At 43.0% G+C, this 126,318-nt stretch overlaps 1 protein-coding gene across 1 annotated transcript; it reads right to left on the reverse strand.

Annotated features, from left to right (window-relative positions):
* Positions 1-15,380: 15,380 nt before the first annotated feature.
* Positions 15,381-117,713, reverse strand: VCAN (versican). The gene is made up of 16 exons (XM_054003224.1): positions 117,603-117,713; positions 109,707-109,782; positions 104,588-104,959; positions 91,536-91,710; positions 90,860-90,987; positions 81,270-81,563; positions 67,849-70,773; positions 44,090-49,588; positions 41,812-41,925; positions 40,254-40,367; positions 32,585-32,743; positions 31,090-31,172; positions 18,154-18,298; positions 17,481-17,663; positions 16,536-16,676; positions 15,381-15,774 (listed from the first exon to the last, which is right to left on the reverse strand). Exons 2-15 carry the CDS (start codon positions 109,774-109,776, stop codon positions 16,546-16,548), a joined length of 10,392 nt encoding a protein of 3,463 aa, XP_053859199.1. The 5' UTR covers positions 109,777-109,782; positions 117,603-117,713; the 3' UTR covers positions 15,381-15,774; positions 16,536-16,545.
* Between the last annotated feature and the right edge of the window lie 8,605 nt (positions 117,714-126,318).

Consider the following 126,318-nt stretch of genomic DNA (forward strand, 5'->3'; position numbering starts at 1 on the left):
AAGTAAAAAAAAAAAATTGAAACATAATGGTGGAGAAGAAGAAGAGAAAATAATTGCTATTTTTTTTCTAATGTTAAGCAATTTTTTGTTACTCATTAATAGTAGGTTGCATTCAAGCTGCAATTCAAGCTGGGGTTTCAATCATGTGACCAGACAATTCACCAAACAAGAGCATTCAGGTTTTGGGGTTTGTTTTTTTTGTTTGTTTCGTGTGTGTTTGTTTGTTTGTTTGTTTTGGTTTTGGGGGTTTTTGTTTGTTTGTTTGTTTGTTTTGTAATTTCTAGGTGCAAGGAAAGAGTTTTAGCAAAAATATATAAATAAGAAGATTCATTTTAGTTCTTCAGCCTAAGCAGAAATAAAACAACTGCTATTCATAAGAAAAGCTACAAAAAATTATTTTTTCTTATAAAAAAAGTCTCCATAACATTAACCAAAAAAAAGTTCTTTCCCTAAATAAACTAAAAAAAGACTATTCTAAAAATAGTAAACTAACTAAAATTTAAAGTTTTTTTTTTTTCTTTGCATTATCAATAACGGAAAAAAATGGTTTTGAGGAGAGGAAAATGTTCTAAAAGTTTCATTCTAATTCTTATTACTCTTCCTTTTAATTATTACTAATAATTTTTTGCACAATTTTTAAAATTTTAAACCTACTTTACCTTTCTCCTAATCCTACCTCACAACAAAAATCCATTTAAAATGCCACTGAATTTTTCTAAAAACAGTGAATTTGTCCTTTAACTGAAATAAAGATAAGGTTTTGAACACAATAAAGGTGTTCAGGTTACTCAAAATGCCTCAAATCTTGGCTGATGATGGAAGAAGTCAGTCACCAGAGTACAGGTCCGTAAAATCAGACCTTCCAAGAAAAGATCACTGAGTTATAAACCAAACAGAAATATTCTTCTGCTTCCATTGATCCATCCCGGGCTCCAACACTGCCCTTTCACACTGACAGCTTTATTTCTCTCCGTCCAGTGCACAATTCCCAGGCGCTGGTATCATCACACGCCGGCCATGAATTATTTATTTGATTAAAAGGCTGACATTACTCGGCAGATAAATACATCTGCAGGGCATTCAGGCAAAAGACATCACCACAAGACATCATAATTTAGGAATGACCTTTGTAATGCCTGGTCACTGAGTCCTGGAGTAAAGGAAGCAGAGCCCAGCTCCTCTCTGAGTGATGCTCAGTAACAGGAGAGGAAGCAAAGGGCACAAACTCATCAAAAGGAAAAAATATTTAATTGTGAGGGTGGTCAAACACTGAAATAATCAAAACTCCCAGTCAGACTGGTCTGGCTGGCCCATCCTCAAGCAAGGAGGTTTGCACAGGGTGACTCCAGAGGTGTCATGCCCATCCCCAGATGTCCTGTGATTCCAATAAGGTGAAGGTGTAACAGTGCCACATTTTCAGTGAGACACTGCAATAATGTCACGTGAAGTTTGAATGCAAACTCCTCTGTTTTGCTTTTTATCCTCTCCTGTTTTTTCTTGGAGTAATTAAACCACACTATCTGTAAGTCAACACCCCCTTCTTCCCCCAGCAACCAAACAAGTGTGAAAAGCCTCAGTAATTTAAGGTTTCAGCTATTCAAGTCACCATTTTCTACATAATTCATGACCCTCATACATTATCTGGGAGATTAACATGTTTTCTTAAGAAAACATGTTTTCTTTATCCTTTGTCTAACTCCATCACTGGTGGTTGCCCATTCCTTCTCACAGTGACCAAACCAAAATACCTGGAGCCTTTTTCCCCCACTCCTGGGTTATTTCACCATTTCCAAAAATACTGCAAGCTCGCATTATTCACCTGCAAACTTGCATTTTTCACCTACAAACTTGCATTTTTCACGTGCTGATCCACAGACCTGGGCTGGGGAGAGTGGCAGGGAAAGAAGCACATGGGGCTGCTGCAGAGGTCTCAGAAACAAAGTAAAGAAGCTTTAACTCCCTGGAGGAGACCACAAAGATTTTAGAAGCCTGAAAATTGAGAGGAATTTGCTTGAAATTCCAGAGGATTTCACCTGAAATTTTGCTTGAAATTTTGCTTGAGAGGATTTTACCTGAAATTTTGCTTGAAATTTTGCTTGAGAGGATTTTACTTGAAATTTTAGAGGATTTCACCTGAAATTTTGCTGATTTTACGCCACAGGATATTTTCCCTTACACTTTCAAGTTAGCACACTTCTACCAGCACATACACATTTTTTGATCAGTTTCTTCCACATCACAAATACATCTCTCTGTTGACGATTCAAGTAACAAAGTACACAAAATTCAAGTTAGAGGTTCTGTGTGCCGGGCATCAATTAATCATTTGAAGTGATTGCTCGGTAATAAAAGCAACCAGACTTCAAATGAAACTGCAGTGGGCACTGGGCAACAATGGTGATTTTAATAGAAATAGGAGACTCTCTTGATGGACATAATAAGACATAACTGTCCCCCTGCCCCAGTGTCTCTAAGATGGAATAATTAAAGAATTGCAAATATGTTTTGTGGAACTCTGCATAATTTAGGGTAAATTTGAGTCTCCTACTTTAAAGCTCAGACTTTAACTAATAAAACTACTGAACTTTACAACCAGAGGGGGAAAAAATACCTTATCAAAAGTTCTGCATGAAGCCAATGTGTCACTCTTCTAGTCATTGCACAAGACTAAAATCTGAGGATATTAATGAAAGTAGGAATGATCCAAAGTTAGGGAAGTCAGGGGAAAACTCTGTGTGCAGAGGATATTTGTGGTTTATCTGAGGCATCTAATGCAGATTTGACTTCATTTGAATTCCCCACATTGTCATTGTGATTGCAGCAAGAGCCGCAATTTCTATTCACCAACAATCTCCAATATCTGAAAACACAATTTTAAGTAACATTCACCTTCAAATGGCAGTCTACCATCTTCAAGAGGAACTAAGCAAGCCTTAATTAGAACACAGTCGTGCTGAAGTCTAGAGGTCTTGAGACAAAGAGCCCAGACCTCAGCTGTCGGTCCTGTGACAGGAGTAAGGGATTATTTTCCCCTTTGGATAACTCATGGAATGCACCAGTTTTATTTTATTTTTTTTTTTTTTGCAGCAACCAGCCTTCACGGATCTGCTGGTGTATCACGAGTTAAGCCATAGGCGAGGCTGAAGGAAGCGAAAATAAAGTAAAACGGGGGGGAAAAAAAAAAAAAAATATATATATATATATATATATATAAAAATCTCTCCTGGCAGGCTGTTTCCTCTTTCAATAACCCTCCTGTGTGTGACATCTAGCGTTGGCTTGCTCAAAGGACAAGGCTCTGAGAGCCCTGTGCGTGCTGCCCTGCAGAAAAGAGGAGGCAGGAGGGGACATCTGGGGCGAGGGGGTGATGGCACTGCTGTCCCCCATCGGCGTCACCCCATGGGTGATGAGGGGGGTTGGCCCTGCCACGCTCTCTAAAGGGAAAAAAAAAAAAAAAAAAAAAAAAAAGGGGGGGGGAAAGAACCTGGAGTTCAGGGCTCATCCAGGTCATCCCACCCATGCCATGGGGCATTTATTCGATAACAGGCATGAAATTGCTTTAATCCAGCCTAGCAAGGCTGTTAACTAGTAATGAGCCTGAAAGGAATTAACAGAGTTTATTTCATTCGAAGAGTCAACAAAAGGAGGGTTCACAGGTGTTCTCTGGGTAGTGCACCAGGTCGGTTCATAGCCAGAGATCAGTTAAGGAAGGAAACTTCACTGAGCGAGCCGTGGCGCTCTAATTTCCATGCAAATTGGCAGGAATTGTATTTCAGACCCTTAATTGGACACGAATGCGGTGACCACTGCCACAAAGAGTCATTGACATTTGCAATTGCAGCCCTTGTCAGGGGACAGGTCCAATAAATAAAGTGCAGAGGAGGGACTTTTCAGAGGATCCTGAAAGTATTATAAGGAAAAAAAAAAAAAAAAAGCTGAACAGAAAGCAAAAAGTTCTTGTGTCCCTCAGTCCTCGGGATGCTGCAAGAACCTAACCTGCCCTCTGCACCTTTTTGGAATCCCACCTTTATCAGTTATTGCCAGGGGGAAATTCACAGAATTCACAGAATGAAAAAAAAAAAAAAAAAAAAAAAAAAATACAAAAACCTCCAGAGCCTTTCTTGCTGGCTAACTGATAGGAAGAAGAAACATGCTTTTAAGCATATGGCTTTTAGTTTCCATTTGAAACAGTATTTCTGACTTAAGATTAAATTTGCTATTTTAGCCAAGGCTGTCCAAAAAAAAAAAAAAAAAAAAAAAAAAAAAAGAGGAAAGGTTATAGGGAGGTAGAGTATAGAGAGTATAGGAAGGTAGAGGGTTTTTCATTCCTTTAACTGATCTAATTTAGGAAAAGACATTTTTACAGGGCGGGGGAAAATTAAACCCTTTCAATCCTCTGTTTCGACACAAAAACTAAGAGCTGCTGGGAGTGCAGTGCTTTCTTTTCTCCTCCTCGATGCAGAAGATATTTAGGTCAAACTGCAGAATCTGCATATCACCAAATTTCTGTGTCCCATCCAGACACAAAGGGTAACTTGAAGAAGCCCACTGTGGCTGCAGATCCCCGTGGTAAGATCCAAGGATGTTCCTCCTCCACGTGGCAGGTTTTCCTCGTAAAAAAAGGCAGAAAATACCATGAATTCACAGGCCACATGAGGTCACTTTTTCACACGGGCTGGAAACATCAACAGATGGAGTGCTGGAGAGTTTTGGTTTGGCCTCTCTCTGCCAGAAGCCAAATCAGATTCTGAGAGAGACACCTCATATTGCAGGGGGCTGTAACTAATCACGGAGCTAATAAAAATAACTCTGCCCATACCCAGCTACTAACAGGAAATAAAACTCCAGAGGAGCAGCAGGGAATCAGATGCCTGGGAAACTAATTTAGAAAGTCCTGGCTTATAAAACACTGATATTTAACTCAAAACCCCTCTGTTGGTTGCAAAGGATTAAACAAAAAAAAGCTAACATAATAACCTCAAAGTCTGTGGGCACTAAGCCTCAGGTAGAATCTGTTAAATTACAAATCCCTGTAAATCTCTCTCAGTTGACACATCACAGAAAATTGGTTTTCCTTTTCCTCCCTTAATTCACCTGCACAAATCCTTAGCCACACCCACATTTTTATGCTGAGGGGGAACAGTTTTGTGTGTTCTCTCCGCGTGCTTGAGTTTAAGGACCAATTTGTCCTTAAATGGGCCTTGTGTTACTTCAGCAAAATACACAGAGAGGAAGGAAAAAAATAACCTGATATTGCAGGATTGTTGTTGTTGTGTGAGGACAGACTGGAAGCTGAGAGCTTTTCACGTGGCTGACGAACAAGAGGAAAGCATTCTACCCTCCTGCTTTGAGGTTAAATATGAAAACTGGCCCTGATCTGGTCAGAAAGTCCAATTTTCTCTTGAGGTAACAAACATTTGAAGTAAAAACTGCAGTTTTACTCAAAAACACTGAGTAAAAACTCAAGAAGCATTTTCTCTGAAAACACGCTTTTTAACACTCTCATCAGTGTTCTCTGCTTTAACAAAGGCTACACAATGCCACTGTGAAGACTCAAATAGTGCAGGCAAACAATATCTGGTTTTTCCTTTTCAGTTCAAGAAACTTTAGCAGGGGTCACAATGAAAAAATATATCAAAAGGCACTGGAGTTTCCCAAGTCAGTTCATTATAAAAATATTAATAGAAATAAATTAACATTATTTATTATTATAATGATTTGTTATGAAAATGATTTGTTGTTATTATTGTTGTTTTGGTGGTGGTGGTGTTGTTATGATGATAAAGTTATTAATAAAATGCGCACTGCAGTTTTTGGTGCAAACCCTTATGCCTCAGCTTTGACTTTTGAATGTTTCTGTGTCTGCCTATCACCAGAGAAGCTCTTCAATTTTTCCAGTGTGCTATGAAGGCACCAGATTCAACTCTTACACCACAGGGCCTGTAATATTTGGGGGGGGGGGGTTTATTCATTTTCCAAAACACTCACTCATCTACACAGGCCTCGTTAAAAAGCAGAAATGTTTGGCCTGGTAGTTTCCTAGCAAAACCTTAAAAAAAAAAAAAAAAAAAAAAAATAAGAATCAGTAACATTCCAGCATTTCCTTGTGCTAACAGATTAAAGGGATGGTTGCCACCATGGGAGGAGAACTGGGAAAAGCCTGACCTGCAGCCATGAGGGGAGGGAGAATTTCAAGAACGCTCCTGGCGCTGGTGGGGGCTTCAAGACAAGGATGGGCACAGGAGCCCCCCAGGGCCACTTCCAGAGACTCACAAGGAAGCCTCAGAAACTAAAAACTGGCCTGTGCTCATGGCAAACAGTCCCCTCACGACGCATTTTCTGCCTGAGTGCTTGATCCTGCTGATATTTGTGTTCAGAGCTTCCACCCCTGAACTTGCTCCCGAGCACGCAGCGAGGAAAGTGATGGAAGCCTCATCATTTGTTTTCGACTTGGTGTTGGTAAATGTTGCCTGTGGGCAACACACTGCAGAACAGTTAATCACAGTTAATCACACTGCAGAACCACATACTGTACGACAAGGAGAGCTGGAGCAGAGCCTGAGATCTCAGGTGTGCTGAAACATTCGGTGTCGGAAATTTGCTCGCGCAGGCCCGGATCTAAATGAAGAACAAGGGGTGTGGAGGTTTAAAATCGTGTAAGACCAAGTTCTTTATATTAATGCATTTCCTCAGGATCCTCGGGTGTAGGTATTTACCTGCAGGATGGGGCTTTAAAAAAAAAAAAAAAAAAAAAAAAAAAAATGGCCTTTTGCCATTGCTTGTACAGTGATTAGCAATTAGTACAGTCGTTCTTTAATCTATTGTATTCTTTCCTTCCTGGCCCTGATCCATGTCAGATCAGATTACATAAAACTGGTAATGACATAAAGCTGGCATTGTAGCCAGCCAAAGCAATCCTTTCAACAGCAATATTAATTATCAGTGAACAAAAATATATGCTACAGGTTTTGCAAGACATCTCAAAATTAAATCTCATCTTGAAAACCTCCCAGGAATTAAAAGTCTCTTAAGTCTCTTGGGAATCTATCATCAACAAGAATAATATTTAATTCTCTGTAAAGATATAAAATATTTCTTCTGTTCCGGTATTTTTCTTCACCTTGAGATTTTGGGGGAAAAAAACCCTGATTAGTTTTCCTTTTTTCCTGAGGTTTTTGTCTCACTTTTGAATTTTCAGTAATTTCATTTTTTAAATAAATAATACAGGGAAGCAAAAAGGGTTTTTCACATTCAACTCCCTGAGTGAGAGTATCTCAGATGTTGGGCAGCTGCAGGAAGGGTACAAAACAGAGAGGTACAGCCTCTTAAAATGCAAAAATTTCCATTCTGCTACTGTCACCCCACTGGTTGTTTCACCCAGAGATGTTTTACCCTTGGGCACAGCTGTATGGGTATGATTTTTTTCCTCACGTGTGAAGTTGAAGATGTTGTAGTTGTGAATAAAATCCATGTTGTTCAATCCTTCCTGCAGTTTATCTCGTTCTTGAGTGTGGCTGAGGCTGATCTTGGAAGGACACATACCAACATCCACCAAAACTTAGCCCCAGAAAATGAGCTTTTCATAAAATTCCTTTAGCCTTCAGCTCCTCCTCACCTACTCATGATTCAGATATGTAATATATTAATAGATGTGTATGATCTGTTGATAAAGTTTGTGCTAAACTTGATGCTTTTCCCCATTTTTAAGGAAAGGCTGCAAAAAACACTTCCTTGTGCTTGAATTCTGTGATTTCACAGAACAGATTCCACAGAATCACTGAGGTTGGAAAATCCCTCCCAGCCCATGGAGCCCCAGCTGTGCCCCATCCCCACCCTGTCCCCAGCCCAGAGCTCTGAGTGCCACCTCCAGGAATTCCTGGGACACCCCCAGGGACGGGCACTCCAACCCTCCCTGGGCAGTGCCAAGGCCTGAGCCCCTTTCCATGGGGAAATTCCTGCTGCTGCCCACCCTGAGCCTGCCCTGGCCCAGCCTGAGGCCGTTCCCTCTCCTCCTGTCCCTGTTCCCTGGAGCACAGCCCGACCCCCCCGGCTGTCCCCTCCTGGCAGGAGCTGTGCAGAGCCACAAGGTCCCCCCTGAGCCTCCTTTGCTCCAGGCTGAGCCCCTTCCCAGCTGCCTCAGCCTCTCCTGGGGCTCCATTCCCTTCCCCAGCTCCGTTCCCTGCTCTGGCCACGCTCCAGCCCCTCCATTTGTTGTTGTGAGTGGCCCAGAGCTGCCCCCAGGATCTGATGTGGTCCCTCAGCAGTGCCCAGCACAGGAGCAGTCACTGCCCTGTGGCTGGCACAGCCCAGGGGCCATCGGCCTCTTGGCCACCTGGGCACGCCTGGGCTCGTGTCCAGCTGCTGTCACAGCACCCCCAGGGCCTGTCCCAGCTTTCCAGCCCCTCTGTCCCAGCCTGGAGTGCAGGGCCTTGGACAATCCTTTCAGTGTAGGAATTGTTCCTAATGCCTCACGCAAACCTTTTGTGAGTGGTGTAGGGTGTTGGAGCTCTGGCTGCTGAGAATTCCAGATTTTCTGTGCTGCCAGGCACTGACCCCCAAGAGAACACTGCACTGACCTGAGGCCGTGGAGAAAGCTTCCAAAAGGGAATGACAGAACTGGGATTGTGGGTTTGGAGTTTGGATAGAAGTGTGTGATATCACAGGGTGGGAAACTCAGAGTTCAAGGGTTTAGAATACAAGAATAGATATAAAGCAAGATGGAGGTTTTGGGGAGGAGGCTGCTCCTTCTTCTTCACCTTCTTCTCCATGGGTTTGGGTGGTTTTGTGCAATTGGATAAAAAAGTCCCCACTGCGGGCACGGGTGGTTGGTTATTGGCTTAAAAGTGAAAATAACTGAGGTATCATTTCTTAATTGGACAGTTTATCCTTAAAAGGCCTTGTAGAGAGAGAGATTGGGCTCCATTTTTAGTTTGTTGAAGTGCTGCAGAACTCAGAGTTTGTGAGACTGTGACATAGATAAGAAATAACAAACATCCGAGTCCCAACACGAAACATCGTCTCGCGATTTAATCCTAACCTTGGCAGAAAAGAAGGAAAAAACCCAGAAAAAAAAAATGAGTTTCCCTCACCACAAAGTGCCAGCAGTGGGTTTGAGGGAAAAGGGGAGAAGAGGTCTGCATTAGACCTCGGTGCTGCTGTGCCCCAAGATCAAGGAACACACAGGAATAGTTCCCAAGGTGACCCCAAGGCACTCCACAGCCTGTGCAGGTAGGTCAGACTCTTTGCTGTGCTTGCTCAGAGATGTGAAACTGGGCACTTCACATCCAAAATCAAGTGGGTATCTGTCCCTGGGTTTGGGGCCAATCTAGCTAGCCAGTATCCAGTACATTGCCAATTTCAAAAGACTTTTGTAGTCTAAACCCCAATTTTCTCCTTAACTTTCACATCTGGGGTCCCTTCTTCAGGAAGAATCCCTCACTCCACTCCCAAGAGCAGCATTAAGTGATGCTAGATGTGCAAAGCCATTATCTTTAGAAGACATTTCACTCTAGCAATATCACTTACTAATGATAGTTAATGTCACTTCAACTTGAAAAATCCCTGTGTTCACACGGCCTGTCATTTTAAACTCAAATGTTTGGATTTACAAGTGTAAGCAACTGCTTCTAACAATTTTCAAGGACTAAAGAGGGACAGGAAGTGTAGCCCACTTGAGCAAATATGGGCTAAAAGGTTTTGTCTTAAAAGAAGAGGTTCTAAAGATTGAAGTAGATTTTTCTTTTAAAAAACACCTGTCATAATAGAGTGCAAACAAAACACATTTAAGCCACTTTATCAAAAACTAAAATAGCATATGCTTTTTATCATATATAGATGCTCTACTGATGTGCATTTCCTGGGGATGTCACTGTCTGGTTGGTCTAAATTCATTGGCATAAATTCAAATTCCTGCCTAATACCAAACTTGCCCTGACTGATTTTCCATTTTCAAACCAATACCCACAAACTTTTCTTCCCATCACCCTTCCTGCATTTTCATCGCTGCCCTCAGAATTCCCTTTCACAACAACATTATTTTCTGAAGATTTTCACCTTTCTTACTCTGCCTCTGTCAGCCTGGAAATGTTTTCCACGGGGAGTGAGCCAGGCTGAGGGCACGGGAAGGACGTGGGGGAGAAAATGAGTATTCCAAATGGTATCTCTTCCCTTAAATCCTCATCCACTGATCTGTGGGTGCTGGCAGAGCGCAAGGGGACAGAACTTTGCTCCAGATCCTCTTGCAGGGATAAGGGAGATGAGCTCTCTTTATAAACTGAAAGGGTGAGGAAACCAGCACAACCTGACGGGGCTCACCCCCAGGTTGGGGTGACCCCGGGAGGTGGTAAAGTCTCTCCTCCCACCCAGGCCTTCAAAGAAAGACTCAGCAGTCTTCATTTGTCCTGTCTCAAGGCAGTTTATTGCATGTTATCTGAAAGATTTCCTTCCTGAACTGCTGTGGTCCATTCAGCAGGTCAGACAGAGGCACACACACACACTGATGCTGTCTCTGACTCTCTCTGACTGCCCAGGGAGCTGGTGCCATCTTTTATATCACACATTACGTGTTAAATGTTTATAGTTTTTCCCCAATGCCTATTACCTATGTTGAACAGTGGCTTTCTACTCTAAACCAATCTGTGAGTGCCAACACCACCAAGAACATGGGGAATAGGAAGGAGAAAGAAGGAGGACAGGGCACGCCCAAATCCCTCCATCTCAGAACCTCTGACCCCCATGTACAAAACTCAGACCCCTCTGTACAAGGCCTGAAACCCCCCTGTACAGCACTCAAAAATCCTTCCTTTCACTTTGTGACTACTTCTATTATAATATCTAAACTTTTGTGATTTCTTGTTCTTCCTGCAAGGTTGGTAAATTGTTCCATGGGTCAAACTCAAGACCACAGGGGTTTCTGGCTGCCTGTCAGGGGTCTCAAATGCTTCTGACCTGGGCCAGGACATCCAAGAGTGTCTGAGGGGCACCTTGGGTTCCGACAACAACCTGTTCAGGCTGCTGGGGGGAAAACATCTTCATTTCTCCCAAAAGCAAAGGGGAAAGTGTGGCATTTCAGCCTTTTGCCATCAGCTGTTTTCAAGCTGCAAATATTAGCCCGGGTGCAGAAATTCACCAAAATCCACGTGTTTTGTTAGCAGAACACATGTTCCTGTGGAAATGCACTTTTGGGAGACACAGGGGATGTTACCCTGCCGTGTACTAAAAAAATCCATCTATTTTGGAATTTTTGGTCCTTGGTAAGACTTTTTGATCTTTGGTAATCCAAGATCCTTTCAACTCCTGGATTTTGGATCTTTGCTAAGGATTTCAGCACATCTGGAAGCTGCCCTGGTTTAAGCAGAGGTGAAAGAAGTTCCCTTTTAGGGGGAACCAAAGGGATTCCTCATCCAGCCAGCAAACAGTACCATCAGTGATATCTGGCACTTCCTCCTCCTTTCCCAAGTTGATTAAAAATATCTATTTTAACAAAGTCATAATACTTGGGTGAGCCTAATGTTTGGTCCAGCTCTGAAAAGAGTAAACTGGGATCCTGCTGCCTTTTGCAATTAAATCTTCCCATCATCTGCTTAGAAAAGTCAGTTTTTTTCCTTTTTCCTCTTTTTATTTTTTTTCAAACCTGTGGAAGAACAGGGCCTTTAGTGAACGCTCAGGTCTGCCACAGATCTTTTTGTGCAACATGTGCCAAACCTCTGCTTTGCTCTTTTTCCCTACCAAGCAGGAACGCTACGTGCAATTATCACCTCGAAGGCTGTAAGAAACACAGGACCCAAATTCCTGCCATTCTCCTGCTACCAGAGACAACCACGCCATTTATCCCCTTCCCTAAACTGATTTCCCTCCTGTCTCAAAGAGGAATTTTACTGCCACAGGGCTGCTCACCAGTGCCTGATGTAACTTCCAGAGCTTAATCCCGGCAGCCTTGCTCCTTACACTGCTGCATCCATGCAGGACCACCAACAGTGTTTGTCCTCCTTTTACTTTCTCCTCCAACCACCACAGAAATAGGATTAAGAAATGGCTGCTGGGCCATTTTCAGCTTCATTTCATTTGTCCCACCTTGTGGTATCTGGAAATCTGGAGGCATTTTGGTACTGCCACGAATCCGTTCCTGCCCCAGCAATGAATTCCTCACTGGTAGAACTCAAGGCTCTGCTTCCCTGTTTTATCAGCATTTACACAGTGACTGAGCCTCCACTGCACTAACAGATGATGGCTTCCCCACCTGGAAATATTTATTTGCTATGGAAAACAAAATTTGCCATCACACTGCACTGTACAAGCCCTTAAGCTTCCTTCCAGGTCTGCTGTTGGAGGGCTGAAATGACACACCTTCTTCTGGATGATGTTTCTGTCCTTACTTCTTTTCTCTGCCATGCTAACAGCTTTCTGTGCCCTTCAAGCTTTTGACAATGTTTCCTCCAAGCATTGTTTTCTCATCATTCATCAGGAAGAACAATGTGCTCATGGAGTCCTACACACATCACTGCTTAAAATCACTAACACAAGTTTTGTGTTTTCTCTGGAAAAGAATGGATTTGCCTTTTTGCACCAGCTGTTTCAACTCCCGTGGCCCAGGGATGGTCTCTGCTTGTGCTCAGGGCAGAGATCTCACCTACAGAAATGAAGAATTTTCTCTTAGAAAGGGTGTCACATTGACCTTAACCATACCCACGTGGTGAACCTCAGTGTTCCTCCAGCCACTGCCCTGGCAAAGCAATTTCTGATGCCAAAGCAAGTCCTTTCCACTGGCAGCCCCCTGCCAGCCTGCTTGCATCCTGCTGGCCCCACTGCTGCAATTCCAGAGACTTTGTGTTTCCTCCTACAGGGCTCCTCCATCCCCAGCCTCTGACAAGCTGGGGTGTCTCAGGAGATCCCATTAAACCAAGGTTCTGCCGTCACAGAGATGTCTCCACCTAATTTCATGAGGCTGTGCATCTGTTAAGAGTGTGGCTGGAAAACTGGAATGTGTGCCCCAACCAGCACCTTCTCTTGCTGTTTGAGAAGGTCTCCCAAAGGAGTTGTCCTGGCTGATCTCTGCCCCGTGGGGTGCCAGCCTGTGGGGTGCACCCCAGGAATTCAAACACTGCTGGTGTCTGAAGGGAGAGGAGGATGCTCAGAGCAGCGCTGGGTACTCTGCAGAGACTGCCATGGGCACAAAAAAATGCAAAATCTGCATTCAGGTCATAGAACCATACAATAGTTGGGGTTGAAAAGGACCTCAAAGCCCACCCAGTGCCACCCCAGCCACGGCAGGGACCCCTCCCACTGTCCCAGGTGCTCCCAGCCCCAGTGTCCAGCCTGGCCTTGGGCACTGCCAGGGATCCAGGGGCAGCCCCAGCTGTGCCAGGGCCTGCCCACCCTGCCAGGGAACAATTCCTGATTGCCAATGTCCCATCCAGCCCTGCTCCCTCTCAGTTTGAAGCCATTTCCTTTTGTCCTGGCACTCCAGACCTTTGTGACGTCTCTGGTTTTTGTCTTCTATCCCTCCACTCCAACCCCAGCATTGTTCCCCAGAGCGGAGTTCAGGGATGCTCCAGGTGAAGGAATGATGGCATTTGTCATGGGAGCACCTTGGTTTCACAGCAGAGCCACCCCTGTGACACAGGTGAGTGCATTCTGCAGGGTGTGGGTACAGAAACATTTTGGAGTTTACATCAGTATTTGAAAAATTCTCCAGAGCTGAATAACTTATTATTCCCTGTCTAAATAAACAAGCATGGGTGACAGGTTTTTTTAGTGGTTTTTTTTGTTGTTTTTTTTTTTTTTTTTAATAAGGAATGTTGTCAGTCCTATTTTATTATGCGTAATAGAAGGAGGTGAAAAAAAAATCAATATAAGCACTGCATCTAACCTAATTAAAACTACAATCACAATGTTATCTGAATGTCTTACAACATTGTTAAATCCAACAAGTAGACAAGAAAACAACAAATCTATGCAGGGTTTTTTTTTTATACATATGGTGAGAAAGTTTGCAAAGTGTTAAAATATATTTTCTGTTCTGTGTGTTTCTGGTACAAGGAAGTGATGTGTAGATTAGTGTATATTTATGAACAGAGCCTTGACTTTTACAAGCAATAATCGACTTCAAAACATACAATGTATATCTTAAAATATCCCCTAAAGCTGCTCATATAAAGTCAAATCCAGCACCTACTAAAGTTCAGCCAGCTGACTCTTTGACTCCAGTGGGCACTTGACCAAGCCCATGGTAATTGTGAAGTACCTGACAGTCTAGTTGTATTCATATGAAAAAAAATCACATTGCATAGATTTAAACAGGAAGACATGCAATAACAAGACAAGTCACAGTATAGCAAAACCTTGTTTCTTTGGTGAAACAGAAGCAGATATAAAAGTTACAAAGATTTTAGACTTCCATTCACAAAAAAAAAAAAAAAAAAAAAACCAAAAAAAAAAAAAAAAAAACAAAACAAAAAAAAAAAAAAAAAACCCAGACATTCACATTATACACTATACAAGATAATAATATAAATAGAGAAAAGTATTATGTGCATTGTTTGGGGGTGAGGGGTGGGGAACAGACCAGCCAACGCAAGGAGGTCCTGCCACAAGGGTGGGGAGCAGCCCCTGCCACTCCTCAGGGTCAGGGGATGTTGTCTGAACTCTGGTTTCAGCTGTGGCAAGGTCACCCCACGGGCAGCTCTGCCCTGTTGGCTGGGCTGGGTTTCAATTCTTCTCCTTTCCCTCTCAGTTTTCTTGTCCCCATCACCACCCCACGCGAACACAGAGGCGTAAACCTTGCGCCTGTGTGCGTTTTTCATGTTACTTTAAAAGGTACATCCTAAGGAACTTATTTTATTTTTCAGGGTGGGTTTTTTTTTTTTTTTTTTTTTTTTTTACCTGTTATTGTTATTTTTCCCTTTTTTAATTTTTTTTTTTTTTTTTTAATATTTTTTTTACATTTCTTTCGTGCCCAAAGGTGTGCAAGGCACTTTGCAGGAACAACAGTCCTTCTTTCCGTGGAGAGGCCGTTTCAAACGTCACCTCCTACACTCACTGTACACACCCAGGTCAGTGGTGGCACTGCCCAGGGCAAGAAATCATCACAAGAAAACTCCTACGTACACACTGCACCAAACTACAACCTAGAACCAATCTGTGCACACACCTCTTTAGAGAAAGCCAAGATCCTGATTCTTCTGTGGGTCACGCACAGTTCTCACCCATCTAAGCCGCCAACAAATTATCCTGTTTAGCAGGAATTTTTGTTCTCCGGGGGAAAAAGAGCAAGCTGAACTGAAAGATGGTTCCAAAAGTGGAGCTCAGGGGCTAATACTGCACTGGTGAGCTCTTTGAATCTTCTTTGTATGGGTAAAATAACATCCAATAAATTAAATCAGTATGGCTTACTTCATTTATTTATGTACGCTTCACAGCTGCAGCATTCATACACAAACATTCATTACTTTATAAAAAGATTAAAAAATGGTTATATATACAAAATTATTTACTTTTTTGATTTTTGTTTGTTTTCTACAAAAAAAAAAAAATCCCCCAAACACCAGGTCTACCTCCATTTTAGAATGCAGAGACCTGTAATATAGACCTTGTGGTTAATATCATGAAAGTAATTTTTTTCCTTGTTTCCTTTTTTTTCTCTTCTCTTCTCAAAAAAAAAAAAAAAAAAAAAAGTGGCTCTGGTTGATAAAGTTAATGTATTAGCACTTGGAATTTTACAGGCTCTTCTTGTCTTACACAGCTCCTCCACACAGTCCTTTCTCACATGTGCTGAAGCTGGAATGGAGAGCAGAAAAAACGTTCCATATTACAGTCCCTAGTTCATGCTTCATGCCACTTTTATGTGCTCTGTCTAAACTTTTCACCTCATGGGACACAAACTGTACCTTGGGTGGGAATGGGCACAGCTCCCATAAAAAAAAAAAAAAAAAAAAAAAAAAAAAAAAAGAAAAGAAAAGTCATGTCACTTGTGTGTTTATCTTCACCTGATAATTGCAAATTTCAGTCAGTGAAGTCTTTATTTCAACCATTTCCAGCCTAGGTAAACAACACAGAAACAATGTCATAAATGACTAAAGACCTCTGAGGCCGTTCTAACCATAAATATGCCTGAAATTAGTGTGACTTTTCATTTTATATACAGGATTTTAAAAACAACACACAGTCAAACAACATTAAAATCATCTTATTTACATTTTCATTGGTGCTAAAATTGAGCTGCTTAAATATTGCAGAAGGCTGGTACATATCATAAAATGGTCCACACCGATGGCATATAGAAAACTAATAATCTTTATAGGCTGGAAATGGTTTCCTTTTATCCCCATAAGCACTTCTCCTCTTTTTTATTTATTTCTTAAATTTTCTGATAAAACACCGTAATTTTTTTATTTTTTTTTCCTTTTTTTTTTTTGCAAAACGGGTCGTGAATACTACAGTCCATAGTTTCAAAACGATTCGGTAATACTCCTATAAGTGATAGAAAAAGGCACAGAAAGTTATGACTTTGGCTGAAATGGTGGAAATCCCCAATTCACCATTTAGCTCTCAGCGCCTCGAGTCCTGCCACGTCCTGATCCAGCGGTGGTAGTGCTTGGATGAGTTTAACGACGTCCCCTTGCCTGATGAGGAGTGTTTGTAGTAGTATTTCTTAGAGTAAGTCCTTTGGTATGTGGAGGCTGCAGGGAGAAGGGGGAAGGAAAAAGAAAAAAAGGGAGATTCATTGAAAATGGAGCTGCGAATGGGCTGGCTACACTTGCTACACTTCGTTTACCCTTGGTTAATTAAGAGTGTAAACAAATGATTAACTGGAGCTGTGGCAGTGTTATAGGCATACACACACAGCTGCAGAAAGAAACATTAGCATTACTGGGAACTTGTTGATTCCCTGATTTGCTAACTTCGAAATAATCTTAATGTTTTCTGCAGAATTTCTGGAGAAGCCTTAAGATTTTAGCGTTTGTGTTTTTCAAATCCTGTACTGGTCTGGGGTATAACTCTGAACTCCATATGAAGTGTTAGTTACTGTCTTCATGTTTTGGTCAGACAACACAACTCCTCTAGGCCTGAGGACAGTCTCAGGGCCTGAAAACAAATGTGGGGGGTAAATTACTTCATTACCTGAAGCTGTAATTGGAGGATTAACCCCTGAAATGTAAATGAACCAAACTTATAATTGTATGAAGAACTCGTGACCATTGTCCATTTTAGGTGTAGCCTCTGGGAGGCTTTTGACTGCCCAAGGTGTACCATTTGAAGGCCATTAGTAAATATCTACTCTTATTCTCTTAATCTTGCCTAGCCCCTGTTCTAGGCAGCCACTCCAAGGCATCAGTAAACACAGAAGAGGAAAATTTCCATTCGTTTAATGGAATCTGTCCTGCCAGACCTGCTCCTCTCTTAAAACACACATTCATTACTTATTAATCTCAAATTAGCCCGCTGTTTCTGATTTGCCAGTGGTTTGCTTTCAGAGAACTCACGATTCATGCAAGTAATTTTGGGCATATCCCATCGTCCGTTCCCCTGGCACCGGATGGTCGGGATGTGGCGCTGGATGAAGCCATCCTTGCAGTGGTATCTGATGAGGGAGTTGATCTCGTAACGAGGCTTCATCTTCCCAAAGGTCTTTGCATTTTCCACGACAGGAGGCTGGCCACAAGCCACTGGAAGGAAGAGAGAGCATCACCCAAAACTTCAGTTTGTGAGCCCAGTTTGAGCTGGGACTGGCCTCTGAGCCCTGGCCAAGGGAAGGTGACAAGGGGACCTCAGCTGGACTCCCAAGAGGAACACCCAGACAAGGACAGGGGGGATCAGTCTGCCCTGTAGATCTCCTGTCTTGTAAACCAAAGCTAATAGTGTTGGAAATTGGAAAATGGCAGATATCGTGGTCAGCGTTGCCTTTTTGGTTCAAATTGTAAATGTAAGTTCAAGCCAAAAAGGTGGCATACTCGCACAATGAAACCTGAAATCCAGTGAAGTTACTACAGGCGTTTAAGGAAGAAGTCCTTTTCCCAGGACTCTTCGTCTCATCCTCAGTGACAGTCTGTTAGAAAGCACTGAAAACTGATGGATCCATCAAGGTCCAAAGAGCATGGCAAAAGGTACTGGGTGGCAATTTAGCAAATTATGCTTTTGTCACTGCAAAGTTTGTACCTGTTCCTTTCTTGCAGGTATAAGTGAGGTGGTAATTGCAGGGGACATCATTCCACTGCCCGTTCTCGTGCCAGATTATAACAACACAGTCTTCTCCAGCAGAAAAGAAGCTGTCTGGCTGGTTTGGCCTCCAGTTCTCATATTGCTGCAGAAAAGAGAAGCAAAACCATCATTCCCAGTGCTGGAAAATATTTACATTAACAAAAGAGCACATGATATCACCACTTAGCTGTGGCAAACAGCAATCTCAACTGTTTGATTCAGGCTGCTAAGCATGGACTAAACAAAGGTAGATTTATAAAATCCTCCCACTATATTAAAGATTATCTCAAGGGGAAAAATATTCTAGTCTAACTTCTCATTTACTGTAAACTGATGTCAGGAGAACAAAACAAAGAGACACAAGCAAAACTGGATCCTAAATCTGTCGAAAACACTCTTTCCTCCATAAATATCATGAAGTAAAATGCAAGAAAATAGTGTAAATATCCCATGACCCTCATTAGAGCACATCTAATAATTACAGAGAGAAATTACAGACTAACTTCCCAGACTTGGATTATTTATGACACTGGATGATTTGAGTCAGTTAATGAAGTCATTCCACAAGATGACATGCAGAATTAGGTGCAACATAAGTGAGAGAGTCAGATTGTGGCCCCCAAAACCACTGGAGATTGGCATTTCTGCTAAAAATGCTAGGTGGCAGTCTGAGCCCAGACAGCAGCCTTTCAGCTTTAGAAATGGTGATTCAAATTCTGCCCTCTGTTGAAAAAACAGCCTCACACATCTATGAAAATATATGAACGAAAGCAGAAAGTGCTTCTTCAAAATGCACGACATTTAGAAGTGGAAATATGGGTTTTGCTATGTGCAAAACAAACAAAGAAAAACTCACAAAAGAACCTTCAAACGGCTGTGAAATACCAGCACAGCGTGTCATTTTCGGGTGAAAATTCGGGAGGATTCAGTCTGGTTTTACAATCAACCAGCAGGAAAAGTAGCAACACTTTTGTCAGACTGATTGAAACTTGTGCAGCAGTTCTTGTCATGGGACATACAGCCCCCTGTCCTGGCAGCCAGCAGAGGTGGAATAATCCCTCATTTTGCTCCCAAACAAAGCACAGGAATCTGAGATTTGCATAATGTTATGTCAAGAAAAGTGGGAGAATAGTTGAAAACCACTCCTAACGATTTTCGCTGGGATTTCTGTTGTGCCACTCCAGGAAGAATTTAAGGAAGGGTAAAAATAGATATCTGTAAGAACTGGAATTCACATAAATGCCAGACATTAACCAGGCAGCTAGCCCCTTGTATGGGCAAAATGACACAGTTTCTACAGTGCTTATATTTTCCTCAGTGCTTACATCTTTCTGACTACAGCTGGCCCGTACAAATGTCATAAAAGTTTAGCTTTCTATTTTCTTAACTTTGTGAAATAACCCCTATTCACTGCCTGGGTGAACACGTTTTAGAAATAAAGTTAACATACCCCACACAAGTAGTATTTACCTTACAATGAATCAAACTATGAAAGGAAAATGAGTTAAATACTTAACCTTTTCCTACCACGTGTCATCTTACCCATCATAGGATTTAATTATCCAGGCAATTTAACCAGCACAGTCTGAATAAATTTGTTATGCACTGAATTTATTACCTCTAATAAAACATCCCCCTTTTCAGCTGGAACTAAATTAACTCCATCTCAACTTTTCAGTGTTTAACAGTCCTAAATTACAGTGCACACCAACTAATTTACTCAAGTTTAGGATCCATTTGCTTTCAAGAACGTGTACATAGGTACAAAAATTAAAGAAAACTGTAAGGTTACTGGCAGAAAGTTTCGTCAATAATGTCCTGAGAGCCAGGGAAAGGTTTCAACAAGCCTTGCAGCTGTTTCTTGTGGAAATAATACTGCAGAGCTGCTTGCTTCCATAGGGATGAGAGTGTGGGAATGAAGGATATTTAGTGGCTATTTGGGGGCGTGTGAGCTGGAGGTGCTCAGCAGCCTGCCAGCTCCCACCCTCAGCACACAGACTCCATATGCTCTTACGTGCCTTGCCAAAACGACTCCAAAATTTGTGTTTACTTAGCTGGCAGGGCTGCAGTGTAGTGGCAAAGTATTACATCTAGGCCCTGTGGTTTGCTCAAGAATGTCTGATATCCTCCAGCATGACTTGCTGTTACCTCACATCTGATATCGTCATTGCACAGATTTATTTTGGCTGAGGAGCTCTGATTTTGCCTGGGTCTGGTGCCAGAATTGCTTAGCAGAGGAAGTTCCAGACTGCTGAATTGCTTTCTTAGGTCCCCACCCAGCCCCTCTGTAGTTTTCCAATTCCTTATTTAGACACTGATAATGGGACAATGATACAGGGAGATTCTCACAGTTTGAGTGGAATAGGCTACTAGACAAATAAACTAATATTTTGAATTTCTCTTACGGAATAGATCTTTGCTTGAGCATAGGCATGAATCTGGCTTCCACTGGTATAGATCTGGGTGATTGCACCATCTCCAGTAAAACCATATCAGCAAAAAATTAATGGGAAAAAACCTTTGGCAATGCTCTTAACTGTATAATTCGTAAGACAAAACCTAAATAGAATCAAATACTTAGTGAATACATGGAAGAAAAGTTGATGTAAGGATTTTAGTCCTTATCAGAAATATTGACGCCGGGTGATTGCACAGAGCGACCTAAAAACCATCACTACTCTGTTTTTTAAGCAACATTACTACAACAGACATGATTTTTTTTTTTTTTTCTCTGTATTAAAATGCAAAGCACTTCCAGAGTGTACACTTCTGGACATATAATCTTAATCATGTCCAAGACTCTAAATGTACTTCAGAGGAGGTTTGGCTGGCCACACTTCTCCTCCAGCTGAGGTGGCTGTGGAGAGGGAGGTCCAGAGCAATCACAGAATCTCAGCATGGTTTGGGTTGAAAGGAACCTTTAAAATCATCCAGTCCCACCCCCTGCCATGGGCAGGGACACCTTCCACCAGAACAGGCTGCTCCAAGCCCCGTCCCACTGATACCAAAATCGACTGAATTTTTTTGTTCTCTGTGCTATTTACCACAAGCCATCTTTGATCAAGCACAGACCTCAGGCTCAGGCAGACACCACTGCACCACCCACTCTGAAAAACTCTCAGTATCCTCAGTGGCAGGGTGGCTTTTTCCTCAAAAACCTGAGGTTTCTGTGTAGACTGCAGGACCTAGCCCCAGGGACAGGGGTTTGGTGCCTGTACCTTCATTTGGTCTTTGGGGAGTCTGCCTGACCATCACTTCGGGATGAAAAATGGAGTTTATACTCTTTGTGCTTTTAATTATACTGTAATAATTAGTTGATCTTACTTGTAATTTTTTGGTTTTATTGTTGAAATCAAAGCCTTCTCTGTCACACTGGATTTATTTGTTCTGGCTTTCTCTGCTATAAGGCCCTGAAAATTTTCCTTCAGAGAGTGGATGGTCCATGACTTAGAGCTGGAGCTGAGTTGGGATTCAGCTCTCCAGGCTTCCTACGTGGCACTAGATAATGCACTTGGCTGGCCATTCACAGCCCACAAAGCAGGGAAAAATCTATTCTCTTTCCTCACAGGAGGAGTTTGGATATGATGGCTTCAAAAGCCCATGAGGACGTTTTATGAAGTTCCACATTTTTGGGGAGGATTTCCTTATATGGCCCTCCAAGAAACTCACAGTCGTGTTGGGTGGCAGGCCGACTTGTCACATAAAATGAGCTTAAAAAGCCAGGACTATAGCAAGAGCTGTAAAGCAGAAAACATTATTAGCCAGTCACTACCTATTCTCATTCAGATGGCTGCTAATTAAACAGAAGGAAGGGGCATAATCTTCCCATCACGGACGTGATCCCACCTCGTGGGAGATTTGTTATTTAAATTCTCAGATAAGCAGCCCTTCTTGACGGGCTCATTTCCTTACTAATGGGTAATCCACTCATCTCTTTCAGGTGCTTGCACTGCCCAGGTGGATCCAGGAGTATCTCAGCTTTGAGATACTCCTTTGGAAATTTCGGGCGTTCTTTTATCTCCAAAATGCTCATCAAGTGCCTGAGATCAATCACTCGGATTTTGCATTCCAAAATAGCCAACAAGCATTGTGTTTAAGGAAGCACAGTAAAAAAGTATTGATGCCAACAAAACTTTGCTGCTTGACCTCGGTATTGTGTAAAGGCCAATAATCTTCTGCACAGGACTGAATCTAGGAAATCATTTACTTGAAATACATCTATTTAGATTTACAGGTTAAGGCTTTTCCTTCTGGGGAAAGGAAACATGTTTTCAGCATGTTTAAATAAGCTGTCTTTACAAATCTGTCTTGGCACTTTTTGTAGCTTGCTGCTGTGATTTTTATTTTCTTTCCTTCTGGCTACTTCCCTATCTGATTCCTCCTTAATGCAGGACTAATAAGGCAAATTAGAGAAAAAACAACAATGGAAGAGGTAGGGACTGGCTGATTGGATACTTTCTGTGCCATTTCATCTGAAAGTGAAGCAACATTTCCTGCCTGGTATTTATCACTAAGCTGAAACCACCACTGCAAACCTTACTATCATCGCTTTCTTCTCCTGCCATAGCTCTGATAAGTACAGGAATACACTTTTTATTTTTTCAACACAATAGCAGACAAAGTCTTACAAAAATCTTTATCAGGAAAGGCCCTGAATGAGTCCCTCACTGTGGGGGTTGTTATAATTGGACAGCTTAAGTAAAAATTACATCTCACTTCCAGTGAGTCTAGGGAATTACTCAGTGGCTGAACTTCAACAAGATCAGCACGAGGTTACAATGAGCACATGCATCAGTCCGGGAAACCCTCATTTGGGACTGTGTAACAGCACTGATGCTGTTACAGGAGTTCCTTGGGAAGTTTAAGCAGGATTGCGTTTCTTTTCCATATTGAAAAAAAAAAAAAAAAAATCAACCGGATTTCTGTGAAGATTTGGCAATGTATGAAATATTTCCAGTAAGATCACCTACTATTTAAATGCATTTTTACATGGGAAAGACAATAAGTTACCTTACAGTGCAGGCTCTATTCCACTAAAATTCCCTCCACTCCTGCAGAGGATTTTTCTGTTTAATTTTATGAAAGGAAGCAGACTGACAGAACTTACCAAAAGCATTCTTTAGATTAAAAACTCCATTCAGTGAGAGTTTAAGCACACACCCTGATTTAAAGCCATGGGTCATGCCTTAAGGGGGATGATCACAGGGAAGATCACATGGAGATTCATACAGATGCTAAAATAATTGCCTGAAGGAGGGACCAAGTGTGTGCATAAATCTTTGCTGGGAGAAGCTCAAATCAATTTGAAGACAGCTCCTACATTTAAACCTATCTACAAGTACACACAAAAATCACATGTCATGATCCTGATTTTTTTTTTTTTTTTAGGTTCTGGTTGAATGCCTTCCCTTTAGCTCCTAATCTGAGTTTTATTTGCATAGGATTTGGGAAACTGGCAGGGTTTGGACCAGGCAAGAACCCAACACTCCCCATGACTGAGTCACACTGTGAGCAAGACAAACTTCCAGGAGGAGCTTTGCTAAGTACTTCTGGGTTGGGTTTCTTGGTTAGAGGGAGATGGAATGTATTGAAAAACTTTTTTTAGTCCTGTGCAGCAGCTTGCAAAAAAAGAAAGGGACTCTGGAAAACATACATTCATGTGCATCTACCCACAAGAAGCGACTGCAGATTGAATAAGCAGGAAGAGCTCTGCAAAAAGAAATAATTTGGGAAAAGAAATCTAATTAATTGAAATTCAACCAGAGGAAAAAAGGCTACCTGGCGAAATTGAAACATAAAAGCACCGTCAGCCCTATAGTTTTGGGAAGAAATGATTGTATGGTGGAGCAGATGACAAGCTCTGGGATGTTTTTAAAGCAATACCAGAGAATGACGATTTTTCCACGAGAAGCAGAAAACAGTGGGAATGGTAATGAAACCCCACTAGGTGACGCTGTCTGCTTGCTCCAAAGCCCAGAGTTGCCCCAAAATTATAATTATTCAGAATTATAACTTTCATTAACTCTTTCAAAGCTAAATGAAGCCGTGGACTTTTACCTGCTCTTTCCCATGTGTTGTTTTCAGAATAACAGCTTTCATCACACCCTGTACGGTTCAATTTTGAGGGTATGCTGTGTGTGATGGGCTCTCAGAAGTCACTTCAGCAGCTGAGAAATCACGTTAAAAAATGAGTGGCAAAGAAAGTAGGGCGGTAAGTGTTGGTTTGGTGTAATTCATGTTTGTTTTGGAGTCACACTGACATGTATATATATTAGCAGCGTGATGCAAATTGTGTGGGGTGTGATTTAATCTTTTTGTGCACAGCTACCAGGAGAGCCACTGAGTGGGGGCAGGGGGGGTGGGAAATAAAAAGAAAGAAAATCCTGCACTTTGTCAACAATTACTGCAGGTTTGAAGCTGTCCAAGAATTTTAGCCCAGAGTAACGAGTAATTTCAGCCCAGCAGTAACAAGTCTCTGAAGTAACTGCTGACCCCCCAGGTAAAAACAAGACAAAACCCCACTTTGTCCAGGAGGCCCTCGTTACGACATCCTGAACCAAAAATATACCTGTCATTAATAATATTATATAGTTCTCCTCCATTTAAACGCGGGTCAAATGAGCATCTTAAAAAGAGGCCGTAATGACTGACTGCAGCACAGAACCAAAACATTTGGTAGGTTTAAAATCTCCTTCTCCAAGGATCCTGTGGGACATGGGCACAATGAGCTTTTTGTTTGCAGCTGACTGCAGCACTTTTTTAGTTTGTTTGCTTTACTTAACCCTCAGAGGCAGGCTCCTTCACTACAATACTCCATGCCTTTTGAAGGTTTTGGGTTTTTTGTGTGTGTGTGTGTGTGTGTGTGCTCAATGAAGTTACTCTTTCTGAGAGGAGTGCAGTTACAGATTTGCTCAAGTTAAAGCCTTCTGATTCACCGACCAATAAAGGAAGGAAAAGAGAGGGCTTTGTTTTTTGCCAGAATTAAGTTTCTGGGTTGTTTTCCTTCTTCTTCTTAATTTTTTTTTTTTTTTTTAAATTTTTTTTATTTTAATGTAGCTACCTAAAACTGACAGGCTGAGGAACCAGCTTTGCAGAACACAAAGCATAAACGCCCCTGTGCTGAAGGGGAGGAAAAACCAAGGCAGGGTCTCTGTACAGCTTTAAAAGTGGCGATATTCCCCATCCCTTTCCTGGCTGGCAGCACTCTCCCAGTGACAGACAATCTGGCCACAGACGCTGGCCAGCTCCTTATTACAGCACTAATCTTATGTAATGGCAGTGAGCTCACCGCCCTACAAAGCACTAATTATCAGCAGCGTTTTTCCAGGGGATGTGAAAAACCCCCCTCGTGGGGCGGGGGGCCCTGGGCACAGCCCCAAGTTGCTGTATGTGCTTAATCCATAACATGAATAGCTCCAAAGGGCTCCTTGTCTGCTGTGCCTGCTCACAAGGGTCCTTAGCAAACACAAAGGGGGAGCTGCCAAAAGCAACACCAGTTTTTTTTTTCTTTTTTTTTTTTTTTTTTTTTCTTCTTTTTTTTTTTTCCTGTTTGGATGTGTGTGCTTTACAGCTGTAAAAGTTACCATTCACAGAGCTAAGTGAATTATTTAAATTAGATTTCGCTGGTGTATTTTCAAGCTTCCCCTTGTGTCCTCTCTCCCTTTGATCAATTATTAAATGCCTCAGCTGATAATGTTAAGTTTTGTTGTTCTGTAGTTTGTATTGCATCACATTTAAGGTACAAAAAGATCCAAGCAGGCAAATTCCTCTGCTCAAACAGTTGTGTGAGTGTTTGGGCCTTGCTTCCTTCTCCTCCAACACTGTGCTTTTTTCCCAAATGTGTTTGTTTTCACTGCTCAGGGCCTTATAGGTAACTGTGGGATGAAGATTGTCCTTGATACACACTTAAAAGTGTTCACTGTTGCAGAAATGCTGGGAGAAAAGCCTACAGTAAAGTGCAAGAACAATTTAGATTCTGTAATTTTCTAAATGTAAATAAAGACTACACGTAGCCATTTTCATTGCACATCAGAGGGAAAAAATAATGTTCTCCCACACCAAAGCCAACAGAACAGCCCTGTAACTACCCTGAGCAGAAGAAAAGCAGAGCTACCAAAACATGCTCTAAAAAAACACTGTATTATTCTCTCCTGCCTCTTGAATCTATCAATGTAATCATACCTGAAACGTCCTGAGCAGAAATTGGCTTGATTTTCAGGAAGTAATGACTAACAAAGCTCTAAAAGAGCCGGGGTGCTGCAAGTTCTCTGAACACACCTCAGGGGCTGCTCTCACCACCTTCACTTTCGGGACAAATCATCTGAAATCAGGGACCAGGCAGACTTGCCAAAGTTTGCAGCTCCCTGCTGGGTCCACACAACCTCAGGTGACGCTCCCAGCCCGGTGTCAGTGGCCCCAGCTCTCACTGAACTTGCCCCACGTGTGAGGGTCTGGGTTTTCCGAAAGGACAACCACTTTTCATGCTGCGCTAACGCAGCTGCCAACAACCCCTTCCCCTTCACATCAAAAAAAAAGGTGTCGTCGTTTTTGCCCAAAAAATTGTTTCGTTGTGAGGCTCATCGGCTCCAGAACATGAATTCCGCCTCTCCAAACCAAGAGAGCCACTGAAAAGTTATTGCTTTCAAAAGCAGAAAAATAAATAAATAAGAGGAATTTAAAAAAAAAAAAAAAAAAAAAAAAAGAGAGAGAGAGAGCAGGGACATGATGTAGATAAGAAAAGATTGCTCCCTGCCACCCAGATACAGCACAGCAAATCAGAAAAAAGCAGATACTTGTGAGCAGCCACTGGATCCCACAGCTTACTGTAATTAAAGCCTATTTTATTCTGCTTATTGGACAATGTGCCCTAAGCCTGGCCAAGGAGCACTTTGAAGATAAGTTCTGGCCTCAGCCAAGAAGATCCCAAATTGTTTTTTAAATAAAATACCAAAAAAAAAAAAAAGGAAAGACAAATACAAGCAAATTCATTTGCCCCAAAAAATAAAAAATCCTGTAATGATAGAACAGTTACCTGAAAAACATTTTCTTTTTGCAAAGTGCCACCTGAGCTGGCAATTAAACTGTAGGGCATGAGAGGTGGGACAAAACCACTTTTTTCAAGTAATTTTGCTTCTCTCAAGCCCAGTCTGTGTTTGGGTTGCAGTGGGTACAACAAGCTGAAAATGTGTGTTTTACCAGCAGATGGTGAGCCTTTATCTGCACAAGATTGTGCCATTTTGCCTGAAAGGCAGGAAACTGCTAACTAGTTTTGAATTAAAACCACTTTACAGTTAAAGAATAAACTTGCCAAACCCCTCTGAAATCTCACCGATGGTGATGCATCAGACATTTCAGTGAGGCAGATCAAAAAGCTTCCTCAAGGTGCCTGTTTAGGAGCAGAACCTCCAATACTTTAGGAGTGGGCCTGTTTCTATTTTATTAGGATAGTTTTTCTTGTCCTAAAAGTTGGGGTTTTGGTGGGTTTTTTTTTGGTTTGTTTGTTTTATTTTCTTTTGGGTTTTTTTGTGGGTTTTTTTTGTTTTTTTTTTTTTTTTTTTTTTTTTTTTTTTTTTTTTTGTTTTTGTTTGTTTTGTTTTGTTTTGTTTGTTTCTTTTATGGAAAACAGGCAGACTCAGGGTTTGGACAGAATATGGACAGAAGTCATGTGGGCCGAGAAGATCTAAACACTATTTCTTGCTTTCTCACTGAATTTGACTGTATTCACTTCGTTATTCAAGACACCAAGACTTTCCTCCAGGAGCTCTGAGAGCCAGAGCGTGAATTTACAAGATCACTTTTCATCTTTTCCAAAACTTGCTTACTGGCACCATTTTTCCAAGTTCAACATAAATTGAAGCACAAAAAACATGTGCATGGGAATACAGGGGTTTTGGGGTTCTTTTTCTGACTGCTGCTGCTGGGAAAAATCTGCTTCTTTGATGAATTGTTAACAGAGAATATTTTCTGTAGGGGTGAAAAAGGAAGAATTCCAAGGTATCAAAAGTGGCTGACTTAGTCCACTATTAGGCAATAAACAGTCTTTTTCAGAAGGGCTGAGAGCCTGTCAAAGCTACTTCAAGTTCAGTGTAGATTTCCCATTAGGAAACTTAATTCTGTATTCTCATTTACATGCTTTGCCCAAATATCATGTTTAATGGTGGCTGGCTCTAGGCCTTAGTTTAAAAAAATCTGGAAAAACACAACTTGACATGGGCTGAAAATGTCAAAAAAATTAATGATTTCCTTCCATTGAACCCATTGGTTGGAAAACATTTTAGGTGCAAATAAAGAAAAAGAAAAAAAAAAAAAAAGGTATTTTATCCCTTTTCCCAAAATTGCCAATAAAATATCTGGCAGGAGAGCTGCTGTCAGTGTGCTGCATATTTCTGTTGGTTTACTTGTGTTGGTGGGAAATGAGTACCAAAGTAATATAAACCTTTTTCTGTGTCTCCAGTAGTGGAGCCTGTGTTTCAAGCATTCCCAATTCCCAGTTCCAGGGGCTTGTTTTGGTTCAGAAGGAAAATTCATGTGAAAGAGAAACTCGTCACCCACAACACATCTTGATGTTGTTCTTCTTGTTGTTGTTAATTTGCCTTTTCTTTTAAGTACACGAAGCATCAGAACTGTTAGGGGTTTATTTTTAATCCACAAGACCTCATAAAGCCATGCAAGCATGATTTTTTGGATTGGACCAAGATGTTATTGGAAAAAATTCAAAGAAGTATCAGGATAAAGATGAATGTGCACCACTTGTAGCTGCACAATCACTCTTCTGATCGTATCTCCAAGAAAACTGATATCAGGGGAATCCCCAGCACACTTGACAAATTTTCCCCCATGCCAGAAGTGTTGAATAGAATTGTGGATTGACCATATTTTCTTGGAGAGTGCATAGAGTTGGGAAAAAAATTTAGGAACAGCTGAATACACATGCACCCTGATACAAAAAACATGTCAAGGCTATTTAAATTTTGGCTATAGGCAAGAATCATCTCTAAACTCAGAAATTAGAATCTGAGTGTTGGTGTAATAATGCTGATTTTTATGTTCACAAATTATGTTAATGCATTTAAAGCCATCACAAAATCTGCTTACCTGCACACATATAAAAGATGCAAATTTTCTACCTGCATAGTATTTAAATTCACTGCAATTTTAGAACATCATCAGGGAAATAGATTGGATACATATATTTAATTATGTTGTCATACCTATTAATTACTAGAGAAGTAATAAATCACTGTAACAAGAGTGGTTAGAAAGTATGAGAAATAAGTTAAAAGCCAGAGAAAAAGGAACAAATGAGGCAGCTGCTCAGAACCATGGGATCCAGAAACCATATGGAATAAGTTATGAGGAAAATGTATTGAAGCAATGAACATAAATGATTTCAAGAGACACCTAAATTGTTTCCGAAGGAAGAGACAGAGGGAAGTTGTTAAAAATGAAAGAAAAATAAGGTGGGAAAAAAGATCAATCAAAGCAGAAATCTGTTGGACACATGCTACCATTCTGTTCCTACAATATCTTAATTTCTTAAAATTGAAAATTACAGTAAAAATATCATGCCCATTTGGTCAGTAGCCTGAATTTAAAAAATAGGATCTCAGCTCGAATTTTAATTTCCTCAAATTCATAGAATCATAAAATGGCTTGGACTGGGAGGGATCATGGGCAGGGACACCTTACACTAGACCAGGGTGATTAATCAGTGGCACAACAACTCTGTTTTTGGAATATATAAGCATTATATGTTATCTTATATATATATTTATTTTACACCTGGTGTCTGGGATCACCAGTGGGTGCCTTGGTACCACCCCAGATGCCCTGAGCCACAAGAGAGGCAACAGAAAGCTTCACCACCATTCCCCACCCCTCTTTGCTGTCACTCTGCCTCACACAGCCATGTCCCCAAGAAATGTCTCGTTTATAAACCATTTCAGAGCACTTTTAGGCTCTGGTTGTTTACATGAAGTGGCAGTAAGTGAAGCCTGCCTTGCCCCAGGTGTCTTTCTACACCAGCTGCAGCAACATGGTCTGCAGCAACAACAGGTGTGTCCAGATGCTCTCTGATCTAAAAGTTCACTACTGGAAGGGAAAATAATAACCAGTTTGGGCTTTTTCTTAATGTAATGTTGTTCACTGGGTGCTCAACAGCAAATAAATCACTTGTTCCTCCTACAGAAGAGATTATTTAAAATGGGGAGGGGTTTGATCATTTCCTATGTCCATCAGCTCTTTGATTTAGGTTCGTTGATGGTGGGTGAAGATGTTTTCCCTCTCCTTCTGCTGCTTTTCCTTTTTGTTTTAAGTCAGGAGGTATCAAGAGCATCTTGAAATTTTATGGCTGAATTATGGGTTACAGTCCTCCTGAACCAGCTAAGGACAGCTGCTGCAGAGCTGCCCCACAGAGCAGGCTCCAGAAATACTTGTGAGGCTCCTCTGTGCACCCCAGAGACCCAGCAAAGGCAAGAGCTTCAACGCCAGATCATCACCCAAAAATGCATCCTGGTCAGTGAGGAGAATTGCCACACACGGCCTTGAGCAAGGCAAGAAGATCACAAACCAGCCCCAGCAGAGACCCTTAAATTACCACAGTCTCAGCTTTTTGAGCATTTCTATTTGAAACCTTAGAGAGTTCCCACACATACAATAACAGGAACTAAGAACGAGACCTTAGAGCTAAACCACAAAATATTAGGTATCCCAAAATGAATTTACTGAGTGTTTTTTTGGGTCCATATTTAGTGACGGGGGGGGGGGGGGGGGGGGAGTTTGGCTGGGTTTTTTTTTGTTTGTTTTTAAATGCAGCTTCCCTCGTTGCTAGTGGGATTTTGATAAGCCACCAGAAAAAGAGAATGAGTGAGTGATTTCAACTCAAAGGCATCTTACCAGTGGGCTACCATCAGTCCAGCGGAAGTCACGCTCAAACATCTTGTCATTGAGGCCAATCCACTGGTAGTCATGGCCAATACCTAGGGAACCAGAAGGGCATTTTTATTAACCTTCCCATAAATGGAAGAGATTTCACCAAAGAAAATAATTTTATGCTGAGTGAATCAGACATCCTGTTCTTAAGATTCTTCTGATCTTTGTGCTAAAGACTGGTTTAGAGGCTCTTTTTCAGCTTTTTTGGTTTCAATTTGGGATGTGTATAAAAAAGCAGATTATCATATAAGAGTTTTAAACGACCCTGTCTCTTCACTCCCAGTGATATCTACCAAGGCAAAGAGAATTAATTTCCTACCTGAGAGCATATGATGGGAAGAAAAGAAAAAAATTTAAAATCACATATTCTAATCCACATTTTTCAAGTTTTGGTTAAGCTGTGACCAGTGTTGTCTAAATTTTACAATACAACACAGTAGCTATTTCTTTATATGATATATGGTGGCACTGGCTTGATGTCATATGCGCAAAATACCTTAAGTCTGCAGAAAACAAAATGTTTCAAAAAGTTTCAATGCCATAACAAAAGATTTTGTTCTCATCCCTCTCCACAAAAAGTATTTTCTATTTAACAAATAGTGATATTAACTTGATAGTGATAGAGAACTTGTATTAACTGCAGAAGTAAATAATTTCAACACAAAGTGTGCCTTTATTTAACATTTTAAAGCATGTTTTAAGTTGGAGATGTAAAAGCTGAGTGGTCAGGAGGAGATCTCACCATCTCTGAACCCTCAACGATCTCTCTTGTTTAGAGTCACAAAATATGCTGAGCTGGATGGGACCCCACAGGGATCATCAGTCCAGCCCCTTGCCCTGCACAGGCACCCCAACAATCCCACCCTGTACATCCCTGAGAGAATTTTCTAAATGCTTCTCGAGCTCTGGCAGCAAAGGCTTTGCCTTTGCTTCCTGGAGCAAAGGCTTCGCCTCAAATGCGCTTGAACAGAGCGCTGTGTGTTTTAAATTTGTTAAATAGCTCTTTTGCAGAACCGAATCCACCAATCATCAGACATTTTTCCAACACCACACGGGCAAAATTAAAGGAAAATCCTTTTGTTTTATTCAGAAATCTAGAGCCCTGGGGCCTTGCTCATTCCCATGGGAGCCCGGGCAGCGCCCAGCACCCTCTGGGGGAAGAACCTTTCCCTAAAATCCAACCTAAAGCTGCCCTGACACAACTTCAGGCCATTCCCTCAGGTTCTGTCCCTGTCACAGGGAGCAGAGATCAGAGATGCCTCTCAGAGGCTGTTGGACACCACAATGAGGTCTGACCTCAGTCTCCTCTTCCCCATCTGAGCCGTCCAAGTGACCTCAGCTCCTGTCTAGACCCTTCCCCATCTCCACGCCCCTCCTTTGGACACTCCCTGACCCCTCCAGATCTCCCTGGTGTGGTGGCACCCGAGATGTGAGGCAGAGGAGCCCCGTGGACACGCACGGTTGACGAAGATCTGCTCCTCGTGGGACAGGATGCTGGTCAGGTGTGCTCCCTGCAGGCGGCACTCCCGCTCCGCCGTGTCCCACGTGCGCCGGTGCGCGAAGTACTTGTAGCACTGCCCCTGGAACTTGTGCCAGCCGTAGTCGCAGGTCTCCGTGTCTGCAGAAAACAGGCAAAGCACATCCCTGTCAGCGCACAAAAACCAGGAGCATTTGGTCAGTGCACCAAAACCAGGCACATTTGGCCAATGTACCAAAACCAGGCATGTTTGATCAACGCACCAAAACCAGGAATGTTTGATCAATGCACCAAAACCAGGACCGTTTGGTCAATGCACCAAAACCAGGCACATTTGGTCAATGGACCAAAATTAGGCACATTTGGTCAGTGCACCAAAACCAGGCATGTTTGGTCAACACACCAAAAACCAGGAACATTTGGCCAGTGTACCAAAACCAGGCACCTTTGGCCAATGGACCAAAACCAGGCATATTTGATCAATGGACCAAAATTAGGCACATTTGGTCAGTGCACCAAAACCAGGCACGTTTGGTTAACGCACCAAAATGAGACACATTTGATCAATGGAGCAAAATGAGGCACATTTGGTCAGTGCACCAAAATGAAGCACATTTGGTCAGTGCACCAAAACCAGGAACGTTTGGTCAACACACCAAAAACCAGGAACATTTGGCCAGTGTACCAAAACCAGGCACCTTTGGCCAATGGACCAAAACCAGACATGTTTGATCAACGCACCAAAACCAGGAACGTTTGGTCAATGCACCAAAACCAGGAACGTTTGGTTAACGCACCAAAATGAGACACATTTGATCAATGGAGCAAACTGAGGCACATGTGGCCAATGTACCAAAACCAGACACGTTTGATCAAGCAACCAAAACCAGGAATGTTTGGTCAATGCACCAAAACCAGGCACATTTGGTCAATGGACCAAAATGAAGCACATTTGGTCAGTGCACCAAAACCAGGAACATTTGGTCAATGCACCAAAACCAAGCACGTTTGGTTAATGCACCAAAAGCAGACACATTTGATCAATGGAGCAAAATGAGGCACATTTGGTCAGTGCATCAAACCCAGGCATGCCAGTGGATTTTCTGTGGCTTCAAGAAAAAGCCATATCTGACAAGGTATGCAAAATCAAACACTCATCATGTGAACCTCATTTTCAGGTAGTTCTGCTTACCCGGTCTCAGTACAGCCATCCTTGAGACCTCACCTTCAGGCAGTTCTGTTTACCCATTTCCAGCACAAACTGCAAGACTATTACTTATCTAAGACATATAACTGCAACTGGAAACTTTGTGGGTTTCCACTGATTGAATTAAGTTGAATCTGGGCAATTTCAGGAGGATATCTTCATCCACAACCCTGGATGGATGAAATGCCTGGGTGTTGGACTGCAGTGAACGTACATTTAATTAGTTTTCTGAGCATGTATGTGGGGATGGGAATTTTCACTTGCAAGGACAAATGGTACTTCAAGTCACTGTACTAATTAAAGTTTGGAAGAGACTGGTAACTGAAAATTGTATGAAGGGAAATTATTGTGATTGTTCAGTCCGCAGAAGCAAAGCTCCAATATTATCTTTCTGAGCTCATGCCTCCAAATCCTCCCCCAAAGCCCATCTCCCTTGATGAAGTCAACTTTAGGCATAAATTTGTTAAGAGGTTTGCAAAGCTGAAGTACAAAGTAATGAAATTGCACTTTGTCTGTGCTTGCATGAGGCATGGTGCTGATAAGAATGCTTCAACAGAGAGGGTTCACATCAGCCACTATGTCCTTTCAGCTCAAAGAGAAATAAACACAGGCCTTGGAACAGGAACAACCCGTGTATTTGACGTTAATTATTCTGTCAAGGTTAGGCAGCTGTAAACAGAATAGATGGCAAAAAAAACCCAAGAGTTTCAGTTCCAAGTTTGGTTTTGCAGGGGTGAATCACAGGAAAAAAAAAAATCAGCATTAATAAGATGGGCAAAACAAGTGTGATGTCTGAATGTGTGATGTCTGAGCTGTGCTTGAGGATGGGAAGGACCTGCCAGTGATAAGAGGGAGTTTTAGGGAGGAGTGGGAGAAACAACAGGGGGTAAGGCAGGGAGTTTCGAGCCATGAGAGATGCAATGGTATCATAAATGACATTTCAGCACAAGATTACAGAGTGTTTCAGCCACAGCCATCTCAGCATGGGATGGCTCACCCTGGGGGGCTTCAGGATGCTGAGGAACAGAAACACAAGGCCTGGCCTCCCCCACCCCACCCACCCCACCAGGAATCAGCCACTTCCCACCAAATTTTATCAGACCCCTGAGCAAAACGGGGTCTGGAGCCAACTGTTCCAGCCTTTCCAGAGTTATGGAGGTGTTCTGGGCTGGAAACTGGATTTTGCATTTTCAGTAAGTCAATGCAGTCAGTGGTCAATAACACGCTTTGGCTAAAAAAGACTCTTTTTGCCTGAGTACAGAAACAGCCAATTATTGCACTACATGCCAAGGGCTGATGGCTGCAAATACCTTAAATAAGGGATTACTTAGGTTTGAGCTGCTACCACCACCTAAAAAACAGTTTTTCACAGTACAGGTTCTTAATTCACAGCAGGAAGAGGCCATTTCCATCCTGACACACCAAATTGTCTTATTTTTTGAAAAAAAGGGTTTAAATCCCCCCCGACACAAACTAGATTTTACATGTACATAAATGGATTTCAAAGTGCAAACAAAATGTGGCTAAGCCATGTCAGAGGCTTATCAGAATTTCTCTGACACTAATAATGTAGTCATTGTCTTAGGAGTCTGATATCAAAATAGTTTCCCAAAAGTCATCAGTATTGACATAAATGTACCAAATGCAAAGACATAATCAAGCTTACACTGATTATGTCCCTTCTATTTTCTGGAAGTTGAACTGTAGAAAACTGCTTGTGCCTTGAGTCATCCCAGCTATGAAAAAAGGAATGTAATCTACATAACCAAATTGTTAGTTTTTTTATCTCTTCCCTCTTTGTATTCTGTGTGAGGTGCAGGCTGCAGACACAGCTTTAATCTCTGGCATCTAGGTAATTTTTAAAGTTTAGTCTGCCTTGGGCTTTCTAGAACATTTGTTAAACCACACAAGGCTGACTAACAGACCTATGTCCTTTGTGAAAGCACTTAAGATTTTATTATTTATCTTGTTCAGGGACTCCTTTGTCCCACAGGAAACAAGCCAGATAATAACAAGGAGCTGAGAAAAACGTGGCCAGAGAGGATTTCCAGGCTATTCTAATCAAACCTTCCCTGGCCTCTGCTAGGGAAGAAGTGAAGGATTTGAGAAAAATCTGCTGAAAGGTACATTGGGCAGGCAAAGGGTCTTGAAAATAAAAAAACTGAGAGGACTGTGTTTACTAAGTTAGATATAATGGCCTGAGCATGAATTATAGCACAATTTCTCTTTTTACAGAACATCACACAGTTTCTCTTCTCCAAGCAAAAGGTGCCAAACACTAAAAAAGGAAAAAGTTAAGTAACTTCTGCACCTGTGTGTATCCCAAATCTTAAAAAAACCCAAAAAAAACCCCAAAAAAACCAAAAAACAAACAAACAAACAAAAAAAACCTACCACCCAAAACACAAAACAAACCCAAACTGATGGCTATAAAATACATGAAGTTTTTAGATGCTGGAAAAGAGGATTTTTTGTCTGGGGTTAGGGGAGTGGTTGGGGATTCTGGGGTTTGTTTTTTGAGGGATTTTGCTTTTGATGTTTGTTGGTGTTGGCATTTTTGGGGGTTGGTTTGGGTTTTTTTCGGAGGAGAGGTTGACAAGAAGAGGGGGAAAAAACATATAGGGGAAAGGAAGATCCGAGATGGTAGAGGATGAAAAATGCAAACCAGGCAAGTAAAACTGTGGAGACAGTTTCATCTTTGCAGAGCTTTGTCCTCAGTGTGCAACCTTTACTCAGTGATGAAAGCTGAAAGGGTGACAAAAAGGTAAAAGGGTTCCATATGGGTATAAATTTTCAGTGCCCTTACTGAACCAGTAGACACTAATTGCAGGTAAGTTTTCTGACCCAACCACGGTGAGCAGAGTAGGTGCAAGCACTTACTGAATGCAACACTTCACATTCATTGTGTACCCAGTCACAGACTTCTGTAACCTTATTCCAGCATGTGATGGAAGGACTGAAACACTGCTCACCACATTTATGGTGTTTTAAAACTTGTCAAGGGTTTATGACAATTTACAGGGGTTCCCAGTGGTGTGTGCAGGGAGTTACTCTCACAGCTTCTGTTCTCTGTAAGTGCAGTTGAACGTGTGTAACCACATCCCTTACCAGTGCATTAAAAACAGAGTTCTTGGTAGGTTTGATACATAGGGACTGTTTTTTCAATCCTGCTGTCAATAGGTCCATTGTCTTTAAAGACATTCCAGAAGAGGCTTAAAGGAAATAAAGATTGACACAGGTACCAGAACATAATGAGAGTCTTACTCAGCTGTGAATTTTATCAGTGACTGTCTGCCTTCAGCTAATGAGAAAATGCTGGAGGCCACTTAGCCCACACATCTCGAGGAGAAACCCATATCTCTAGTAAATATCAAAAATAATCCCTTTTCAGGTGCTAGATATCAGTAAGAGACCATCTGTTTCCAGAAAGCACCTTTTCCCTGAGCCATTCTCAGCTACTTCAACCCCAACCAACCAAGCCCTGGGAACAAGGTGAATTAAATGAGACTGGAGTAATTGCAGACATTGAAACAATGAACTTGGGTTATAAGAGCACATGACTCCTGATAGGGTGGTTAAAACCCACAGTGGTTTTGTTTTCAGAACCTGGAAGAGAGCAGCTGGGTGAATTATCCCAAGGAGGCGCATTCTGTTACAAACACACATGTGCCATTTTTGCACACATGTCCAGCTGCAAGCAAGCCAAACCTTAGGCTTAAAGTATTCCTTGAGAGCAGGTAGACACCAGCTAGAGCAGAAAAAGGAGAAAAAGAAAAGGAAACTCTAGCCAGCCAAGGAAGGAAGAGGAAAATCCACAGAGGTGTTCATCCAGTTCTCGTAAGAACTCACCCTTAAAATTGTGGTTCAAATTGCAAGTCTCACCCTTAAAATTGTGGTTCAAATTGCAAGTCTCTACCATTTCCTGAGAGTTGTCATAGGGGCTTTTCACAGAGGGATGACAATGGAAAGACTGATGGCTCTCCCAGAATAAAACTCACACCAAGATTTACTGTGATCTCCTGTCACTCTTTGGGAACATGTCTTGGGGATATTTATGAATTTTTAAGGGGCGATGTTCAAATGTCAGAAAGTGACAAGCAGAATATGCATCTTTCCTTTGAAAAAAGGCAAAGGTGGTGGGCACAAGAGGATATTGTCCCTTTTAATCCCACCTGCACCAGAAGTGATACTGTCTTAACTGAGCTAACAATCTAGTCTAAAGGCAAACTTTTGAGGGAACTTTCAGCTGCACTATTTCTAACATCTGACAAATTCAGCTCGCTTCAGGAAGATGTTCCCGGGCTCAGATTGCTGAACTCTTTCCACCTGGCAAGAGGAAGGGCTGTCAGGGAGCCAGCTCCAGCTCCCTGAGTCTCAGGACTGATTTGCCTCAGCCTGGATTAGATCACCCAGAAGGTTCCTTTAACTTCACCACCTGCCAGAGCTCCCTGGCGTGCAGCTGTGCTGTCCTCTGGTCACGTCCCCTCCAAACGCTGACACAAGCATGATACCCCTGTCGAAGATCCCTTAGTCCAGAGCAGTCCCACGGGGGCATTTGGGTGAAATTCTGAGCTCTGCTTTTCCTTCTGCACCAGTGCAGTGGGTGCAGATGTGGTGACCTCCTACTCTGAGCCTCATTTCCAAAGGCAGTGCATGCTCCCTGCTCCCCTTCCCTCCCACGGCACTTTGAATGCTCAGCACTGTGCCTAAGAAATCCCTTCAGCCTGTGGCTTTTTTTTTTTTTTTTTTTTAAGCTTTCTGAAATGAATAGTATATTTGAAATTAAAAAAAAAAGAAAAAAAAAAAAAAAAAGAAAAGAAGTAATGAAATATAATCTCGGTGTGCTGAGCTCCACCTTTCCTGTGGCACCAAGGTGCACATTCTGTCGTCCTGGCTGGTCTTTAAATCTAGTGAGGTCAGGACTGATGCCTTGAAATAAAGCCTGCTTGCCAGACAACCATGTCTGAATCGCCAACACAGTTTTATTTTGTCTGGTGGAGTGGAAATTTGGCACTGAAACCTGTTCCCAAGTCCCAAACCACTGCAGGACTTTAAGTGGAGGAAATTTAAATTCCAAAACTGAGAGAGCACAGCTCTGGTTCTGATTGACAAACTAGGAAATGTTCCCATTAACCACCTAAAATGCACTCTCAGGTTGGTCATAAAAAGCAGCTTAAAGCTACCATGGCACTCAGAGCCACTCACTGCTATGGATTTGCTGGAATGAAGGGGAGGAGGAAGGGAGTGAGAACATTTATTTCTTTTGGTGTGAAAACATTGTCAATTTTTAATTTGGGAGGCAAGATTCAGAAAGCCTTCTCAAGTTACAAGGTTAGCCAGACTGCTGAAAAGGTTAAACAGTAAAAATGCTGGAGCTGATCAGCTCTTGAGATTTTTCATCTCTAACAAACCCATCTCTACAGGTTGAGCTGGAAGAGTTTGCAAACCACTCTTCACTGAAGCTGAGAAGCAAACATGAAAATACACAACATTAATTGAACAAATCCAAAGGTTTAGTTCATTCACCTGTGACCAAAATCATTCAGCTGAAGGAAAAGGAAAAAAATATTTTCATAAGTTTAGCAAGCACCATTTATTTTTCATTTCTTTTTCCCACGGAAATGCCTTCATTAATTTTATTGACAGAACAAATGTTGCTACCCTAGTCCTCCTCCCACATATTGAGTAAGAATCTTGCACTGCAAATGTTTCCTGTAAATGCTGTGGAGTTTCTTGCAGGCAATTTTCTAACTACAGGCACTTCATTCAATCTTATTTCAGCTGTCCAGCTTAGAAAGCCTTTTACAATCTCCTTGTAATGATAATCCTGCACCTACTTTTCCTACAATAATCCCAGAACAAATAATTTTGAAAATTGTAGGATGAAGCTGTCAAACCTCTGGTCTCCAGTGGAGGAATATGTAATCTGTCCTATTCACTAAATTATTCCTACATCTCACTGATGCTTTTTGGAGGTGATGGGTTCTGTCACACCACATGTAATTTTTTAAGAGAGAAACTCCACAAAGTAACACTGCTCCCACTCATTAAGCATCACTACAGTAATGAGAGAGCCTCGTTATGTGTCTTCCCAGCAGTTTAAGGCAGCATAAGCAAAACCTGAAAACTGTTGCTGAAAAGCAACACCTGAGAGCTGTTGTTTTGACACAGAAATTGCCCCATCTATCAGTTTATATTTTGCACATGGCTTCCACTCATGTTAGCATGTGGATTGTACAAAGTGAGAGACGGGAAAAAACCCTGAACCACAAGTCAGGGAAGTCTAATGAAAATTAGGAGCTCTCCTCACCACGAGTGCCTTCCCGCAGATTTTTGTTGGTTTCTTCCACCTTCTCATTTTTAGGAGGCCTTGCCCTGTTACTCCAGAAGGATTTTGGGCTGGAAATGGGTGTCCAGCAGCACAGGTGAGGGAACAGCCCTTACCTTGCTCACAGAGAGCCCCAATGTAGCTGGGCAGGCACAGGCAGGTGAAGGTGTTGAGGCTGTCAATGCACGTGGCTCCGTTCCGGCACGGGTTGGACTGGCACTCATCGATATCTGCAGCAGAAAATAAAAGTGGTTTCATCACCCACCCAACTCCCAGGAGGGAAATGCTCTGCAGCCTTAGTCAGGCTGGTGACTGGGACCAGCTCAGAGCAGAAGGAGGAAGTATTGCAAAAGATCCCAGGGGTGGCTGTGTGGATGAGAAAGAGGAATGCCATGCAGCCTTCTCCTGGTGGAAAAATCTGACTTGTGTGTGTGGCCCCGGCACAACAAAAATTCCCATTAACCACCAGGGACCTCGAATATCTTCACGAAACTCAAATATTGGAAATCTTATCATGTAGCATTAAACAGACTGCTAATTTCAGTCTGCAGAGCAGCAGGCTCTGGAATCTCCTTGGTTTGCATTTCTCATTTCTTTCTTGTCTAATCTTATAGAGATAAGGACAAAACATCATAGCACTTATGGTCTTGCACAGTAAACAAATAACGTGTCTGTCCCTGCCTCCTCTAGCTGCTAAAATACCTTGTCTTCACCTTCTAAATTGGAGCACAATTTCATTTTATGTAATTATTTTCAGGATGGGATGCTTTTGCACAGGTTATAAGCTAGTGTGTCTTTTCATAAAGATTATCTTAAGTTTCCTAAAGAATGCTTTTCCTCTGAAACAATGTAAACTTCAACACAGACTTTGCAAACATCTCCATTCAAAAATGAACTGCTGGTTGTGGTTCACTCATTAAAAAATAAGAGAGAAGCTGGACATATCTACAAACAAACAAACATCCAACTAGGAATAATTGCTGCATCATGTAGAAGGCTTAAAAATATATATATTTCTATTTTAATATATGCTCTGGTCAAATTTTATGCTAGGTCTTACTTGTTCCAGTCATTTCATCATTCTTTGGCTGGCTTTCTGGAAGGAAAATTGGTTATTCTGAACCACATAGGTGAGTCTTTTGAAATCTACAGTTACAGGAGGTGCAAAGATGTCACAGGCAACTGGAAGAGGTTCCTCAGCTGAAATTGCTACCAAAATACTAATTTGTACCAAAGATGCATATGATTATGATAATATCTAAAATTTCCTGCAAAAAAATTCAAGTTTTTGTTCAGTTCGCACCTTCCCATTCACAGTTTGGAATATTTTATCTTACCAACCTTTCAAGTAACTATGGGAAGCTCTTAGGGAAGTATCCCAAATATTAATGTCTATTTTTTTTTTAAATTTGGTGTGTTTTTTAATTCAGTGCTGTAGAATCCAGCTCCTGCAGTTCATTTACAGTTCCCTTAACCCCTGTGTGTGGGCACCAATCTGTGCACTTTATGGGGAGAGGGAAAAGAGGAGAGACAACGGGGAACTCTCCATTTCATTGTCCCAAAGTCAGGCCTCGGTGTAGGATTTTCCAAATGTCCATGCAGCCTTCAGCTTTAAAGAACACCAGATCTCTACGTACAAGAGCTTTAAATTCGAGTTCATCAGCACCAGTTTACCTAATTCACACTGCTCCCCGTTGAAACCTGGCAGGCAGGTACAGATGTAGAAGGAACCACGTGGGTAGCAGGTACCACCATTGAGGCAGGGGCTGCTCTTGCACGGGTCTTGGCCTGTTGAACAAGTAGGAAAAGGAATTTGACACCCAGGTTTCAAGGAAATGGTGTATTTTTGATTTTTCAGGAGGGGAAAAAAAAAAAAAAATCTTCCTTCGTTGCTGCATTGGTGGTGCAGGCTTTACTGTAGCTACAGAAACTCTATTAACATACTCAGCTCAAATCAAAATAAGATTTATAAAACAGAAAAGCTGGTCTTCAGGCATCACTACTTTCAACTTTAACAACAATATGGCATTTACTATGAACAACGTAAATTACTCTTGGAATTACTTTTTTTTTTTCACAGCAATTTGTACTATATTTGGCAGTCATGATACTCTGTTGAGGATTTAGTTTGCATGACATGGCAATTAATTATAGCTGAAAACAGTTAAACATATGCAAAATGAATGGAAAATGCTTTTTTCTTGAACAGGGTTAGTTTATGCAGAATGACAGGGTACACAGAACATACTGACTGGCTGCTTATATTCAATCAATCAACCCCCACAAAGTCTTATTTCTTTTCTCACATGTGTGCTTCCCACCTGCCTTCCTTAAAAATACATTTAAAGAATACAAACAAAGGCTCTGAATACATTTGACTCTGGACTGAACATTAAGATAAGACAGCTTACCTGCTGTGAAATCCTCAGTTGTTACAGGAGTTAGTGTTTAAATACCATTTGCTTGAAGAGCTTTATGCCTTCCAGTGATGTTTATTTCCACTGAGTTTAGATACCTGCATATTTGCATTTGATTTCATGCCTAGGAGCACTCACTCACACAGACAAATCCACACTAAACCATTTCTAAGAGTTAGTTTCTCACAGTGAGAGGGAAATCCTGAAGACAGCCCTTCTGATATGCAAAAATAAAGCCCTGGCTTTGAAAACTTACAAAATGAATAAAAGAGCTCTGTAAATCAGAGGATCAGAGGCAAAAGAAGCATTAAGATTTTTTGGTCATGTTTTCCCAGGACAATCTGACTAGGATTTATGACCAAAAAAAAAAAGAAAAAAGAAAAAAAAAAAGAAAAAAAAGAAAAAAATATATTTTACTCTTGCAAATTACAGATGCAAAGTCGTCTTACAGTACCAAGTTCCCTGTCTAGGCATGGGAATGCAGAAGGTCCAGCCTCCAGAAGAAAATCCTATGTGCAAAAGTTTAGGATTGTAATTAAGTAATTAAGGTTTTCACTTTGGAGGTTTTGGAAAGGATCTGATCCCATCCATTTAATAGGGTGCTTGTTTTAGGACTGCTTCACTGAAAGTCACAAATGTGGGGCTCTGTTAAGCACTTTAATGGTGGATTTTGTGTGTTTGCTGTCTGCTTGCCCTTCTACAGACTGGATATTTCCACAGTAAACATTTTCAAATTGCCAGCTGGATTATTTGAGGAAAAATAATAGCAAACCTATAAAATCAGACCAGTCCAGTTCTTTCCTCAGCTGTATCTAGACAAAATATGATTTGAAGTGATACTACTGGCATCATCCACGTATTTGATGAAATGGTTCCTGATACCATCATGGAAAAAAAAAATACTGTGGCAAATGATGTCTAACAAAAAGTTCTGTAATTTTTAAGATACTAACAGTGCATCAACCACTTAAAGCTGCAGACAGGCTGAAAAGAAAGTCTTGGTTTCTCTTGTGTTGAAAGCTATCTCGTAGGTCAAGAGAAGTTCATTTTTACGGAAAATTCTTATCCTAAAATGTGCACTGTTGCTTTCTAAGTCAACTGCAAGATGTTATGTTAAAAACAAGCCTTCATAGAAACCAAATGTGTAAGAACTATCACCACGCTCACAAGAAAAACCATCAGATACAACGATCTGCTGGAAATTGGCAAATTAAATCACCCCAGCTGATTTCCCTACCACAACCAGCGTTACCTTCCTGTCTTTTAGAACTGGCTGGTTACCTCCAGTCTGATCCAGAGCTCCACGATGCAAACACCGATGGAAAGTCACCGGGCTTGGGTTTTTTGGCACCCTCCCCATCCTCTTCCACTTTGTAGGGGCCACAACCAGGCTGATTTCTCAGCCGGAGGGTGACGAGGTCCGTTGTCATTTCACGCGGAGCTCTGATTGCCACACCTCTCACCAGAGCCCAGGCAACACCTCCACAAGTACCACAACACACATAACACGACAGGGATCACATTTGGGAAGTTACCTGGAATTTGCACTGCCGTGCCTTCAACTGAACCCACACTGGTGCCAATCACGAAATCTGATCCGTTCGTGACTTCCGGAAGGGAAAATGATGAAGTCACGGCTTCCACAGTGTTTGGCTCCTCAGAGCTCAGTGTTGATGGCTCGTTTTGGTAGGGACTGTTTCCAGGGGCAGTGCTGTATGTTGCAATGTTAGAAGAGATGGTTGTGATCTCCCCCTGACCAAACAAAGCCGCCTGTGTTTCTGTGCCTCCATCCAAAAGCTGGGAAGGCGAGGTTAGCATTGTAACTGCTTCCTGGCCAGGTTTAAATCCTTCACTTTCGATGCTGTTGGGTGAGTCTGAAACAGTTGTGGACACGAGCCAGGGGTTCTGTCTCTCAGTAGTCCTGTCTTCCTCTTGGTGGGGATTATTGACTCTCCCTGAGGAAGCTTCGACTTCTGTTGTGCTGACTTTTGGAATATCTGTGCTCACTCTTTCTCCAAAATTCAGAAAAGCAGTAGGCAATACAGGTATTGATGGAGAATCTCCAGAAACAGCAGCTTCTTCCTCACCAGCTAAATCAGTTGCAGGGGTTTCTGTCTCCTCTGTCCCAGCTGTTAGAAACCTACCAAACTGAGGAGTGCTTTCCGTGCTTGTGCTGTCTGAAAGAGGCTCAGGAGAAAGCTCCAGCAGAGAGGACTCTGTTGTGTCAAGTAGGTCAGTAGTGGGTGGTTTATATGTTGCTGTAATATCAGAACTAACCTCTTTGAAGATTCCTCCTGATGAATGATTGGACTGATGTGAATCCCTTGATGATGATGATGATGATGTGCTCGTAATGATTACCTCAGGGTACTCAGATACTCTGTTTACCAAACGAACAGTTACTGAGGATTTAGGAGTTTGAGGTACAGAATAAAAACTCGCTGGATCTGTTTCCTCATACTCTGCTGATGCTGATTTTGTGTTGGTGTACACCGTGGGACGATTCCCTGCGCCCTTGGTAGGTGGCACAGCTGTCAGCTGGGATGTAGGCTGTGTGGTGACAACACTCAACTCAAGCTTGCCAGTTGTCAAAGCCTTTTCTGGCTCACCAGTTGCAAGTGGTGTGAGGGAAGGAACCACAGGCTGATTATCAGCCAGCTCTTCTTGGCCCATCCCAGAAAAGCCAGAGATTGTTTCACTTTGATCTGCTATTACTTGGTTGTTTGCTGAAGTACTTGGCTCATAGGTGTCTTCTGTGGGGCTGGTTACAGCAGGTTTAGACTCATGAGGCACCTGAGGGCTCGCCAGGGATGGCACTGTAGGAAAGAAAATGCCCAGTTCAGAGAGTTCCATGGTGGTAACAGTTTCTGTTGCAAAATTCATGTCATTCCCTGAACCAAAATCCATGTCACCTGAGGTTGGTTGGTGCCCAGAAGTCACCAACTCTCTCCTTGGCGGACTGGAAGTAGTCAGAGGAAGATTATCACCAGATCCAAGTGTCTTTTCTTTGGCTATGGAAAACCTGGGAGTGGAATAATATTTCTCCCCTTCAGCTGTCATGCTATCATCATAGCCATATGTTGACTGAGTAACAGGATTTGGCATTGTCTGCACACTTATTATATCCTCAGGCATTGATTTAGAGTGATCCATGTCTATAATGGTTGTTTCTTCTGGCGGGGTTTGCAGTCGTTCCTCAATCAGGGTAATGTCACCATAAACAGAAACGTTCAATATAACACTTCTTTTGTCACCAATCATGGGAATAATTTTTTCATATAACCCAGTGTCGCTTGTTAGTTCCTCTGATGAAGCTGGCTTTGGATGAGCAGCAGATGGATTTGCCAAAACCTCTGTTTCTTCTGTAAAGAGGGAGACTAGTCCTGTGATTGCAGTCTGTGACCCATCTCTCGGTGCCTCTGTGGTCGTAACTTTGGGATAAACAAGTTCAGGAACACTGGATGAAACATTTAGTTCTACTTTGGATATGGTGGGTATTGAGAAATGGGTAAACATATCAGGGGAAGATGAATCTGAAACACCAACCCAGCCAGATCCTTCCCCAGAGCTCTCAGGTAATACTCTGCCTGGCGTTTTTGTTGTTGATGTTACAAGAGATTCCTCTGTTTCACGTCTGGGAGTTCCATTCAGTATAACAGATACAGGAGTTGTGCCACCTTTAATCAGAAAATGTGAATTTTCCTCTTGAGAAATAGCTTTAGAAGTGGGTCTTGTATTATCTGTTTCATTCTCTCCGCTCCTATAGTCAGTTTCCTTTTCCTGTGGTTCTTCATTTGCAACAAAATAATGTGTGGTGTCTTCAATCTCTTTAGAGATGAAGCTCTTGGAGCTGTCTTCTGCTAAAGCTGAGGAACTGGGGAACGTGGAGGTGGGGAATGGGTCTCCAGTTTCCGGCAGCAGCTCAGCTACAGCACTTGTGACTTCTTCATTAACGTCAACGCTTGCTGGAGTGGCTCCTCGCTCAAAGTCTTGTGTCATGTCAGTGGAAAGTTCAGGCCCCAAATCTGCAGGGTGAGAAGTTTCAGGGCTTGAGGTACTCTCGATTTTTTGGACAACAAATGGCACTACAGAAGGAAGAACAGCAAGGTCGTCTCCTGACCCCTGTCCTGAAAACAGGGGATCACCAATGGGCTCGTTACTTGACAGATCTTCTTCCTTAGGTGTCAGGAATGTTCTGGGAATATCTTTTGTAGGGAAAATGTTTTGCACCAGCTCTTCCTCTTGTTCTATAACTGTGACTGGAGAGCTTATGTATTTCCTTTCAACTGTTACAGGCTCAGTTACTCTGTCATCATTAAATGGCAAAAGTATTTTTTTAACAGGCTCAGTTTCTAATTCCTTTTCTTCCAGATAAGGACTGAGGGTTGGAACATTTAAAAATCCCAGGTGTTCATGGCTAGTCTGTGTACTTTTAAAGAATGGGTCTGTTGTTGTTTCTTCAGAAGATTCTGTAGCTTTTGGTGAAATTCCACTTGGTGCCTCTTCCCCAGAATGTATCTCTTCCATCAAAGGAATCTTCGTAGAAAAAGTTCTCACTGTCAGCTCATCAACAGTTTTCTCCTCAGTTCTCACATCCCCTGCAGTCCCCACGGAGGTTACTTCCTGTTCAGAAGTTGTGACCTGCTCATCAGGATCTGTAGTGAAGGCAAGATCCAGAGGTGCTGTGCTGACAGCTTGTCTGTCATCCTTTTCCCACGTTTCTGGTCTCCCAGTAGGGACAACTGCTGTTCCTGCTAATGGTCCAGTGGATGAGTCCGGTTCTCCAGATCCCTGGTCAGTAATTGAGAAATGACCTCCAAGTATTTCTTCCGAAGGTCCATTAGACATAAGTTTTGTGGTGCTGCTGTCATCTTTGAATTCTTCTCCAGAGCCATGCTCAATCAGGAAGATCTTGCCCAAGGAGGCAGTTGAGGAACCAAATTTTGCATCTTTGCTTCCTGTAGATTCAGCTATTGCTCTTATACTGCCAGTACCATGTGTCACCAAGCCCTCATGAGGGTTATTACTGACCACAGATCCTGGAGATGATGTGGCCTCACCCATTTTTGAATCTCCAGTTTCAATTCCTGGTGCAATGTGAGATGTTATCTCTTTTATGGAACCAGATATTATGTCAGAGGGAGCTGTGTAGGTTGGTTTTGTTTCCATTTTTGGTTCTCCTGGGTTTTTGGTACTAAACATATCCAGGGACATCTGACTTTCTACTCCAGACCCTTCTGTGAAGCTCTCTGGCCCAGTACTCATAACTGTTACTGCAGCTTCCTCTGTTCTTGCAAGTTTTTCGTATTCTGTTGTTGCATCCTTTGGTGAAGCATCATCTGTGCTGAAAATTTTTCCTTCATACATTTCTGTTTGTGTTTCAGTGACAGTTCTTAATGGGACTGAAGTCACAGTAGCAGACTCAACGATAAAATCTATGTCTCCAGAACCTGGATCAATAAATGGGGAGCCAATACTTACCACTTTGCTTGCGGAACCCCCTGAAAATATGTCTGCTGGCTCTTCTGCTGATCCTTCATTTACAAAAAGCTTCTTCTCCCTCAAGAGAGGAATGGTGGTGACCTTTTTGATTTCAGAACTTACGGTACCTGGTACTGTTTTTCTGAGTGGCTCTTGACTTACAGTTCTGACTTCACTTGTAGTGCTCCCAAGTTCATTCAAATCCAAATTTTCCTCTGTAGCAGTAGCTGAATTTTGGTGACCTGCATAAACAGTGGTGTGTATTTCTTTTTCATCATCAATACTCTTTTCAGTTACAGGAGAACTGGCAAACACTTTTTCCGTAATTAGCTCAGACACAGAGTTGGTGGCAGCAGTTACTTGAGGACTTTGATCAAAAGCAGAATAAGGAGTACTTATGGCTCTGGGCAAAGCAGAGGTGATTCCTGAATCAGTTACAGAAAATTCTCTCAGCAGTGCTGTGCCGGAGCCCAAAGAAATGTCTTGCATTGAAAGTGTTTCTGTTACTGCTATTTCCTCTGTCACAGCTGAAGTTACAGTGATGCTATCCTTCACATCTCCAGAGCCTTCCAGAACCATAAAAGCAGCAGCACTCATCTCAGGCTTTGCTGTATGACTTGTTTCCAGAATGTTTTCAACAGGGGAATTTGCATTAAGTTTAAGAGTTGTTTTATAATGGTTTCCTGGAGCAGGGGTTGCCTTTTCTGAAATAAGGTCAGTTACAACGTTGTCTACCGTAGCAGGAATAAAAACTGCCTCCAGAGAAGCAGTTACAGCAGAACTTTCCACAGTAAATGCATCAGGAGAAGACGTTATACCAGAACTTTTTTCATCATCTTCCTTTCTTGACCCTGTCACAACTTCTAAGACCGAAGTGGACAGATCAGATTCGGTGGAGCCATCTCCAGAGGATTCACTAGGAATCAAAAACAGGTTTTTGTTATCTTTAGTAGAGCTCTCCTCAGTTCCCTGCCATGTCATGGTCTCTCTACTGTTTTGCAGAGACTGCTCGTGTGAAGAAGTGGTGGCTATTGATTTATCTGTTGTAACAACTTCAGACTCCCCACTATAGACAGGTTCTAACATTGCAGCCCCTGAAGTCGGTTGTGTGACCTCAAATGCCCCTATTACTTCTCCAGCTTTGCTTGGTTGCATAGTACCAGAAGCTTCAGATTCATTAATTATAAATGTGTTTGTCTCGTTGATTTGAGAAAAGGTTACGTTTTTGGAATGTGCAACGCTTTCGATTTGGTCACTCCTCGCTTCCTCAGCTTTTGTGCTCTTAGGTGCACTCGTAACTTGCTGCTTCCCATTGATGAACTGCAAAGCTGGAGGAGTTGTAACATCAGTAGTATTTTCACAGTCTTCGTCTTCTTCAAACTCTGCATAGTTTGGAAAGAAAGGATCCAGTATTATATATTCAGACGAATCCTGCACAGAGTCTGAAGTACAGGGTTCGGTCTGAGCTGACTCTGCATCAATGTGGGTTTCATCTATTGCATGAGGAAGCATGTGGCGATTGAACAGATCCAAAAATTCATTCACCGGGTGATCTGCAAGAAAAAGAGAGCTTTTCATAATCCCTAAGTAACAGTACACACACGAAGTACAAGCAATCCATTGGAGGTGAAAAAAAAAAAAAAAAACAAAAAAATCTGAAATTCAACAATTTGTTGCAAACTCAGTGTGTTTTTCTGTTGACACAAAGTTAAACTCTGCCATGGGGTGTGTCTTTCTAGTTGGAGCCTCTCTGCATATTGAACACATTGATTATTCAGTACTGTTGATTGCCACGTGCCCTTGGTCCCAAACCCATCCCTGAGTTACCTTCTCCTACATTTTCAGCAAAGATGAGGAATGGACAAGATGGATTTTTCAGACCAGGCTGCTGCAACTGCTTCCAGAGATTTAGACACTAACTAACCTCCACCAATAACTGAACCTAGACAAAGCTAAGCAAAGCAAAGTCTGAAATAAAATAAGACGTAAAAAAACTCCCTCTGCATCTCCCTTTTCCTTTTAGTGTAGAGTAATTCAAATTAGTAGGAACACCACAACATCTTCATCAATCATCTTCACTAGACTTGGACCCTAGGTCAGCGAATAAAGTCTTCCTTTACAAAGTTGTTGCTTTTGGAATTTTAAAGCATTATGCAGCAAATAAGAAAAAATATCACAGATTCAAAGGTCAACTCCCACTCAGAGGGTAACATGACTGAAGTCCAGTAATTTTCTTCTGTTTACCACTAACTCTGAAATATTTACATACTCCTACAGGTTGCAAACCTCTCACAGTTTTTTCCTAGGTGGCCAGGCAGATAAAGAGGAAGAAAGAAGATTAAGAAGGCAAGATTTTAGCTGCAGAAAGCCGCATGAATTCCTCCAAGATTTATGATCCCAAATTCCATAGACATTTTTTAAACTTGCCCTTTCAGCACAAACATTACTTCGAACCTTCTGTTCCAGACAATAGAAGCTATCCCAATTAAAATGAAATTAAAAAAGAAAAAAAAAAAAAAAAAAAGAGGCTACAACTGACTCAGAAAAAAAGCCCCATATTTCAAGCTTGGCCAACTGCCAACTGACTTGAAATTGGAAACCGTGGGCTGAAATCCTACTGCATGAGTGTTTCTTTCTTCTGGATCCATGTTTATAACCATTTTGGCCAGAGGGGATTACTTTCTTGCTGGTACAAACTGGAATGGCCAATGGAGCTTTGCCCACATCTGCCAGGAGAGGATCTGAACCAATTAACAGGACTCCTGCCTTAGAGCACTGTCAGCAACCACTGCTTCCTGAAAAAATATCTGCACTACGTGACACAGATCAACTCTTAAATCAAATCTTCCTCACTAAAACTATCTACAAGTCATAAACTAAACTATCTAAGTCATAAAACAATGAGAACTTGAGGTAAAGCACTTCATCAATCTGAAGTAATTCCCCTACCTATGAAGATCATTTAACCTCTGTGACTACTGAGCCCTCAGAGACAGAGTCACCAGGTGATCATTCTGGAAAAGAATGTATTCAATCAAATTAAACTGACACAAAGCACTACGAAAGGTTTGTGATTCTTTGGCCTGGGCTGGCTTGTGTGTGCAAATTGACTTCAATTTGGTTTTGAAAAGGTCACTGCAACTCCATTGAGAATTAATGTTCTAATATCTCATGCTGTGTTTACAGCTAAACTCATGAAGTATTACTGGATCTCAGCTTTGCTAAAGCTCCAGATGAAGAATACAGAGAATAAATCACCTTCAGCATTGTTTATTTCAACTACAATGTCAAGTTCGTACAACACTAAGCTCAGGGCTCCCAGTGCAACCAAAAAAAAAGGTTGTTTTTAACCTTGTGCCTGCTTGGCTGTTGTACATTGCCCAGAGAAATCTGGTGTTTACCATGTGCTATGACAGCTCTATTAGATGGCTACAGAACTGAGATTTCTTCTCTCTCCCTCATGTGAGCTTGTTGGGAGTTATTTTATGCAATGCTTGTAAAGAATGAATACTTTTCTCCAGTAAATTAGAAATATTTAGAAAGGTTGCCCAATGCAGCAGAAGAATAAATTTTCTGTAGTCATTTACTTGAGCTCTCCCAGATCTCCCTTTCAAATTTTGTGAAAAGCAGGAATCTGGTAATCTCTCCAAGACTGGCAGCATGACTTTGAGGAGCATGTGTAATAACAATCCTTTCAGAATCCATGAATTTCAGCAAAAGGCCACCCTGAGAAATACACATACTGAGAAACCATGTCTTCATAAAAGCAGAAGTTTCAACTGAGACCAAATTTCACACCTTCCTTTCAAATCTGTGCATGCAGAAACCCATGGGAATTCAGTCAGTGAGAGAGGAATGGCAAGACACAGCTGATAGGGAGCTCTGAGAGTTTGTGATTTTTTGGTAAATTCAGTATAAAATAACTGCACCCGCACACAGAACCAGAGAACCACACGCAGAAATTTGAATGGCCAGGAAGGATGCCCTGTGCTGCGTGAACAGCTGAAGGAGGAATGTGCACAAACAACCTGGTATGCCATAAAGATTAATTATGATTTCACACACAGCAATTAAGACTGTGAAACAAAGCATGCAGCTTTGCACAGAAATTCTACATTAAAAAAAAAAAAAAAATAAAGTCTGGATGGGACTGGATGGGCTGTAATTTGTAGGAGGGCACCATGACTAACAAGTCCTGACCAACAGTGCAGAATTTTTGCAGCAGTGCACACCTGGGCGTCCCTCAGATTAGTAGCTCACACTAAGTCATTGATGGTGGGCAATAAATTTAGTGAACAACGTCTGTTCCAAATTCACCTAGAAGACAAATACAAATTCTTACACATGCAGAGATGTCTATCAGACCCTGCTTTTACTTTGTTAGCTTTTTCAAGATCTCACTTGCCACAACAATCCACATAAAAGAACCTTAGCAAAAGGTATGATATTTCTGATAATAAACTTTCAGGAGGCTCTTTCATTAAATAATAAGTATCTTTGGTTTTGTTTTTTTTTTTTTTTTTAATGCTTTGTTGGTTTTTTTTCAAAGAAAAAAATAACGAGCTTTTCAGGAGATAGTAAAGAATGTAATTTATTGGGGTTTTTATTTTTTGTTTTTAATTAGAAATTCTTTTCCTTCCTACAGGTTTGATTATTCTGTGTTAGCATTCAGGTTGCTCATGGTTAAGAGCAATGAAAAATACTCCATAACCCCTGAGATGGCAAATAATCTACGTAATGATGTGGCTCACACATCCTTGTCAACTGGGTATAAGACACTGGGATGAACACCTACCATAAAATATAGATACTAGAGAAATAATTAATATACAAGAAAAAGCCTTTATCTGTTGAACTGGTTTGTTAGACCCTGAGGGCAGGAGCACAGACACTTGAATTAGTTTTAAACTGCCCAGATGCCACTGAGTTATGCTGCCCCTACTTATTTCACACCCATTCCTGCTGCAGGTGAACACATACAGACCAAAGACTACTAAAAAGGAGATGAAACCAGGACTTTAAAGGGAAGGAGTTTGCTTATCAATAGCTCACGGAAAACAAGCCAAATGGAGCCCTTTTTCAAAGAGGTGCTTTGTTATTCTGGCTCCAAGTGAAGGAAAGTGAAAACAAGTAGCTAAAAAGGAGAAAAAGCCAAGGGTTGTCAGCTCAGAGTGCCAACCCAAACAAGTCCTGGGAGAGATTTATCAGCAAAGCCTCTCTTGGAGGGAAGTGATGAGGTATGCACTGGAATGGAGATGGAAAGGATAGGTATATCCAGCCTGGAGTGTTTCTTAATCCATTTAATACATCTAGATGTTCTAAATGACCTGCAAGGAGCAGGCATCTATCTCAGTAGCAGTTCTTATATGCAAGAAATGGAAATCCCCCTGGCTGCAGGGTGATTTTAGCCTGCTACTGCACATAACCACAGAGCCACGGACCAAGGTGTCATTAATTCTCAAGTTACAGCCCTTCCAATCCATCACGGCTGGTTCCAAACCCACGTCAGTTTTTCAGTGGGTCAAACAGAAAAGTTGCCTCCCTGTTAGTGGTGCACGAGATAACGTCTGCACACATCCAAAAAAACGTGTAACGCGCAGCAATATTTCTTTTTTTGGGAAGACTTTTAATATTCTACAAAGAGCTTTTCCAAGACTATCTTTGAGGGGGGCAGGCAGTAAAAAGCATTTTCTCTCTCAAAATCCATCAGATAAGCATCTGAAGGAGAACTAATAGGGAATTAAATAGAAAACATATTGTGATGTTTTCCAAACTTTCGAAACATGAAATATTTCATTTAGAAGACTTATGGTTTTGTGAAGTTCCTTTCAAAATGGAGCTCTTAACATCTAATCTGGCATCCTGCAGATAATGGAATTTCACACTTCTGCAATTTGTCCACTTATTTCTTCACAGCCACATGCTCAGTTTTTTGTGAGCAGTAGTGCAGTTCAGTCTTTTGTAGAAGGACTAGAGGTCTGATAAAGCCATGAGACTTACATAAAATGTTCTGTGGGCTTTAAATCAGGCCCAATATTTTGACAAGAATACATCTAAATAGGAAATTAAAAAAAGATATTTTAGTTAGAAGTCTAAAACCATTTTGGAGTCTTTGTTTTGAAAGTAGTTCACTGCATAATGGGACACTAACAAAAAATCCTTAACGTTCACCATCAAGAGCCCATAACCACAAGACAGGTCTGCATGAAAAGTCATGAGTCTGCATTAGTCAAATTATTTCCTGCACTTGATAAGCATAACCTTTTTGGGGTTGGCTTCAATAGAGTTTTATCAAGATTAAAATGTTACTGTTGGAGGGAGCACAGAGGAGGCTCCAGGATGAGCAGAGGGATGCAGCAGCTCTGCTGGCAGGAAAGGCTGGCACGGCTGCCATTGCTCAGCCGGGCAGGAGAAGCTTTGGGCTGAGCTCAGGGGGGCCTTGCAGGGCCTGAAGGGGCTGCAGCAAAGATGGAGAGAGACAATTGCCAAGGGCTGCAGGGACAGCACACAGGGAATGGCTCCCACTGCCACAGGGCAGGGCTGGCTGGGACATTGGCAGTCAGGAATTGTTCCCTGGCAGGGTGGGCAGGCCCTGGCACAGCTGGGGCTGCCCCTGGATCCCTGGCAGTGCCCAAGGCCAGGCTGGACACTGGGGCTGGGAGCACCTGGGACAGTGGGAGGTGTCCCTGACATGGCAAGGTGGGCTTTAACTCCATCCCAACCCAAACCATTCAATTTTCTATGGTTCTATGAAGGCATTGTTAAAACACATGTATGGCTTTAATGAGCTGTTTCAAAACCCCTGCGCATTTCTGGGATGCTCTTGGTGGGATCACAAAGGTTACCCACCAGAGAGAGCCCATGGACAGGTAAAATCCACACTCTGCTTCACCTGGAAAACAACAAGGAGTCCTCAAAGCAGGAGAGAGTGGGGATAGTTCAAGCCCTCTGAAAAACCAGTGAAGCCTCACACCCAGTTTTGGGAGAGGCTCTAGGATGAGGAAAGACTTAAACCACCTTTATGTCACGCCCTGACTCCCCTAAACCTCAGCTCTGCCAGGAACCTGATCTGCAGTCTGCGTGGATTTGAGCAGCTTTATGACCATAGCTTGCTGAAACTCTTACAGCAAGAAAAAAAAAAATCCCAAACCCCAACCAATTCCACAGGAATGTGTCAGTTTCATTGAATATATTCTGTTTTAAAAGCATGCTGAGGAAATAAAAAAAGGATTTTAAAAGCTCTCCCCAATACAAAAAAAAAAAAAAAAAAATTCAAATCTTTCTATTAAGTAGGATGTTCTTTCCCCTTAGGATACTATATTCAAATTGGGACAAAACCATTAAATTTTACAGAAATAAATCTGATAACATCTTTTGGACTGATTTGTCTCACAGAAGAGGTTTGATTTTGTTGGGGTTTTTTTAAACGTATATTGTTCTTTTCATTAAATTAAAAAAAAAAAAAAAAATATTTTGAAAAACAGATATTTCCTGGTGAACCAAAATTCCAAGTGTCAGCCTTTGGAATATGCAATTCCTCTAAATTGTGCCATCTTGTAGTATCATTATCCCACCTAAGCATGGTCAAAGTGCAACAGTGCTCCAGGCATACCCCTTCTCCTCTTCAGGAAAAAGTAGGAATACTGCCAAGGAGCTGGTCTAAGGCATTAAAGACATATGGCTACTATTATACACACCTAAGCCAAAAAATTTTAAAAAACCCAAAAAAGTCCAGGAATAATTAAATTTTTGATGCTTTTAATCCTTCTACCTCACATTAACATGAGTAGTATACATGACAGGGTCTAGTAAAATCCAGGTCTTGATTACTGTTCACTCTAAATAAACAGAAGGTTTTATTTAGTTTACTTTAAAATGTTTCCCAGCTGGACATATATATTTCTAAAATTTTGTTAACTTTGGCTCCCTGTAAAAATCCTTAAGGATGCAGGGCAGGTTTTAATAATTTGAGGCTTGGATTGTTTGGGGGTTTTTTTAACCTTCTAAATTTTATCAAAATTTATGTTTTGTTATTGCTCTGAGAGTCAAAGGAGATCATTACATTACACACATATATATAAATTTACCTTGCATAAAAGTCTCAACTATTCAGGTAAACATCTGGAAGAAAGTAATTGTAAGGAGTGACTTTTGCACAGCTGGGTAGGAGTTGAAAGTGATTCAAGGTGGGTGGTCAGTCTTGCCTACTGAAATTCACTTATCCAGTCCGTCTGCTTTACCATATTTGGGGGTTTTCATGCAAAATCCATGAGTATCACTTTCTGGCATGTTCCTGCCCTGCAGCCTTTTTACAGACAGGACCCCAGGCTGGAGCTGCTGGCCATAGCCAGAGGCACCTGTGGAAAGTGGATGTCACTTAGGTGGACATCTGCTCTGCAGAGGGCTCCTGGGCTCACTCAGCCCTGCCAAACTCCAAAGCAGCAGACAGGATGATGCAGAAACCATGTCAGAAAGAAAGGAACTGTTTTATTATTATAAAGGCATATCACGGAGCCCTCCGGCAGTTCCTGGTGTTTCCTTTGTTCTTCTCCCCCACCCGACAATAAATTTGTTAAAAAGAAGCAGACTGAGTGAAATGTCAAGTTGTTAAAAATGGCAGCTTTGCCGTGTCGAGGCTGAGCCCCAGCACGGGCAGGGTACAGCTCCCTGGATAACGCCTGGATATTTGTCATGCAACATTCTGAGGGCAGTCATTCCCACTTCCTTTCTGCTCCAATATGTCACTAACAAAACACGACTCCAGCCCGTGGTGCCTCCTCCTGAGCAGTCCTGGGCGTGAGCATCCTTCCAACAACAACATCTCTCTCACTGCCTACAGAGAAGACAATTCTAAAGCTCTGCAGGGCTAAACAACCCAAACCCAAACAACTGCCGCGCAATAAATCATTTTCCTCCAGATGGAACCCAAAACAAAGCAAGGAGTCAGACTGTATCTGACTTAGCTGGTGTGTCTGGGTGTGCGTAGAGGGAAGTCCAACTCTGCAGGAAAAGTTGGTTGGGAAAGAGCAACTGCTCACCAGAATGACTTCATCCCATTATTTCATGCGTGATATTCCATGACATGAGGTGGAAAGACTGAGATGAATGAATTTTGGCCTTTCCTGTCCCCCTTCACCACCATCCCTTCGTTACATTTACATCCTGCTAACTGGGAGAACCTCAAAAGTTTCTGCCATGACACAGCTGGCACAAGAAAGAACCAGTTCTGGCCCTACCAATATGGGGAGAGAGCGTCCCCTCCCCGAAGAATCAGAAATTGACTTACCACAACATAAATTTGGGCAAAAGTCTTAATAACTACACTTAGAATCTCAAAGCATATGCCCACCCTTTGACTGCACCTGTGGCTGCTCAGGGCTGAAAGGAATATTCTTTCCCCTCTTCCTTTTTCCAGTAATACCGAACCACTTGGCATTAGGTAAAAAAAAACTTTACAGCAGAGTCCTTAATGTGGCAGTTTGGGAAAAAAAATAGATTGACATCATATTATTTTAGGAGTAATAAAGGTTGGTTCATGTACAAGGCATGTACTAAATTTTTCTTTCTTGATTTGTCCCACGAGAGGAATTTTATGTGGCAAAAATAAAGCCAAAAAAAATATTTTACAGTTCAAGTTCTAAAACAGACAGTGCTGTAGAAAAAGGGGAAGGAGGGAAGGAAGGAGGGAAGGAAGGAGGGAAGGAAGGAAGGGAGGAAGGAAGGGAGGAAGGGAGGGAGGGAGGGAGGGAGGGAGGGAGGGAGGGAGGGAGGGAGGGAGGGAGGGAGGAAGGAAGGAAGAAGGAAGGAAGGAAGGAAGGAAGGAAGGAAGGAAGGAAGGAAGGAAGGAAGGAAGGAAGGAAGGAAGGAAGGAAGGAAGGAAGGAAGGAAGGAAGGAAGGAAGGAAGGAAGGAAGGAAGGAAGGAAGGAAGGAAGGAAGGAAGGAAGGAAGGAAGGAAGGAAGGAAGGAAGGAAGGAAGGAAGGAAGGAAGGAAGGAAGGAAGGAAGGAAGGAAGGAAGGAAGGAAGGAAGGAAGGAAGGAAGGAAGGAAGGAAGGAAGGAAGGAAGGAAGGAAGGAAGAAGGAAGGAAGGAAGGAAGGAAGGAAGGAAGGAAGGAAGGAAGGAAGGAAGGAAGGAAGGAAGGAAGGAGGAAGGAAGGAAGGAAGGAAGGAAGGAAGGAAGGAAGGAAGGAAGGAAGGAAGGAAGGAAGGAAGGGAAGGAAGGAAGGAAGGAAGGAGGAAGGAAGGAAGGAAGGAAGGAAGGAAGGAAGGAAGGAAGGAAGGAAGGAAGGAAGGAAGGAAGAGGAAGGGAAGGAAGGAAGGAAGGAAGGAAGGAAGGAAGGAAGGAAGGAAGGAAGGAAGGAAGGAAGGAAGGAAGGAAGAAGGAAGGAAGGAAGGAAGGAAGGAAGGAAGGAACGGAAGGAAGGAAGGAAGGAAGGAAGGAAGGAAGGAAGGAAGGAAGGAACGGAAGGAAGGAAGGAAGGAAGGAAGGAAGGAAGGAAGCGAAGGAAGGAAGGAAGGAAGGAAGGAAGGAAGGAAGCGAAGGGACTTTCTTTTTCTAAGAACCTGAAGTATGATCGACAATTACCCCACCCTGCTGTACCACAGAAAGCTCTTTTTACAGCTATCTGAAGAAGTTTCCTTCCACTTATCGTGATGATTTTCTGGCATTTTATCTCCTGCTATTTCTCATGCATTTTTTCAAGTACCTCATAAGCACACTTTTAATTTAATGCCTGCACATTCTGTATCTGCAGTCCCCTGCTCTTTTGGGACATTATTTTGAGCTACTTAGTCATGTGGCAAACACACAAGCTTTTTCCCATGATAAATATCTTTTTAAGTTTCATTTTTCCTCATTGAAATATGACTAACAATTTATTTGGGGCAAATCAGTTTCTGGGGGAAATCTGCACCTTTCTGCATGAGCAAAATTAATTTAGTTGCTAGAGAAGTGGCAGTGATAGCTCAAGGTACTGCAGTGTCTCCATAACTTCTTAAATGCAAGTGAGTTTTAGAATACATAATTAGGGGGATTACATAGATAGATAATTACATATGTGGCTTTTTGCATATGTGCATATGTGGATTTTTGCATATAGATCTGAGTTTTGTACTTTGCAAATATTACTCAGAAGATTCAGAGGGGATTCTGCAAAACTTTAATTGATTATTCTCAGTATCATCCTTTACTTCTGGGAAAAAAAAAAAAAAAACTAAAAATTTAAAAATATTTATCTACAAGGTTAATAAATTGTTTTGGTTATAAAACACCTGAAGCAGCCTAGGGATAAACCAGAGGGTGTCAGTTAAATCAGTATAAGTCTGTAAGCTCTCCTCTGCTGCAGCTGGAGTGACACAAATGTGTCTCTCTACCAGACACAATTTCAAACAGTGCTTACAGAACATGAGTGTTTGTTTAACCATAGAATCACATAATTTTTTTCTTTCAGTAGCATTTTTTTTGTCTCAATTTTCTTTTCTGCTTTGTTCTGTTTTCCCCTGGAAAAACTGGAACATTTGTTCTGGAAAAAATACTAATTTGTTTTTAGAAACACTTGGGGTTTTTTTGGAAAAGACACTTCTGTTGGACAGTGCTTTGAGAACAAAGGTTTTAAACCAACTACAGCTAAAAATAGATGCCTTGCTGTGGTAATGTTACTCCACCACCTAAAAATCAGCAAAGGGAGACATATTTTTGGCTGTAAGCTACTGCCACAAACTCCATCCTGTGCTAAGATGGTACTATTGCTGCAGAATTAGTTCACTCCTGACAGGCTCTGTATGTAGTCAGAATAAATTGAAAAAAAAAAAAAAAAAGTCAAGAAGTCAAGCAATTTGCCTAAAGTGTGAACAGATACTTGTCTGAAGAACATTTTGAGTTAATCCTTGATCCTGTCAGTAGGACCAAGTGTCCACAGCATTTCCCAAGGACTCATGAATTTAACAATTCAATATTTAACCAGACATGTGACTGGAAACTCACTACAAGCCAGAGTAGTGAATATATATGTAAGCCCAGAATCATTTTACTCACCACTTTCAAGAAAAAAAAAAAGCAATGGTTTAGAAAAAAATCCCACAACGAAATACAATCAAAAATCTCAGTGCTACTCCGTGTACATATAGGCACATTCTTTGCTGCTATTTTGGCAAAAAAAAAACCCCAAAAAATTACATCAAATATGTGGAAATTCCTTTTCTAATGCCAAAAAACCTCCCACTGAAACTATGGGATTCCTGCTTGATGAGGTGCTACATGTAAAATCCAAGAGTATGGTTTGAAGTTAAAAACTATTATTTCTTGTGCACTCTTGGAGCTAATGATGGGTATCAAAAAGGCAATGAAGTATAGCAGAGGTAATACCTAGGCAGGCAGGGACTACTGGAAAACACTCCTGATCAGGAATGAAATTCCAACTGCTTTTCTCCTCCTCAGGAAGTAGAAAGTTTTCATACTGAGTTCTCCTCATTTAAGAAAAGCAGTAATAGGCTTGTCAGAAAAGTCCTAAAGAACTGACCAGCTTGGAAGAAAAAATTAGTCTATAAAGAAAGATTGATAACTTCAGCAACGTGTTCCCAGAGACAACACAAAATAGGCACCAGCCACTCTGCACACATCCTCACTTGTGGCAGGAAAATATTCTGAAAGACACCAGTGGGTATTTTGTATACTATTAATCAAATTTATCACTTAATTACTTCAAAAAACGAAGAAGATTTTAAAAAACTGACTGGATTAGCAAGGATTAATACACTCATTAAACTGAGCCAAAAAAAAGACCATTGAAAATTCCATACTAAAAAAGTTGCAATCTGGACACATTCAGAAAACTTTGTTACAGAAAAACACTTTCCTCAAAAAAATTAAGTCATATTGCATCACCATGTAAAAGACAGCTCATCTTGTCTGCAGTAAGACTTTTTAAAGCTTTCTCCACATGTAAACAAAACCTCTAAAAGGATTCCTGTTCTTCACAACAGAAGTATGAAAAACTACATTGTACCTATGAATAAAATTCCTTCATTTCTCTCATGAATAAACAAAGAGCTATAAGAAAGCTGGAAATGTGTAATCCCTATGTCTAGATCTGAGACGTCTCCTTGGATACAATGCAAAAACAGCAGGGAATGTGTAGGCATCCTCTGAACAGTATTTAATGTGAGGGCACTGTTCCTTGTATCTATGGAAGTCTAGAAAGGAATGTGGAAAGAGAAATTATTGTCCTATAATAAGTCTTTCTTCAGGAAGAGCCAGCAATAGTGGCCTAAAGACCATTTGTTAATTCAGTTTTAGCTTCTTGTGAAAATTTCTAAGTTTCAGCTCTGTTGGATATGGAGTTGGTGGGGTTGGTTTGTTTTTGTTTTTCCTTTGTTTTGAGAAAAGGAGAAGCGCACAAAAAAAGCTTGAATTTATTAAAATTACTTTGTTATTAGTTTTGCTTTCATATAAGGCATCACTGCTGTTCTATTTTAAATACAACTTATATGAGATGGTGTATAACCTATTCTAAAAAGCCCTCCACATCACCAACTTAAAAAAAAAAAGAAAAGGGAAAAAAAAAAAAAAAAAAAGAGTATTCTAATATAGAAAACCCCCAACTGGTTTAGTTAAACAACAGATCTACTGGTTTGGAATGAACTCAAATGTGTTCTGAAGAAAAATAATCACCAAATTATACAATGACCCAGAATCTGCAAAGTGTTATGAAGACATTGCGAGACCTACTATCCCCACATCCCCACCACAGTTCTGCTCTCAATCACCCCATTGGAATTACTGTGGTGTAATTACACTGGGGAAGATGATATCAGGATCTGGCCACCTTACTCAGGGTTTAACACTTCAGTCACTCCAGGCACAGGAAGAACGTGGCTGCCTCTGCAGCAGGTTTTATGAATAATACAGAGAGTTTGGTCATTCTGGATGTGAAAATTACTCCATTCAGACCTGCTTCCCTGGGAAATGAAGTTTAGAACATGACAATTGATAAGGAGACAAGCCCATCCCTCCATAAAGGAAGGAAAAAAAAAAAAAAAAAGAAGAAAAAAAAAGGAGATTTTGCATTTAATAAGGTGGGAAATTTGTAATTTCTCCTGCCCATGTGAGGCCACTTTTGCTGTTGCCTCAAGATCCCACCAGAAATTAATTCAGGTCAGCCTATCTGCAAGGCAGCAGCTTTCCTTACAGTAAACCTTGGTTTGAAATAGGTTCTATAAAGAAACCATGGCTTTCAGTAGCATGTACCCTTCATTTGGGGAAAAAACAAATGGTGATTTCAGCACGCAAAAGGCAAAGTCTCTTCCCCTTCAGCAGAAGTCTCTCTAACACAATAAACAGCAAAACAGGCACACCAAAAATTGCACGTAGCACGTGTGTGTATACCACAAGTAACGGTGTCCAGAGAGATTATTTGCCAGCGAGCACAAATAAAACATCTTAAAGGAGAACAATGTGGGTGCAGACGAAGAGAGAGATGCAAACCTGGACGCTGCAAACTTTTAGGCTGTCTCTTGCAATGCCTGGAAGAGGCAGAGTGAGGCTTGCTGATCCTGTCCCTCCTCTGCTCTGGTCATCCCAACACCCCCAGCCCCTGGGGCAGAGCCAGCACCTTCCCTCCCTGCACAGCACCAGCACATTCCCACTCTCCCACGTACACACCCCCCTCAGGAGTTACCAAAAACGGGGGCTGAACAAGGGGACGTGGTCATTCCCTGCGACTGAGCAGAGGAATAAAAGTATCAAGGGATAAGTGTCAGGAAGAAAAAAGACCTATTCAGGCTGAAGACAATGCTGGCAAGAATAAACACGGGTATAAACTGGCCAAGGAGCAATTCAGGCTAGATATTAGAATCAGGCTTAAACAGAGCCATGACGATCTTTGACAGCCCTCCAGAAGGAGCTGTGAAGACAAGAAGATTAAATGAATTTTAAGGCAAGGCCTAAGATGGACCTGAAAAGACTCTATTCTGCCTCCTTTGTTAAGGTTTATGACTATGACTCATTACCATGCTGCATTTCATTCAAATTTCACATGCCCTCTCACACTGCTAAGACAGAAATATGCATGTCAGAGAATTACATGTTGAAACACAAAGGTTTGTAACCTCTTTCCATAAAATTCCACATCCACGAAGCACAAGTTCCTGCAATTTTGTTCTCTTCAAAGCTGGAGGGGACAAGAAACCAGAAAGAGCTGGTGTGAGTCCCAGGGTCCAACAAACACTTTGAAACGTATTCAGTAAATAAAGACTTTTAAATGTCTCCAAAAAACACAGGTGTGCAAATTACTCCTGATTCAGACAGGAGTTATGTTTCTAGCATCCCTTCAACCACTGTTAAAACAACACCCCCACAAGCATTTTTCAGCTCATAAAAGCTTTATGAGCTGAAAAGTTCCTTCAGGTTTGGATTTTTTTTTTTTTTTCCCCTTTCCCAGCTGCTGAACCATGACCTGCCAGCCAGCACCAGCAGCAGCCCTCACCACTAGGAAACATCAGAGCTGTGAGGACATAACAGGGCACAGAGTGGCAAATTCTGCATCCTCATAGAGAAAAATAAAATCCTGTGTCCCATCTGATGCCTTGGGAAGCCGTGCATGTACTAACACCTCACACTGCTGGGGTATTTGGCTTCCTCACTCTCATGATTCCAAGGGAAAAGCTCCTAGTTCCACTCCAGTGGATGAAGGTCCCAGGATCCTTCCTGAAACGCACCCTTTTTGTAGCATAAAAATGGATGTTTCCTCATGTGTGAGGATATTTTCCTCATTAATTGAAACACCTCCCTGAGATCTGCCCATGGGCTGTCAGAAAAAACAAGTCTTATTACCCAGATTAATTTGTGCACCTGCTTCACGTTTGCCCACATGGGAGTGTGTGGATTGTTTTTTACATTTTCTCAATGAAAACTGCTGTATTCCTACACAAATAAACAGCTTTATCTGTCAGCTCTGTGTTCTTTCTTATCAACCCTAGAACACGTCCTCCAGAATTCAAATTGAGCTTGACCTTCCACCAGGCCTCCAAATTACTTCTGTTTCCATGCCTTGTTTTGTTGTTGTTTTTTTTTTTTAATATCTAAAAGAAAACTTCCTTTGTGAGGGCTTTCATTGACTGCAAGCATGCATTTTAAAAGGTAGGAGTAAAGCTGCTTAACTCTAGGATAAGAAAATAAGTCCTCTAGGAGAACCTTCTTCTGGTCTAATAAATGTAAAGTCTTAGAAATATAATATTTAATAGCACCTTCCAGTAACTGTACTACTTCATATTAAGAGGGATGTGTGTATGAGACAGAAAAATATCCTTGCCTCTTTATTTAACTGAATTTAACTCCACACCTTTCGAGTGCAGCTTCAGCCTGCAGTAATAATGAGGAATAATATGCCCTGAAATTCCATACATCCATAACAGATTCCATATATCAACAGCACATTCCAGCCCAAAGACTTCAAAGCTCCTCAGAGAAGTTGGTGCCAGTCTGGTGAGGGTTTGAGAGGGAGGAGAAAGGCACAAGGAATCCTTCCTGCCTCTCCTTCCACCTGTGCTTGGCCACAGGTGAGCTCACCTGAGCCAGGGCTGCTCCCACCCACCACAGCCTCTCTGTCCTGCTGGATGGAAACTGCTAAAAACATCTCAAAATCTCAAGAAATGACACATTTAGCACAGACTTTCTCCTCCACGTGGAATGTAAAACACTGCTCCTGCCTAACAAAGCCTAATGGCACCTCCATGGAGCACTTAAATATTATTGTGCCCACGCTGTGGATGGCAAATGGAGCTGCAGGGAGCAATATTCAGCTGTGTAATAGCAAGGTTTTTATTGTAATTGAGTGATAGGAAACAAAACATGGTGCTGAATTTCTGTTGAGCCCTGCCTCACTGTTAAACTGTTGCTTCTGGCAAAAGCTGAATAACAAGGAGGTGAAGAATGAGGGGGAAAGAATAATCTCATAAATAGTTCCAGCACTTCTGCAAAACACAAAAAGGAAAATACATTAGTTTATAGACAATGCCATCTATATATAAGCTCTCATTATAATTCCTATTTGAAACTGTTATTTCTTGAAGGGCTTTGGTAAGCAAGCTGTCCTTTCTTAGGACAGCTTTCTTTGGCACTCTTGACTTGAAAATCAGTGAAGGCCTTTGTTTATAACCCTCACCCTTAACTTTATCTAAAAATGCTAAACTATGTTACCTTGAAAACATGCCAAAGGAGGAAAAAAAACCTTTGTTTTATCAGAGATGTAATGATGCAAACTGCATTTACAGTTTCAGATCAGCTAAGAATAAAAAGCCAGAGGTACAGTTTATGTAGTTCTTTATGATAGTGGATTAATTCTCAAATAAGGGGTGATAGAATAGGAAGTTAAACTACATCCTAGCAAAAGGCATATGTTGGTAATATTTGCCAAATTCATTCTTCTTCATTACTCCCTATAGGCATTTTCTTCAGCACAAAGAAAAGTTTATGGACTAAGGAACAATGAGGGGAAACTGGGCCTGACAGGATTTTTCAGATGTTGTCTTTCGTTTCTGTAGCAATAAAAGAAATAAATCCAAGCCCTCACAGAGAATAAATCTTTGGCAGTTCTAACTGAATTTGGGGAAGTAGGTAGAGGGTGCCTTTAGTCTGTGGACAGCTAAGTGGAGGAATTCCCACTGCCAGGGCCTGAAAACAGAAAAATGAAGAAAACTCCTTTTTAAAATTGCTCTAGACACATACGGCTCTCTGTGTTTAAAGAGAACACAATGCCATATGAAGAATTTAATAATATTTCAAGACAATAAACTTTTTTTTTCTCTCCTCACAGACTAAATAATTCTTAAAGGCTTTTAGATTTTTAAGGATTTATAAGGTTTTGTCTGCTTACAAACACCCTGACACATATGCACATCTATACCTGGGAAATGCATGCACAGCTTTGAAAGTTTGTGAAGATGAAGAAGACAAACCCTGAAGAAAATTTGTCCCAAAGACCTGATCACCCAAAGCAGAGTGAGAGCAGCTATGAAGAGCATCTGCACACTCTGTCCTTTACATAATCCACTTTGAACCAAATCCTAATTTAATGAAACACAGTACCCACACTAATCTGGAAAAAAAAAAAAAAAAAGTGTCAAATGAGGCTCTTCTCGATGTATATGCAGAGAAATCCTACCTCCACACCCTTCCAAACCATCCTACTTCTTTCCATCACCTGGAACATGCAGCTGCCCAGCACAACCCACCCTCCTGTAGGAAATAAACTGTAGCAAAACTCAAAAATCTAATAGGAAAAAAAAAGGTCACTATCACCTAGTCCAGCTACTCATTATGAAGTCAAATTAAGCGAATTTCCACAGGTAAAAAAGGGTTTAATATGTGGTTAAATCTTGCCTTCAGAAATTACCCTTCTGCTCTGACTTACTGGACTTGTATCATTTAATGGAGACTCTCAAGGCAGTGGTAACATATAAAGACAAAATAATGGTAATATACCACAGAAGCAAAAGTTTCAGAACTATCATTTTCTGAAATAGAAGGCTAAGCTACTATTGCTATAACTTGTGCAGATTTGCATCCTGTAAACATAAAGCAGGATAATGTGAAAAAAGATACCAAGCCAAGGTATTACATGTCCAAACAGGATATGGCACATCTCAAGGAAAAAGCCACTACTGGTTTTTGATTTTTTGAGTGGAACCCTACCAAGAACAAACCTGACAAAACCATCCAAAAGACTCCCATAAATTATGAATCCTGCTGGATGAGTTCTTCAGAGGCACGGAGGTTATGGCCAAGAACCAAAGAGAAAACAGTTTCTGACACGACCATTCAAAAGACATGCATGTAGTTAAGGTATATAAGACCAAAAAAAAAATCCATTTTTTACTGTGTTCCTTCAAAAAAAATAAAATAATTATTATGCAACCATAAGACAATTAAACACAATAAAACATTGGACCTAACAGAAATTTTGTACTTTGTACTGCTTGTCAGTTCTTTTACTTTTTCTTTTAAAATATAATGTTTTACCGTGACATCTTAAATAATAGTCAGTTGACAGGATTCTTTCATGTAAAACTGCACACCCTTCAACATTTGCATTATGGAGACATATTCATCATCAACCCCAACAGTTCATTGCTGCTTTAGAAGTTTCTGTTCTGGATACCCATGGAATTGAAGCTACATACACATGTACAGAACCATCAGCTAAAAAATGTGGCAGAATTAAATATTGCATCAATTTGCACCGCATATTCCCTAAGATGGATTTTAAAAATGCTATGATGTGCTACAAAAAAGAAAAAGAAAAAAAGCCCATTCCTCCAAGTCACAGGAGGCAGTCGAGTGCTTTAACCATTTTTTAGCTGACTACCCTGTACATGGCATTGTTAATTGCTACAGACCAATGGAATGTTAAAATAATCTAGTGCTTCGTTTAGGACTAGTAATGCATGGAATGGAAGCTGTGAAATTAAAATGCTTGTTTCACAGACAGCTGGAGTTAAATTGGTGACTTGACAACATTAAAAATGAAAACTGGACTGTAGCCATCATGACTTTTAAAAAGAAATAAAACAGTTTCATATTAATTCTTACGTAGAAATCATTCTTACCACACAGCATATAAAAAATACATTTCTGAGGGGCTTTTAACGGACAGAAAAATAGACCTACCAATATTCAGTAAGCTGCTGTCTAGACAAAACTGGTACTTTGAATCCTTCAGTGATCCAAGAAACATCTCCAGCATATTCTAAAGCACACCTGTTTGCCACGACAAACTGTCCACTCTGATGGACTGCGGGTCTAAAAGGCAAAATCTTACCTGTGTCATTGCCTGTGATTTGAATAACATACAATCTTATGTCATTATCAGGGTGTGAAGTAGAAGGAGACACCTCCTGAGGTTGCAAGGCCTCTGTGGCCTCCCTCACTTGGGGTGGAGCAGTAGGTCGTGCCACTGCCGTGGCAGTTGAGGCTGTGAAATATTCCTTATCGATTTCTGGCTCCAGCATCTTTCCTGGCAGATCATCCTCAGCGGTGGCTTTGCTGGGAGAAACAGATTCATCAATTATGATGATGTCATGGCTTGTTACCTCCTCTTCTTCCCCGGGGAGGATGCGTGGGGACTTCTGAGTGACAAAAGGCTGGGTTGCAGATGTAGGCTGAATTTTGTCTACAGCACCAAGGGAAGGTGTTGTCATGCTGCTGAGAATTGTTGCTTTATCTGTTGCAGTAGCTGCAAATACAGCTGGCCTGGTTTCCTCAGGTTCTCTAGTCATTCCTGAACCTTCCGTAGCCTGGCTTGGAGAAGCTCCCAGAGTCAGGTCAGTAAGGCTTTCCACAGTGGAATGTCCTGCTGGCATTGTATGGGAGGGTGGCACAGAATCCCAGCTCACTGCATCATCTTCCTCCCTGGTGGGGGCTCCTGGGCTGTCCTGTGTCTTTGCTTCGGTTCCAGCAGTTATGGGAATCACCTCAGTGACCTCCTCATCCTGATCAGGAGCAGTTCCAGCTGTTGGAGTCACCGTGAGGTGCAACCAGGTGCTGGTTTCCTCAGGTGCCACAACTCCTCCATGGTCTGTGAACGTCACTGCAGGCACAGGTGCCTCTGTGGCCGGGTAAATCTCCTCATAAGCTGAGCCTGTCTCATCCTGAACTGCTGTTTGGGGCCATTCAGATCCTGGTGACACCTCTGGTTCGTGTGTGTGGGCAGATGTCACAGAAAGCGTGGCAGTCCTTGGTTCCAAACCTTGGTCCAGTGTGGAGAGTTCTGGGAACACCTTGCTATGTTTTGCAGTTGTTTCTGTTGCTTCTGTATGAAAGACATCATCAAAAGGAGTCTGATCAGTAATTGTCATATCTCTAGTGACCTCACTCTCTACAGTAACTGGAACTAGGGAAGCATCATACTCCTTCTGTGGAACTGCAGTATCTACCTTTGTTACACCTGTAAATTTAATAGTTCCCTTTGTCCCTGATGTCTCATCTCCTTCATGCTCAGTTACCCCCACAGCTGTGGGCACAGCACTTGGCAATACAGTTACACTTGAGGAGCTAAAAACCCCTATGGTTGCACTACTTTCTTCCACTGGTATTTTGGATACTGTGGTCATTTCCAAATCCGAGGAGCTGCTGGTGTGGGATACACTTGTAGTGTCTCTACTCTGACCAAAATCAGCTGATACCATTTCTTCATCCCTTGTGGTCTCTGCTGGCTCCCTGCTTGTCTTAGCTGCATCTGTGGCTGCTGAAATTGGAGCTCCTGGATGCACTGTGGATTCTACCATGTGCCCTGGAGATGATGTGGGCTCCATTCCAGAGAAGCCATCCTCTGTAGCTAACTCAATCACTCTTCCAGTGTGAGATGACTCTTCTGTCATATACCCTTCCTCTTTATCTGTTGGCAGCCACGTGCCAGAACCTGGAGGGGCCTGTGTGATCTTCTCCCTTGCAGAACATCCCTCAGATTCTGCAGCAACACACAGAGGAATGGCAGCTGTGGAATGAGGGACCTCCACATCTGCTGTCCTCATTTCTGGCTGGTTTGTTTCCTCCTGCTCCTCTAAGACAGCTGATGCTTCTGTCTGCTGGGATGAGGGGATCAGAGACACGGTGCCTTCCCCAAAGCTTGGCAAGGCATCGGTGCTTCCTGAGATGGCCCCAGACTCTGTTTGATCAGCAGCTGACACAGAAAAGGATACAGGTGTTCCAGATGCCACGGTGGGCTGCACATCCCTCAGGTCCTCTCTGCTCCCTTGAGCTGAGGCCTCGCTGTCAAACGCTGTCGCAGAGCTAAATTTAACCCAGGGAGTTGACTCTTTCACTGCAGAAAACTGTCCAGTGGTTACTGCTTGCCCATCTAAGAGTGTCTCTGATGCAGCAGGCACTTCTGATCCTGGGGCATGACCAGTAGCCACCCCAGAATCTGTGCCAGGCACAGCGGCGTGCATGCTCTCACTGCCCTCCCTCTCTGCAGACTCATCGGTGACCCAAGCTTTAGGGATTACCACAGTTGTGAGTTTCTCGTCAGATTTTGCCTCCATTGATTTTTTTGTGGGTGCATTTGTGAGGTGGGCACTGTGAGACACATTCCGTTTTGTAAGTGAATCTGAAGTCCCTGTCCTGGCAGCCTCTCTCCGAGAAGTCAGTAAGAAGCTATCTGTAGCTGTCCTCAGAGGGCCCACTTCTATTTGCTCAGTCTGATTATCAGCATCATGCCCTTGTGCATCTCCCGTTTCAGCATCTTCCCAAAAACCAGTGGAACTCTTAGCTACAGCTGTGCTATCCTGAAAAATTACAGAGGTCAAGAAAGCGTCCTCAATGCTTTCAGACCTACCTTGTTCCTCGGGCAACTCTGCTTCAGAGTAAGTGTGATCCAGTTCCAAATCTGGGGCCGTGGTGTCTGTTAGCCTGGGTGAGACACCGTATTCAGTCCTTCCCAGTGGGTCATAAGTGAATGTTTCGCCGTCGGTGACAGTCTGAGGTAGAAGGGTGGTTAAGGGAATGTTCTCCATGAGCACCTCCATCTCCCTTTTCTCCTCAGCCACGTCAGTAGTCATTTCTGCGTCTTCTTCAGACTCTGGGGTTGTTTCCTCCAAAGAAACTGCTTGGGTGGCAGGCACTTCAGTGAGCGGAGTCTCGGAGATGGGAGGCTCGAGAGGAGCTCCAGCAGGCGACGATTTCACGCTGTCCGTTCTCAGGGATGTCACAGGCTCGACGGTCGGAGGCTCTGTTGTGACTTTTTTAGCTTTAAAAAAAAAAAAAAAAAGCAAAACAAAGAAAGGTACAGTCAGTACACGAGCTACTCTGGTTCATTAGTTTGAACGTTCCCAACAAAAACTAAATGCCACGCTGAAAAATAAGTGCAAATTTCAAAGGCTTTAGGCAGTTCTTTGGAGTGTTGAATGACATGCAACAAAACACTGTAAAGCTGCAGAACGCCTAACTTAAAGTCAGATGAAGTGAAAAAAAATGGCAATATTCATCATATTTGTGGTTTACATAATTACACCTAGAAGTCCTTGTGTCACATGAGTGACCATCAGCCTGCCAGGTACTGATCTGGGGACATAAAAGTTTATTTCAAGATGTCATAAATGAGGAGAGCCGTGGGTTTTCTTCAAAGCTTGATGCAGATGTATAAAGGGAGTGAAATAATGCTTTAGTTTATTTTCAGCACATAATTACAAACTGCAAAAAGGAATCCTCACTGCAGTAGAGTGTGCTCAAGCAGCAGGATGGAGCATGCCACCAGAAAACACTGCTGCTGCCCTGCCTTTAAATTATGCTGGGAGAAATTTATTGTCGGGAAAGGTGAGAATGTTGAATCCGTAAGATCATAAACTTAATACTACTAAAATGATGTTGATCTTTTGAAAACACTTCAAAGATGCACATCTGAAACTCCTCCACACACAGAAATGCTTCCATGGGAGTGCTGAACATGCAAAGGCAAAGTGCTGAACCCTCTGGATGATGGGAAAGGTGAGGGAGTTGCTATCCTAGATGAACAGGAGGCACAAAGAAAGGTCCTTCCAGTGAGCCAAATTGTGATGTTTTAAACAACGTGGTGGCCTTGGCTGCTTGTCTACTCCTTTTAGCCCACATTTCCATGCCATCTGAGGAGGAAATGTGTGCTAACACTGCAAGGTGTGTCAGCAGATTTTAAATTCCTGGAAAAAGTGAGTGCTCAGAAAAGAGGTTTTCCTCAGGAAAAGCCCAGGTTGGAACCATCTTCCCTTCTGCCAGTTTTGCCAGGTCAGTAATCTTCAGAAGGACAATGGGAACAGATGGGTGGAAGATGTGAATGTCTTAAACCCATGTAAACTGCTAAGTGACTGAGAGTCAAAAGCCTTATAAAGATGCAAATACAGAGCAAAATACAGCTTTTAAATCACACTAAGCATACAAAGAATGTATTGAAGGTCTGAGGTTATGAGGACTCACTGTTTACCAGACAGACATGACTACATCTAGAACTTCTTGCAAAATAAAATCCTGGTTATCTAGTAATAGTTCAAATAACTCTCTTCCCCTTGCACAGAGAAATCAAAACAGTTACATTATTTTACAGTTTATACTCAAGCATAAGCAACATGCAAGCACAAATCAGGTTTTTTCACATACCCATGGCTAATTAGGTGCCCCTTTGATAGCTGCTGGTATGAATTCTGCATGTGCTACTCAGGGTCACACAAATATTTGTTCAGTTTCACACACTCAGCTTTGAAAATGCCACCTTTGCAAGAGACCCGTTTGGTTCACCCTGGAGCAGAAGGGACTGGTCAGAGGATGACTGCTCAACATCTCTAGAAGAACACTTTGGAATTACAGAGTAGGAAAATGAGGTAAAAGGGTTGATATTTCAGCTTTCCTGAGCGAGAAGTGAAAGTGAAAAGGAAATTGTGAGGGCAAGAAAATATGACGTCGCTATGTTTAGAAGTGGTGGTGTTCTTTGCCAGCAGAAAAAAAAAGGAGCAGATTTTTTTCCCTACTACAAATCAAAATTTTTTGTGGCTTTAGCTACATATATTTTTTTTTTTTTTAAATTTATTTATTTTAAGTTAAAATGCTTTTTCCTCCCCTCTCTGCTTGCACGGGGCTGGTTTAAACCACACAAGTTTTGCTTCACGGCTTGGGAAAAGAAGGATGCACACAAGTGGCGTGCACTGCTGAGTGGTAGCTGTTAAATCTCTACCAAAGAATTCATCAGTTTTCCTCAACAGCTATTTTTTATCAATCTCTGCCTTCTAATCACAGGATGAGTTTCCTTAAAGTGGATGGAATTGGTTTTGCAGCCAACACAAACACTCACTCAGGCCCCAGCTGCCATACTTTGAGTGACCATCAGGATCACCCTCTGAACAAATATGAAAACGTTAATACCCTCTAACAGAGCTAGACAAAAATGAGGGAAATGTGGGTAAACTTTTTAAATCTGTGGAAAAAAAAAAGGTAAGTTTATTTCATCGCTGCTGGGAAATCGTGTTCACTTACTCACAACCACTTACGCAGCTTCCAGATTTCCAAGAAATGCTTGGAAGTCCCAAGAGCTCACATATTTATGCCTGGGATGTAGATATTTATTATTCATGACTTATTATCTGCTAATGACTTGACAGAATAGGTACACATTTGTTATGCCAACCTGAAAAAACACCAAGCGTATTTGGTTTGCTTATATTAATAACTGAATCAATAAATATTATCTTTATAGAGTGTTATAAGTAGTAGAGCCCATATTTTTTAAGAGTTTATTGATAAACAGCCAGATCTTCTCCTATGGAAATTGCGTGAAATTCAGCTCTGATTAAAATCAACTAGAATGACTCTAAAGTCACTTTGTCAAAACAATTATATGCAAGTTTTTTCACTCACATCATTCAGGAGTGCTAACTTATTTGAGTGGATAAAAAAAAAAACCTGACAGCTCTTCTTCAATGAGAAATATATCCATGTTTTTTGGTTTTTTTTGGTTTGTTTTTTTTTTTTTCTGTGTGAAAAGAAAAAATGAATAAACAAAGGGAAGGTTGCTTTTTTAATAGACACCAGTTTGAGCTGTCCTCCACTCCACCCAGATGTTTTGCATTACTGTACTCCTTGCATCATGCATGCAATATGCTATCTCCTTTGTCCTCCTTCTGGTACAGGACATGAGACAGATTTTCCTAATAAAATGCATGAACATATTAGCAGCAAGAAAGCAAATTATCTCACCAACAGCTGCTCATATCAAAGACTATCTATTTTTTTGTTTGTTTGTTTTAATCAATTCCTTCTACATTGAACAACATGCATGAAGTTGTTTTTGGAAGGGCTATATGACTTTGCAGAGATGCTATACTTTTTCAGTCCCTATTTATTTCTTTTATGCTTTTACTCTACAGCATTTTCTTCTTTTTCTTTTCCACCATGACTTAAACAAGGGTTCAAAATTATGGAGCAATATTGAAACTTACTATTTTTTCAAGGAAACCAAACTGCACAGCTTCAGACATGGTTTAACTTTGCAATTACCAGATAAGAATTTTAGTATGCTCTGTGCTGTTTAATTTGGGATTAGTGTAATTATGTATACACTAATACTAATTAGTATTAGTGTACTTTATGGAGGAGAAATGCTTATTTTAAAATTGATATATATTATAATTTATATACTTGATTTTTCCACATTACCAGATATACCCATGTACCTAACATGAACCACTTGAGCAATTTTTCTGCACTCAGAAATAATGTTTATCTGTTTACATTTAGGTATGTACCTAAGAACCTGGAAGGACATAGACCCTATAGACAGAGATTGCTTTGAGTCATTGCTAACAGCCAAAACAACAAAAATTTGCTTTAAGTTGGAACAAAAGCTGGAAATAGTGAATTCTTTCTGTGAATTGCAGCCAAAATAAATTATTACAAAATATAAATAATGTTGAGACACTCAAAATTAATGTTTGAAATCTTCGTGCCCAATTTGAGCATGATGCCAATGCAGAGAGCTGCTTTGCTTAATTTTTACGTATTTTTATATGATAATTTGTTAAGTTTCTTCTTGGTGTCTCTTCCTTCCCTGCTACCAACCCTGGCAGAGAGGACATCACTGAATGTTCCCCTGAGTCCAAAAGTTTTTGCCAGCTGGAGTTTAAACTACTGGCAGAGCCTTCCAAGCTGAACAAGTCTAATATTAAGAACAGATAAAAAAAAAAAAAAAAAAAAAAGAAAAGAAAAAAACTGAAGAAAAAAGGAAAAAAAATTGGAGTCACAGACTGAGCAAGAAGCCTCTGCTCATGGCACTGATCCAGTACCTGCTCATTCACGCCTTTCCAGAAGCCGTGGTGCACAGGGGATGTGGGAGTTTGTTCATAAATAATGAGACTTTTGGTAGCAGAATTCAAAATCTGACCATGCAGCTGTAAGAATTTCTCTGTAACTCCAGGTGCATACTCCCACTCATCTACACTCTATTTTGACGTCAAAATCAAAAGCCAAATGTAATGAGAAAAATGTGAAAATTTAAGTGCAGGATCCATTCCTGCTTACAAAGCATGTGCCATATCAGGGAAAACCTTAAATTTCTTAAAAAAGACCCAGATTCTTAAAAAAGACCCAGAAATTTGAAAGCTGTCTTATTTGCAAGAAAAACTTATAATGAAAAGTTTTGCATCCTCTTCACATCACTGCCCAAAGTCTTTTCTTCCAGCTAACAAAACAGGAGAGGCAGCAGCTCGTTTAGCTCTGCGAACACAAACACTCCTAAGTAAAACCACTTGCTATTTCATAACTTCTGAAGTCAGATGGTTGAAGGGGGAAAGATATGTTATCTCCTGGTTTCCCCACATGCAAGTGTAGTTCTGTGAACAAATTATAACCTGCCAATCTATCCACAAAAGAACAATAGCAAAAAGCATTTCTCTTTCCACATTATTTATTATGAAACTGCCAAAGAGAACAAAAAAAAAAAAAAAAAAAAATCTGCAAACCTCTTTAGTCAGCTCTTCCTAATTAAATTTGTAACCCAGCACCAAATAAAAGCAATAATCTTTGCTTTGAGACCGCAAAAAACAATTGAAGAACAAAAAGGGCCAAGATTGTCACTTGAGTAAGAACGGACAGCAGAATTCCTGGTGCTCTGCTCCCCACACCTGGTGTGAAAGGGGGGAAATCACCCTTGTGTGCCATGGGTGATGCTCAGACCCCACAGCAGTAATGGAGCAAAGGTGACAAAGAGCAAAATCAATTCATGTTTTCTGCTCTTGGACACTTAAACGGGTGGACCTTCCACTTCTTCACATTGCTGCTCCTCACCCTATCCTTGTTACCTGACCTATCCAGTGACCTGAGGCAATGAGAGGAAAATGCCTCCAACTGTGTCTTCTTCTCTCTCCTCTCTCCCTCTGGCCACAATGTTTGCACTTAGAGGTTGTTCTAAAGGACCCAGATTTGAATCACTCATGCAAATGCAAGTTCACTTGCTCAGGCAAAAGAAGCATCTCCTCCCCAGCACTCCATGGTGCTCCAAACAGCTGCTCCTCATATACCAGTCAGGTTGATAAATCTCTGCTCCTACTTTACGCATCATTTGAAAGGTTGAGCTGCCCCCAGCCACCACATCCTCCCCCTCCTTCTCAAGGTGAGATACTGCTCAGATGAACAGCATGGGCTGGTTTGGAGTGGATTGAGGTCTTCTTGCAGTTTTCAGCATGGCCTAACTGAGCTCTCAAGCCCCTGAGGAAGAGTGGGGTGAGGAAACTGCAAGGAGTGGTCGGTGTGCTGGCCACCATGAGCCCAGCAGAGAAAGGCAAAGATTTACTACAGCCACACCTGGGCCAAGAAATTACCAGGGATCTCTGCAGCTGTGGGGGACTTGACAAACGGCGTATCTGAGAGAAGAACATAAATCTACTTTCCTAGGAAAATAATAAAAAGGCTGGAGCATGGTTGTCTGGGGGTGATCTCTTTGCACAGCTTCACCTTCACAGAGAGGTGGCCTGAGCAGAGCCAGCAGCCCTGCACACCCTGTGGTCAGTGCCCTGACTTTGGGATCCTTTCCTGCCCAAAGGCATTTCCCCATTCTGATACTGGACTCTGAAATGTTGGAGCACACTGCCCAGCACCGTGCTTCTTTGGACATAAATTTCTTTTTAGGGTTTTTTTTTCTTTTTCCCTTCAGGCTGGCAATTTTGCTCCTCGTGCGTCACCACGCCCTATGTCTTCATTATTCTGCGTCCATTCCCAAAGTGATCAAGAAATCCACAGATCTCCCGTAACACAGCCCCTGACATCAGGCTGGAAATAATTCCCTCATCCAGGAAATAGCTGGGACACGCAGCTACCGACGGTTGCTGTGGAGAAGGACAGAGCTGCCCAGCTATTATTCAAGGTTTCCCAAGCTAAGTCACATGCAGCAGAAGGGGAAGACGAAGCTTTTCCTGCCAGCTTCTGAGCTGTGCCTAGCAGTCTTTATCCTCCCTGCTGCCGGACAAGAGGAGCACTGTGGATGCTTCCTGAGGCTGAGCCTGCCGTCGTGGTGTAGGACGCCTCAAAGCTCCGTGGAGGTCATAATTTCCTATATTTCTCCTACCAAGCAGCGCTGTGATTTTGAGCTTTAGATGGATGAAGCATCAAAGCAAGAGGCCCTCAGCCCCAAGCAGTGGCAGACTTGGATCCGCTCTCGACGGGGCTGCATTGAAACAATCAAATGGACTCCATGCCTGAAGAACACACATGGCAACACCACCCCAGAACTGGAATTTTCCAATCTCCAGCTAAAATTAAGCCGCGATGCCAAACCAAAGTGGTATAACAAAAGAGAAGCAATAAAGGTGCATGAAACAAAGTCAAAATGAGAGAGGAAAATGGGAAAGGGAAGGGGCAAATCCAGAGCGAAACAGTCAACACGTGTTTTGAGTCAAAGTAAAAAATGTTTTGCTGAAAGATTTGCCAAAACCAATACAGGTCTATGAAAGAATTCAGCTTTAATATATCAATGTTTCTCAGAATAAAGGGGATTTATGTTTCAAAAAATCCAACCACTTCTGTGTACAGAACTCATCAAGTTCAGCTTTGTTGCAGGTATGTAAGTTAAAAACCTGGATGCATTCTGATTAGTGCATTTTTGGAGTGCAATTTGTTCTACAGGTGCTGTGGTATAAAAAGGTCCATCAAAAGTCAGCTGAAGTCTATGTCAAGATTTCTACAAAGTCCTGTGAATTAGGCCTGGAGAGACTGGGAAGCTGAAGTACAAGATTAAGTAAATCCCCTATAGCTCTTTGAAATAACTAATTCTTAAATATGTATCTATTAAAAAGATACATTTTAAATTATAGTTATCATTTTCTTAATGATGAAATGTTTTCATCTCTTACAAATTAGCATAAATGCACAGAAACAGCTGTTCTATTTTCTTTTTTTAATTTAAACACGTTAATATAAGTCCTATATGTTAACACTTGAAAAACTTTCCCTCTGATGAAACCCTTTCAGGCCCAATTAGATACATGATTAGGTATGTCTCAGAGAAAAAAGAAAAAAAAAAAAAAAAAGAAAGAAAGAAAAGGTCTGGCAAAAGCCTTGGAGCACACAGATAATGTTTCAGAAACTTAGACCCATGTGGTTTTTGAAGAGTGAAAAGCACTTGTGATCAAAGGGGAGAAAGTTTCATGGGTTTTTAACAAGGCTTTTTGATTTTAAATCATGTATTATTAGTCTGGGCCACTCTTATTTTCATAAAGTCAAGACACTTAATACAATGTAATTTTGTATCCATAACACTGCTGAAGTTAAAATCCTGAACTTAACTGTACTTTAAAAGTTGTCCAGGTTGGCTGCTCCGCTGAAACTAGTGAATATAATTTTCAAATTGAATTACTCCCTGTGTTTTTCATGCATTTCAATGAATGTGATTCCTCTTTAAAAGCAAGCAAAATGCTCAAAATACGGATCGAGGTTTCTTAAAGACACAAATTAAAATTAACGCTTTGAGATTTTCCAGCAGAGAGACTCATAATCACGAAACAGGAGTGAGGAGCCTGAGCAGGGATGAGGAAGGAGATACCCCCTAATTCAAATTTGTCAGAATTTGGCAGAATTTGTCTTTGTGAAGACTGAAACAGCTTGAATAAGCACAGAGGTGCTGTGGCGAGGCTGCAGGTCCAGGTGAGGAGGGAGAAACACCCACGGGGTGTGAGACACACAGTGAGAGCTGTGAGCAGGGGGCTGGGGTTACACTGAGAGCCCAGGTCCCGGGCAGGAGAGTTTTGTTGTCAGGCACTGTGGGAATCATCGTGAGAGCTTAATGCCAGCCCCAAAACAGGCAGAGCTGGGGGAACAACAGATTTTGTGGTGGACTGAAACTTTGAAACTGAGATAATGGGAAATTTCGGAAGAAAGTTCCAGGCAAAGGATGATTTGAAACAAAGGGCTTAAATTCAAGCCTTCTGCTCTCATGCAGAGCCTTTTTTTTTTTTTTTTATCCTCTCCCTTTTTCTGCCCCAAAGAAGGGACTGGCTCCAAGGCCCCAGTGGGAGAGAGTGACTCACTCTAAAGCCACTGCACCAGGCAGCTGCTTGAGATGTGGAGGACCAAGATGCTGGGCAGGGAGTCTCATTACTCACCACTCGCATAAATCATTTTTAGCAAAAGCAGTGAGGAGCCACAGCTGGTTCCTGTGAGATCCCAAGCACCTTCTGAGAGGGAGAGAGAGCTTTCAGTAACTTCTGAAATTTGTGGCACCCTGAAGGAGGGTACAGCATGACACCCCTGCATTTCCCTGCACAAAGGCAGATGCATATGGCAAAACCTGAGTCCTCTAGCCAGCAGTGTTTAATTAATTCTGATATTCTGTTGTTTGTAATTAAAAGTGCTGGAGAGCTGTTCAGCCTCCACCAAGTTGTTTTGGCTCTGTTTAGTCTTCTTTTCTCTTGTAAAAAGTTTGATTGTCCTGAACTGTCTATTCCTGGGCTGCAAAGTGATGAAATATTTATTCTTTATATACCAAGGGCAAGACTTTGCAGGAAAAGCCTTTATATAAAAGGCAACAACCCAGTACCAATCAAGGTCACTTTTAGAACAAATGGTATGCCACCACAAACCGTGCTAACTAAAACTTCTGGAAAGAACATTGTAAAGGCACATCTTGCTTGAAAGTAGCAAAATTCACAAAAACAAACAGCAGGTTGGAATTTGTCCTAACTAAAGACTAGATTACAGGCAAAATGTTCAGTTCTTACCCCAGTCTTTTAGAGGGACTTATGAAATACACCCTCATTAAAGTCTTTTTTATCCACAACACTTTAAACAGGTCATAAACAATTTGGAGTAGGAACAGAAGGAGTGATATGACAAAATGCTTCTCTGCAGATTTGAGCACAGACTCCCGAACTTAAGTCCTTTTTCCTGTAACCACTTCCATTAGGACTATTTCCACATGCAAAGTTTTGGAACATCATACCCACAAACTATAAAGGAAAATTAAAACAACAAATCAACAGTGTCTGAGAACAGCCAGACCATAATGTTGCAGCAGATGTCGGGATTTGTTCTCAAAGGGTAAGATTTGCTCATAAATGGGTTCTTCAGTGCCTGAGCTGGAAAGATCTGCAGCTGCAGTAAGTTCATCATCCACAAAAATGGGGACAGTACAAACTGCACATTTCAAGTAGTTCTGAGTTACAGTCACTGGACTGAGTCCAAAAAACCTAAATATTCATGGTTAATGACCAAGTTCTGAACTTTTAACACAACGTTAATGTCAGTCATGCTCTTTGCAACAAGGAACTTCCTTGGACAGAGAGGCCTGCAGGGAAATAGTTGAGCTGTCCAGCCCCCCCTGTGCTGAGGCTGCAAGTCTCAGGGAAGCAGGATATTCAGCTGGGAAGCTGGTGAACCTTTTGAGACAACATGAACCTTTTCAAGGAGAGGCTGCACCATACTAGCAGAGCCCGGCAGCTGGCACTGAAGATAGATGAGCTTACAGGGCAATATTTGACCCCAAAAGAAAGCTGACAGGTGTGGATCACATCTGGTTTAGACTGGTGAAGTCTACCATGTGAATGTGGCGAACACTTGAAGTGCCTGTGAAAATACCAGGAGGGAAACAAGCAGCAGTAAGAAAGGCCATTTAGAACACCCACTGGCCCATGAAACACCGAGTAAGAAAGAGAAAGAAAGTGATGGGACAATGTGCCTGGGATGCAGAGATAGCCCCCAGATTACTGGCATCTGAGAGACCTGAAAGTGGTCAGCGTTGGACACAGCGCGTGAACAGCTTCTCTTGCTGCCATCATCGGAGACAGAATATCCACTCTTCACCTTTAGGACATGTATCACGGAACAACAGAATAGATGTGGTTGGTAAGGACCCCCAGAGATCACCTAGTCCAGCCCCCTGCCAAGGCAGAGTCACCTGGAGGAGGTGACATGCCCAGGTGGGCTTTGAATGTCTGTCTTGTGTCCACTGACAGGATGCAAAGACACCAAGGTGTGCTCAGGCACCAAAATATGGAGCACCCACAGACTCACGGTCAAACCACAGCTCAGGCTGAAATCTTACCTTAAAACTCTGCCTGTCTTCACCTGCCAATGCTACTTTAAGACATTGACAAAGTTACTTTAAGACAACAACGTTTCAGTTTCTAAAAACCCGCGCAAGCCGCAAGAACCGCAACAAAACGCGCGACAAAGGGACCGCTTCTCGCGGCAAGCATGCTGCAAATCACCACCGAGAAAGGAAAAACAGTAAATGCTTACGTTCATAGCAGTAGGCATCGAACTTGCTATCGGGGTAAGGGAAGCCTGTTTGGTTCTCATAGCGATACAGGGTTCTCACCCCGAGTAAACCCCCGCCGCACTGGGGCCGCGCCACGGAGGCCGGGTACCGGACGCTGCCGTCCGCCAGCCACCCGTAGTCACACTGGTCAAAGCCGTTCCTCCAGGCCACGTAGAGGTTCCCCACGGAAGCCAGGACACCCCCTCGCTCCTCACACAGCTCCCTAGCTTCCTCGAAGGTGAACTTCTGGGGGGCTGAGACGTGGACCACTTCATCTGCAGGAGGAAACAAACAAAAAAAAAAAAAAAAAAGTAACAAAGGCTGAGTAGCACGTTCCACCATCAATCAATTCCAGAGTCCTACAAGGTTGGGGACTTTTTCCCAAAACACGAGTATTTTTTTCCTTAAAGAGAAAAATAATCAGATAGCTGTAAACCAAATGTTCCAGGCCTGAACTTGAAGGTTAAACTGCCACAAAGCAGGAGCATTTATAAGCAAACTTTCTGCCATCAAGTACACTGTGGCTGGACACTGAGTCCCTTCCTTGGTCTCTAGCAGAGGTAACAGCAGCCCTGAGGCTCCACTGTGACCTCCTCTGTGAGGATCTACTCTAACCCCAGTTAGAGTAGAGTTTGCAGCTCAACTGAGTTAATTAAATCCATTCCATCAGAATTTACTGTTTCCATAAAGCAAATCTTCTACTTCTGCAAGCCCCCTACCTGGCTCTTTTAGGCATTGCTAGAATCTCTCTTCAAATACTCAAAAAACAGGAAATGTTCTTCACCAGCTGCTCTAGAGCAGCATCTAATGTTGCATTTCCATCAGTCTTCCTCTTGTCCCATTTGGAAACAAAGGTGAGGAAATGCACAAGACATGTTGCATGCACAAAGCCCTCTTTGTGTGGAGAAGCTGAATTAGTCTAGAATGTTGATAGTATAGTTCAGCTTCCAAGGAATAACAGTTTGTAGGCAATAGCCATCCAGTTGGACACTAAAACAAAGCAAATAGCACGTCTAATATTTTGCTTCCAAGGTAAATCACCATTGTGCAGTTGTCTTGGTTGCCTCATTCACACAAACACCCTAAAGAAAAGTCAAGCCTCTCATGTTCATGTCCTGGGAATGAGGCAGTAAACTGATCCTTTTCCACTTTTTCCTTAGACTTCAAATGAAACCAGCCAGACCTAAAATGAGGTGCTGGTGTTCCAACCAGCAGCACAAATTCAAAATATTTGTTGCAAGACAGCGATGCCCTCCCTCAGCCACAGCAGGCCAGGACACAACAGCCACTGTTGCAGGAAAACACTGCTTTTCCACACTAGCCATGCAATCTGTCTTACCCCCGCACAGGTCTGAAGGGAGCACAGAAAAATGCAGACAGAAACTACATCACCCCGAGCACTTTCATTCAGATCAATATTACACTTGTTTGGGGCCTGAAAGGAATGCAAGTGTGAAAGGAGGCAAGGTGCCAGGTTTCTTTTTCCTCCTAGGTAGAGGCTCTGATTTGTTATTACAGCTGTAGCACCCAAACCCATAATGGAACTTGCTTTATGCACATTGTGTGCAGCTCCCAGCTTGGAGGAAGAGGGACAGAGCGTGTCTATTGGAGAGGGACACAGATAAGGGAAGCAAAGAGCCATTTGTCCTCAGAATGGCTCACTCAGCTCTTCAGACCACAGAGGAAATGAACATTTTTTGTTACATCCTTCTGCATCTGCCCGCCAGCTCTGCTGCCATGTCCAGAGTGATGGGTGCAGTTATTCCACAGCCCCGTCCCAAAAGCAGCACCATGGAACAGGGGTGCAAAGAAAGGCCTCTCCAGAGCAGCCCTCTCTGCCCTGAGGACTGTTCACTGATCCTCTGACAGCAGCCATGGTGTATATGAAAACTAGTAGTTAAAATGCAATTTAATTGCAATTATACAGCAGATATCAGTCCAGTTAGATGAGGAAGTGAAAAAAGTGAAGAAGAATGATGAATTTTTGTGACTTCCGTAAACAAAAAACTAATTGCAGACAATCCCACAACCTTTCTTGTGAGGGAAACTCATAGAATACACAGGAAAATGGGTAAACAGTGCAAAAGTACTAGAAAAGCAATTTCTCCATCAAGTGATTTGGATCACTGGCTCCAAATGGAGCTTGTATTAAATGGAGCATACATTAAATGATGTAAATGGAGCATCATTATAGTTAGTGCTATTTATTCCTCTGAGCTGTCATCTGCACTCAGTTAAGGCAGAGATACTTAGTGAGGGGTTAAGTCTTGGTGTAAGAGTTCAAAATGCAGGGTTCTTCTTCAAGAGAGGTCACTTTGCAGAGAACTGACTTACCCAAGCTGCACTTTCTAGGCAGAAGTCTGCCTCAAATTTGCCTTGGAGTATGGCTGTATCTGCAACAGTGATAATCCTGCACATTTAAAAGATGAGTGTCATACCTTTCTCTGCACTGAATATATTCTACTGACCCCACATGGGATAATTTTGTTCATCTGTTAAAATCAGCTGCTGTCAAACAGACGTGATCTTTGTCAAGGATTGTTTTACCAAAAAACCAAACCAAACCAATTTTTAAAAAAGGAAAAAAAAAAAAAAAAAAACCCACATATATTTAAGGAAAAACACATCTTAACCAAAACAGTCCAATAAGTGAAATCCAAAGTATTTGACATGTAATTGGTACAAGAATTTGTGACAATAACCTCAAAAAGAAGGCAAAAAGGCAGCAGGGCAGTGAGCAAAATTCCACCATATACCAAGTAAATGTGCATTTATTTCAGGAATGCTAATGATAAGATAAAGGGCAAAGATGTTAAAACATGTCATCTTGTAATTGCTCTAGTTTGAGAGTATCTTTCTATAATTCCACAATTCTTATTTTTAAAAAATCGGGCAAAAGTCATATTGCAAATAGCAGTAATTTACTCTAGGAGCTATGACTCCTCCATTTGTCTCTCCAGTTTGAAAATAGATTAAAATTCTCTGTGATTAAATGTACACTTAATGTGCTTAATAATTGTTGGGACAAAATGTGAAAAACGAAGAAAGAGTTTAATAAAGGCCTTGAATCCAGAAACACTTTAAAGTTTGTTCTGTTTCTGCAAGCTTCTCAAACCACCTAACAAAAAAAAAAAATTAAGTATGGAGGTTTTCCTGGGGTTTCTTGATCTCATTCACTTTTAGCATATGGCTGAAACATCCCAACTCCTTCAAAGTTTTAAAGAGAAAAGGACTCAAGTCTCGCACAGAAACTTCTAAAAAGCAAGAAAAGTAATTCTGAAGTTAATGAAATGTATTTAATCCATGCAGTCTCTACAATTTACTCCTGTTTCTGAAAGCACAACAGCTTCCATATTTAACAGGAGGACAAACCCCAGCACGCTCTTACAGTGTTTTTATTAAGATGACTGGAAGCCCCTCAATTTCCCAGCCAAAACCCTGAAAAGAAGGAAATTAAGAGGGAAAACTCATCTGCTCGACAAACAAATGACATAGCCACCAACACCAGGCAGGGCAAATTCAATTCTGTGTGTGTTAAACAGCCACGTGCATTGTTTTTATAGCTGGAGCACACCCTGAGTAACCCAGCAATACTCTGCAGGCAAAGCCCAGGGCTTAGGCCAGCAGATGAAGAAAAAACTGGTTCTGCAGTACCAGGGGGTGGGGTGCAGAACGTGACAGTGTTTAGGCTGCAGACAATAATGTAATGTGTGTTATTGCTGGCTCCTGCTCCAAACCAAGCTTCAGGCTGATGGAGCAGCCTCAGCGGTCACTGCACTCCAAGAATCCCTAGGATTTTCCTCTTACATGTGTTTGTTTTGCTTGGTCAAAAGAGATACCTGATGAAAGTCAGGCTTTTTCCATCTTTTTACAAAATACAGGGGCAGATGAAGAAGTCAGATTTTTTTCTCTTTAAGACAAAAGCTGATTCACCTGCAATCCCTGAGGAAAAAGTTTTAAGTTCTACAAGAATCAGTTCTACAAATCTTATCAGCTGATTTTATAGCAAGTTTCACTGCTTTGATTCACTTTCTCTCCTCAGGACATGTCTGGGTGAGCTGGGCACACTGGTAGATGTGAATGTCATGAATCACACAACTTGAAAGCAAGGTGGGAAGAAGGGCAGGCTAGAACCAAAGCCACACACAGCCTGTGTTGACTGGGGTGGTGGTGCTGGGTTGATGTTTGGACTTAATGATCTCAAAATTCTTCTTACCCAGCCTTAATGATTCTGTGATTATTACTGTCCCGTCTAGAATCTGGTGCTCACGAGCTTTACCGCGTGGTCAGGTGCTCAGATTCTACAACCTTCACAGTCCTCCAAAGCCAGGCATTAGAAAATGCACAGGGATATTAATTATATGAAAAGTTAATCATTCCCATAGGATGAAATGCTTAACTCTCACAATAAAACAAAGCAAAACAAAACAAAACAAAAACAAACAAACAAACAAAAACAAACAAAAAAAAAAGCACCACCAAAAAAAAAAAAACCCAAAGCCAAGACAAAACCTTTCCAGTACCTTTTCATTTTAGTTCCACTGTGATAGTTTTGTTTGGGGAGAAGAAACACTATCTCCCACTAAGAATTTGGGAGCTCCTTTTTTTTTTTTTTTTTTTTTTTTTTTTTTTTTTTTTTTTTTTTTTTTTAGCATAATGTACCCATGGTGAACTCCAGACCTATTCATTTGTTTCTGAGAGTTGGAACCCACCAAGTTTATCAAACAGAGATGTCCTTTGGGAGTGTTAGAGCTCCTGGATTCTGTGACTACAGCTGCAGATCAGGGTACCCCAGGGTCAGAGACAAAAGCTGGCTAAGAGTGACAAAATCCCATCTTTTCTGAGGTTATACAGAGCATTCCAAGGGCATTTTCTCACGTGCACCTGTAACCTGTGGTTGCTGCCCCTCACCTGGACACAGCCAGCAGGTCAAAACCCAAGCAGTCGTGAGGCACTGCCATCACAACTTTCTTTTCCTCAAAACTGTGGAATCTGTTCAAAACTTCATTCCTAGGACATGGTCAAGTGTGCAAAGAAGCAGGAATACCATGACTCTAACACATTTACCCTCATGCCTTCAGGACCAAGAGCTCCTCTCTTTCTCTGCTGCTCAGGGCTGGTTCTCTGACACACCAGGGTAATAAAGAGGTGTCACTAATTTAACAATGTCACTAATTACCAAAACCACTCTGCAGGGCTGGAAAAACACAAACATCAGCAGCTTGGTCCAACTTTAAAGCAGGAGTCTGGACAAGATGAAGAAGTCTTTTTCTCTTGCACGTCAGAACAAGTCAGTTGATTCCTTTTGATGCACAGCAGCAATGATTTAACTAAACTTTCCTGAATGTCTTGGGTCTATTCTGTGCAGACCTGTTGGCTGAACAGGAATCCTCTTGAGAACTTAACCCTGCATGATGTCACACAATCCAAGGCTGGGTAAGTGTCCAGTGTAATGGAAAGGATCATAATTCTACCACAGGCCCTGAACTAGAGAAAAAACCATGATTTTCTCTGTGTCCCAGTTTTGAAACCTAATCTAGCTGTTGCTCCAGAATCAGAATAGACCCCAAAGAAAACCTTTAGCTGCCCAAAACACAGAAGAAACTTCTCACCTGAGGCCACATTTTAGACTAAGACTCCTTTAATTATGACTTTCTCATTCACAGAAATTTCCATGACAACAGCAAAACTGCATGAGAGTAGGTGGAAAGTATTCAAAGGACATCTGGTTTTGGTTTTCATCCTTCTTCCCTGCGCTCACTGTGGGGGGGAGGTGGTGCATGGAAGGAGGGCTGTACAGTCTTCCCCACAGACACCCCAAAAATAACCCTGTTAGCGTGAGGGCCCCATCTGCACGTGATGGGGGCTTGTCAGGCATCCACGGGCTCTGATGGGTTCTGGCCAGGAGACAATCCTGATTGGGGTGGTTTGTGCTTTGGCTCAGCACAAAGACACTCCACCACTGGGGCTTTGGTGGTGGCTCTATCTCCATCTCTGACACCACTGCGCTGCCAAATTAACCGCACACTGCTTGTCTGAAGAATTCAAACTCTTCCTCACCCACCACACATCTCCATCCGAGGGATTACACCACAGGAGACACCCCTTCAGCTGGTGGGATCCTCACCCAAACCTTTGCAGCTCAATCACTTTAAAATCTTTACTCATAAATCACTTCCTGCAGTTAAAAGTACCCTAAACGTTTCTGTTAGTGCTTGGTACACTGAAATAAGTGATGAAATATGAGGAATGTGAAACAGTTTGTAATAAAGCATCCTGGCTCGTACCTTTTTAATGATACTTTGACTCCAGGTTCTCATTTTTAACTCCAGGAGCTCAGAAACTTTCAATCCTTCCCACAGTTATTCTTCTGACTGTCGCAACAAAACTCATACTATTTAAATTAGAATTGTGCAGTCTTTAATCACTCTGGCTTTCCTCAGAACAAGGAAATGGCAAGAGTTAGCCTAGATAACTGGTTTCAATTTAAGCTAATAGTTTGTGATTTAAGGAGAAATCCATGTCTCTGGCTAACTTCCTGATTCCACATGGCCAAAAAGGAATAAAATCGAGATGGAGTTGCTCCTACAAATCCTCAGTGCAAATACCCAAATTAGTACTGCAAATTCAATGCACATTTATTTTAAAATGTATTGCAAGAATTCCCACCACCATTTATGGCCTTCTGGGGTGACACACCAACAGCAGCCAACAGACCAATAAGTGTTCAATGACTTCCATGGTGACATCCTCATTATAGCCCAAATTTTGATATCATTAGTCAGGCTTGTGCCATGAACAGTCATTCCACTGAGACAGACCCTCCAAATAAGGACCTCTTTAGTGCAAGCAATTCTAATAGATTTGGCATTGAATCAGGGCAGGGTACACAGACATGAGTTTTAAAATTCACATGGAAAAAGTTTGCATTTCAGCACACCCTAAGTGCCATGGATTCATTTTGCTGTGAATTAAGTCATGAGCTAAAGGTCACACCTTGCAGGATCAACCTTTGGGGAACGGGGCCATCAGAAATGTGGCACAATTTTAGCTCTTGATCCGTAAGTTTCCTACCAACACAGCAATCTAGTTTAGTTCAACCTTCCAATAACCCCACTGACATTCTAAATTTCCATCTTATTTGTGTGGGTGAGTTTTTCTGAAGTATAAACTCATAGGTGCTGTGTACTGTATAACAAGCTCCTCCTCTCTCAAAATCAACCTCTGTCCTAACAGAAACTGCTCCTGTTACACAGACAAAGCCACCTTGGCTCCTCAGCCCCACCTGGAAAAGGGAGTCTGGCTCAGAGGCTCAAGTTTCTGTGAAGGCACCGAGGAATGGTTTATCCTGCACAATGTGGCACCGTGTCTTCCTAGCACGTGCCTGTTTCTCCTCATCCAAACAGAGTAATTTAACTCCTCTGCATGTCAGCAGAACCTACCTACACTGTTTCTATGCCCTGTACCCATAAACTCCTCCTGGAGGTCGTAGAAGTTGTCACACTCCACATTCTGCCCTCTCACATACACACAAAAACCAACAAACAAGAAAACCAACCAACCAAAAATACCCAAACCAAAATAAAACAAACAAAAGGAAACCAAACCAAACCAAACCAAACCAAACAAAAAAAAACAAAAAAAAAAATCAAAAAAAAAAGCAATAACAACAAAAGGGAAAAGTTGGAGAGTCCCTTTGGCTAACTATTATAATAATCTGACATTTAAACTTGTTCAAAATAATGAATGCAATATAATGAACCAAATCTCTGCAATATTGTGCTCTAGCTTATACATTTATTAAAATCTGGATGTTTCATATGCAAGCAGTCACCACAATGCAGCTGACAGGCCACAGTGGTGGGACAGAAGTGTAGATGCATCCCAAGAAGAAACCAGGTCATAAACCTTGGCAAATGACATTTTATAACAAAGAAGGACCAATTAATGTCCATGAGAAATTGAGGACCTGCGCATTTTCATCCATGAGCACTGCACAGTCACTGCAGCCTCTTTGAACTCACAACAGTCTGGTTCCAGGTTGTTCCAAGCAGAGACCATCAGCCTCAGTGAGAAATGCTTCAGTTTTGACTTAAGTTCTATTATTGAAAGTTTAGTGATAAATTTTGACCCTGAGAAACTGCTGGCTCACATGCACCCGGGACAATCTGCTCTGTATTAGTCACACTTCTCTGTTCTCGAAGAGGGAGAAGAGCGAGAGATTGCTCTTCACCCAAGAATTATACACATTACGTTTTTGACTAGACCTTCTTTTTGTAAGCTAGGAAAGACACAAACTAAATTTAAAAACATTGATTTAGAGGAGATTCAAAATCCAATCCCATCAATGACTGATGGAGGATCGATCAAATGTCATGAATTGTAGATGTTCACACGTGCTGCTCACTGACAGATATAAACGGGACATAACTAAAATTAAGACCATGAAAAGCACTAACAAAATTCTGTCACTTAGTTTTCAAGTTCAAGTTACAAATTCTCAAGCATATGTGTTTTCTAGAGGCTTTGCAATACCTGTGCTGCTTGTATTGCATAAATCTCCAAGTTGTCTAGGACATATGTTCAGCTACTAAAAATAAAACAGTTACTGATTTCAGTAACTAAAATCTCTCTGAGTCACCAGCAGGAGAAAAATTTGCATGACCTAATCTATATCTTATCTAAAACAGATTACAAACAAACACTGAGCACCTGCATTTTGCAATTGCTTTTTAAAAGTATATGTACACCTATAAAGGCAGGCTAGCTCAGAGCCAAGGCTAATTTATTGTTCTGCTGACTTTAAGAGCACTAAATGAAATGTGTAACAGCCAAGGACCATCCCTGAGGATGTTTGGTTGGGAGTTATCAGGGTTTTTTTTAGAAAGGAACTGTGGAACTGGCATGGAATAAAAACCTGTCAAACAGAAGCAGTGTGACACTCTCAAGGCACTGTAGTAAGTGGAGAATTTACTTTAGTGCTGGTTGCAAAGTATCTGTGTAATAATTTTACTAAACTATGCCCAGAAACTACAAAGTTTTTTCTCGTTTGTTTCTTTCTGAATCTGAGATGACCCATTATTAAAAAGATACTATTAAACATAGATGGCAATTCAATATCTGTCTAATTCTATGCAATGGACATATAAAAAGTCTTAATTGCATACTTTATGAACTATAATACAGTTAGCACATATACTACATCTATCTTTGTATATACTTATATATAGCATACATAGTTTCTCAAACATTAAATGCATTTCTTTGAAAATACTTTTATATAACGTTCAAAAAATAAGACACTTCAACAGCAATTTTTGTGAGATCTACTGCACTAACTACAGGCAGCTTGAACCCTGACTGCCTCTTTGTAGACTCCACACTGGCCTTTAATTAGGACCTGCAAGACCACAAACTGCAGGTTCCCTCCATTTGGCAATTCCCTTCAGATCCACAGCAGCCAAAACCTATTTTAAGTGGAATTTTCTGCCTCTCTGCTCTTCCACATTAGGCTCCCCAGCCACTTTTTAAGCCTTGCAGTGCACTTCCAGGCTTTGCAGACCCATCTCACCTTCCATGTGCTCCACGTAGCAATAAACATCGTAAGTCTCGTTAGGGAAGCGGCGCCCGTACGTCCTGACTCCTTTCTTTCCCATCTTGTCTCCAAAGCAGCCAACTCTTGGATGTCTAATTGGATACCTGGAAATGCAGAAAATTTATCGTTTATGACGCCTTAAGTTTTAAGCTTTCATGTTTTTTAAACCCTGCACTGCTTTGGGGTATAACTCTAAGCTCCACACACAGTGTCAGTTGCTGTCTTCACGTTTTGGACAGACAGAACAATCCCTCTGGGCCTGAAACTCAGGGACACCCGACAGCCTCAGGCCCCAAAAGTATAAACAAGAGTGAATTGGGGGGAGCAAACTGGGGGTGAATGACTTCATTACCTGGAGTTGGAATTGGAGGATGAACCCCTGAAATGCAAATGGACCAAACTTATAATTGTGGGAAAAACTCGTGATCATTGTCCACCTTGGGTGCAGCCTCTGGGAGGCTTCTGACTGCCCAAGATGGACCTTTTGATTGCCTTTAATAAATACCCACATTATTATCTTAATTTTGTCCACTCTCTGTTCTAGGCAGCCACTCCAAGGCATCAATTGCGGCAAAACAACAGTTTAGGTCTGCACAGGCCAGGCACACAAATTTTGGGTTAAAAACGTGAAGGGGCATTCTGAAAGCCTCACCTGACAGTCTGGTCAGACACCCAGCCAGCATCACACTGCTCAAACCCATCCTCGTAGGCTGCTTTCAGCTGCTCTGGGCTGGCCATGACGGCGCCGTTGTCCCGGCAGGTCTGGTGGGCCTGTGTGAAATTCAGCGTGTACCTGCTCGTGGCGGCCCGGTAGTGAAACACAACACCTGGAAGGCCAAAAAAAAAAACCATCAGTGGCACATTTTGGGCTCTTTCTGCAGCCATCACCACTCTGTAACCCAAAAAAAACCCCATCAGTGACATATTTTGGGTTCTTTCTGCAGTCATCACCACTCTGTAACCCAAAAAAACCCCATCAGTGGCACATTTTGGGTTCTTTCTGCAGCCATCACCACTCTGTAACCCAAAAAAAACCCCATCAGTGGCACATTTTGGGTTGTTTCTGCAGCCATCACCACTCTGTAACCCAAAAAAAACCCCATCAGTGACACATTTTGGGTTGTTTCTGCAGCCATCACCACTCTGTAACCCAAAAAAAAAACATCAGTGGCATATTGTGGGTTGTTTCTGCAGTCATCACCACTCTGTAACCCAAAAAAAACCCCATCAGTGGCACATTTTGGGTTCTTTCTGCAGCCATCACCACTCTGTAACCCAAAAAAACCCCATCAGTGGCACATTTTGGGCTCTTTCTGCAGCCATCACCACTCTGTAACCCAAAAAAACCCCATCAGTGGCACATTTTGGGCTCTTTCTGCAGCCATCACCACTCTGTAACCCAAAAAAAAAACCATCAGTGGCACATTTTGGGCTCTTTCTGCAGTCATCACCACTCTGTAACCCAAAAAAACCCCATCAGTGGCACATTTTGGGTTGTTTCTGCAGCCATCACCACTCTGTAACCCAAAAAACCCCATCAGTGGCACATTTTGGGTTGTTTCTGCAGCCATCACCACTCTGTAACCCAAAAAAACCCCATCAGTGGCACATTTTGGGTTGTTTCTGCAGCCATCACCACTCTGTAACCCAAAAAAAAAAAACCATCAGTGGCACATTTTGGGTTGTTTCTGCAGCCATCACCACTCTGTAACCCAAAAAACCCCATCAGTGGCACATTTTGGGCTCTTTCTGCAGCCATCACCACTCTCTAACCCAAAAAACCCCATCAGTGGCAAATTTTGGGCTCTTTCTGCAGCCATCACCACTCTGTAACCCAAAAAAAAAAAACATCAGTGGCACATTTTGGGTTGTTTCTGCAGCCATCACCACTCTGTAACCCAAAAAAAAAAAACAATAGTGGCAAATTTTGGGTTCTTTCTGCAGCCATCACCACTCTGTAACCCAAAAAACCCAATCAGTGGCACATTTTGGGCTCTTTCTGCAGTCATCACCAATCTGTAACCCAAAAAACCCCATCAGTGACATATTTTGGGCTCTTTCTGCAGCCATCTCCGATCTGTAACCCAAAAAAACCCCATCAGTGACATATTTTGGGCTCTTTCTGCAGCCATCACCACTCTGTAACCCAAAAAAAAACCCCATCAGTGACATATTTTGGGTTCTTTCTGCAGCCATCACCACTCTGAAACCCAAAAATACCCCATCAGTGGCACATTTTGGGTTCTTTCTGCAGCCATCACCACTCTGAAACCCAAAAATACCCCATCAGTGGCACATTTTGGGTTGTTTCTGCAGTCATCACCACTCTGTAACCCAAAAAAAAAAAAATCAGTGACGTATTTTGGATTGTTTCTGCAGCCATCTCCACTCTGTAACCCAAAAAAACCCCATCAGTGGCACATTTTGGGCTCTTTCTGCAGCCATCACCACTCTGTAACCCAAAAAAACCCCATCAGTGGCACACTTTGGGTTGTTTCTGCAGCCATCACCAATCTGTAACCCAAAAAAACCCCATCAGTGGCACATTTTGGGTTGTTTCTGCAGCCATCACCACTCTGTAACCCAAAAAAAAAACCATCAGTGGCACATTTTGGGTTGTTTCTGCAGTCATCACCGATCTGTAACCCAAAAAACCCCATCAGTGGCACATTTTGGGTTGTTTCTGCAGCCATCACCACTCTGTAACCCAAAAAAACCCCATCAGTGGCACCTTTTGGGCTCTTTCTGCAGCCATCACCACTCTGTAACCCAAAAAAAACCCCATCAGTGACATATTTTGGGTTCTTTCTGCAGTCATCACCACTCTGTAACCCAAAAAAACCCCATCAGTGGCACATTTTGGGTTCTTTCTGCAGCCATCACCACTCTGTAACCCAAAAAAAAACCATCAGTGGCACATTTTGGGTTCTTTCTGCAGCCATCACCACTCTGTAACCCAAAAAAAAACCATCAGTGGCACATTTTGGGTTCTTTCTGCAGCCATCACCACTCTGTAACCCAAAAAAAACCCCATCAGTGGCACACTTTGGGTTGTTTCTGCAGTCATCACCGATCTGTAACCCAAAAAACCCCATCAGTGGCACATTTTGGGTTGTTTCTGCAGCCATCACCACTCTGTAACCCAAAAAAAACCCATCAGTGGCACATTTTGGGCTGTTTCTGCAGCCATCACCACTCTGTAACCCAAAAAAAAAAACCCCATCAGTGCCACATTTTGGGTTGTTTCTGCAGTCATCACCAATCTGTAACCCAAAAAAACCCCATCAGTGGCAAATTTTGGGTTCTTTCTGCAGCCATCACCACTCTGTAACCCAAAAAAAAACCATCAGTGGCACATTTTGGGTTGTTTCTGCAGCCATCACCACTCTGTAACCCAAAAAAACCCCATCAGTGGCACATTTTGGGTTCTTTCTGCAGCCATCACCACTCTGTAACCCAAAAAAAAAAAACATCAGTGGCACATTTTGGGCTCTTTCTGCAGCCATCACCACTCTGTAACCCAAAAAAAAAAAAACATCATTGGCACATTTTGGGTTGTTTCTGCAGCCATCACCACTCTGTAACCTCACCTAGGTGTTGTCACAATGCTGAAAACAGGTGGGTAGAATGAAAAATAGTACAAAAAGGTGAGATAATACAGTATAAATTGTGTTCTCCCTCTAGTGGCTGCTACCAGTAATGACAAAACACCCCCAAAAATGTGGTTTTTTGGAAGCGTATTTTCTAATCAGTGATGGGCCTGGTGTCCATTTCTACACATCAAAGGCCACTAAAAAATATATCATTTATCACTATATGGATTTTGGTCAATTTTCTGTAGCTGTATTTTCCTGCACACACCACGAATGGTACAAACCAAACAAAGCATGATTTTATTTGGGTTTTTTCTGGTTCTGACAAAGACCTTGACAATTTCAGCAGCTTCTGGAGCACGTCAGACCTTTGGAGAGGGAGGCCTGGTGTGAAGATGGTTTTGTTTAAAGCAGGATCTGTCTAGAAGCCACATTCTGTTTCCTACACACGCACAATTCCCACTGAATCTGACAGCAGCTAGAACAAACCATAAAGGGCACTGAAGTGGCAGAAAGCAGCCATCCCACCTTCCAAAATCATTTCCCCCTGTTACCACTGTCTTTTACAATTTAGCATCAAAGGCATGTCCTTTGCAATACCTAATTGCACTCTAAAATCCTCAGAAGTGTTTCAACACCATAAAACATCCAGAGAATGGAAACAATACAAAACAAAACAAGCCTCTAAACCATTAAATGTTCCTTTTCTCTGATGGTTTTACTGGAGTACTTCATGATGAGGAAACAGCATACTGTAATATAGTTTGGGAAAATGGTAATATTGTAGCAATGACTAATTTTACAAGTCATTGCTATTAGAGCATTGTTGAAAGATAAAGTGTGCTAGTTCACAAACAAATAGAAATACAGGTCACTTAGCAAATTGTTGATGCAAGAATTTCCAACTTTTTTAGAAATCCTTTTCTCATGCAAATTCAGTAAAGTCTTGCCAGTCATCAAAAAGCTGCATACGGCCAAGAGAAGAGAGTACACATTTTTCTTCTTGTCATGATTGACTAAGAAATTAATACAAAAAATACTTTCTGAAAACTACTCAGCCATCAGATGTCTTTTTTTTTTTTCCTCTATCAAAGCCACTCGCAGAGAAACAGGAAATAAAAGAGGAAAGGCTGGGAATCCCCATATTTCATCATTTAATAGGGAGTCACACACCAGCTGCAGCCACTAACTGGAAGCTTGCAGACCACCAGCATCCCCATAAAATGCTTTTCAGAACTGACAAAACCCATCACTGTTGCAAGCAACAGTGTAATTTCAGCTTCAAATGGATCCAAGTGTTGTTTGGCAAAAGTGACAAGTGAAGAATACACCCCGGAAAATTATGGCTGTGTTTGTATCAATACATTGAACTGTCCATTGAATGCCTGGAATTCAGTCATTAAGGGTGTTAAATTGTTAGGTTATTTCACAGCATTATTTGGCTCAGGCCCCACAACACTGTTCCAAACAATTTCTGGGCAGATTTTAAGAACAAGCAGAGAACAGGGACAGCTTCCAAAGGGCATCTTCATCCTGAGCTGGGAGCCAAAGGAGTGCTTCAGTGTGGATGGGGGACACCCTGCTCCCCACAGCCTCACACCCCAGAACACAGAGTTAGCCAACATCAGCATTTAAACCTTAAAAACACAAAAAATATTATGTGGAGATTTATAATTTCTTTTAACCTGCGTTATGCATGAAAATATTTATTCTAATATATTCGGAATTTAGTAGCAGTGGTTGAAACTGTGAGCAGAACACCTGCTGGTGTAAATGAGGATTGCTATATTAGTAGCACAGTAGTAAATAAGAACAGGATTTCAGGTGGCCTGCTTGGTGTTCTGGATCTAGAATTTAAAAATGGGCAACTTTTACAGAGCTCCCAACAGAAGCAAGATAAAATATTTACCCTGTTTCACAACTATGAACCCATAATAATATTCACAAGCTGTGCATCTGGCTTTACTATTTATTATGTTTGAATGTATACCAACATTTTAAAGCTTTTTTTTATAATATGGCATTTATGTAATAAAGCATATTTGATGCTGAGTCAGAAATGTCCAATTACATGAAGCAATTTGTTAATTCAGTGTGTTGTTTTAATCCTATTTAAAATGTATTTCGTGTGAATTTAGATTAATTGTCTCTTTTTTATAAATATTTTCCGAAATTGCTTAAGTCATAGTATAGGACTTAGAACTGGGCACAGGAGTTTCTGTTCCTCAGTGCAGCCACCAAAGGTTTGTTCCCTTAGAGGGGATGGCAACATATTGCTCTAAAGCTGTAATTTTTTTTTTTAAAGCTTCCTGCTACTTAAACATGAGTGCATTTTCCACAACCAGCTATTTCACCGCTCATTCCTTCCTTTTTTTTTTTTTTTTTTTTTTTTTTTTTTCCATGCTGGAAGCACCACTGCCCATGTGACACCTGAACAAGGCACGACTAAAGAGTTAAAATCCCAGCCAATTTAAAGTGGATTTCGCCGAGGCAAAGAAGAAGCCTTTGGTCATTTGTAAATCCTGGAAAGGAACTCGGGGAATGCTTTGTTCTCCTCGCCCTGATCCACAAGGTAAACTTCACCTATTCTCAGAGCTGGAGGCTCCTCCATTTCCAGCGAGGAGCTAATGGACATGAAAGAGCCTCCGAGATGAATGGGAAGGAGGACTCACTATGCATAAGCCTGTGCAACAGCTGCAATAATTAGAAGACCCCTGGGGCTAAGAAGATTAAAGTGCAGGACTTTCATTGTTTCAGTTAGACAGAGAGAGGAGGGGGGAAAACCATTGTCCCGGTCTTTGCACTTTAAAACATTTGTAAAGGATTTTTTTCCCCCCTCCTTTGTCTATTTCCTCCCCGAAAGAAAAGGCAAGAAAGGAGTTGTCCTTGGAACAAATAAAGCAACTGGAAAACAGACTACAGCGGTATAATGTTGTCACTGAACATCTGGCAAACAAAGTCAGTGTAATTACAGGAAGGAGTAGCAGCAGGAAAGAGCACTCATAGGAAAGCAATTTGTAGCATCCAAAATTCACTTCTGTCAGAGCAAGGGTGAACGTCTTTTCGTCGTTTATCTCATGTCTTAGACCAGAAAATAAAAATTTGAAGCACTTAATTTTTAACGAACAAGGGTTCCCGTGGGTAAGAGCCTGGTTCCGTGGTTACACCCCTTTGGGTTGCAGCTTTTTTGCGTATCATGCATCAAAACCCTGTGGAACTGCAGGGGAAGCTAGTTTATTAGCTCCCGGTATGGCTAATAAATTATAGTTCACTTTCACTAGTGAGCTCACGCTGCTGCCTCATGCAGTGTTGGATGTGGCAGCATAAAGCCTGAACCTCAGAGGTTGCCTCACACAGCAAACACCTAAAGGGAAAAGACTGTGATGGCAGTGCCTGTTATCCTGTTAATTTTTGTCTTCAGACCTTGGACACTGTGGTGCAGACCCCCGAAATAACCCACAGCCCAGTGCCAGAGCTACCACACAGTTCAGATCATAGCTCAGATCCTCCCTGGGCTTAACACAGAAGGCAATTTCCATTACAAATAAACCCCAAAAATATGGGTTACAGGGCCGAGCACTGTATGAAAGGAAGGAATAGGGCAGCATTTTCAGTTCTCCGCGTGAATAATTTGTTTGTGTCTCTCTCTCTAGGCTTTGCACCCATCTTCTGACCCCTGTCTTGGGCTTTGGCAACCTGAGAAGAAGAGGCTCGCCTTGCCAAACACCTCAGGGAAATCACGGTGGGGAGAGAAGGTGCCTTCCCCCCCGCCCTGCCACGGACAGACACCCCTGCACCAGCTCGCACTTTGCTCCCCTGTGCAGGACGCTTGTGCCCACCCTCACAGCACACAGGTGGAGGGGCACAGGGACTCTGAACAGCTCCAGATAATGAGAGGAGGGAATCAATGCTGAGCTTCACCAGTGCTTTTTTTCCTTTTGTTTCTCTCCCACCACAGCTGCTGCATCCAGCCCGAGGCAGAACCGAGCCAACCTGTCCACCCAGAGGCCGCCAAACTCTACAAGAGGGACACAGCAGCTTGGTCAGGACATTTCCTTCCCTCTTCCTGGCACGCTTTGCAGGTAGACCCTGGGTTTTTACCACCCAGAAATAAATTTCCCTCTGCCATCCTTTGATTCTCCATGCCAACTGTGCTCTTCCCTTGCCAGGAAGATTCCTCGGGATCCATTAGGCGGGAGAGTCAAAAACGAGCTGAAAAATGCAGCAGCCCATGACAATTTACAGGGAAGTTCAACATCAAGAGGTGGTAAGGTTTCAAGACAGGTAAGTCCTGAAGAAAGAGTAGGTAAAAGCACCTCTTCAAATGCCTACTTAAGAGATAAAGAAGGGGATTTCTGCTGCAGAGAGAATAGATCAATTAGGTTGTCAGCACACAATCGCTGAGTGGCAGCGTTCCCACATCGGAAGCAACTTTCATTTATTATCATTATAATGCTTGAAGGAAAGACAAGTTTGCATAAAAAAAATGAAAATGCGAATTACCATCTACTGCTGCCTCCCTAATTCTTGTTTCTTTCCATTAACAAGATCAGTATCTTAAGCCTGGGATTGTCTTTACAGGCTTTAAAAAGAAAACACCAAAAAAAAATTGGAAGGAAAAAAAGTCTTTCAGATTTGCAGCAGAATCAAACAGAAACTGAGAAAATTAGGCCCATGAAAAGAGTGAATTCCCAAAATATCAGATAGAAAAGAATAAAGTGCTCTCACTTTTGGCAAAAAAAATATTCACTGAGGAGATATAACAAAAGAGTAAGTAAACTAGAAGGATCCCATTTGCCACTTTGATCCCTTTAAATCCAATTATCTCCAAGGAAGAGAACAAAAAATCAGCTCAAATGAAGGGTTTGTTCAGACTTCTTAATATTGAATACATTGGGTGATACATGTTCTTCTTAATTGCCCAATATCAGAGCACCACACAAAACAAGTATTTCACTAAATATTCAGAAATGTTCAGAATGAAAAGTACCATGTCATTTCATTTCTGGGTTAGATTTTTACAAGGTAGCTCAAAGGCATTTTATAAAAGTGGACTTCATTACAACTAGAGAGAAGGAGTAAATGTGAACACAGAAAGGTACTTTCTGTACCTTATAAAAAGCAATACTTTTTATAAAATCCTTTCTGGAATTTTATGTGTGAAACACACCCAAGGTAGCTTTGCCTAAAGGTTACAAGTTGAGTCTAAAAGAGTCATCTACAAATCTTCCTAACTGGTGACCAGGAATATTTTAATACAGAGAGCTTACCTCACCCAGGAATATCCAAAAGCTGAGAGGCCAAGGACTGCCAGTGTGAGACAGTCTGAATTGTGGGCTCAGTAACAGCAAGAAAGGTTAGAAGAAAAGCAAAAAACACTGTAGAGATATGAAATTACAGAATCTGACAAAGGAAGAGTTGCTCCTGAGACAAAGGGAAAATTTTGGAAGAACATGCACAGAGGGCAGAGAAGAAAACACGTGGATGCAAAAATGAGTATGAATGACTTGTTCTGCATATCCAGGATTGGACTTGGATGTTCCTAGTGGGTCCCTTCCAACTCAAAATATTCTAAGATTCTTCATTCCTCTCCTTGTGAGAAGCTGAAGCATCTAACACTGCCATGCTGTTAGATCCAGTTTGAACACAAAATATCCCTGTCTGGGAGGTCAGTGTCATTATAGCAGCAACCAGGGTGTCAGGAAAGCATTCTCCATGATTAATAACAGGCAAGGGGGTATCCAGTGTGAGGAAAATGCCCCTCCAGTGATCCTGCAGAGCTGCCTGCCCCAAGGACAGCCCTGCAGGCCTGAATATTGAATAAGGCAGGCACCTGGCTGCCCCAAACTTCCTGCATGGGCTAAAATTGTTTCCCTTGTCCCTCTTACACCCTCACCAAGTGCAAAACGCAAAACAGTAACCTTGACCTCAGGGGTGAAGTATGGAGAGCACCTGGCCCCTGTGGATGGGTGTTCCCTGCTGGGTTTGGGCACGAGGCTCAGCACTAACGTGGAGATTTGCAGTGCCAAAGGAAAAAAACTGGATCAAGTAACCCAACAGTGTCATGCTCCTCCTACACTTTGCTGTGACTTTCCCAGATCCCCAGGGCTGTGCACAGAGAGCCAACCCAGCCAGAACACAACTGCTCACACCCCTAGAACTAAACGAGCCAATTCAGGTTTTTTTGCTCTAAGATGAGACATTTAAACAGACATTCAGATCAACATGTTTGATATCTGTTTGATGCACACACAGCCAAGCACTGCTCAGCAGATAAAAGATCCCATGTGAACTCACAGTTGTCTTGATGATGTCTGAGACAGAATCATGAAATGGTTTGGGATGGAAGGGACCTTAAAGATCATCTATTTCCAAATATAGGCAGCAATTGATACCCAAGTAGCTGGCATCATTAATTCCTACAACCAAGGCAAAGGAAGGCCACAGAATTACATCAATTTCCAATATCCTGTCATTGTTTAGAAAACTGTAATCCGTCAAAGAAGGCGAAATGCATAATGGATCTAGCAGAAATATGGACTGCAGAGACAAAGGCAATGTGTGTGTTGAAATGTGTCTTCCCAGTGAATGATAACTAAGATAACCAGCTGTGGTTAAGTGGTGGCTTAACCAGGAGTCCACCCATGGATAATTAAAATCTACAGACATTCAAAAAAACAAATGGGAAAAACCAAACCCATATCTGTTCAGGATAGAATAACAAAAGTCTTTGTGTGGGTAATTCCATGGGTGACAGGTCTCTGACAGCAACAGGGTAAGTGTTTAAGTTTGCTTTTTGATATCAGCTGCTTTCTTTGGAATGGGACTCTGGGACAGCCAGATCTTTTGTCTGAACAGTCTGTTGCTAATAACATATGAATCTGACTTCAGAAGTTCATCTGGCATCTAAAACAGCAAATCAACTGGATATTTGCACACAAGCTATCAAATTTGTCTGTTGTGATAGCTAAACAGAAAAAAAAAATAGGTTCACAGTTACAACTTTTGTACAGTCTTGGGCTTGAGACCCAGCCAAAAGAAACAATTAGGCATTAGAAGTTCTACTTTCAATGACTAATACCCACTATTCAGCTTAACCTGGGAAAATTTGTATGCTACTGAGAAAATTATCCTTCCACTTTTCATTCACAACATATTCCATCACTGGTAAAATACATTCATTTGATGCACAGTGTGTTCAATAGTAGTTTTGTATTCCCAGCATACCTACAGGAGAGAAATGGCAATTACAGTAATTTTATTCAAGTTATCTTTCCCAGCTATCTATTATGCTATAAAGGTTAATTTGAAAAACAAGCAGGCCAGCTTATCTTCCTGGCTTCATTGATACTGCATTATGCTTTTTGTTTGAAAGTTTAAAATTAGGGAGTGTCTATAAAACAAATAGAGACCCTGAAAATACCTAGAAAAAAAGCCCTGAATTGGTTTAAAAATACCCAAAGAAGTATTAAAAAAAAAAAAAACAAAAAAACCCCAAACCATAAATTCATCTTAATGGCAAAGGAGAAATTACATCTGTTTCAGCAGAGCTCTGCCGAAAAGTTTTGGCCTACTTAATTTGTGCATAAAATGAGCAGAATAAAAGAACTGGTGATAATTTTACCAGAGCTCCAGCAGCCCCAGCTCCACCCAGGAGAGCTGACCAAAGCACAGTGCTGAACCAGGCTATCTCTCAGCTCTGGAATTAGCTCAGTTAATGCAGAAATATCTCCCTGCACCCCAGTCAGGACAGGATGAACAAACTGGGAGAACAGTCTCCTCAAATGCTGTCACTTTGGGGTGCAGGTTCAAAAAGAAACAGCAGAGGAAATTTGTATTTCAGGACTAATGTTTTTTTCGTTTATTAATAAAAGCTGAAATCACAAGAAACCATAAAGAATAGAGCAGAAGATTTGAGCAACAACATTCACATGAAGCTCTTATGGGTCTAATAAATGCCATTTGTTTACATAATGGAGAAAACTGAGAATGGATGGCACAAATGACGGTCTAGCAAACCGATTTTCCACTTGGATCAAGACTTAGCTTTTTTCCTCTCCTGAAAATCTGACATTAAAGCACTCATGGAAAAGAACAGTTGCAGAAAGAAAATGGAGTCTGTGAAGTTTTCATTGAGGTAAAATCATAAATCTAATCACTTCAACACTTTGCAGGGTTTTTGCAGGAGCAGCAACTACAAAAGCTACAGTAACACCATAAATCATCTGATATTTTATTGTCATAAACATCTGCAGCTCCTGGATATAGATGTGTAGTCAAGGGAACACTTGAAAAGGGGTAAGGAATGCCAGGTACACTCGTTATGAAAAGTAATGTTCAAACCAGGATTTCTTTTGCTTTTATCATTAGGACCTAACAGTTTATGAAGTTATGCAGACATTAATGGCTATACTGATTTATTGTACTTCCAAATTAAGGCCACACCTTCAAATCCTTTCATTGAATCAACTCCAACAGACTGTTCACATTAGGTTAGGCAGATTGGAAGAACAATACAGTGTTAAGCTCACCAAAAAAGGCTTAGCCAAAGCCATGATTTCCAGCAGCAGATATGAATGTTTGCTTTGGGATTCATTCACCTGAGTAAATACTGAACTCCCAAAAAACACCGAGCTACAAAGGAGTGTGCAAGGCAGGGCCCAAAGCAAGGCTCCCATGAGAACAATCTCCTCAAATGGTTCCTACGAGGGGATCCATCCACACAGCTCAGTGTTGTTCTAAGCACAGGCAGAAACCTGGGTCCAGAATGTGCCTGTGCCTGGCACAGAGCCTGGGTTAATGCCCTGCCTTTCAGCACAGCCTGTTAGGTCAGGCTCAGTGCCAGCCCCATGGGCTCTGGAGCAGTCTCTGTGCTCTCTCCACAAGTGGGTTCCGAGGGGAGGAACACCCACACATCACATGCAGCTTTGGCCACTCACTCTTTTGCTGTGCTTAAACCCACGGAGCACTCCAGGCTGGGACAGAGGGGCTGGAAAGCTGGGACAGGCCCTGGGGGTGCTGTGACAGCAGCTGGACACGAGCCCAGGCGTGCCCAGGTGGCCAAGAGGCCGATGGCCCCTGGGCTGTGCCAGCCACAGGGCAGTGACTGCTCCTGTGCTGGGCACTGCTGAGGGACCACATCAGATCCTGGGGGCAGCTCTGGGCCACTCACAACAACAAATGGAGGGGCTGGAGCGTGGCCAGAGAAGGGAACGGAGCTGGGGAAGGGAATGGAGCCCCAGGAGAGGCTGAGGCAGCTGGGAAGGGGCTCAGCCTGGAGAAAAGGAGGCTCAGGGGGGACCTTGTGGCTCTGCACAGCTCCTGCCAGGAGGGGACAGCCGGGGGGGTCGGGCTGTGCTCCAGGGAACAGGGACAGGAGGAGAGGGAACGGCCTCAGGCTGGGCCAGGGCAGGCTCAGGGTGGGCAGCAGGCAATAATGAACTTCACTGAAAGGGTGGTCAGACATTGAAACACACTTCCCAGGGAAGTGGGGGTGTCATCATCCCTAGGAGAGTTCCAAAAATGCTTGAATATAGCATTTGGGGACCTGAGTTAGTAGTGAACATGGCAGTGCTGGGTTAATTCTTTGACTTGATAATCTTAGATGTCTTCTCCAATGTCAACAGCTCTGAAACACCTGTCTCTTCTGTCTCTCAACACATAGACTTCTCCCTCTCAAAATTTTGGAGGCTATTTCCTAATACAGACAGCAAGCAAACTGTTATCACTGCCTGCTCCACATTTAGCAAACACCTCCCTACTTCTTTTTTTGTCACAGGTGAGTTTTCCTTCTGCCCATCCAAAATTTATTACTGGGCAAAAAGAAGCATGTCCTTCATGCTTGATGGTCCTTCCCCAGAAAGATTGGCTCCCACTTTTGATGGCATAGTTTGGGACATCAAGACAGGCCAACCACAGCTTCAGTGGCTTCTTTTCATTCTAAATTTTCACCCTTTCCGTTACGATGGAAAGTTGCTTCTTTTCACCCTACTCAGAGGGGGAATCGCTGAAGGCACTCCTGTAAATCCTCTCTAGTTCTGTGTTAATTACCAAGTTTCGCTGCTTTAACTGGAATCACTGCTGGCTAGGAATGAAACAGACAAATCCTTACCCTCAACAGCCAGAGAGACGATGCCCTGCGTGTCCTCCACTCCGTACATGACGTCGCAGCGATAGACCCCGGCGTCGCTGGCGCGCAGCTTGGAGAAGGTCAGCGAGGCATCCCCGGTCTCCTCGGAATGGCTGGGGACAGACACCCTGTCCTTGTAGCTCTGGCCTATTTTGATGTTGCCATTTTGGGCCACCAGGACCGTGGTTTCCTTGGCGTCCTTCCCGCTTTTGTCCAGTTCCACCTTGGACCATTTGATCCGGAGGTACTCGGCGGCGTAGCTGGAGGATATGGTGGGTGTGGTTGAAAAGAAGCATGGCAGGACTGAAGTTCCAGAGAGAGATCCCTTGACCAGGGTTTTTTTTTCTGCTTTGACTAGAAAAAGGAGAGAGAGCAAGGAGAGAGTAAGGAGAAATCACATTACTGCAACAGCAAAATCAGAAACAGACATATTTCATTGTTAAATAATGGTTCACTAATGCAAAGCCTGAAATCCATGAACCTTAGCTGATTTGTAACAGGACTGGGGAGTACAAGCTGAAAAAGAGTTTGTATCAATCTTGGCACCTCTTAGGCTGATGATGCAGCACGTTTCTCTTTGGGAAAATTTCATCCTGACTTATTTTCTCCATTTGTCATGGTCACCAAGTAATTAACTTTTGGAAACTGGTCTTGAAATTTTAGGTGACAGATGAACTGTAAGAGCTGTTTCTTCAATTCACGGGAGGAAGACCACTCTGAGTGAAAAATTATGAATTACCTCAGTGGTCAAAACCTTGAATGCAGGGGAGATGCTGGAGTTCACACCTTGCCTCACTTCACAGCAGCTGTTCTTGTCCTCAGAAGGAAACACAGCCCATGGCTTTGCACCCCTGTCACCCCTGACCCCACTGTTCTCTCAGGGGTTAAATCTTTTTATTGCACACGTGCTGAAACAAAAGCCTTTCCAGTGAGAGTCTCCCAAATAGTCACTCTTTCAAAGTCGTTTCCTTGTAGCCTCAGGGCCTTTAACACATCGCAGAAATGAAATATTTCAGGATGTAAAAGCAAAGGAAGAAGTAAAGCACGCAGAAAGTCCCTAGTTGGCTCAGACTTGACATGATCAGGACTTTTATCATTTTTTATGTCATCTCCAGCTGCAAACATTTCACAGCGAAATGCTTCCATCTGACAATATCCTGAGGGGGAAGTTGACTACTGTTCATCCAAGCTGCACGCTGCAACTGAAGAGAGGGTTTCTGATGGATTTGCCTTTTTTATGTGATGTTATTTCATCACACATAATGGCTTAATGAAGATTAAAAGCTGATGCACAACAGTAACTATTTTACCTCTTTCACAGTCCTTCACTAACATTTTTGAAAGGTAGAACATGGTCATCACTATTTTGAAGGGAGCTGGGATTTATAAAGTTTAGAAATATAATAATAATAGCCATTGACAGAGTGGTACATGAAACAGGAGACACCAGCACATGAAAATTATCTTTTTATCTATGATAAAAAATATAATCTCAATCCATAAAGAGTAGAAGATTGGAGGTTGGGATGGAAGGGTGGACAGAGGGAGAGAACTAAAGAAGAGGAGCAAAAAGGGAAGAGAAAAAAAAGAGGGGGGGATAAAAAAATTTAAAAAAATAAGAAAGAAAACAGAAAAAAAGAAACAGGGGAAAAAAGGAAAATGGAAGAAAAAAGGAAAGTTGCTCATTAACCTGATTATTTTTAACAGAGACAGATGATTTTCCACAGGACAAAGTCTTAATGGTATTATCTAAACAGGTTCAATACAAGCGTCATCAGTTTAATGCCCAAGCATTTTAATAATAAAGTACTAGCCAGAAAAAGAGATAAATGGACTGTCAGGGAAGACACAGAATTCTGAATGGAAGTTCTCAGGTCCTTTCCATCCATGCCTACCAAACTAGAATTCCTTGGATGCACAACTCAGATAGAGTCAAGATGATGGTATCAAAACTGATGAAACCAGAGATCTTTTTTATTGCCTTTATTTTCTTGAAACTTCACAGAGTTGCAGCGGTTGGAGATAAAGAAACAGAATGAATTCTCACTTCTATCAGTTGTGATGGAATTACTGCCAAATTGCACAGGTGGGAGATTAAAATCAGTCTCAAAATATTTAGAATTTATGATGATCTCTTGTCATCTATACACCTTACAGGAACTTTCTTCTTAATTGAAGAATGACTAAATTATAATTATACTGACTGACAGAACTTTAATAAACTTTGTAAGAACACTGTATACGATTATGAGTGATCTGGAATATCAGCGCTGAACCCTGAGGAAATTTCCTCCCTTTAAAATTTGTGTCTTCACATCAGCCAGCTGGAAGCTTTGGCAAACAACACATATCATCCTGATATGAAAACTAGATCCAGCCCAAACTGTGCTACTTCCCAGAACAGAAGGTTCTGTGTAGCTGCAGTTCTGCCTGACTTTGGAAAGCATTATATCACACTTTATAAAAAACTATTTGTTGTGGCGAGGTGAGGGAAGGAGGAGGAGAAGACCAGAAGGAGAAAAAGGAAAAAGAGGAAGAGGAGAAAGAGAAAGGAGGAAGTTTTTCCCTACAGAAAAAGAAAATATTTGGCTAACATAAAAGAAGATTAAGTGATGTTCCTGCACAGTTCCAAAAAGCTTGATTTCTTGCAGCACTCCAAATTAGTCTAGCAGAATTTACTGACCAATGCAGAAACTATCAGTATCTCATATTAATCCATATAACCCTTTTTTTTTTCCCTCCTTTAGCATTTTTGCTAAGCTTATATTCCATATTAGCCCCTATCAATGGGATGTGATAGACCAATGAAACATAGCTGGATGTCTTCCTTTTGAGGTGGGAAGAAAGGAATTCTTGCTTGAGAACGAAGTAGCTTTCTCCAAAATGTGTACACTTGATCTGTGGTAAACGTTACAAAATTCTTAAAGTAGGAGTCTAGGTAATTTTTTAAAAGGACAGAATTCTGCCCTTCTGTATCACATTAACCACAATGACCAGGCCAATGGGTCTGCAGTGGTCAAGGAGTCAAGGAGTCTGAAGAACAGAGTGCCCTGCATGGTGTGACACTGCTTAGAGGAGAGAATTGGCCATATAATTGAGTTTAGCTGAACAGAATGTTGCTACTGACTATGCAGACAAATCCCACATGCTTAAAGAATAAAATATTCTATTTATTTTTAGCTAAATTTATGAGAAAGAAAAAAAAAAAAAAAAAGAAAAATGTTGCATCTCATTTTTCAGTTCATCAACAACCTGCTGGGACATATGGTATATTGCCCTGTCTAGCAGCAGAAATAAAAAGGATCAGTGAAATTGTGTGTTTTGTGAATCCAGCTACTAGCACTGAGCCTAGGAGAAGCCTTTTCATTAAACACCAGTCTTTTAGCGAAGATAATAATGAATTAAAATGAGCGAAACTTGTAGGAAACACTGAAAGGTAATGGACTGAGACCCAGCAATAACCTGAGTTCTCTACTAGGTGGTCTGGGGTCTGAGCAAGCAGAATAAGAGAAGGACACACAGGGTGATGAAGAATTAATTTTATAGTCTGCAAGACACTCACAAGGAGCCAGGCAAATCTCAGCTGCAGAACTCAACATAACACCACAAATGGCCACCCAAAACAGGTGGGAAAAACTCCAGTGCTGATTATAACCACGAAGTCCAGCTTGTAAAGCACAATAGTGATAAGCTGGGAATTCATGTTTCATAAAAGATTTAAAGGCTTCAATTTTAAATCCAAACTAAGGATTCAAAAAGAAAAGGTTGAAACATAAGATGTCTATCTTTCCAAATGCTGAGATAAGTTTTATTTTTAGAGTGCTTTTAAACAAAAGCCATACTTATAAAGATTGTGTGCAGTCTTCTAACATTCATTCTCAAAAATATTATTGCACCGACTTTTCTATAAAAGATATGAGTTGATCCCACAGATTCTTTGGGATCATGAATTAGATCAATTCATGAAAAATTTTTTCATCCTTGTCCTCCTCACCATGGCCATAGTTTGAAAATGGTTAAGACTCTGTAGGCCAAAAGAATGGCCCCTGACTTAAAAAGTAAACCCCGTAAAGTTCACAGTGTGTTCTAGGAACATCAGGGTCTTTCTCAATTCCTTAAAAAAAAATTTGGACAAATAAGGATGGGTCACAACCTGACCTACATTCCAAAGAATGGGACATTCTTTGGAATCTCCCAAGAACCAAAAATCCCACTCTGGAGATAAATTACATTTATGATGTAATGAAAGGTGGAGTAAGTGAGAGGACATGTAAAGATGCCATCCCACATTCTACTACTCCAAGGATCCATGGACTCCTACCCACTTAGAGTGCTGCCCTCTCAATCCCTGTATCCCTGAATTCTGCAATTGTGCAATGCAGTGAGTCAGGTCTGTGGTCTGATCCATACCTTTCTTCCTTATAGCCAATCTAAATCTATTATCCTTTTTTTTTTTTTTAATTGGTTCCACTAATGAACCAGTCCTTTTATTGATCATTGAGGACTACCTAAACATGTTACTAGCAATAGTGTTCCAGCTAGGTAGAAAAAAAAAAAAAAAAAAAATAGTAAATTTGATTTTCCCAGAGGCTGAAATCAGTTTGAGGAGTACCTGGAAAGAACAGGAAAAGAAAATAAAGAAAAATCTTGCTTTTAGACTTGGGAAAGCTGCTTTCCCAATTTTGTGAGTCTGAAGCAGCTGTTGGGATATTTTCCATACTGAAGGCCTGACCTAAACTTTCAAATAACCAGGGCAACCACACATGGATACATACTTCAGTTTTAGCATGTAATCACCAAGAGAGGCAGTAAGAGCTCCTTTCCACCCAAACCTGCAGCTGCCCTAACACCTCCTTACTCGAGACCCCAGCAGCCAAGGGGTCCAGCCCCAGCTTAGCTCATGGCAGCCCAAGCACAACAGAAATAAATCATTAATGCCTTGAGGAGGACACAGAAACAAAATTAGTGACATGGTGCAGCATGGCACAGGCAAAGAAAGACTGTTTCCTGAGTTTGGGCTGTTTCTTCAGTCCTGTGAAATGCCCTACCAATTAGACCACTAAATTAATTTAAATGAAATGTTCTATGTACAGAAACTTACCTTTAGGTAGCATATATGTTATAACTAACGTAGAGTACATCCATAAGATACTTTTTATACTTAACAACATCTTGACCTAGAAATGAAGAACAAAGGAGTAAGTGGTTAGTATTGCACTGTGTCCTTAGCAAATGTTGTAGCTCAGCACATCAGTATTTGTCACTGCTATCAGAAGCAGTGCTCTGCTTTCAGGGCATCTTCATTTAGCAATTTATGGCGGAGATTTGTTACAATAACCATGTGTCTTCATGGAATACAGATTTAAAATGGGTTTCAGGTTGTTGAGTCCTGAGTGATGCTCTGACATGTCAGTTCCCTCTCACTTTGCTTTTACAGGCTCCACCTTCCAACAGCTGGAAAGCTCTTCACGTGTATCATACATACTCAACAATAAATTGCATGTTCACGACATTATTTCTCATTTTTCGTTTCCGTTCATAGTTACACATGTTGAACCTGTAAATATCCCCAAAGTTGCAAAAGCATTGCAAGACACACAAACACCAATGGCTGCAAAGGGTTTATAAATAATCCCTCATCCATACAGTTACATGTATATGCTACGAACACCCCAACATAAGAAATTACTTTCAGCAGCAATTTGTCAAAAAAATTTTATCACTACCTTGATTTTCCTGATATTGCTGCAAAATCTGCTACCTGAGTTCTTCACTTGGACAAGCAACCAAGGTGACAGGTTTTTTTTCCTGTTCAAGAGAGCTTGCAGTTGAACTGCCTTAAGGATCAGTGGAGAGATTTAATAGATATGTACCTCTCTGTGTTATAACTACGGAACCTGCACTGCACATGTGTACTATGTGAAACTTCCACTTTTAAAAACTCCACAGGCTGCACTGAACGTGACAGCGAAGACAACACGGAGAGGCAACTTCAGAAAACTCCTGGTGACGTGTTCAACCTCAGGACGGTTCTCTCCGCAGCTCACAGCTGCAGCCCAAACTCCACAGGAGTCTGTGTGAACTGGCACACATCCTGTAACGTCTGAGCAGCACGGGAAAGACGCAAAACATCTCCAACCAAGCCTTTCCAGTGAGGCAAGTTAAAAATTCCCACCCAACAGGGCTGAAAACCCCAGAGCCCTTCATTCCCTCTACATGGATGGCCAGAGCCAGCTGGTTGCACTGGGAAACATGTGCTACAACCTATTCCCTGGGCGTGGAGGGGGAAATGCAGCTGCTTTCCACACAGCAGGCTGCACGCTGCCAAGGACGCCCCATCTCTGCTGCAGCCACTCAGGACAGCTGAGTGAGTGCAGAGTGTGATATCACTTATTTTGCAACGTGGACTTCATGGAATTTGCACTTTTCACAACTGAGTCCCAAACTAGAACCAGGACTTCATTCAGTTTAAGCCCTACATGCCATAAAACTTCTTCTGAAGACCCTAACACCTACCCCCAACACCACTCAGCCAGACTTTTATCTCCTCCTACATTTACACAAACAAAGCTGCATGTGAAGAAAACAAAAGTGACTTTTTATTATCTAACTTTACAATTCTATACTGTGCCCTGGTGCAAACTCCCTGTAGAAGGCTGTTGTGAGTGAGGAGGTTGCACAAGATCAGAGCTGCAGATATCCAAATCCTTTGAATGCAATGGATCAGCTGTGAAATACAGAGTCACATGCTTGCTTAGATAAACACTTAAATCCTCATTATTACACAACAATTAAAAGAAAAAGTGATGTCAGTCTGAGCCTACAGATGTGCAGAAGGACCTTCAAGCAACCCTTGTATCCCAAAAATGCTGGAAGCCTCAAGCACCAAAACCACTCCGGTGAAGTTCCTTTGGTAACACAAGAGCTCTGATGAGAGCATGAGAAGAAGACTGACTGGAGGAATTCTCCACCTTCCAAGGTGCTGAGGGAAGGACCTGCCTGCCAGACAAAGTTCTGGCCCCTGTGAGAGCTGAGTGGCTCCAGACCTTCTGAGAAGTTCTGCCCACATGTGCTCCCATGCGTCACACGCTGGCTGCATCCACAGCGAAGCCAAGGTCCAGAACAGAATGTTTACAAGTTTAGCTCTCCATGTTTACCCACAAGTTTTATCCCCCTCCTTCCCCTAAAGGCAACCTTGCCTTTTGGGACCAGAATCAAGGGAATCAAAGAAACCTGACAAGAAAAAGAACAAAGTATTTTCTTTTTCCCAACAATGAGGGTGTCGTACCTAAACAGAGCTGGTTGTATTTTGCACCTGGCCCAATTCCCTGGCTCTGACCTGGCATACCTGGGTGCCTGGCACGTGTCAGTGGAAACCTGTTGCCCTTGGAAGTTCATTGCAATTGCTGTCATAACACAACTGCTTCCATGTTTGGTAAGAACACAAACCCTGCTGCTATGCTTCCAGTCACCAAACACACAGGGACAGATGAAAACAGGCAACTGTGGAAGGGCAATTTTCAAGGAATCCATGGGAACAGAAGAGAACATTCCCGGATGTGATGGCTCCTAGCCTTTTACTGAGTAGGGGAGGAATTACACCTGCTGCACCAAGGGCTTGCATAGCTCCAAAAAATTACACTGTTTGAGCACAAAGCTTAATATGAGACACTTGCCAAAAATCCCTACCTGACTCTTGGAAAACCACCTCCTGACTTTTTACAAAATATTCTTTATCCTGAAATGCTCACTCAAGCAATGAAAACCCCTGGGGAGAATGGTCTGATTTTCAGCCCTAAGGGTCAGGAGTGTGACTCCCACACAACTCCTCACACCTGAGGGTTGCTTTTCACGCTCCAGGCCTTGGTGGGGTCCCATAAACACTCCTGGTTTGCCCAGTGCAGCTCCACTCCAGCTGCCAGAATTAAAAAATTACCCCTGCCACCCTCTCCAAACACGCAGACCATAACAGCAGCTCCTTGCTCAGCCCCACAGGGCAGCCTGGCTCAGGAGGAGACAGAGCTCTGCAGACCTGGTGCCAAAAATCCTCCTCAGGACCCACAGGTGAGGCAGAGGTTGCTGCTTACACCTCACCCCGGTTCCCGCCCGCGTTTCCAGGCTCTTGGATGTGATTGCTCCTGACTCCTGCCCTTCTGCTGGCAGAGGCTGCAGCGGACTGTGCCCTCACAGAGCTAAATCCCTGCTCTAAAACAGGTTTGTGTTTCCCATTCCCGCACTCTACAGTTCACAGAAGTCTGCTGTCTGGCTGCTGTACTGCCCCTAAGTCCACTGCAATTAGCCAAAATCCATCTAACTACTCCTTTTTCCACAGGATTTTTTTTTTCCCCCCCTTGGTGTCACTACATGCATAGTAAAAGAAATCCATAACACGGTGAGCAAATCTTGCCAACTCAAGCTGCAAGACTTGAGTAAGTGTTTAATTTCCACCTTCTGCTAAAAAAGTACCTCACTTGACGTGACCAAACTTGGGTTGCCTGCTGGCTGGTTTCCAACTGGGCTAATCCATTTTATTAGGAGCTACTACAGGCAGATGGATCTACAGTAGGAATTCGTGTTACATTTCTAAATGGGATGCAGCCTTGAGTGCAGCATCTTCTAACCCATAGATGCAAAACTCCTGGACAAGCTTCACATCTTTAAAAACCAGCAGTAGGGGTTCTCTCTGTGGGGAAAGAGCACGGCTCCTATTTTTGCATGCGCTGCCACCTTCCCTTACTACAGCAAAAACTCATAGGAGCAGTAAGTTCTGACCAAATTCCAGCTTGTGTTTAGTTTGCAGTGTAAGCTTGATCTCACACCAATGCTATTTTAATTTAACCAGATGAGAGAACATCATGTCTCTCTTTCTGTTGAAAACTTCAGGTTCAGAGAGTGAATTGTCCTGGTGTGGAAGAGACTAAAGCTTACAATCCAAAAATACTCCTGGTTTCTCAAAACCTGCAACTTCTCAGGTCACACTGAGGCCGGTCCTGCTGTAGACATGCTCTACAGCTGCATTGTGAAATCTGGATATGTTCCTTAAACACGTACAAAGCAGCCTCTGCCCATCTGACCCTCATAGTGAAAGTCAGAATGACATAAAAAATTAAAAGGAAAAAAAAAAAAAAAAAAAAGAGGGTGGGACCCAGCAGAACCCGGCACTAAAGAGAAGGAAGGCTTCTCATTCTAATGGGTAAAACAGTAAATTACAGTTTCCAGTGGAACCCCAAAAAGCTGGAAATGACCAATCGCAGTCATAGCACATCCCTTCCTACCTTCCAAGCTCTGAAAGCTTCAAAGGTGCCATCCCTCCTCAAAGGCACACAGTCTGCACTTTCTTTTATTTCTGCAGTCCTTTGATCCTGGTACTGTTAATTGCTGCCAGGTACCCACCTCACCATCAGCGCTGCCTAATTAGCCAGCCTCACCACCTCCCTGCCACGTGATGAATTAGCCCACTGTGCATCAGCCTCCACCTGATTCACCAGTGGCCCCTGCTTGGCCCGTTATCCCTTGGGAAAACCTTCCCAAGGCCTCGGAGAAGGTCTTTGTGGTGTCTGCATCACCTCCTCCTCATCACCTCCAGCAGCTGTTGAGGGGGGAACTCCTCCAGGCTGAGTTCCTTGCGGTGCTGCCTGCAGGCTGGAGCGCAGACAGGAGCAGTGACCAGAGCACGGCGCGTTCCGGCGCCCCTGGCTGTCCCGGGACATCCCTCACAGCCCCCGCGCTTGTACGCCAGGAGCAGCTCCAGGCTCTGGGACAGCCGCGCAGAGACGCCGCGGAAAGCTGCCAGAGGCAGCGCGTGGAGGAGCAATGAGCACACCCCGCTCCTTCTGCATCATCCCAGCTCCACCTTGTCGCCCCTGCCTTCCAGAGACATTGAATATCCCAAGCTGGACACACAGGGATCACTAAGCCCAGCTCCTAGCCCTGCATAGGACACTCTGACAAGCCTGACCCATGCCCAGAAACGCTGACCTCTGTCAGGCTTGGTTCCAGGAGAGCTGAGGGCCTCTCCTGCCCACCTCTCTTAAGCGCCCACACTGCTGAAGGGAAGCAAGAGGTGGAAATTATGGCACTCGTGGCACCCACAGGCATAAGCCTGCACTGCCCTCGTGGGAGCCCCCCTGTGCGCTCCAACAGGGGCTCCTCAGCACTTCCTGGGCTTCACCCGGTGTCACTGCTGGGCACAAGGATGGCTGTGGGTGCCCTCAGCTCGCTCTGCCATCCCCACAGCCCCGGTCCCACGTCACACCTCGAGCCCAGGCACAGAGGGGCTGCCCAGAGTGGGAAACGTGCCAGTCCCACCCCGCAGTCCATCGGGCACTGCCTGCTCCTGTCCCACAGCACCACAGACTCACTGAATGGTTTGGGTTGGAAGGGGCCTTAAATATCACCCAGTGCCACCCCAGCCACGGCAGGGACATCTCCCACTGTCCCAGGTGCTCCCAGCCCCAGTGTCCAGCCTGGCCTTGGGCACTGCCAGGGATCCAGGGGCAGCCCCAGCTGTGCCAGGGCCTGCCCACCCTGCCAGGGAACAATTCCTAATTCCCAATCTCCCATTCAGCCCTGCCCTCTGAACAATGCCACCTGTGCCAGCCTTTCCTGCCAGCAGAGCTGCTCCATCCCTCTGCTCATCCTGGAGCCTCCTCTGGACCCACTTCTTGTGCAGAAGTCTCCCAGGGTTGACGGAACAGCGGAGCCAGCGGCTTTTATCGAGGGGGTGTCGCGTACTTTAAACCATTTCATTACGGCGGTGATCTGCGATGGGGTTCGGCCTTTTTCTCCCCTCACGGGGACGGGCCCGGAGCCCTCTGGCGGGAAACCGGCGGCCGCGGGAGCTGCCATGCCGCCGCTCGCCGCCCGGGGGCGCCGCGGCGCCGCCGCGCCCGCCCCGTTCCTCGACAGCGGCCGCGCCCCCGGGGCCGGCACCGGGCCCACGACCCCAAACGTGGGCCGAGCCCTCGGCCCCGGAACGGTACCGAGCCCGCCACCCCAAAACCGGCACTCAACGCGGAGACCCCCCCCCCGCCTTCCCTCAAAGCCCAGCCCTGCCACAGGCTCCCCCCGCCCCGGGCAGCGCGGGACCGCGCCCGCCCCGTCCCGGGCTCGCCCCGCCGAGCCTCGCTCGCTCCCTGTGGGGGGAGGAAACTTCCCCTTTCGCTCGAAAAGCCGAAAAAAGAGAAAAGGATTAGCTAGAAAAGGCACGGGAATAAAGGCGATCCCTGGAGCCGCCCAACATTTACGCCTCTCCCATCCCGGGATGGGTTTTGGGTTTGCTTTTTGGGTTTTTTGTTTTTTTTTGGTTTTTTTTTTGGTTTTTTTTTTTTTTTTTTTTTTTTTTTTGCCGAGCGTTTCGACGCTCACGCCTCAATTAGCAAAAAAAAAAAAAAAAGGGAAAGAAAAGGGGAGGGGAGGGTGGAGGGAGGAGGAGAAAAAGGGGGGAAAGAGGAAGGAAAGGGGGAAAAAAGGGAGGGAAAGGGAAAAAAAGGGGAAGGGAGGAAAAAGGGAGGGACGGGGCAAGAAGGGGAAAAGGGAGTCAAAAGCGTGTAGGCAAAAGGAAGAAAGAGGAGGGGGGAGGAAACAAAAAGAAGGGAAAAGGGGGTAAAGAGAGAAGAAAAGGGGGGAAAGGAAAGGAAGGAGGGGAAAAGCGGAGGAAGGGAAAGAAGGAGAAAAAGGAGGAAGGAAGAGGATGGGGGGGAAAGGGAGAAAAGAGGAGGGAAGCGGGTGATAAGAAGTGAGAAGGGGAAAAGTAAAAAAAAAAAAAAAAAAAAAAAAAGAAAAGCCATGGGGGCTTAATCCCGAGAGCCGGTGCAGGGAGGGAGGGAGAGGGGGTGGCCGGGAGGACGTGACCAGGGGGACAATGAGGGCCGGCCCCCGCCCGCTGCCCGCCGCCCCTTTGTGTGGGGACGGTGCCGGGGGCCGGCGGAGGCTGCCCGCGGTCCCGCTGCCGTCCCCCGCACACAAACACACCCACACACACCCACACACACACACCCGCTCCTTCCCGCCGTCGGAACTCCCTGCTTGCCCTCCACCGCGCTCTGACTTTTCCTTTTGTAACACAAAGGCGAAATCCCTGGCAGCGGAGGGGGGTGGGGGGGGGGGGGGGGGGCGGAAGGCAAAGCCCGTGCCCCAGAAAGTGGACGTGGGTGTAAGAGGGGGCGTTTTGCTCCACTGACCTTGCGATCCTCCTCTTCCTCCTCCTCCTCCTCCTCCTCACCCACTGCCCCCCCTTTCCGCAGAGAAAATGTGGTTCGGGGCACGCCGCTCTCCGGCTCCTCTGGAGAGATGCTGAGCACCTTCAGAGGCGCTCTGCCCTGCGAGCAGCTTTCCAGGAACATCAGGGGAACGGATTGGAGAAGAAAAGGGAAGGGAAAAAAAAAAAAAAAAAAGGAAAAAAAAAAAAAGAAAAGGGATGTGGGGAGCACACAGGAGCGGAGCCCAGCGGTAGAAAACTGGTGGCCGGGGGGGAAAAGGTCCGTTCTCGTCGCTCCTGCCACACGGGCGCTTTGTGTACCTAGCACCCGTAAGGAGCAGCTTCCTCCCGTCTCCCTCCGGAGCCCCGTCGCACGCCAAGGTGCGGCTCTACCTTCCCAACCATCCAAACCACCAGCACCGAACACTCTTCTCAGGGCTCCCACCCCAAAGTCTTCTATTCCCTAGTTTTCTTTGTTCTCCTCTTTGCACCGGTTTTTTCTTCTCTTTTTTTTTTTTTTTTTTTTTTCTTGATGGGTTCCCGAGCATCCCTCCTTCTCCTCTTCCCCCGCGTGTCGTTGAACTTACCCCAGGTTGTTTAAATTCACCAATCATCGCTATTCCCTCCCGCTTAAGATTTGCAGTTCAAACTCTTTGTTGGTGCAAGCAGTAAAACAATTGTTTTAAATCTTAGACTAGGTGTTCGCTGGCAGTCATATTATAGAAAGCGGGGGGGGGGGAAGGAAAAAAAAAAAAAAAAACACTAAAAACCAACCCGCAATAAAAGAGTTATAGTTACCTTAAAAGGTAGCGTATTGCAGAGATAGCAAAAAATCACAACGTGGTGGCTGGGCTAGTCCAGAGATCCCAGTGGCCGCATGAAAGAGTAAATCCCCTCGTTAGTGCTGGAAGGAGCCGGTGGTTCCGGGCTCTCCCCTTGCGCCGGAGCTCGGTGTCCCTCCCTTCGCTCGCTTCCCGCCGGCGAGCACCTGACTCCGAGCCGCGGAGCCGGGACCGAGCTGTGGGCAAAAGGGAGCGAGCCTGCAAGTTCAAATGCGAGCCTCAGCCACCCATCATTATTATATCGTTGTACCGTCAGCGCTGCAGAGGAGGGGCGCTGGCTCGGGGAGAGGAGGGTTCACAAGCTCTGCGAGAGCCTCCTTGCAATTTCCAAAGCTCCCGCAGCTGCTGGGCGCAGGAGAGCCCCCAGCGCCTGCCCACGCCGAGCGGGGCCCCCCCCGCCCCCGGCCCGGCCCGGCCGCCCCCCTCGGGGCTCCCTCCGGCCCCCAGACCCGGAGCGGGGACCCGCAGCCCGGTGCGGCGGGACGGTCCCTCCGAGCTCGCCCGGAGCCCTCCGGAGAGGGGCAGGCGGGTGCGAGAGGCGCATTGTTCCCCAATTAGACAATTAACCGGGAAGAGAATGGAGAGACCTCCTCCACCCTGGCTCCCGAAGCCGGTTGAAATGGGGAAAGTGACTGGGACCGAAATGCCTTTTTCCCCTTTGCCTCCCCAGTCTCAGCGGAGGTTGCAATGAAAGAATAAATTGGTGCTGGTTCCAAACTTCCCCTGCCGATGCCAATTCACAGGCAGCCTCACATCGGCAGCCGCCCGAGCCAAGCTTCTCCACCCATGCATCTCCAGCCACTTTCTTTTTCTTTTTTTTTTCCTTTTTTTTTTTTTTTTTTTTAAGATTAGGCTCAGCATTTGCTGTCCAAACCTCTCAGAGATGAAGTCATAAGTGGAACTCTAAACCACCCTTTTACAAAGGGATGTTCACTAGTTAATGAGGGGTCTGGTGTGCTCTCCGAGCAGCCCTCATCCCAAAATGCACCTATCTCAGTATGTGGGAAACATTTAAGGCACCCTCACCAAGCACAAAATGCTGGCAAGAGCAGTTCCTCTGGCGTGCTCCCTCTCAGAGAAGCAGAAGCCAGAAGTCCCCCTCCTCCAGGAAGGTGTAAAGCTGGAGCCAGAAAAGAAAAGCCTGGAGAAATAGGTGTGTCTGATTGCACTGCTCTGGGCACGTTTTCGGCAGCCCCAGGTACGAACACTAGGAAGAGGCAGAAGGAGTTTTCCTTCAGCTCCTCTCGCTGTGTTACAGTTCCAGCTGCTACGTCCCCAGAGTTACACTGACAGAGGATTTCAGACAAGCCCAAAGCCCTTGTTTCCAAAGACAGACCTCGGTGCCAAGTTGGAGGGGCGGGAGGTGGAAGAGATGACAGCCAAGCAGGGAGAAATGGAGACCTGGAGGCTTAAGCCAGATCAGCTTTTGTGTGAGCTGCGGCCTGGGTGAACGGAGCTGGAGCGCCGGCTGAAAAACCTTATCTCGGCTTGCAGAGCTTGTTTGTTTTTCCTCCTTGCACGGAGTAAATACACAATTGCTTACTTGGGATGCTGAAGAGAGGCTTCTCTCCCGCCACTGCCGCCTCCCAGCAGCACCAGTGCCCCCAGTTCCTCGTGCCTGGGTCAGACCCTGCACGGTGCATGTGCCTCCTGGGCACTGCCACACCTAAACACGCCGGACCTGCCCCACGCTGGGACGAGGTTTCTCAATCCTTGAAACTTTCTGAATCCTTGAAATCCTTGAAATCATGCGTCAGAAGGGTTGACAACACTCTGTTTTCAAACAGGCGCTATAAACAGTTGTGGGCACGTTTTTGTTTTTTGTTTTTTTGGTTTTTTTTTTTTGAGGGTGTTTGATGCAAATTCACACAGAGGCTTTGCAGTTCCTGTTTTTGGTAGCCTTGCCTGCCTCGCCAGTGTCACTGCTGAGGCAGTGCACACTTCCTCTGCAGAGTGCTCTGATGAAAGGAGGATACTGACGTTGAATCCCTCCCACAGTGGTTCAAACAAGCCTCTTCTGCCCCCCCCCCAGATGTAAGGGGGTTGAGTGAGACACATGGTGAGGGCACTGTTCCCTCTCCCCACACAATCTCAGCCTACCCAGGCTGCAGACAAACCCTCTGAAGTCATATGTGTAAGGCAGGAATCTCTCTGGCCCACTCCTTTTTCTAGGCGAAGAGGTGGGAGACCATCCAGCTGCCATCCCAACCTCTGGAAAGGAGAGCAGGACGTCCCACATGGCACTGGCTATCTCCCTTTGTCCAGACCACCCTCCAAGGACAAACAAGGAGCTTCTAAATGACCGGGCACCACAGTCAAGCTGCCCCTCTAGCCTTCAGTGGCCCCAACTTCCCAGCTTCACCTGTTCCTACTCCGCTCCCTGCCTTGGCTTCAGGCGGGAGGGGTGACAATTCAGCAGAGCAGGAGCCACTTCTGCAGCCCTGAGCTTGCTTCCTCATCACCCCGTGACCCTTGCCCACTGGAGACTGAGCAGCTGCTCCTGGCAAAGGATGGGAAGAGAAGAGGGTGACTCCCTCTTCTGTGGAGCATCCTCTCGCAGCTCTGTCTGCAGCAGCACAGCTCCACGAGGGGAAGCTGCAGGTTTCTGCGCTGTGCTGGTGTCCAGCTGAAGCACTGGCCACCCCTCCAGGGGATGGGGAGGTCCTGAGTCTGGCCAGAATTCTGAACAGGGAGTAGGGCCAGGGGATAGCGCAGCTCTCTGCCCTACGAGCACCAGCAAGAAGCAACCAGTAGTTACAGCCCGGGGCTAAGCAGCCTCGGGTCGGCTCGCTGCTGGCACCTCTTTTTTCTTTCTCTCGATGGGAAAGAAAATAGATTATTTCTTTAAAGAGAAAAGACCCTTCCCCGCCCCGCTCCCCTTTCCTTTCGCACCCCTCCGGCTGCCGGAGCTCTGATGGGAACCGGCCGGCCAAAGCCGCTCGGTCTCGGCGCTGGGAAGAAAGCGGAGGATGCAGAACCCACCCCCTTCCCCCTCCTCCCCAGCCCCCTCCCCGCCTTCCTCCTGCTCCTCCTCCTCCTCCTCTTCCTCCTCTCCGCCCGGCGCGGAGCTCCCGGAGCCCCCGCGGAGCCTCGGGGCCCCGGGGCCGGAGGCGCGGAGCTTTCCCCTTCCTCACCCTCCCGGCGGCGGGGCCGCAAGGAGAGGAGGCGGGCGGGGGGCTCCGCGCTCCCCTCCCTGCCCTTCCCGCGGTGGGATGGAGGTTTCTGGGCACGGGGGAGGCTTTGGGGCTGGCCAGACAAAGGCACGGGCGGAGGTGGTGGCAGGGCTCCTGCGGGGCTGGGAAGGGAGGGATGAGGAACTCCTCCTGGGCATCCCCAGCCCGCCCGGGAGGGAAAACCCCGGAGGAAGGAGGGTGTGTTACACCGGAGACCCTCGGGGCTTTTCGGGATGACTGGGGAGAGTGAGGAGCGGATCAAGCTGGAAAAAAAAAAAAAAAAACAGACCGCTGCAGCCCCCTCGGTGTTTTCATCTCGTTTTATTTAATCCTCCCCACCTTCTCCGGGAGCCAAGCTTTCTTCACTGAACCAAAAAACTGTCCAGATAGGGGATCTCCTTTCCTCCTCTTGGAGACCACGCAAACTGCCTCCATGGGTTATGTCAGGGGCTTGAAACATTGTCTGATTTACTGTGAATGTCAGATACTTTTCTTTGTAAATATTTCAGGCATAGCAGAAACAGTAAACCTTTGCTCAGGCTGCCAAAGTCTCCCATGACAAATCATTGTTTTCAGATGTTCGGATTTGTGTGAGAAAACCCAACAAAAGGGAAAATGTTTAGGCTTTGTCTCCATCCTAAAGCAATATCACTTGGAAAAAAAAAATAATCCCCCCAGCTATGTCGTAGTCCAGAGATGAAGAAGAATACTATTTTCATTACACACTTCTTAAGCACAGGTTTTATGTTACTGACTCAACAATGATTATCATTTTAAATGTGAAACACAGGCCCTAAATGGTTCTTTATGAGAAACCATTGTTTTCAAATATCTGAAATTAATTAGACCATGGCTACAGTCAATGTGCAAATATCAAACTGAACATCTGTGGAAAAAAAGCGCTTCCCATCACTTGAAAGAATATTGTGGGTCTGAAACACAGTCTCTCAAGGAAAATCTAATTTGTCTGGCATAGGTTCTCTTGAGCTATCTTTTGTGGCTTCACAATCACCTTTTCTTTGTCTCTTCTATGCTTTTTTCCCCCTCCTGAGCTGCTGTGTGTGAAAAAAACTTTACGTAAGAGCAAAGGAAATAATTCATGTAGTTTTCATGTCAGCAGCACTAAGGATGGTTCGAGCAAAATCAAAGATCCTTTCAAAGTTATTCCACCTGGTCAGTGGTTCTGAAGGTCCAGCTTCCCACTCCCATCTACTTGCAAAGGGCTGTGCCATGGCAGCTGTGCTGAAAATGAGTCCATTGCCCCAGTTTGCCTCTCAAAGGTACAGATATGTAGGCTGCTTCCTTACTCTGGAGTGATTCAGTTAACTAAGCCCCAATGTGTTTTCAGAGACCACAAAATCTCCCGAAACAATAGACTTTTTGCAAGTTCTCGGATTCCACATTTAAGAAAAGCTTTCCCCCCCCCCCCCCCTCCCAGTACTTTTCTTTCCTATGCTTCAAGTGAAATATGTTTTCAGAGGCAAATTAAAACTCTCCAAAGGAGTCAGGCTTAGCAGCAGTGGTAACCATAGTGTACACAACCGCTTTCTCAAACAAAACACTTGATGGCTTATGTCAATGTTTCTTTTGTGGCAAAACCCTTCTCCACCTATTTTTACTCCATATTTCTTCAGCAGAGGGGAGAGCACTCAGCTACGAAAAACCATGAATAGAGTGTTTCATTTGGTAGGAGAACAAGCCACAATTGATGGTTAGGTATTATTTCTGCATTAAATGTAATGATGCAGACACGGCACTATCTGCACTGAGATAGTCGGTTTCCAGGACAGGATTTATCAGGAGAAGGTCCAGGCTTTCAGCAGCACTGGATGATGATGGCAAAGGCAATGATGTTTTCCTCCTGTGTTCTGATGCTGCCTTCTGTTCTGACTCAGTGTTTCTGCCTTGACTCCAAGGACAAGGGGTCAGACTGGGATGTTTTATGTTTCCACGGCTAATCCCCCCAAAAGCTGTGTCAGGAAGCTGGTGGTTTTTGGTTCTGGCTGGTGTAAGTGTCAGGCTGTGTCTCCAGGTCAGGCTGAAAGAGCAGCCTGCTTCCCACAGCTGGGTCTGGCTCCTCAGAGAATGGCTGCTTTGTGATTTTGGGGAGGAGTGGTCAGTGTGGGCAGGTCACCACCAAGGTCCTTCTCAGGGCTGATCCTTGCGAGGACCAAATGCAGCACAAGGCAAGAAAGGGGGAAAGACACTAAGAAATTTATCAGCACAGGGTGGCCTGAGCCATAGTCAAGTGTTGTGCTAATCCGTGCTGTCCTGGGCTTCCTCTGATAAACTCCATCCTGGGCATGCATTATTTTTGTTTTGATAACTTCGTGGCTGCATCATAAACTTGAGTGCAGAAGCAATCCTGAATAATCAAATGTGGGTTTGTTCTCTTGCTGTTACCAAAAGAAATGAGTCTTTCATACTCTTTTTTTTTGTTTTGTTTTGTTTTGTTTTGTTTTTTTTATTTTTCTTCATGATACGAAGGTACCACCATTGTGCAAAGAATAAACTCGCTGGGTCTGGTTCCACACTGATAGGGCAAACTCTTGAAATGGATTAAGAGAGATTTTCTTAACTAATCTCTTCTTCCTGGGCCTTCTCATCCTTGGCTAAAGCAATAACAAACATTTGCAATGTGATTAATCCAAAACCTACTGAAGTCCCTGGAAAGATCCTGCTAACTCCACAAGTCAGTCAACAGTTTCTTCTCCTTGGCTGTGTGTGAAGGGGAAGCAAAGAAAATAAATAGATCAAGGACACCCTAAAAAGTGGAGGAAAGAGGGAGTTTAGGGTTTTTCCTTTCCCCCCCCCCACCCCCCACCATGCTGGAAAATCTCTGCTTTTCTTTCGGGATTCCTTTTTGTTGATTGAAATAGGAAGGTGGAAATCTTGGTGGCTGTTGGCAGGCAAGGAATGATGAAAACATCCATGTCTACAGGAAGAGTTATAGCCCACCTTGAGTAAAGGAGAGTAAATTTGAGTTGAAAGATCTGATCCTGCCCTGGCATCTCACAACTTTTGATTGGTTCCCAGACATGTCCAAGATAATACCTGTCATAATGCCATTTAAAACAAACAAACAAAATAATATATAAACAAAAAAAAAAAAATGGGCTGGGGATGTCTGCAAATATGTCTTGGCACAATTTATAACACTCTTTGGGTTGCTGCAAACATTTGCCCCCCCAAAAAAACTTTTCACTTCCTACAAAGGAAATGACAGCTTTTTGTTCAATGGGGAAAGAATGGGTATGAAAGCAGAGAGAAAAATTCAGTCCCTCTCTGTTGAAAACTACCCTACTTTGTTGAATATTCTCTGCTTTTTACTAAGGAAATGTAGCATTCTTGAAACTTGATTGAGTTTTACACAGAACATGAATCGTGGTGGGAACAGAGAAAAGTTTGGGAAGAGGAAGTAACTTTGCCCTGAAGACCTAAACACCAAATAAAAACAACCAGAGACAGAAAAAAAAAAAAAATTGATTTGCCAAATAATCGTATTGTTTGTGAGGAAGATGGGCTCAGTGCTTTGGGAAGCCCAGGACTGTCAATGAGTGAGAACTGATTTGTGATGTACACCAAGAGCTTCAAGCTCTATGTTCTCCCCACACCATTCCCAGATCTCTGCTATAACTCAGTCTTGGCTGCCATCAAGAGTTTCTCACCGAGTTTTGGTGAGACACATGCCATTTTTATCCTCTATCTGCTAAAGGAAGGATAAAAAGAAGTGTTTCTGGTGTCCAGACATTCAGTGAAAGGTTTTCTCTGTTGCAGCAAGTGGGGTCTCCCAGGATGAGGGAGAATGGGAACAATGTTAGCATTCATTGCATTGGCTGTAGGAGATTAAAAAAAATGCCCTTTTTAGTATAAAGTCAGACAGAAATACCATAAACTTTGTGAGATTTTTTTTTTCCACACTAATGCAAGTGGACCTACTCTTGCTGTGAGTGCAATGGAGGGGTTCTCCCATGGAGGGGGCTGAGCACAGCCCTTCAGCACTGTAGTCCAGAAGCTTTGGGCATTTCCATGCCCACAAGTGCTCAGAGAGCAGCCTCTGGTATCTCTCTGGGGTGGTGAGTCTGCAGATGGGGCTGGTGACCGAGCAGATAAGGGGCTCTCACGCTGGGGGCACGAGGTCTCCCCGAGGCTCTGCAAAAGATGCTGCCATATGGAAGTTCTGTGATGGCTGCTGGTCCTTCCCAATGGTCCTGTGAGCCAAGAAACCATAAATATGGATAACACCACCTGCCTGGTGCTTGATTTTGAAGGGTGAGAGGGGGGTCCAGGTCTGCTCAGACAGGGAGGTGATGTATTTCTTTTCCTTGTCGTTGCCTTGGCTACCTCCTTACACAGGAAGGAGCTGTTTGATCACCCTCTTATCTTTTTCTTCTCCTGGCTCAGATGCAGCAGGGATAGGGGAAGCTGTTTCAGAAGCAGCTGAAATGTTTCTACTGGGACCAGCACTAATGGTGCCCAGCAGCATGTCCTGTTTCACAGCTTCAGCGCCACCAGCACCGCAGGATATCTCTTTTTTTTCTTTGTGCCCAGTGAACAAACAGCTTTGCCATTTCAAGATGGTTATGACCAAGCTGCTACAACAAAGCTCTCTGAAGCACAACAACCTCCCTCTGTTCCATTCAGCAAGTTTTAGCACTGCAGACCCAGGACAGTCCAAGAAGAGAGAGGATCTCCCCGCCACACTCCAGGGAAGCAGCTTGGCATGGGAGGGTCTTCCTTCTTCTGTGCATGAAAGCAAAACAGGGAATTTGAGGAGCCTTTGGCACAGCAGAGACGGGAATGGACCTGGCAGAGGGAGCTACCCAGGCAGAGGAAAAGGGGGTTGAGGAACAGCAAAATGCCATGAAAACAAGGGAAACCAGGGGACAACTACAGTCAAGGGAGGATGAGTGTCAAAACAAACTCCACACAGCAACAAAAGGCAGGGGGAAAATAAGTGTTTATTTTTCTCCCTGTTTGCTTTTTAATGAAAGTAGGCAGGCGAGCGTTTGGGGGGCTGTTAGCATTTCTTGCTGACCTGCAGCTGGCGCATTTTTCACCCACTTCTGTCAGAATTTATTTGAGTTTGGTACTGAACGCTGATCAGACTTTGCCCCTTGCTTTACTTAGGCTCGGAATTTGCTTATACAGCAAACACTCTCTGCTAGGGTTCTCATTAATCCACTCCTTTGTTGAGGTTTCCTAGAGGAATTCCTATTTGGTAAACCAAACAGAATTAAAAGGAATGCATCTGCACCGGGGATATCCATCTTGGGTCTCTGGGACCTATTGTCCCGGCCAAATTAGACTAGGAGGCCTCTTGTGTTTGCCCGGAGCCCTGATTCCCACTGGCAACTTGATAAACCATTAATAGGCTGCGTTACTCGGGGAGTTTTTGGCAGGGTTTGGGGCAGCCCTGGCAGCGCGGGATGCGGATGCAGGGTGTGGGATGCGGGATGCAGGATGGGGGATGCGCTCCCGCGGCGGCGCGCTCCTTTC

This window comes from Vidua macroura, chromosome Z (genome assembly GCF_024509145.1).
Source record: "Vidua macroura isolate BioBank_ID:100142 chromosome Z, ASM2450914v1, whole genome shotgun sequence".
Taxonomy (NCBI): Eukaryota; Metazoa; Chordata; class Aves; order Passeriformes; family Viduidae; genus Vidua; species Vidua macroura.

What these genes read in the sequence shown, in the direction of transcription:
- VCAN (XM_054003224.1), bottom strand. Translation starts at nt 109,776, where the DNA reads ATGTTGTTAAGTATAAAAAGTATCTTATGGATGTACTCTACGTTAGTT. An exon ending in CGTCTCTCTGGCTGTTGAGG is followed by an intron (nt 91,711 to 104,587) that starts GTAAGGATTTGT and finishes TTGGCCTTCCAG; the next exon opens with GTGTTGTGTTTCACTACCGG. An exon ending in GTGTCTGACCAGACTGTCAG is followed by an intron (nt 90,988 to 91,535) that starts GTGAGGCTTTCA and finishes CTGCATTTCCAG; the next exon opens with GTATCCAATTAGACATCCAA.